We start from the raw sequence: 144,179 nt of genomic DNA, 5'->3' as shown, positions 1-144,179 counted from the left end.
GATATGTGAGATAACAAACTCCCTCGAACGTTACAACTGTTATAATAAATTATTAAATGGTATTATATTTACAAAAGATTTTCTGTTCCTGTTTAAGATGCTTGCATACGCGGAGAAACTTCGTTTAATATATTCGTATGCAGATGGGACGAAGCAGTATGAAAAAAATATGAGTGTGTGATCTCCATACCTTGGTACAGAATATCATTTATTAGGCTTATAAGGTTAGACTTTGGGCCGAATAGTAGTACAAAGGTGCGTATGCCTTGGACAATGCGGATAGATTATTTATTGTATTACTTTTATAAGATGAGATTTTTGAGCTATTATCTTTTTAAACAGATGGTTTAAACAGCTGACGCACGTTTCGTGTTTTGTTTCACTGTCACACATCTTCAGTTTAGTCTATAATTTAACCATGAATCGTCTTACAAACGAACAACGCTTGCAAATCATTGAATTTTATTATAAAATTGCGTGTTCTGTTAAGAAAGTTTATCGCGCGCTTCTTCCATTTTATGTCAGTTTAATCGACCCACTGAAGCGGCTATTCGAGCTATTGTGACTAAATTTAAAACTAAATTTACATTATTGGACATCAAATCACGAAAACGCTTACGTAGAGTGCGAACTGTAGAAAATATCGCAGCTGTATCGGCCAGTGTTAATGATGGCCATCAATTATCGATTCGTCGCCGTTCGCAGCAATTGGGCCAATTGGCCCTCTGTTACTCAGCAACGCGGAAAATTTTGCGAAAGGATTTAGGTGTGAAGCTTTTCAAAATACAGCTGGTGCAAGAATTGAAGCCGAACGACCTACCGCAACGCAGAATTGTTGGTGAATGGGCTCTTGGAAAGTTGGCCCAAGATCCACTTTTTTATCGAAAAATTGTTTTCAGCGACGAAGCTCATTTTTGGATCAAAGGGTACGTAAATAAGCAGAATTGTCGATTTTGGAGTGAAGATGAGCCAGAAGAATTGCAAGAGCTACCAATGTATCCAGAAAAGGTCACAGTTTGGTGCGGTTTATGGGCTGGAGGTATCACTGGACCGTACTTCTTCAAATATGCTGCGAATCGTAACGTAACTGTGAATGGTGGGCGCTACCGTGAAATGATATCCAACTTTTTTTTGCCCAAAATGCAAGAGCTTGACTTGCAGGACATGTGGTTTCAGCAAGACGGTGCCACAGTTGGCAGGTGCTCAGTTCTTTGAGCTCCTTGAAGTAGTCAGAATAATAAAAGTAGCCTCTAGCCTTCGAGGCAAAGTACGATTATAGAGCCTTCAAGATTAGAAATTAGTTAATTATTCGATTGAAATGAATGAATATGTCTTAAAATGCAACATTTTTGAAACATGCGTTAAAGTAGATATTTATTAGCAATAAGCACTTTTAATCAAATATCCGCTCTACATATGGTATTTCGTGTTCGAACTGCTAGGAAATCATTAATTTTTTTGCCACGGAGGTCATGATATATAAGTTTCTTAAAAGTTTAAAGTAAAATTAGACTAAAATTGTCGTACTACAGTTAGATAATTGCTTGTTGAATTAATTTTAAAATTTATATAAAATCTTATTCACTAAAATTGTGCCAAATGCTTTCTAGGATTAAAAAAGGAATTAACTAAAAGTTATTTTCCCAGAGTTTTGATTCACTGCGAAAGCCCTTCTCCCACCTAAAAGCCAATTTCAGGTTCATTAAGTACTAGAACGTTTTCCATATTGTTTCGATCACTGGTAATACCAACAAATATTATGTGAATCACCACCACAGCAACAACAACTATATCATCGACAACATCAATGTGACATGATTTATGATGGCAACTCGCGTGCAATCTCGGACACTCACTGCCAAAACGCTCGTAACATACATACGCATCGCTGCCGTCTGCCACCGTTCGACCTGAAACGCTAACACGCACCGCTAAGCACCAAATCACCAACTCACGAAATCAAACCAGCAATAAAGCTAACTCAAAAAGTCCCAAGGGATGATAATGACTTGGGAAAAGTTAATCGGGCTTGGGAAAGGGGGAGTGAAAAGTAGCTGATGGTTGAATGTGTAGTGAACTGCGAAAAGGGCCATGCATAAAAATATTTACAAATGTAATAAAAATTCATATGATAACACATGCATGGACACACTAATGTAGTATAAGCATTTAGGCCTGCTGCGTAGCAAGTTTTCCTTGACGGTGAGAGAAAAGCGACAGACATTAGGCTAGATGGTCATTAATTTTCAATGCGAAATGTGAGAAAATTTCGCGGTGCGAACTATGAAAATATGATATTTAGGAAGCTTTTCTTCGCCTTTTTGTTATGGAAATATGAATCATTTGGAAAGAAGTTAATGCCATGAAATATTTCGGTCAGTTGGGGTTCAATACGTTTTGTGAACTATGAAACTAAAATTGGAAATCTTTTTTTTACAATTTAGAAGATTTATTTATTTTTGAATTTAGCAGAGAGTTACTTTCTTAAAGATGTGCATATTTAATGTGACATAAATTTATTTTTTTTAAGAGGTGTAGAGGCGATAAAATTCCTCTTATCAACCCTATTGGGGGTGCAGGCTTTGCTTTAGCGACCTCGTTTTTGTGGATGGCCCATAGATCTACTATGCTCCAAAGGGCACCGGCCTTCGGTTAAAGCAAGTATGTCTATGTTGCAAAAATTCACAAGGTCGGGCATATGGAGGGATCTTCTTACACCTTCTTGGTAGAGAAAACCACAGACCTAACCCCTTGGTCGATCTTGGAGCCATCAATATACTTATATACATACATAAGAGGTCGTTCCAGGCAGATTTATTGAACTCCGCCTCGCAATCATATTACTATGTAATAATAGTCCTAAAGGGTCTGTGCAGTTATGTTTCGGACAGTAAATACCCGATAACTTATCTGATATTGAGAGGTGAAAATGTGAGAGAAGCTTTTCATGCGCCATCATATTCCCTTTCCATAACCCTTGTTCTTGTATCCTTACAGCAGCCACTGAGCGGCGTACATTCAATGTAAGAATATCAATCAATGTGAAAGAGCATATATCTTTAACGTTGAGAGCTCTCCAGTGCTCGCTAATAATGCGCCAATCACCAAAACTTATTTCGTCAACTGTTATTTTATTTTTCAGTATATTTTTATTGGTTTCAACAATAGCCAATTGTACCAAGCAACAATAAGTTAAGACTGGGTGAACTATTGCTATGTGTCGCTTGAGCTTCTGCAAATAGTGTCACCAGATGAAGGATGTGTCTCAAGAAAGTGACAAAGTCAATCATCTCTTGTCCAATCGAGCTGTTTTCTCAGTTGCTTGCCAGTCAACCAGATATAGCAGAATGTACGCTAATTCATTAATCCTTAGGCACTTTCGTGATCTCTATGACAACAGTTAGTAAGGACCAACCTAAGCAAGGCTTGCCACAAAAACAACAACATGCGATTTTGGAAGTTATCGACCTTATGAATTAGATTAAGTCGATTCACCCATTGCAATACATTTTATATGGAAAAAACTACACATTTTCGATTTTTTAGGCTGCTGTGTTTTTACTCGAAGTTGAGTTTCAAGTGGGAGTTATTTCAGTAATGAATGACAAATAGACAAATAATGTTTTCATTATTCATTAATAATAAATAATTCAGTTTATTCAAAGACAACAAATTTTTACTCATTCAAATAATGGATTAAAGTAAATAAAGGGTTTTCAAATAAGAGATGTTATTTTGATATTCAAAGAAAAATGCTATTTTTTAATATAAATCATCGGATGTTTATTTCATTATAAAGAGGAAGGTATGCCGTTAATAGTGGAAAATGACATCAAGCAAATGCCCACCACAACCACGCTTACAGGACAATATCCGTTTCATGAAATTTTCCATAACCGAATTGCAAAGTGGCTGCCCTATGTCCTCGACAGCCTCACGAATTCCATCTTTGAGGTCTTGAATCGACCCTGGGCTGTTAGCGTAGACCTTCTCTTTCACGTGGCCCCAAAGAAAAAAGTCACAAGGTGGCCAATTGGGATCACCTCTTCGAGAGATAACAGGGCCCGGAAACTTTCCCCGTAAAAGATCAATGGTTTCGTTGCTTGTGTGGCACGTAGCGCCGTCTTGTTGAAAATAATCGTTGTCCAGATCAATACGATCCAATTCCGGCCATAAAAAATAGCGAGAGATAACACCTGTTATTGGAAAACTCTTGAGTGGTAATCCTCGTATTAACACAGGATTTTTTTTTTCAAGCAGCAGATACATACAAGTCAAAGTAAGCTAAATAATTTTTTCAAATTATATGGACGAATGCGAAAATTCAATTCATTGAGATTTGGGCAGTATTTTCACACGGAGCTCTCTAAAGCTCTATTCGGTAAATTTATCTATTTGTTTAAAAAATAATTAAGTAAATAGTAATTTCTCAGCCTTTTGATTCACTAATATAGTTTTTTACCCACCTAAAAGACAATTTCGGGTTCATTAAGTTCTGGAACGCTCTCCATATTGTTTCGATCACTACCAATGTCAACAAAAATTTTTTAAATCACTATTTGGTTTTGAACTGAACTTATATTTAATTGTCGACTATCGCCTATGTCGTTATTATACTCCTCGTCATCATTGCTAAAATTATCAATTTCAGGTCGAGCACCAGACTCAGCTCGGCAAACTATTCTATGCCTACTTGTTTTTTTGTGTATGAATACCACGAGGGCGTACCGTTGTTTCTCATATATTTCTGGTCTATGACACCAGTGACCTCTTACAAAATAGTCAGAACGTAGAAAAATACTAAATGCATTTTTTAGTTTCAACTCGTTAACATTCATATCGGAATCTGGCAGTCAAGAGACGCGACAACAAGCTAAGCGCGTCAGTGCGCGAAAAATGACATGGCAAACTTGGCACCAAAATTTGCATACAATTTTAGTACCTATTGTACGAGCACATTGCATAGAACATTATTAAAAAATATATAATATAACCACTTTTGATACTTCACATCTGTGTGCATAAGTCTGTACATCTAAAAACAGGCACGAAACTTTGTTTCTGCCAAAAAATGTTACGCATAGTTACAAACGACGAATTAAATTGCAATCCTGCCGAAGTATGCGGTGCCACCAACAGGAACATCCTGTGTGTGCAAGCTCAAACCATCGCATACCCAAATAGACACAAAATATGGATTGAAATTAACATTATGACGGCTACGGACAGGAAAATTGCACAATTCGTTTAAAAAATGGTTCAGCCAACTGTTTTGTGTAATTTTAAAGAGTCGCTGGAATGTTGTTATGAATTTTATTAATTTCTTAGATCAGCGCAACATATAACGAAATGAAATATCGCAATGAATATTAATTAATTGTTGACGATAGCTTTCGTTCGATATTTTTTCAATGTAGGTTCGAAATTGTAAGTCTCTGTGCTTTTTTAATTATTTTAAAGGTAAATTGCGACCGAAAATTATTTACTGTTATGCGTGTCTTTATGCAAATTAAATATAATATATAAAAAACTAAACATCCGTCGAGAATTATTATTATATTATATTATTCGATTAGTAGAAGACGACTCACATTGAAACAAATGGATAAGAAAAACCTTTATCGGTCCCTCGTTTTGTTTTATCAGTTCAGCCGCTATTGTGGCTTCTTCTTCCACGGGCTTTCTTTCTGCTATCGTCAATCCATGAGTGTCGAATCTAAGTATAGTTTTATTATTTTTTTTTTTTTATTTCATGGGTGTTATGATAGGGCTCCACTTTGAAACCAGAATAAGCCTGTTGTTTCGTCGAACTACCCACTCCACAGTATTGCCGCCAAGCAGTGAAAGGCGAATTAAGCACCACCGCAGACCTTCATATATTTTATTTTTTGGCGGGTCATTGAATAATGGGATCATGTCTACATCTTTGGTTTTTGACAAGTCGCCCTACTATTGAAGTATGATAATTGTGTAATCATCCGTTTTTATAATGTCAGTTGGCCGCCACGGAACAGCGATTTAAGGCCATTAAACCTTTTTGCGAAATGCCGTATAAAATCGATGTTATAGCAACTTCCCAGAAATTCTGTGTAATTACAGCATTGTCCCTTCATAACAGCATGGTCGAAGCCTGCTCACTGAATAACGGTGATTACCATACGGTTGGCTAGGATTCGAAATGATGGAATGTGGATATGAAATATCAAATGATAGGAAAACTGTGCGCTAGTAGAGATCGCCCCTCACCAGGCATTGGAAAATATTTCTGTGTGAAGAACTATAGGCCCCTCCATTTTAAGAGCATCATCAAGACGCACTGGAAAATTGGAAAATTGAAAACTAGAGGAAATGTGCTGCGAAATATATTTAATGGAATGGTCTCCTACAGAGAAAGTCTAGGCAGTAATTTCAATGAACTTATTATCCACAATTAATCGTAATGATTAATCTCTCTCCGTCCCTTTTAAAGTGGGTTGCGCTCAATTTTTTGATCTCCCTAGGCTAATCAATTTCTAATGAGGCATAATATTCTTATATATGTACATATATACTATACTTATACAGATATATAACTGACGTTTACACCCTTTTTAGGTGTTTGACCGAGTTCCTCCTCCTTGGCCTACAGTTTTAAGCTGACTGTGAACGGCAACTGGGTTTTTATGAAGAGTTTTTTCATGACAGCAATACGCTAGATGGTTTGCCATTGCCTGCCGAGGAGAGACCGTAAATAGAAAAAAGTTTTTCCATCATTTGGTGTCCGCGGCCGCCTAAACCACAAAGAAGTATTTAACGGTGTTTTGCAGCATTTTTAAAAAGAAACCGGCCTCTGGCCCAGCCTTTATAATATGGTTTCACTGATTTAGTTTTATTTCTATGCCCAACAGAAATCGTAATCTTCTGTAAATACATTTCATATAAGAATAACACGAATGTGATCTACTTTTATGACCATAGCTGCGTAAAATACGTATTATATTTGTTTTCCTACTCTGTGTACATAAAAACATATATTTATAAGTATATAGGTAAAACGTGGTGTGATACAATGCGCGCTGAATTATTTGCAAGAGCGACGAAACATTTCAAAATCAAATCTTATAAATTTAGTTGCTAAAATTGCGTGCCACAACTCTCCTGCTGTTAAGTAATTGCATGCTGTGCTTTATTATATGTAAATGCGCATACAAAGATACAAACATGTGTATACGTATATGCACATTAGAATCAGACGCAAATGTAGGCTGGTTTTTGTTATTGTAAGAGCAGCTGGTGGCAACAATAAGCTTAAACCGTGTGCTGGTCTTACTGTTACTGTCGTTGATGATGAGAAGATCTCTAACTGATATTTATCAACCAAATGCTATGTGCTACTCCATTTATGATATGAAGTTCATCAAATCAAAATTAAAATACTTATGTTGGAAAATTAAATTGCGATTTGCAATGCTGACTGCTGTGCGGAAACGGGCAATGCAGGTGTGGGCTTACTCAAGGGGAGGGGAAAGTAATTTGTGCTGGAAAATTTTGTTAAACGGCCGGAAATTAAATTACGTAGATGGGTGTGGTGTTGCAGTAAATGAAATTGGGAACGAACTGTTTGCCAGACGGGGAATTGTAGTACACAAAATGCTTCAAATATAGGCGTACGCGTTAATATTATATATAAGAATTGTAAAGTTTCACCATTTATCATCTTATAACTGCGCCATGACATTTGCTTTATATTTGCTAAAGAAACTAAACAAAGCCATTCTAACTAAAGAGTCTTTGAAATCGTAAATTATAAATGTTAAAATGTGATCCATTCGATTGCTACTTTAACTAACTGTTTTCAGTCACACTCCTGTATTGAGTACATGGAAAAAAGACACATATTCGTATACAGAAATCTATACGTTCGCATACTTTTACCGTACGCCGCTTACCTCAAAGCGGAAACGGAACTTCCAACCGGAGCTAACGCTGTCGAAACGTCTCCGGCTGAGAAACCACATTGCCGACGCGCGCGCAACAGTCAACGCGCACAAATCGCAAATCGTTATTGCCACTGCCATTGCCATTTGAAATGGTTTGGCATTAGATTTGTGGCCAAAAGCTCCCTCTCTCCCCTGGCATAGCTATATTAGTCTTTGGTAGCTTTGTAGAGCCTGAATTGACCAATAAATTTGTGTTGACCATTTGCGCGCAATTTACTTGTCACTACGATTTATGTGTCTATGCGATTTTGTCTGCACAAAAGGTGACTGAAGAGGAAAATCCGTAAGTCTAAATCGAAGTGTATATATATGTAAGAATTGCAATGGTTGTGGTGTCGATAGCAAAATTTATGGCTTTTGCGCTGACAAAGTGAAATGGTGGCAATTTTTATTAGGGTCAGTCACTTTGAAGTACAGCTATAACGACATACGAGTTCGATTAGTGAAATGTGCCAAAGTAAGAGTACAATCAAATGTTGTTATGGTAAAAAAAAAATAAATACATAACAAAAAATTTAAAGACTAAAATATCAATGCGTTTGCTCACATTTCTATTTCGTAAATAAATAAACGTATTTTTTTAATTTTTTGGATATATAATTTATTTTTATTCGCAACCCATTGCCAGAAATTTAAGGAGCGATGTGTCACATATTCTCAAAGTGATAACTATAAATTAAAGGCTTTTTTAAATTTCTTTCATTTGAAACATGTTATTATGTTTTCATACAATTATATTCATTTGACCGATACTTGACCTGAACATGCGGATTTAGTACAACTGAGTGTAAATGTTCCCACTCTACAAGTCACTGCTAATACTAAAAAATAGTCATTACACAGGGTACATACGGTAGTTAAGTACATGCATATATGTGGTTATAATTTCCCGAAGCCATTCTTTTTGTTTTTGCTCTCTTTCATATACATAAGTCATGGAGGACTACAACTTAACTCAAGAAATTAAGAGATATGCAGTTATTGTCGGTATATGCGCAAATGATACCGATTTAAGAAATCTCTAATATTTTTAAGAGCACCCATTCATTCATTCATCAGATTCGCCGTAAATTGAAAGAAACAGGCAGCGAGGTAGAATCTCTTGCAAAATGCAAAAAAGACAAGGAACGTACTGACACTGTCCGATCTGCAGAATTTATTCAACAAGTGAAAGCGATCATTGACGGGGGCCCCTCAAAGTCAATAAGAGCCTTTGCGAGGGAGCTTAATGTTTCTGTTAAAAACGCGTTCTAAACCAAATTTAATACCCTAAAGCGCTTCAGATGTTATCGGTTTTCGTTGACGAAAATAATTTTGACCAAGACTAAAAGACTAACCGCAGAAATGACAGATAGATATGTTTCAATCCTACAGAGGTTCTTGTCGTCATGCACACGAAGTTTGCAGTCAATGTTATGATTTTAGGTGTGGTGAGCAACAAAGGATATGCCATGCCACCACAATTCTTTACTCAAGTATTTCGAGTAAATTGTGCTGCTTATATTGAGGTTCTATAGACAGTAGTGAAACCCCGGATTGATTGTGTACGCAGTGATAGCCAATATGTCTTTCAGCAAGACTCTGCACCTTCACACAAAGGAATGGCCGCACAATGTTGGATGCCTGAAAATTTCCATGACCACATAACATCGAACTTATGGCCGCCTAACTTCCCATACCTTCATTCCTTGGATTACTATGTATGGGGCGTTGTTGAGCGTTAAACCAATAAGCATCCTCATAACACTATTTCTTCTCTAGAGGCAGCAATTAATCAAATAGTCAATATGAATAAGGAGCATTGGATTCGGACATGCAATCGTTTCTGGATAATAAGTTAATGTAGGTATGTAGGGTAAAGAAGGCCAAGTGTTATTAAATATTGTTCAGAATAAAATTTATAGTTTTAAATAAATAAATAAATTAAATAATTAGTTTTACTTTTAAGTTGACCTCAAATACCGTTTATAGAACTCTAATTTCGGTATAGCCGCGCTTCCCGTTGTGGTTTTTTGATTCGATCAAATAGAAAAAAAAACCACAGGGAGCCATATCAGGTGAATTTGATGGCTATTGGACGCTATTCGTTTCGTTCTTGGTCACGGATAAGGATGAGAATGTGTAACGAGTCATTTTTGTGGCGCAAAATTCACGAGGTATTTTCCCACAAATTTTTTGGTTTTTTTGTGGTTTTAATACAGGGTGGCTGATGAAAGCCGCTACCAAAAAAAAATTGAAAAACTTTTTTTCTTTTTAAGTTATCTGTTCCATTTTTGTTTTAATTTGCAGATTGATCTTTAAAATTTATTAAAATGGATAACTGGGACACGCAAACAAGAATTTGGATAGTCCGCCGCTATCACGCACTGGAGTCCGTAGTTTTGGTACAGAGAGAGTACAGGCGGATGTTTGGCGGCGATCCCCCGAGCAGATGGACCATAATAAGACTGGTGAATAATTTTGCTGAGCAAGGAACAGTCGCAAGAAGGCCTTATCATCGAAACCCACCAGATCGGACGGAGGAAACGATCGCTGCTGTAGCTGCAGCTATACAAAGCAATCCAAGGGTTTCAACAAGAAGCTTATCTGCTCAACTTGGTGTCAGCCGACAGTCTTTGCAAACAATAATGCACAAAGATTTAGACTTATTTCCCTACAAAATTCAAATGGTTAACAAACTGAATGCAGCAGACTTGCCGATTCGCTTGGAATTTTGCCAGAAGATCCTGCAAATGGTGGAAGAAGACCAAAACATGTTAAACTACCTTTTCATGTCTGATGAGGCCCATTTCGATTTAAACGGCAATGTGAACAAACAAAATTGTCGAATATGGAGTACTTCTAACCCACACATACTCCACGAGACGGAATTGCATCCTCTTCGCGTGACAGTGTGGTGTGCGGTTTCTTCACACTGTATTGTCGGGCCTTATTTTTTTGAAGAAAATGGTCACACCGTTACGGTTACTGGAGACCGTTATTTGAAAATACTGAAAGAATTTTTCTATCCAGAACTACGTCGAAAGAGAATTCCTTTCAACTCTGTGTGGTTTCAACAAGATGGGGCAACGTCTCACATAGCCCAGACTGTTATGACAGAGTTGCGACGAAAATTTCCCAATTATCTGATTTCAAGAAACTCCGAATTTCGTTGGCCCCCCAGGACGCCTGACCTTACTGCACCTGACTTTTTCTTGTGGGGTTTATGTAAACAAGAAGTTTATAAAACAAAGCCAACAAATTTGGATGAACTAAAACAATCCATTCGGGCAACAATTGCGGCTATCCCTGTCGCAACTCTCAAAGCAGCAATGAACAACTTTTTACTAAGATGCCGCACTTGTGTCAACGAGCATGGGGGGCATTTAAATTCAATTATTTTTAAAACTATTTAGTTAAGCTACATTTAATAAAATTTAATGACCTTCAACTTGAAAAAAAAAAAATAAATAAATTCCATACATTAAAAAAAAAGTTATTTGAGTTTCTTAATGTAGCAAAATTCATCAGCCACCCTGTACAAACCGTTTTTTGTTTTTTTGTATTGGTTCATTCGGAGCCCTCCACTCACTCGCCTGATGTGCAGACTGCATGTCGTGTTCAAAGACCCATGTGATGAATTTTGGAGTGGATTCAGCCTTCGAAATCATGTTTTGGCGAAATCAATGAGGTCCTTTTTTACCTTACATTCAGGTCCTTTGGGACCAGCTTTATATCATCACGTCGTAAACCCAAATCATTAACTTCAATGGATCCATCAGCAATGTTCAAGTTCTCTGCAAGCTCTCTCATGGTTATAGAGATTATAACTTCGAATTTCTTAGCAGAATGTAAAGATTAACTTGTCTATTTTTGCACATTGGTGTAATTAGATCATATTCCCCTCGGTAGGCAATGTCAAACCCCCGAATGTATTTCTGCCATGAAAAAACTCCTCATTAAAAATATCTGCCATTCGGAGTCGGCTTGAAATTGTAGGTCCCTCCATTTGTGGAACAACATCAAGACGCACACCACAAATAGGAGGAGGAACTCGGCCAAACACACGAAAAGGGTGTACGCGCCAATTGTATATATATGATATATAATGAGATCATATTCTAATGACGCATGCTATTTCGATAGATCTGCATATCAAGAAGAGGGCAACCATGAGTGCATTTAGGTTAAATGAAGCGGGTCGCTGGAAGGAAAAAACGTAGGTCAGTCTATTATTGCAACAAACTCAGTACGCCTCGGGGAGGACTGAAGATATCGTCCCAATGGTGACGTTCAATAGGAATTTTGCTACTCTTTTGTCATCTCAGAAGGAATGGAGTAAGGAAATTTTACTTCAACAACATCGACTCTATAGTATACACAGATGGCTCCAAAATGAAATGTGGTGTTGAAGCAGGTCCATATTCTCATAAACTTAGGATTGAACAATCTTTGCGCCTCCCCATTAATTGCAGTTTCTTCCAAGTGGAGGTGTTGGCAAAAGAGGAAGCTTTTGGGTTACTCATCGCGGGCTTCTCTTTTAAGGATATTATTGCTATTCCTTTGGATGACCAAGCTGCAATCCAGGCATTGAATTCGGCCACATCAACCTCTAAACTGGTAAAAGAAGAATAGCCTTACCACCTTGAGTGAAAACCATAACGTAACCTTAATCTGGGTCCCGGGATATCGTAATATTGAAGGAAACAAACAGTAGACGAATGAGCAAGAGGGAACTGCCCTGAATAGCATTCTCGTAGAATCGGTATTCACACCACTGGGTGCAATCAAGAATGCAATTTGCTGGAAATACCTACGAATCGTGGATTGTAGATGGAGAGATCGTACGGTATGAAAAGGTAGCAGAATGTTATGGCCCACCTACAACAGCAAACAAACCTCAACATTGATAAATGTGAAACGAAGAAATGCCTGCAGACTCACCGCAGTGCTAACTGGTTCCTGGCCCATGGAAGAGCACGCAGCAAAAATGGGTATCCCTGAAAATACAATATATACTATTATAGTTGTATACAACCGGAGAGGAAGGAAACTATCTTCCACTTGCCCTGCTTTATGGAAGGCGAGGATGCTAACCCTTGGCAAACTGCGTTTTGAAAATTTCAAAGAACTGGCTGGTATAGTCGTAAGCAAGCTTATAAGGTTTCTCAATCGTACAGACTGGATAAAGTCATGAAGGAATTGCGCGTATAACCTATTGATAGCAAGGATGTGACAGCAAAAAAGTGCGGAAGTGCTAATTGGATACTTGGAGAATCACCACTTGAACCAATCGACGCTCTAACTCTGCAGTTTCCTCCTTTGCTACTATTCGAAAAGTTATATTTTGCATTATTTAATAATTTTATTAACATTTTTTCACTTTATTAGAACAACTTAAATTTTCATACAATTTACACCACTGATAACTTAAAAAAAATGAAGGATTCTAAATAAGAGATTAGAATTTTCTACTCCCAATATTTTGGAGGAAAAATCTTGTCGTTGGAAGTTTGGGATTATAGACTTGTTTTTCGAGAATTTTTGTGATTGACTGACTATGTGTGAAATCAATATAAAATGTCTCACAGCATTCACTTTCATTACGTTTATATTACATATTTGTAATTTGGTAGTCTTGGCCTCCTCAACTTCAAGGACGAGCGATATGTAAGGCCAAATACATACATCTAATAGGGAGAAAACGAGGAAAGTGAAGAAGACTTATGTATATACCTATTTTCCTATATTATGCAGAGGCGTGCAAAAAATTGTTCAATAACACCCTTGCTTGAAAGCCTATTTCGAATTTAAAGACACAAAAAACTCTTTCCTATCCACATCCTAAAAAGAGCCAAAATCGTGGTTTCTTATTTTTTTTGTTGTATTTAGTACCCAATTTCAATGTGCCATATTTATATCATTGAAAATGTAGTTTTGAGTAATATGTAAGTTATCTTTTTGAGGAAAAAAATCAAATGTTTAGCTATGGTAAATTCGATGTAGTGGGTTGGAAATTTAGATAAATATATCAGACAGTACTGATTTCTTCATCTATTTATTGAGATGATTACAAGCTACTTATGGGTAATTTTATTCATACTCTTGTAGTTTTGAGTAATATGTAAGTTATCTTTTTGAGGAAAAAAATCAAATGTTTAGCTATGGTAAATTCGATGTAGTGGGTTGGAAATTTAGATAAATATATCAGACAGTACTGATTTCTTCATATATTTATTGAGATGATTACGAGCTACTTATGGGTAATTTTATTCATACTCTTGCTCAGTGCAACTTTAATGACGTCATCGAAACATATTGCTGTTGTCTTCTAGGCGTGTGTTCGACACATGCGCCATTGCGTTGGGGGAATGAGGTTGTGTGTTAATGAAGACATCGAGGAAACGCTGGTCAATAGCGCATATGCGTTAACCATATAAAGATGACAAACAAAAATTCGGCTATACACGAGTTCATATAATATTTAGCGCGTGGGAAGCTTATTGCGTTATGCGCATAGGGAAGGAGGGCAAGTGCCAGTTAATATAAAAATCATGTATGGCATTATTGGAATCACCAAAAATAGCACAACTACCGCCACACACATACAAAGCCCACGTTGTATGTATGTGTTTGCATGAATGTATATGTGTTTGTGCTTGCAAGTATGTAGTTAATACGACAAAGTCAATCTGCGCAATTGACAGTGGCCACAGTGTGCCGACTATTTGCCTCTGTGTCTGTGTCTTTGCAGGCATATGCAGTACATGTACGTGTGTGATTGTATTCATGCCCAGCAAGTGAGTGCATAGTGTATTGCCGTCTATGGCGTGCAGTAACCGCAGTAATTTATATCATTTGACACGTGAACTCAACTGGTAGCGTAGGCAGCGCAATGATTGTCACCCCTGCATTCGCATAGTGCATTGGCACACGGCGACTACCAGTCACCAGCCAGCCACCATCAGATAGTAGACACCAAACGCTGCAGTCAACCTGAACTCGTTGCACTGCTGTCTTTTATATACCTCTCATTTCAATGTTAATTGCTTGTTTGCTGTTTGTTTGTCTATGCAATGTTGTCATTGCTATTTGTTTGTTGGGGTGGGTTTGACTCACACATTACTGAATGTGTGTGTGTTAGTAAGTTTTTCTGTAACCTCTCTACGTTCAACTTGCACGCATTTAGTTTTGTTTTTTTGCATAGTATTTCTGAAAGTGTGTGAAACTTATTGGGCCACAAATTAATTTAACAAAAAGTCAACAGCAACACAACATTGACATGTTTTACTGCGAGGCTATACGTATATGTGTATGTATTTGTTGTTCCCAAGTTAAGCAGCCATAATTGTAGGCCAATAGGGTGCATCGGTGGCTCTTGTGTCAATCAATTGTGCAATTATCAGTTGTATTGTTTCGTGGCACAGACAATCGGACGGCAACAATATGTTGAAGGTCGTTTATGCTTTGTAATTTCTTTGAACGGTGCACTATGGTGTTGCAAGCGTACAATGAGGTGATAGTGGGACATTTATTTAGTGTGGGAAAATTTCAAATTTTGATATTCAGTTAAGATAAAAGTTGTACCAGGTTGTAAGATGGGTGGAAATTTTATTTCTTATTAATCCATATTTTACGATTTTTTTGCTTTTGTTATATGCTCTTAAGTTCTTATAAAAGCTGCAAGCTAGGTCCTTATTGGCGAAAAAATCTAGCAATCTACTTTCACAATGCTCTCTTGATACCTATTTCTATCACTCAGAAAATTTTGCAAAGAGACAAAACGATGGTAGTCTCTTGCCAGCTCCGGATTACATGGCACATGCATTAAAAATTTACTCCTAAGCTCCTGGCGCTTCTGGCGATTCACTACAGCCTTGTCACTGCTGCCTTGCATTGTCCTGATGGAACACAACACCTCTTCTTGTAGCTAATTCTGATAATTTCTGGTCAATCGCTAGCTTCAAACGGTCCAGTTGTGGACAGTAGAGATTTCAATTTAGAGTTTGGCAATACGGAGACAAGGAACTAATTAATGATTAATTTCATACTACCAAATACACAGTAGAATCTTCTTGTCCGTTAGTCCTAGTTTGGTCAGCTTTTGATCTGCTTCATTACACTTTGGCCACGATCGTTTTCGCATAATATTGTCGTATGTGACCCTTTGTTCATCACCAGTCACCATCCGTGTAAGAAATAGGTCGATCTAATTCCGTTTGGATCAGACTTCGCAGATGCAAATTCAATCCATGGCTCCATAAACACCATTCACAATTTCAGCGGTCTGGCTTGCATTTTCCCCTTTATCAAGGAAAAACTGTGAAATGTACCGAATATTTTCTCTGTTGACTTTCATTATTAACAGCCTGTAGCTTACAACTGAATAGAACAAAAAAAAAGTTTTTTCTTGTAAAATGTCACCTTGACAGCGAGCATGCACTTTAAGTTATTTGATCGATACTTTACGAGATATCGATCACTACAGCCATCTACCGAGAAAACAATGTATTTCTTTTTCCCCACACTAATATACAGTGCGCTTACACCCTTTTTGGTTGTTTGGCCGAGCGAGGACCTTCCATTTGTGGCGTGCGTCTTGTTGTTGTTTCACAAATAGAGGGGCCTACAGTTTTATGCCGACTCCGAACAGTAAATATTTTTTTTATGAGGAGCTTGGCTATGGCATAAATGAAAGGATGCAATAAGGCTGCGTATTTGTAGGAAAGTAGAAAGTTCTTTTTAAAAATACAACTGAGTTTTATCTACGTCATCAAACTAATAAAACCCCGCAGTTGAGCGGCGTAACTTTGTATTGCTTTTGTTACTGCCTAAAATATATTCCATTTTGTTGATCATTTTATTTTGTCTTTGGCAAAAAAAAATTCGCCACATAGTGAATCTGTATATAACTGTTCATATTCGCAGCTTCTTTGCGAGTTCTTCTTTTTCTGCAAATTCTGTTTATCTTGCGAACAGCAAAACTCATATGTGGCAGCGTCAGATGAACACTGAGCTTGCGGAAGATTTTGAGACAAATAATCCAAGCAAAATGAGAGGCGGGATCAGGTCCATTGTCGTGATGAGGAATCATTTGTTTTTTTAACAATTCTGGTCTCTTACAGTAAAAGAGCAGATGCTAATACTCCTTATTTACCATTTGAACTGAGAAAAATAATTCAAAATGGACCACACAATGGACATTGTAGAATACGGTAAACAAAGCCTTGATCAAAATTGAATTTGTTGTAAATTTGAGTTGTGTTTCTGTTGGAAGAGAGAACCTTGCTGATATATGTTGCTTCATTTCGTTGTCATATTCATTTATCCTTATCTCGTCAGCGGTAACGATGCCTTTGGAGGAATCATTTTTTCGGCTATAGCAATGCAACAAATTCAGCACTTCAAATTGACTCTCATACAAAACGCTCTGCAGTCATCCGATTAATAAATCCGTCATTATGTGTTACGTCATTATGTGTTATCATCAAAGTGAGCTTATCCTAGAAAAAATTACTTGAATAATATCTCAGCGCGGTTTGTTTACATTAATTATTATTTATATCTTATGAACAGGATTTATTTTGAAGTGACGATAAGGCCCATTCTCAGCATACCAAGTTCAGTTCAAAGTTTTGACTTTCTTTATAATTTTGATTTTGGGTTAGGCTAGCAGCTTGCTTGTCTAGGACAAAACACTCGGTGGCCTTAAGGCTCAATGTGTCACCTGCACTTGATTTCCATCCGCCAACTAAGTTGCTTAAACCACTTAGATGTTTTTAAGAAGGTCCATTCAGTGAGCTATTTTGCAAATTTCCCAAGTCTTTAAAGAAATAATCGCTAAGATATTTGGCCGCCGGCTTCTTAGAAGTGCAGTACATTCACAGAGGAGATGTTGTACCGACTCAATTTCCTCTTCATCTGCACAGTTCCTGCAGAAGTCATTGCGAGGTACACCCATTCCCCTGGCTAGAATGCTAATAGCGTAGTGACCCGTTATAACACCAGTGAGGACGTTAATAGTTTATCTGTTGAATCCATGCAGACATTTTGTTCTTTTACGATTCAGTTTTGGCCGGAGCGCAAGGTCAATCGCAGTACACAGTTCGTTTATATGAATGTGTATGTCCTCTACCCCTCGCAAAGGTCAAGTTTCACATTTTACATTCATCCGATCTTTCATTTCCCTCCCCTCGGAGTGGCTGGGAACCCAATAAAGGTGTTGTTGGATGAGCGAAAGCGACATTTTTACATTATCTACTTATAACGAAGAATTTGACCACTTTTTTTAAATTCGCTATATCAAGGTATCAATGCATAGTGTTAACGGTATTAGCATAGTGTTAATTTTTTTTTTTTAATCAGTGGGTGCTGCATTGGCGCATAAATGACCAAAGTATTATATATAACTGTGACGCCTTCAAAACAGTCAGAGAAACAAGCGTAACGCATTAGAGGCGGAAATAAGTAGCCGCCACTCAACCAATTCCCATGCCTTTTGATTCACGACGAGACGTTGGTGTGCACACAACAGTAGTGCGTGCTAATATCTACATCCACGTAAACCTACATATAAATATGAGAAAAAAAACAGGATCGACATATACATACATTCGTTGAAAAAAAGCATAAAAAAACAGTAATAGTTTGATGCCGGCGAAAGTAGCAATATTTGCTAAAATCGAAGCAATAATAACAACAGCAATAATAATGCTGCAGGAATAATGCCGAAAATCGAGTACCAGAGCACCGCAGAAATATTAAAGAAATGAGCAGTGGCAGTGGGAGCTGGTGCTACATACATAGAGCGGCACGTGCCAATCGCGTGTTACATCATTCATACGTCATTAATGGTCACGTGTTGTTGTAAAAACAACGCATGTTCATACCTACAAATTCCTACATAAGCAGCCGTGGACGTGTTTCGCTGTGTTATGTTGTTGCTGCGTAGTAGTTGATATTTGTTGTTGATTTACTGCGGCGATGGCAGCAGGACAAATATCGTGTTACAAGCAATATTGGTGCAGCAAAAGTCAATGTGTTGTTTAAGAAAACAAATCGCGCACTGATTGCGTTTCTTATTATTAAAACAGTCGCACAATCAAGATTGCGATCGACCAAATGACGACGAATCGGAGAAGAAGGTGAAGTAGAGGATGGCAAAATTTTTATGCGAGTCCAAATACAATGTAAAGGGTAGACCATCGGTTAGTTTATCTTCAAATCACTTTTTAGTTTGACGCTGTCAAAGGTTTATAATTTTATAAAAATGGTGTCGTACGCCTATCATATTTGACAATTGTGAACTAGATAGCTGCAGTATACCAACATACAAGTAATGGAGCGCGTAAGGGTCAAAATCATGATTTCTGTCACCAACAGTTATTTTTCTATTTAGTAAATAAGAAAACCCTTTGACCCCAGTACAATATATGGAGGACTCAGAAAGTCTTGGGTACTTCATGCGATTCAATTTCCAAACTTGTAGCTGTATTTATCGGTCCTTGGACGATCGGCACACAAGCGGAAAAGCTAGGTTTACCATTTAACCACCATTGCAGAAGCTGTGGGGCCTTTCAGAGCAGCTAGACGATGGGTGCTCCTCTTCTCCAGGAGTTCTTAACCTTCTTCATTGCATCAACAGCTCTGGCTGGCTGTAGCTATCTTCTTAATGGAGGCTTCATAATGATATCAAACTGGCGCTTTAAGGGAGTGCTACTTGGGGAGTGCCAGAGTGGTACTTCAACCATTTCTCCTATTTCTCGTATTTCTCGCTCAAAAAATTACCAGCCACTTATTATAATATATCAGCGGAGCACCTTATGCCTTAGACTTTATATGTTGATCATTTTCTGCAATATGGATGCTTTGTTGCCAAAAGAGTGCGAATTAAAAAGACAATAAAGTACGATTTACCTAGAGATAACCTCCAAATTTTTTTTATATGTATGGTTTTATTTACTGTATCCCTTAGAAGTAAACTTAAGCCTAGTAGTAAGTGTTTAAATCTTAATCCTATTTAAGTAGCTGCCTTGGGTAAAGCTCTATTTGTTTATGTATGTATCTGCAAATATTATTATTATTATCTATCACCAATTAAAGTCGGGAGCATTTCTTTGTTGCAGACGTAGCATGTGTGTGCGATAGCAGTAGCAAAGGATGGTTTTGCGAATTTTCGGGATATTTTTCTGCCTTCGCTATTGACCATGGGTATTTGGAGATCTCCATGTACGTTCGAGTTTTTGGCGTGCCCTGACGCTGCTTATGTAGATCTTAGTGTTTATCTTAAATATATATACTATCTTATCTTATAGTAGAACAGGTAGTCCTTCAAAGCTATACCTCAGAAATCCATCTTAATAATACCTTCTTGCAGCTTAGTTTTAATGATAATTTCCGATCAGTGGTGAACCGAAAGAGCTGAAGTTTTCAAAACTATTTGTACCTTTTTGACAAGGATGTGTTTTTTTTCAGGTAAGGTTTCTAAGTGCATACCAAGTTCCAAAATATTATTTTCTTGTAACCTAACCTAGGGAAGGGTATATTTCACATATTCATATTTTTGGTAAATGTTAAACTTAACGTGGTTGTGTAAGACTTTTTATGCCTCTCTGGGTACATAATTGCGGTATCATTCGCGGATGTTGAAGCTATATCCTTTTTACTTGTGAAAATGTCAGATATAAACGCAAAGTATAATGTAGAAAATGTTTCCGCACCAGCCGGTATCAAAAATCTCCTGCAATAAAATCGTTAACCATCTGTCAGAGAGGTACGATTTTAAGATGCTATGGAAGTTTGTAGGTAGTACACAGTTTTTCATGCCACTCCTTGTCAAATGCTTGGGAAACGTCAACAAAATTGCTCAGAAATATCCTTTTTTTCGAATTATTTTTTTAAATTCATTGGTAATGTAATTAACCTGTTTAATAATACGGCATGATGGACCTCGCTTCTTTAAAATTCACCTTAATTGTAGGCATCAAGTTACAATTAAAGTCTTTCAGTCGGCAATGACAAACTCAAAAAGTGTTTTCGAATTTTCAAAGTTTCAGGAAATTAGCAACATGTGGATGAAGCATGAAAGAGCCATATGCAAGACTTAGGGATCTTTTGACCTGGGGAGAATTGCTAGGCTCTTAAAGCGAATATATGACTTCTCACGGGAATAATAACGTGGCATAAGGGTAACGTGTCAAATCTCATATATTTTATGTCGAAGCTGTAGAGTTGAGGGTGAAGCGATGGTCGTGCAATGTGCGAAAGTCCGCATACCATAAAATGCATTTCAGATAGGTGAGGAACCACTTCTTCGAAGATTAGGATATTTGGAGGCACTGTGTTAGTGTCAAACAAGAGTATTTCTACACTTGCCGATAATGGTTAACCGAACTCATCACAGGAATAAGGCTTTCCTTTTCGAATACTTTTAGCGCTGGAACATTTGTATTCGTTCCAACAGATTGGCTCTGCAGAGCAGCTTGTGATCTGCGATATTCATTGTCTGCAATGTGTAGTCTTCGGCAAATACTTTCTCTCGAACACCCTACCACCCCAGAATACGAAATTCAGACTTTGTGGCATAAACGCAGCTCCTTTTCATGCTGTCGATAGCAGCTTTCAAATCGAAGAAAAGGGTGGTATCGGTGGTCCTTTCTTAAGTGTTTTCCATGACTTGGAGTATTGAGAATATCTGGCCAATTGTTGATTTTCCAAGTCTAAGCCACACTGATAAGGTCTGACCAGTTGGTTGAAGGTGGGCTTCAATCGCATAGTACACTCAATATTTGGAAGACTAGTTCCGCGGTAGTTGACACAGCTTGCATGATCACCCTTCTTATGAATTGGGCGGAACATACTAAAGTTCCAATCAACAGGCACGAATCCGTCCGATTATATTTTGGATAGAAGTTGATACATGCATCGAACTAGTTCTTCGCTACCATGTTTGAATAGGCCAGTCGGTAGTCCATCGGCTCCTGCAGCTTTGAGCGTTCTTTAGTGGCATAATGACTATCCCAAGTCGTTATAGTCGAGTAACGGAACGACAAAACCGTTCTCAATGGACTTCACCTTATTTGTAACATCCAGTGACATCAATATTCAGCAAGTGCGAGAAGTAGTTTCTCCTCATTAACGTATATTATGGATGTCAGCTACCGGTTTTGAAATTTCTGTAAGCCGTCAAACTTTCTGGTACTTGAACATTTTTCCTATCGGTCAGCATTTCAAGCTCTTCGCACTCACGTATTTCGGCCTTTCGTTTTTTCTTTCGGATAGTATATTCCGCTTCATTTCTCAATTTCCGTTACCGATTCTAAATGGCGTTGAGTGGTGAGTTTTCTGGTTATCTGTCTGAGCTGGTAGCTTTTTGATTTCGAACATTCTTTGTCTATGTCGATGTTGGGTGCTCGCATCGTACGTATATCACATTTCTTCCTTCTATAGCTTGACGAATTGTTTATGCTGGAATCTACAGTGGAGGCTTCGCCATGTAGGCTGATCTTTGCGACTTTGGGAGCAAAAATACCTTATTTACCCACCTTGGCACTGAATTTGTCAAACACGATTTTTTATCATGGCGGGAACAGTTTCATTATAAGTGACAATGGGACTTGATCTCGATAGAGCGCCGATTTGTCAGCGTAGTTGGATATATAGTAATTGTAATTCCCATTTAATTGAAATGCTTACACTTCTATAAAAGCATTCACGAATGCGAAATTGGGATTTGTGTATTTTATAGCATTTTTAAAATAAACTATTCGATGACCTATCCTGTACTTCGATTTATGGGCTTGAGGGCAGCTAGTGACCTTTGTTGTTTGAACGAAAAGTAACTAGTCAGTCAGTTGATTGAGCCATGAGTGAGCAATGTACGATGTTTGCCTTGATGTCTCGTTGACTTTTGGTGCCAGATAATCAACACGCAGTAAGTGTAGGCGATTGCTTGGTTGGGCCAAAGAAAGATGATAAGAAGGCGGGGTTTTTACGCCACCCACATCAAATAAACAAAATTTAATTTTAGTTTGGCAGTAATGTATAGAGGTTAGAAAGAAATTCTAAATTGGTAGCTACCTTCAGATAAACTGCAAAAGGGTATGCGCATGTGTTTGCATTTACGTCACTTATACAATTGGTAATTAGCATAGAACGCCCCAAACATTACTTTTATGCTCTCCACGCTTCTATTGCGCTCCTAATGAATACCTACTATTTACTGTTCGAACGTTTTGCACGCTCGGTTACGCTTTATGCGCTCAACAGCAAATGGCTTTTTGGGCCACCCATTCAATTCAGTCACGCTGTGCTGAAGCACAACGCAAATGGATACATTAATACTCAAACTGTAGGTGTTTTGTGTATCAGAACAGCGGTGTGTTTCAGAAATTATATAAGAATGTATATATGTATGTATGTGGCATGATTGTCTCTCATTACTTCGCGCTAAGCGTTTTAGTGCTACACGCCCATAACAAATAATCGAATAGCAAGCCCTGGCGTATGAGTTACTTATGAATGCATATCCATACATACATACATACATACATGTTTGTGCATATATGTAACTACGCATAAATATGTCTATATCTATGTGTTTTAAAGAAGCTTTACGCAACGACAAACTAGTGATATTAAACTTTGGCAGTAAATGTATATTATATGTATGTGTGTATGTAGATATCTTTTCGGTTTCAGTTTCTTCGTTTTGTTTTCTGAAAAGTGGGAATTTCAAGTGTGCACAAGTTCAATTTACGTGCTGCTGTAAGCATACTCTTATATTGAGGTACACACTTACAAAGCGCATAGTCGGTAGTTGCCAACACGATTTTGCTTTCTATGAGTGTGTGTGTGCAGTTGAAAATATGATTCGTTACAAGATTGCCTTTGGGTATTTGGAAAAGTTTGCCACACTATTTTTGCTCTTTTACTTTTCTACTCCTCGTTTTGGCTATTGTTGCTGCTTTGAGGCGTTTTAATTTTTTCTGCTTTTTGCTCTCTTTTTCAATGAGTTCAAAAATTAATTAAATAGCTCACACTTTTCATTTCCTCTCTCATGGCTGGTTGCACCATGACGTCGAAATGAATTTTCCAGTACACAGCTTAAGCGCAGAAAACCAAGTAACTTGCGCTGCATGTTTGAATGTTTGTTTGAAATGCTTTTGGATATACAAGGAATATAATATATATATATATATATATGTGTGTGTGTGTGCCTGTAAGCAGAGCTCATAGGAAATTTTTCACTGCAAATTAATTTCTTTAGACAGGTATTCCATATTAAAGAAAAAGCCACAACAACAAAAAATTGTTCATATTTGATTCACGAACGTAATCGACCAATTTCCACAATGTACTTTTTATGAATCAAAAGTTTTGCGTTGAAAAAAATTCTACAATCGACAGTGCAGTACGCACCAATAAAGAAATGGGATAATGAATGGGCTAAAAACAACCAAGAAAAAACTGATACGCTCTCGGAGTATGTTGACGACATTTTTTAGATCGTACGACTCATCAAGTGCAGCCAAAGCTCGACTTTCTATTTTGATACTAACGCTGAATTCCTTCTAACAAGAAATGCTTAATTAAATTAAATTAAAAAATCCACCTGGTCTAATCATCAGCGAAATCTTAAGGCAACTCCCTCAAATTATATCAAGGATAATAAGAATTATGAATACCACTTTCAAATTAAAATACATTCCCATCTACTGGAAAACAGCTGAGGTGATCATGTTTAACAAGCCAGGAAAACCAGCACACGACGTAACATCATTTCAGTCCATATCTCTCTTGCCTATGATTTCAAAATTATTGGAAAAATTACTTGCCAAGCGTAGTCACATAATTGAATACAAAAATAAGCATTCAACCATCGATCAAGCCTACAGATTAACTCGAGGTATTGGAAATGCCTTTGAAGAAAAACAGGTACGCTCCGCTGTCTTCCTTCCACAAAGTATGCCACGGTAGTCTTCTCAATAAGATTAGCGCCTTACTACCAACACAATCTCACAACCTACCAAAATCCTATTTCTCAGATCGCTTTTTTCGAATCATACATATCGACTTTACCTACAACAAAATCATATACATACTTCCCTTTGTACATAAACGGAGTACAAATCCCACATCACAACACCGCCAAATATCTGGGTGTGAACTTAGATAATAAACTCAAATGGAACGAATGTGTTGAAGAGAAAAACGAAGAGTTGGATATGAAATACCGAAACCTGATCTGACTTATGTGCAAGATGTTCAAACTAATATGGACGCATGGAATCCAATTAAGGGGTTGCTCAAGCACTAGCAATACTTTGTAAATACAAAGGTTTCAAAACAAAGCATTGAGATGTGCTACCTATTAACGCGCCTCAGTACGCTCGCAGTAGCGATCTTGGTATTGAACCAGTTGCAGCGGTAATCCAAAAATTCGCCATAGCGCACTTGAAGAAGCCCTCTCACCCATCGGAATGAGTGCAAAGAAAGACTGAAAAGTAAAAAGCCGCATCCCTCACGTAGTAGCTAACTTTCCTCCAAGGAGTGCGTAGAGCATCAGAACTCATTTGTATAAAGCAAAGTTTCAAATAAATTGTTCGTTATTACATATATTAACTAGTTACAATCAAAATAATAAAAAAAATCTGAGTTTGTTTAGAGAAATGAGACGAGATTGTATTTTCCTAATTATTCGTCTGACAGCATAGTAATACTATTCCAAATAAATAAATACCTTTTATCTAACTTGTTTCAATGAAAATTATTAAAAAACAATACTATAATAAAGTGCCCCAAAACTAAACGGCGTAAATTTTACGCTAATCCGACAGGCAAAATTCCTAGGTATTATCTTGGACCCCAAACTCAGTTGGAAGTTCAACGTAGAGTATAGGGTAAAGAAAGTGAATATAGCACTTTTCACACGTAAGAGAATGTTGGGTAAAAAGTGGGGTCTCCAATCAAAACTATCCAATTGGTCCTACACAGCCATTTTAAGGCCGATACTAGTCTGGTGGCCTGCAATAGAAAAGAAATACAACCAAACAAAGCAGAACAAGATACAAAGAACAGCGTGTATCTTAACTACAGGAACGCTTAGCGCTAGTCCTACTGAAGCACTCAATGTACTAACTCAACTATTACCATTAAACTTACATATACAAACAATCGCTACTTGCAGCGCAATGAGACTCAGAGGTATAGGAAGCTGAACAACCAGGTCTCACGGTCACAGTAAGATCCTCTTATAGAGACACTCGCTGCTCAATAACAGATCAGACTACACAGTCCTCGACATAAACTTCAAGAAAGACTTCACGGTACGTTTTCCGCCGAGAGCCGAATGGAGCAACAAAAACACATGGCCGTCGTACAAAATCCAAAGAACGAATCACCTGTTAGGATGTTCTTGACAAAAAATAAAAAGACATCATCAACCGAGGACAGTGGTAGTAAAACGGCGCTGGTCACTAATTAGTATTATTTCAGTGGAAATACTCAACTACTTCCACAACAACAATAAAGTGATTTATGTGCTATGAATATGAATGAGTCTGATTTATTGACGCATATTTATATTTGAAAAATTCCAATTTTAGTTTCACGTTTATTATTTATATAGTATAGGCTGCTGTGCCGCATACATACAACAGAAATAGCTCACCAAATTCAAGTAAATTTTCAAATTACCAAAAGTGCTCAGGTCAGGTTCAAAACTGACATTCTGATTTAATTGCACAGCAAGTCAGAGTAATTTCCATAGTATTCCGATGTGTAATTTTACCGAAAATATTTAGTTTATAGAAAACCGACAACAGCTGCAAAAACTTGTGGGCACCACTTCAAAGGAATTATTAAAATACTTTATAGCAATCCTTAACGATCTCCTTACATACCTTGTGGCATCTGTAGTAGATTTCGTTACGAAAAAACTTCGCTCAAAGAAAATCATTTTTGCATTATACTGTTGTATAGATTAAATAAATGTGTAAGATAATGTGCATTATTTTTTCGGTAAGAGCAAGTTTAGAAATTTTATCAGAATATAATTCTTAGATAACCTAAAAAAAGCCAAAATGAACTCTCGGATAATTCCGGCCCACGGAAAAAATTTTTTAACACATGTTACCTCTGCAAAACTCTTTGATAGAATGATAGAAATTGGAGAAAATAAAATATACATATGAACATATATAAGCATGTATGTACATATATATTGGATGTCTTATTTAAAATTTTTTGGAAGTAAACAAACGAGTTACTTTCTGAAGTATAATATTTAAAAAAACTAAAAAATGTTGTGTAATAAAGGGTTTTCCAATAAAAGGTGTTACAGGTGAATGAATTGCGCTATCGAGAGATGATTAACGGGTTTTTATGGCTGAAATTGAATGGTATTGATCTGGATAATGTTTATTTTCAACAAGACGGGTTTACGTGCCACACAAGCAACGAAACCATTGATCTTTTACGGGAAAAGTTTCCGGACCGTGTTATCTCTCGAAGAGGTGATCACAATGGGCCACCGAGATCTTGTGATTTATCACCTTATAATAAATAAATTGTTACAACTTGCCGTACATCCCTGTGCTATAGTTATTTATGGCAGTGTAAGATACTTATTCTCCATGAAAACTAATCTGTGAATCTTCTGAAGTAAGCGACTTGGAAGATCTTTTGAGACGATTTGTATGTAAACCTCCTAAATAGGTTGCAGAAGGATTTTCTTTTTGACTCGAAAGAATTGATCTTCTGTTATAGTCAGAGCTGCCTCCTTATGGCGAGTCGTATGTGAATCGTTTGGAAGAATCGTCACAAGATTGGCGAGCTTTACATTTAGCAATTCTTCCCAGATAATAATAAATACCATCCTGCTATTGAAATTGCCACAATTGGGAATCTTGATTCGTTAAGGGTTCTTACCAGAACCATATTCAAAAGTGGGAGAGTAAAGCGCAAAAAAAAAAAAAATTATCAACAGATTAATTTGAAGAAAGTTTTACTTTCTCACTCAATAACTGTCAAGAAAGTAAATATTTACTCCGATAGTAAGCGGCAATTAGGCCCCTGGGCTCAATGACGGTGCATTCGATACTGGCCAGGTTGGCTTGGTTTCACTTGCGATCGTATCCGAATTCTTTAACGCAAGGCTAATATTTGTAACTGGTCATAGTGACATTTCGAGAATGGCACCTGCGGTATATTCCTGGAATAAGCATGTAAGGTCGCGAAATCCTTAAGGCCACGTGTAAATCAGAGGTGTTCGAAGAATCTTCTGAGGATGGCAATATCTCAGCTCTCGAGTTTCGTGGGTGTCCTCACATGCATGGTTTGAGACTTGGAATTACTTAGAGTTATTTTTGCGTCAGTTGTATGGAGGATGAGGTGTAGTCATCTCAGTACTTTCTCCTTACCTGCTCAGCTCTCGCGGGGCTAATATATGTATATGTCGACATTTTGGTTGTCATTTCTTTGATTTCTTTGCCCAAGTGTGCCCACTCTCTGTGCAACCATTCTAGTCTAGGTTGTGCATTGCATACAGGCAATATATAGAGTATAAAATCTTTGCTTGAGTGTATTTATTTCAAGTAGTTGCGGCTTAGTCTACCACCTGGCAGTCTCTTAATGATAATTGCCGACAGCCACCTTTCGAACCTTTTTAAAAAAATGTTGTAATTTTTTAAGCTAACTAAGAAAAAACAGAAACGAATATCAATTTGAAAACATAAGACTTTCCTAGAGGGTACATATAGGTGTATAATATGAATGTATGTATGCAATTTACACAAGCCAACACTTTTATACTACGCTATGAGCATTTGCATATACAAATCTAAATGACTTGCTAAGTATACTAACGTTTATCTCGTATATAGTATGTTCATACTTATGTATGTTTGAATATTAAAATATTTAATTTGCAGGCGTTACTAATGACTTTTAGATATACGTACATACATTTGCATGCTTTTTTTGACAAGTTGAGCTAAAATCAGGAGGAAGTGACGGCATGAATGGGTACCACTTAACTCTTCCTTCCTCTACCATATACCCATCCGTGTGCGTAGAAGTTATTTGCATTCGTTGCCATTCATTGCCATTCACTGAAGTCCTCCTTAGCCCACAAACAAGCAAACTAACACACGCCCAAACTTTAAGAAGAAGCAGAAAAATATATAGCACAGTGTCGCCGGCCCGCCTTGAACCGACCGCCGTTCGACCATCCCAACATTTTGAGCAACCCACCCACACTTTACATCTAAGTGGTAGGGATTTGAGGGTATTTAGAGTTAGTTGTTGTTAACATTATGAGTACCTTAATAGTTGCTGCCAACGCGTTACATATTGATGACTTTAAATACAGTTAGATACATAAATTTTCCTGTAGATATACAGCGCTACTCCTATTCCCCATTACTCTATATGTACAACATCCGCGCTTAGCCGTGTCCCGCAAGTTTTTACTCAACACAAACAAAACTCATGTAGAAATGCAGGAAAGAGCAAGCCAGCGCCTGAGCGTGCGATAGAGAGTGCGCGACGTAAGGAGGCTGGCGTGGCGAACGAGTACCACCCAATAACCCCAACCAAGTGGCGGTTTCACAGCACCAGTTCCAATTATGCATTGTGTGCGTGAGAGAGTGTGGAGTACAGCGACAATGACGACGAAACGGTAATATCCTTGTGTTTGGTGGAAGGAAAAAGGAAGTGGATAATACATCCGTCCTTGTTGCTTCGTATGTCGCCCACTGAAAAGGCCACCGAGAACGCTTACTTGAACTGGCTGCGCGATTGTGTTGGTAGATACATATTGTACCGTTGTGCGGAGAGAAAAACAGTGAGAGGATTTAAGGTAACTACACACCCATGCACAAAATGGTGCGTGAAATGATGTTCTTTGGTTTATTTTTATATCCATTTTTATACCCGCACACTTTTTGTGCAAGAGTATCTTAACTTTGTTCACATAACTGTTGGATACCATGTAATAGCAAACAAGAATCAAGCTAGAAATATTTTTGGAATGATGATAGCATTCGATTCATCCATATCTGCCAAGAATTAATATTCATAATTCAATGAAACTTGGTACTCCTTGTCCAAGGTATGATGGTATTGAAAACAAACGAAATCGGTCTATAAGCACGCCCATATTCCGTTTTTAACAGAGACAAAAAATATTGCCTCTAGCGGCATGACAAAATGCCCAGCCGTGATAACTGAAAGGAAGTTTTCTTTGAAAAATGCGCAGTGCACGCATTCCTACTCATTTAGATCCGATATAATTTTTGTTAAGATCGGATAAAAATTATGTCCCCTATTTATATGGTATGACTACATTTCCGTCCGTCTCTTTTACGTTACAAGCCTTCTTGCCTATTATGAAATTTATATTTGCTGTATTACAAATTAATCAGTTTTACTAAAATGTGCGCGGGTATATGAGGTTCGACCCGTCCTAAAATTAGAATTCCTTACTTGTTTTTAGTTTTTGCTTTTATTCGTCGAGCGAAGGGTGAGCTTTTACGGGTGAAAGCTTCAGAGTTTGGTTAAATAATTGTACTTACGTGTTAAACTGACAAATGTTTGTTCTAAAAACCTTTTCCCCGTTAGCATGCCTCTATGAAGATTGCTATTTATTTTTTTTGGCCTTGGACAATTTTGGTGTCGTCAGGCTGTCGTCAGGCGCTATCTGGCATTTCCATTGGAAAGTTTTACATATTTTATGATAAACGCATTAACAAAATTTTGATTTATAACCCACATTAGTGTTGTTCATAGTGGCTTTAAAAATTCATTTCGGCAAAAATATGGAATTAAAGAAGTTTTTAAGAAAGCATCGATGAGCTAAAATCATTAGATGAGCAGACACCATTCTTTTCTACCGAGAAAACTGGTACAATGAATTTTCTCATGGTTGCTGTTCACTCATGGATGAATTCCGCGAATGTCATGAAAAATCAGTTTTTGTGCCAGAAAATACCGATGATAAGCGTGAAGTGAATGAGCAAGATCACCATGTCACCATGAGATTACTAGCATTAGCGTGACGAACATCAAAAAGATTTGGCATGATCACCTTGTGCTAAAGAAGAGTGGTCGCAACACAATTTAAAAAAAGCCCAGGAATAGCGACTGTACAAAGTGCTTCGAAAATTGATTCAAACGAATGAAAATTTATTGATTATTAACCTGTCAACCTCCAATGTAGATATTTCTATTGTTAGGCCAGAAATACAAATGGCAACTCTCACATATATTATATTTATAGTATTGAGGATTTTGTTAATAAATTGTCAAATAGAAAATATGGAAAATGTTGGAAAAAAATTACACAATTTCGGTTATACATACAGCAAAATTTCAGAAACAGAATATTTAATATAAAACCAGAAAGCATTTTCTCATGTTTAGTTAGGTTATACGGGTTGTTCTCAAAAAGGGTTCACTGTGCCTCTATAGATTCTCAAAGAATTGGTCTACTTAAAATCCGAAACGTATTCATCCAAGCCTGAGGCATTCGAATTGGAAGTACTTAAGACAATTCGCCTACTCCTCGCCTCCACACCTCCTACAGAAATCGCTTTATCTGAACCTGGCGATAAGTGCTTATTGTATTCCTGTAATAAGCGATATTCTGTTTCTTGGGAGCCTCAGTAAGTTATTGTACTTCGTGTTGATATTGTATACAAATCGTAAAAGTACATCGTTCAGTGGAACTTGACTCTCATACTTTTTCCACGCACTTCTTTATCACCAAAATACCCTAACCAAAGAGGAAATGCGCATACCTACAAGAGGTTTAGTTCTAGTTGAACCTAGATTTGTTTATAAGAATTCTAAACTTTTGGTTAATGTGTTATTTTAGTCTTGTTTCAAATAAGTTATATTATGGTTTTATTGACCACTTGCTTTTCAACACTCTAGATGTGATCATGAAATGATGCGTAGTCACCACAAGTGAGAAATTTTAAACATTCTGTGAAATAACTTACCTTTTGTCTAAATTTAAGATTTCTATTTGCCGTCAGAGTGGCCAACTAAAGTTTCAATAACTTATTGTCACGCCTGTTTATTTAGTCAGGCCAAACAAGCAGTCCTTCAGCGGTGCACAGTTTTGCATATCAGATTCAAATGTTTTTGTTTTTTTTAGTAGTATTAATTTGTATATTTTTCAATAATTTGGCAAAAATTTCCGACTATTTTCCTTGTGCGTTTCCTTTCTTCCTGCCCACATATCCTGCCTATACGTGCTCGAACACTGCTCTCTCACTCTCTCTGCAGGTATTCGAACGAATCGAGGAGATTCTCATCAATTCATTGATGCGTGGAAACATTTGTAAAGCTCTTCTGGTTGGGAAAAGCAAGTGCTTGTTTGTATGTGTGTGCGTGTTTGGTACGTTATCTACGTATGGGCATAAGCTTCGCATGTGTGGGTAAGCCACACCTTGTCTCGTCGCTGATTGGTGTGCCAACGGAAAACGGTTTGTTAGTGTTAGTAGGGCTGTAAGCATTAGTAGTGGTTGTGTTAGTGTTAGTGCTGCTATCAATATGGGTGCTTAACACAACAATTGTACCGTTGTTATTACTGTTGATATTGGTGTTTCTCTTACCGTCTGCGCTCATGCTGGGATTAAACCTCACACATATCTACAACAGCAGCAAAGAAACACCCCTACAGCCTGGTTGATATCGAAATGTCTAGCAAGCAGTGGCAACTGCGCAATGTGTAGGTGGGTGGTAGTCAACGAACGAAACAACTAGCCAGCCAGCCAGCTAGCTATCCAACCAACCAACCCACATTCACCACATCCGTAAACTCACCCTTGTAGCGCTTTCTTAAGCGCGCTATACTCTCACGGCTTGCAGTGGGAGTGCTTGGTGGCAAACAACATACCAGGGGGTTGTTCGGCAGGGCTCGGTATTGCACGGCAAACCAGGCTGCGACAGAGCCCGGTAACTGGGCAGGATATGCGCGATTTGGCGACGGAATGAAATCAATTGTTACGTTGCCGTGCCACAGATCGGTCGCAATCCGGTGTAATATAGACGAACGTGCAAATATACTACAAAACCAGCAGTTGCGGGTACGAGGTGTATAGTACATATATACCTATAACGAAAATTGTGATTTACGTAATTCGTAGTGGACTTTTAGGCGTACAAAGCCACAGGTGCAAATCAATTATTTGATAAGCGAGAAAAATATTAAAAGATACAAACTGTAAGACAGTTGTAAAAAATTTGTACTTTTAAAAACATTCAAGTGATTTGTTCTTTTTAAGAAAGCCATAATAAAGACTAAGAAAGTGCAATAGATGCAACCGCAGTTACTCACTCACATCTATAAAAACATTTGATACAAATAAATTTTGCGTAATTTCAATATGAATGCAGACATACACACGTAAATATATAGATAAGTAAACATATTGAAGCTCTTGGTCGGCATTCGAGCGGCTTGCGTTCCAGTGGAGGAGGCAGCAACCAAAGTTGCCCGGAAGCCGAGGTGTCCGGTAACGGTAACCGGTTCCGATCGTCACTTTTCCCGTTCCTTTTCCTGTTCCGCAGTCAGCGTGCCTAAGCGAGGCATCAGCCAACCACTGCGTGTGTGTGTGTGCGTGCTTTGAAGCGCCTCATGCCTACCATATATGCTTGGACTTAATACTTATGTATACATATAAATAAATATTCACGCTCGGCGAATGCTTCTCGTAACATTTAAAATAAATTCAATTGAAGGAGTGTCGGTTACGACAATTCTCTTCTCTTGCTAACTAACTAACATTTTCCAGCCTGCTTTGTTCCAACGCAAGGCTTTACCAACAGAACATTTGAGTGCAAGTGTGTGTGTAAAAGAGGCGACTACGCCGACGACGACAACGCGGGTCTCCGGTGTTATTACCTTCCGGTGTGACCGACACAATTACATATGAATATTCGAAGGATTTTGTTGCGTTTTGATGTGAGCGCATGATTTCATAAGCCAGCAAATGCTTTTTTATTACACACAGGTGTGTGCCTTTGAATGCCATTAAACTGTTTTGACTCTGGCAGCATACAAATCTAAAAAGCGATTTGTATCTTTAAATGCATGCAATTTTCGCGATTTATTTAAATTTATGACTTTCTATAATAATAAACATTCAATTATTAACCAAATTCATGTGTGTGAATTATATGCAAATATGCATATGAATATGTTAAAGAAACTGTAAGAGATCAAAGCTCGGCAAGTTGTATACAGTGAACTGATTGGTATTTATTGTGAGCACATTGCGCGTTAGTTAGAGCGTTTGAGCAGAATAGCCGTCGGCGGCGTGTTCGATAAGGCAAAAATTGCCGCCGCCAATTCGCGCTCCGGTGCCATGATGCTTGACATTAAAACTTCTGCCGATTATTTGTCACGTTCGACGGGAAGTTTTAGCAATTTTTCAATGTTATTCGCAGGTAAGTGAACTCGAGAATTTTAGACAAAAATTTAGAAAAAATTAGAAAATAACACCTTAGAAAATTACATTTGTAATAGCCCTTCTTATGCCATAGGAATGAATGTGCAAATTTTCCCATTTTGAGTTAACGGGCTGACTTGATTAACCTTTGTATGCTTTATGTTATACCATAACTTGGAATAAAAATATAATATACGGAAAAGACGCATATTTTTTTATGTCAGAAACTAAAAATTCTAACTTAACGAGAGCATTAAACTCTCAAAGATTTTCCATCATTTTCATGTTAACTCCATAAGGTTTGTGGACTGAGGAGGTCGTATGCTGTACATCCGTTATAAGGTACTTGAAGGCACCTCTAATTTGCGGTGTCCTTTAAAAGGGGAGATCTACAATTTTATACCGACTACGAATGCTAAAAATTTTTATACAAAACTTTTTAAGGCCAAATATAAAGTGGGACGTTTATCTTTGTCTGTCGAAGGTAAAAAAACTTGTTCTATAATTTCATGTTTTAAGACCACAATGAACTTCGAATTTGGACTCTTGGGTGCAAACCCAATCGGCTGGGGTGCTCACTATAATTTATAGAAATAAGAAATGAAAAATAAGTTTTTGGGCGCTCGAATTGTTCATTTATTTCTATTCCAAAAAAATAAATATTTGTGCAACGTTTTTAATTTGCGTACCTTGTCGACTGTCGAAATAAAGGCATACTACTCTGATCGAATTGAACTTACAAGTACACTCCGCGTTGCGCAAAAACATTTTCTGTGTTCGTTGATAGGACTGGTATCATAAAAAGTATATAATTGGCGCTTACACCCTTTATTGAGTGTTTGGTCAATCTTCTTCTCTTAATTGTGGGGTACTTCTTGATGTTTTTCCCTCAAATGGACGACCTACAGTTTTATGAGGAACGTTTTCATGATAGAAATACGTTCAGAAGTTTGCCTGACGATGATTTTAATTTTATTAGAATTAAATACGAATATTTCAATCTAATTTCAAGCTTTTATATTTTTATATATAAAAGTCAACGAACTAAAAATTAGGATCTCCAAATAACATTTTAGTTTAACTTTTTGCTTTCATTTTAATAAAAATGGTAATTAAAAATCTAAGCAGGAAATTAAAGTAAATTTAACTATTCATGCATATTGAAGGGTTAATTCTTCAATATAATCTGTACCTTTCACTTTATTTACATAATGCAAAAATTCCCTTTTCCTTATAATTTGCAACTACGAAAACATTGCTCTGATTTCGCTACTGCTTTGAACTTAAACAGATGAGTAATGGAGCAAGTGGTTCCAAGCTTCTTCTTCTTAATTGGCGCGATAACCGCTTACGCGATTTTGGCCGAGTTAAACAAAGCGCGCCAGTCGTTTCCTTCTCGTGCTAACCGGCGCCAGTTGGACACACCAAGTAAAGCCAAGTCCTTCTCCACCTGATCTTTCCAACGCAGAGGAGGCCTTTCTCTCCCTCTGTTACCACCAGCTGGTACCGCATCGAATAATTTCAGAGCCGGAGCATTTGTATCCATTCGGACGACATGACCCAGCCAACGTAGCCGCTGGATCTTTATTCGCTGCGCTATGTCTATGTCGTCGTAAAGCTCATACAGCTCATCGTTCCATCGTCTGCGATATTCGCCGTTGCCAACGTGCAAAGGTCCAAAAATCTTACGCAGAACCTTTCTCTCGAACACTCCAAGCGTCCCTTCATCGGATGTTGTCATCTTCCAAGCTTCTGCGCCATACGTTAGGACGGGCATGATGAGAGTCTTGTAGAATGTTAGTTTTGTTCGTCGAGAGAAGATTAATAATTGCTTCAATAAGATTAGTTTTTTTTGTTCTCAAATGTATACATTGTCATACTTTGGAGCTTACAAATTTCTTGAAAGTATATCGAATGTGATTGATGCGCTAGTGATTGTAGTCCTAAAGATTTCCTAACCTCGAATTAAATTTTGTTATTAATTAAAATTTTATTTAAAAATAGAAACACGGAATAGGTGGCAACACTAATATAACTATTGTTTTTAGCAAAGCTTGTTTAAATATCTTTCATTTGATACCTGCATATAACTTAATATTGAAGCGAAATTTGTTATAAGTTTTTATTTTTGCTATGAAAATCAGGTGGCAGAGCTATAAACAAGTTTTTTAAAATAATATTGTTTTGATACTCTATCTGTAATATGAATGCATATTTTATACCAAAAAATTAAATCAAAACGGCGCTTTAGCGATACTTATGGAGTGAGAGTCTGGTACTACAACCGTTTCACCTACCTACCTACTTTTTTAAATAGAAGCAGGTGCTACCACCCTGCCAAAAATGTTATCTCAAATAACACGACCCATAGGATTTCTAAATGCAGAAATATTTTACTTGTTGTACCTGCTTAGCAATAATATGTACGTATGTATGTATAGAAATATTTTGAATGGGAATTCATTATATTTTTATTGAATTAATGCGTGTCTACAATATTTTAATGGTAACATATCATTTCATAATGCCCCCCGCGTACACACTTATGTCAATTCTAGTGGGGAAATACTGTTTTTTATCATATGATATTTAGACATAACTGGGACTTCATCTTTAAGGGTCTTAGGCGATTTTAATCATCAAAATTGCTACAAAATATGAATAAAACAGTGCTGAGGCTGAATTTGAAAAACCCTATCATTTCTATCAGTTGGTGTTCCGCTTTGTAGTCGCGCACTAACCCATTCTGCTATGGTGACGGCTATGATCTCAATTTTTTTTTTCATTGCGGCCGCAAAATAAATACTTAGCTTAGCTTAAGCTGAATGAAATTAGCAGTGCTAGCATTCCTGCGATTGTAAGGTTTAGTTGAAGAAGTCTTTTAAATATTTGTCAAATATACCTTGAATAAATCTGTCATGCGTCGTATTTATAAAGAGGTTTTGATCTCTAAGCTACTTACGAAATGTAGATCGTTATTGTGAGAAGGTTTGTATGGCAGAAGAAATCCATTGGTAGCCCAAGTTAAGTTTTTGAAACAATTTTTACGCTTTCTTACTTAAATTAAATTTAACAAACACTCACGTGTTAGCAATAAAAAATATGTAAATATGTAGATATAAATTTTATTGTTTGTTTCATAAAAAAACTACAAAAAAAAACCCGAATGGGTTGGTGCGTGACTACCATTCGGAATTCACAGAGAGGTTGTTAGTTCGAATCTCGGTGAAAACACCGAAATTAAGAAAAACATTTTTCTAATAGCGGTCACCCCTCGGCAGGCAATGGCAAACCTCTGAGTGTATTTCTGCCATGAAAAATCTCCTCATAAAAATATCTGCCGTTCGGAGTCGGCTTAAAACTGTAGTTCCCTCCATTTGTGGAACAACATCAAGACGCACACAACAAATAGAAGGAGGAGCTCGGCCAAACACCCAAAAAGGGTGTACGCGCCAGTTATATAATATATATATATATGTATATGTTTGTTTCATACAATTTTAATTAAAATATTTTCTTTTTATTACAGATTCTTCGTATAAATCCTCTTGGGGATCTCACAGCTCTACGCAACCGCAGGGTAAGTTAATTTCATTTTAGGGTCATACCAAAATAGTAAAACCAAAACTAACCCAGCAAGCAAATTTAAGAAAATTTTTTTTTCAGAAATGTACAAATGCACATCTTATTGGGTCATATGTCTTTTCAAGCTGAAGAAATAATCTGATTTTATCAGTTGATGGTTGATAGATGTGTCGAGCGATTCCAGCTGTAACTAACTTAAAAAAGACGTGAAATACAACCTAAAGGCGATAGTTGAAAAACCTCCTATTTGCATTCTTGCGCCTACGGTTGAACATGTAGAACTCCGCTCCCAATCTGACTGTGTGTGCACCCAGTGCCCAGTCATTTTTGCAAACTCTACTGAAGAGTAAATCTTTACATATGATATTAGTCATGCTTAGCCAGTGTGGAGAGATTTAAACCCCAGATCAAATTAAAAGGCAGGAAATTCTATTTCCGCTCTGAGCTAACTAGGTTTGACCCATACTTAATCGGCTCATAATCTATGATATTTTAATACCCTGTTATATGAGCGTTAAGTGCTCCGTCATCTACTACTGTGGGCAAAAAGTAAGGTGAATTTGGTTGTAAAATCTTTACTTATTCTTGTAAATCAATTTCATCCCCTTCAAAATAATCCCCTTTCGATGAAATACACTTATACCAACGATTTTTCCAATCCCCGAAACATGCCAAATAGTCCATTTCCGGTATAGCCATCAGCAACTTCTTCGATTCAGCTTTATAGGTTGAATCACCAAATGCCTTCTGCAACATGCTAAACGTTTCCGCAGCCGAAATTTCATTCCGCGAACAAAATTTGATGGGACTTCTCTGCTCAATCAAATCAGACATTGCAAAAATCGAAAAATGCACTCTTGGTCGTTTGGTAAACACAAGCGTAAATATTATATATTACTGATAATGACATTCACATGAAAGTTGGCTCAGATGTTACTAACAGTGCTGCCAACTCATGAAAAAAATAACTAGACCGAAATTTTAATCTCGCGAACTTTGACAAATAAATTCACCTTACTTTTTGCCCACAGTAGTAAATCGTCCAAACTCTATTCCGATGAGCTAAGTGCATAGGCGGACGCCTGTACGTCTTGTATTGCCACTATTACCGAGGTAGTTAAGAAAGTTAGCAATTCTGTTCCCGGAAAGCTTTGAGGCTGGAACTAGCTTATAAACTTCTAATCCACAGTTAGTTTTCGATAGATGCTACTAAGTATTAGGTAAATACTATGTACAAGTATATTCTTACATTTTTATCCAAAGTGGTATAGCTTTTATCGAAGAATATTCGATATTTTACAATTTACAATTCCCCTGTTCCTTTAGTCTCAGGGCACTCTTAATAGGAGCTTCTCTGTAAAGCAACAGCAATATCAGTGGCACATGAACGGCGACGTTTAAAGACTCTGTCGGAGCGCCCCTACAATTGGAAGCAGCTCATTGTTGCAGAAACCGGTATTATCGCATACCTAATCAAATCAGCAATGAGATGGTTTGGTTCGATAATCAGAGCACTTAGTTCGCTACAATTTTCTGTGTTCGTGCATGCATTATAGCCAAAAATTATACCCAAAACAAACAAAAAAAAAAAAACGTGACCAACGTTTTTTGGTTTTTAATTTTGGGGGAAATCAAGGACACTATTAAAAATATTGAACATTTTTTTTTTTAACAAGGCAGAGGGATATTATTTTCTGGACGTTTCTGAGGGGAAGTTAAAATAGTAGATGAAATAAAATCGATTTGTGAACATTTTGTACCAAATTTTTTAAAAAGAGCAAATCAGTAGTAGTTTTCAAAGCGTTTGCATTAAGTGACTAGTTGTTTTGGTTTTGGTCATAGAACAGAAACAATTTTTTAGGCTATGTACATGTCGCTAGCTTAGAGTGCTAGCTTAGAGCAATTTTCATTTGATAATTTAACTTTTTCTCAAACATTTTACAATATAATTCGCTACACGCGCTCCATAAGGTATGTTTGTGATCTATGGCCAATTACTTTGTTACTTCAGTCACAGTTGGTACCCCAAGATCACGATGAGGGTCGCTATTCCGTATATAGTATGGCGTGTTTACTATGCAGAGCCAGGATCTAGTTTGCATACGTTGGATAGAAGTAATGTACTTGTAAGTTTAACTCGGTCGTTGTGTTTGATGGTAAATAAATAAAATGTTGCGGATGGATAAGCTTGAGTACCGTGAGATATTATAGTAGGTCGTGGGTATACCTGAAATATAGCAGAGGATCTAAGATGGTTCTCTGTGGAATGCCTGCGTTTATATTTTTCATAGACCGTTATACATTTTCGTGTTTTACGCAAAAACCTTTCATTAAGATGGACGTGAGCTTTTGGAGGAGCCCTTCGAGCCAACCTTTGTCAAAACTTGCGATACATCCAGAAAAACGTTGACCACACCTTTTTATTTTCCATAGCGCTTTCTATGGTGCTTATGACTCCGTGTATTTGATTAAGCGTTGAATGATGTTTTCTGAGACAAATTTGGTGAATGGGAATAAGACATTTTTTTTTTTCAAAAAGTGTCTGTAGACGTTTTAAACGGTTTAGGTATCTAGGTAACTTCGGAGAATTTCCAATACATAGGTATGTACATACCTAAATCTAAGGTATTTCTTATTGTAAATAAATTTAGTCAAATAGGCAATGCTAGTTTTTGGCATATTACAAAGGACTTCAGCCGTGATTAAATCAAATCCAGAGACATTTTTAAGTTTAATTTTGTTTATATCTTTACCGACTTCTTCTAGAATAACTGAAATAATATATTCATCGTAGTCAGTATAGTTTCTAATAGGTTCTACTTCGACAGTGCCTTTATTAGGGCTAAAGTTGTTTTTCCATACTCAGCAAATATATTCGCTTTTTGCTCGCTTGTATATCCCAGTTTCTCTCATCAATTTTAACAGGAACGCTTGTTGAATTGGTCTATTGAAAAATTGAGTCGCTTGTACAAGGAATACTCGTGCATTTATCAACATCTCTAATACAAAATTTTGCGTTTTTTTAGCTAAACAACTACAACCAAATCCATTTCGACAGTTTTAGCATTTTTCGGGACTTATGACATTTTCGATGAGTATTTTGGGCTTAACGAATTTGCTTATCATTGAATAGAAACTGTTAGAAACAAAACAGGTAGTTTGGTATTGTAAAAAACGTCAAACTTTTTTATTTTTCTTGATTCTTGGATTAAGATAGATTGTTTTAGATTAGTTTTAATTTTTTTACGTGGTTTTTTTAGTTGCTAACTTTTCACTCTCAGCTGGCGATGAACGCAATACAATTTCAAGCCAATCACAAGCACAATATTTCTAAAGTACTTACAATTACGAGCATCCAAATTTCAATGTAAAACTTTTAAGTGCCTATATTAAAAGTTTTTCTTATAGTCAATGTTATCATCACCTGCGGTAGAACGCACCCATTTACAGATTCACACCTGGTTTAGCAGATATTCACATAAATGTGTTTTGCAGCGTAATTCATCGACGCCTACATCGCATACACATAAGCACATTTCAGATAATTTAAGTGTATCTTTATTCAAGTGACAGCGTGAAGGTGTGAAAATTATTTCGTGTATTCGATTAGTCCTTATGAGCACGCTCACAAAAGGTGTTGCCCAGTCGTGCGTACAAAATATTGTTGGGTATATATGCATAAATGCATGTACATACTTGTACCTATGTATACGCGTACCCGACAGGAAGTTCAGCTTGCACCTCAGTATAAAGTTTCATTTATTATAATATTTTCATGAGGTCCTAATTTTCCTACAGGGTAGTTGGTTGATGTTAATGTAACTAAATGGTTATACCCATCCACCCCATACATTTTCACTATAATGCACATGCACATACATACCTACGAGCATAAATATGCATGAAAACTTGTGCGATATATTTGAAGTTATTTGCCCATACCCTTCAATGAGCTTATTCAAGCGTAGAATTTGAACAAATCAACAATCAATAACAACAAACGATAAATGTTTGGTTGAATGAATGACGGGTTGAAAGGAATCGTAATCATAACCAGAAACATAGGTTTTTATGTAAACAACACGCAACATGCATATGGGTTGAACATTTGAAGTGAAAGGTTTAAAAATAGGTATAGTCACACTCGCATATATATATGTATGCATGCAGAACATTTGTGGAAAGAGGGTCTCTTCTTGATATGTTGATTGGCATTTAGCGGTAAAAAGAAAGTGAGCCTATTGACATGAGACATATCTAAGAGTTTTGGCTAATCAGATTGGTGTGTACTACATCGGGATAGTTTTTTGAAGATTTGAACATTTCAAGGGAACATTTAAAGGGAGATTCTAAAAAAGGCTACTTTTAGAAGACTTTTGATCGTGTTTCGCTATCGAGATTCGATACTTCAAATCGAAACTCTATAATAAATAGAAATAAATACATGCAGTGGTTTATAACCACAGTAATGGAGTCATCCCGGCGATCATACTTCGCTTCGACTTCTTTAACCTGATGCTGGAAAAGATCGTGCGAGCTGCAGAACTTAGCGCTCAGGCGATATCATCGGCCTTAACAACCGCGTTGTTAGTTCTGTCTTTTCCAAACTGGATAAAGAAGTAAAGCGAATGGGCCTGGTGATGACCGAGGATGATGGTGAAGTACCTTCTATCACACTCGCGCCAAAGAGTCGGCACACTTATGTTTCGGCACCCACGTCACTGTTCACAGTTATGATTTCGATGTTGTAAAAGAATTCGTTTATTTAGGAACCAGCATTAACACCAATAACAATGTCAGCCTTGAAATCCAACAGAGAATATCTCTTGCCAACAAGTGCTACTTTGGACTAAGTAGGCAATTGAGTAGTGAAGTCCTCTCTCGACGAACAAAACTACACTTTCATGACCGTCCCAATAGTTATCGTAGACACTTGGTCGATGGCAATATTCGACGAGGTGTCACTTGAAATGTTTGAGAGAAACATTCTTCGGAAGATTTTTGGACCTTTGCACGTTGATAACGCAAAATATCGCAAGCAATGGAATGATGAGCTGTATGAACTTTACGACGACATAAACATAGTGCAGTGAATAAAAATCCAGTGGCTTCGTTGGCTGGGCTGTGTCATCCGAATAGATGCAAACGCTCTGGTTTTGAAAGTATTGGATGCAGTACCAGCTGATAAGAACAGAGGAGGAGGATGATCTCCTCTGCGTTGGAAAGATCAGGTGGAGAAAGAATCGGCTTCACTTGGAGTTGCCAACTGGCGTCGGTTAGCATAAGAAAGAAACTACTGGCGCGCTTTTTTAAACTCGGCCATAATCACATAAACGATTATCGCGCCAATCAAGAAGAAGAAGTATCAAAAATCAGTATTGAAAATATTCCCCTTTACGATTTGGACTATGAACACGAACGTTTAGCGCTTACGTCCCTTCAAGGACAAAAGGTACTACAAGAAGTAATGCCTTGCATCGCAGTTGGGGGTTTTTAATTTAGGTGTGCAAACGGGATTAACGAATTGAAGAACCTTTCTCACGGAGCATATTACTTATGAAGTTTATCGATGTATTTATTTCCACAAAAAACGCCACCAGCGTCAACGTGCTGGAATGCCCTAGAAACGAATTATTACACCATTTGAAAAATACTCGAGCCAATCGGCTCCAATTTTGTACTAGCATCAAGTGAAGCTAAGTCCTTGTTCCCATGGCTTGCTAACGAAGAGTGAGCCGTCTTCTTTCAAATTCTAGTTACCATTCCATTAAAAGCCAAGTGCGCTGACTATTGCTAATCTCGAGATCAATTATCTTCGCTTCTTTATATAGTTTAGAAAAGGTTTAAGGAGGTGAATGGACTCGCTCTGGCATCAAAAGCCGCGGAGTGAAGCTTCCAAAGTTTCAGCGGGCAATTATGCTAACTCTTGAAATTTTTTATTATTTGCTTCCTAAAATGATCCAAATAAATTGATTTGTTCCGTACTTGATGTTTTGCTGCGCCTTAGCTGAGGAATGTTCAGAGCTGAGGATTCCTTGCGGTAACTCAGCCCATTTTTTCTATAATTTGGTCACAGCATAAGTCAAAATTTTACTCAAAACATTTTTCATATGTATCTACGAGTATTGGGCTTTCTTACGCGTTGACAAGTGCGTATATGTTTCAACACAGCATCTCCTATGGAGTTTCAGCTTCGCTGCATGCTGCCCACATAATTTTTAAACATCACAATGGAAAATAAAAACCAAAATTTTTACTTCAGTATCACACCACACTATACTACAACCCATACCGCCCTGTCTTGTTTTGTATTGTCGCTGCACGCTTGAGTGGCATCACAAAGGACATCATCAACGACATCACTGTCACACCACGTCACACCCATTCGTAACGCTAGCTTTCGCACGAGCAACATGTTGTTGCTATTGCTGTTGTTGCATGAAGTCGGCAGTGATTGCGCTTTTGGTTAACGGCTGTGTAGAGCCAGTCAGTCGTACGCGTGTTCTCGAAAAGTGACAACGAAAATAGAAAAACAAAAGCATTACCTTAGTGTTGTTTTTGGTGTTGGTGTTGGTGTCACAGTTGTGTTCCATCGCCTGCGGGTGTAATTTCTATAGCGCCTACTTTTGTCACTTTGGTTGCGGTGTTCTGCGTTCTGTGTTTTTTCGGCAACATACTACATCCATTGTTCTGCTGCTTGCTGTGCACATTGTTTGTGTTGTTGCACGTTTTTATTTCGCACTGTTGCGTTCTGGGACAATTTTAAATTGAATCGCTTCAGGCATTGTTTCATCGCTTTGTAATCACAATCTATTAAAAAAGTTCCTCAAGCCAACAACCTTCGATATGAATTTTGAGTGCTTTAGTTGTTCTTGTAATGCTTTGCAAAAGGGTATTTGATGCACAGATAGGTTTGTGTATTCATTTTCAATGATTGGTTTGTGGTTGATAATGTAAGTATGTATGTATATTAGCCCTAAGGTGACCCTTTAAGCTGTCAGTCATGATTTGGTGATGTTATGATCCTTCGAAGGACTTACTTCATAGGGTATTAAACTTAGAAGTGGGGTAATTTGTGAATGTGATTTTGGCTTGAGGCTTAAAAGAAGTTTAAATTTTTGCGGACCGATTTAGTTGTCTTAACTTATCACCCGATATATATATATATATATCAGTTCGGTGTTTAGCCGAGCTCCCGCCTCTATTTGTGGCGTGCGTCCTTATGTAGTTCCACAAATAGAGGAACCTACAGTTTTAATCCGACTCCGAATGACAAGTGGTTTTTTATCACAATCTGCCAAGTGGCGACCGCTATTAAAACCAAAATTTTTCTATCATAATGCTCGGAGTCTTGAATGCACATTTTCCGGAATGGTAGTTACGCACTAATCCATTCGGCTAAGGCTGTAATTCATATGATAAGCAAAAACGCAACTTGCTGCATACTTACAAGTGGGAGTGCATTTAAGCGGAAGTCGCTTAAACAAGGAGTTTGAGAGGAGAAAGATATTCGAAGGACTATTGGAAGTTATAGGTGAAAAAATGCCGGATGCTAACAAAAAATTCTGCAGCTAGCTAATATCTAAGCAATAATATTTTTCTGGTTATTTACTTAAAAAGTCAGAGCCAAGTTTTCAGAATATTAGTCTTATTAATGAAAGGCATGGATCTCTATCCGACAGCATCCGATGCTTCCAGAAGAACCTCCTGAACTTACTTACGCCTGTTCTCGCTCAGCACCTTGTCTTGTTCAAATATATCCATGGCATTTTTATTATTATTTCTGAGAAAAGATGGTGGTACATAGCTAGCATAGATGAAGTTGTCAGTTGCCACCAACGCAGTGTTACAGTCGATCAAAAATAGATACCCACTTTCACGTCATTTCAAGATAATTCGATGGTTTAACAAGTGGGCCCTACAGTATCCCTAATGAAGAAGATCTTTAAGGGAGCTTTTTCGTGTAATAAAATATTCCATCTCTGAATTTATGTATTTCGCTTAATTCATTTTCGTTTAATTTCGGTAGCTTTAGCTACTTATTTTTATTATTATTGGCGTGCTGTAATTCAAAATAATTTACATTACAAAATTAGGAACTTAGAACTCTACAAAACATTTCCAGCCCTCTCTATTATTAGCCATGTATCGTAATTCTCTAACGATTTGGATGTTTCATTGAACGTAGTTTTTGGATGTTTTCCACTCTCCGTACCGATCGGGTTATATTCCAAGGCCGAATGTGCAATGTTGTTTGCGTCCATTCTAAGCGTATGTCCGATCAACCCGCATTTCTTTCGCTTAATGTTGTTATCTTCTTGTTGTTTATTGATTTCCCATAGCCTTTGAATTTTAGCTATTTGACTATAACTACAATTCTGTTGTTTCAGTAACGCCGCTCAGTGTGTTTGATTTTTTCTATAAAAATAAAATAAAAACACATTTGTAAAAAATGGACTGGTATTATTATTATATTAGTATTTTAATTTATTTTGGCGGCCGCCGTAGCCGAATGGGTTGGTGCGTGATTACCATTCGGAATTCACGGAGAGAGCGTTGGTTCGAATCTCGGTGAAACCAAAATTAATAAAAACATTTTTCTAATAGCGGTCACCCCTCGGCAGGCAATGGCAAACCTCCGAGTGTATTTCTGCCATGAAAAAGCTCCTCATAAAAATATCTGCCGTTCGGCACACCACAAATAGGAGGAGGGGCTCGGCCAAACACCCAAAAGGGGTGTACGCGCCAATTATATATATATAAATATATATTTTAAATATATTCAGCCCTGGTAGCTAATGATGTAAAGACATTAATTTATAATTTAATAAATCAATAATAGTAATTATACAATATATTTCAAAACTGAAATTAAAATTTATTTACCTTTATTCAGGTATCGTCAGTTAAATACATTTTAAAGAAGAGTTTATTTAATTTATTCTACTGAAACACTTTAAGTGCACTTAACACTAAATAATAGACGAATTTTGTATTTATGGAACTTTTAATTTCTATGCACATTTTATTACCTATTTTCGTAATTCATTCATTTATATTGAACTTTTTTGTAAAATATAGTACATATTTGTTTTTTTCAGGCTACAGCTCAAATGCTTTAAGCAGCGTAGGCGTGAGCGTTGGAAAGTCCTCGCTTGATCCGCACTCACATCTCAGGCAGCCTGGTAAGTCGAAAACTATAACTTAAAGTTGCAAATATACATACATATATACACACTATATATTTGTATATATATTACAATAATATAAATATTATGAATATTTCTTTCCATTGATTTGCTGGAAAAGTATGACGAATGAAGCCACAATTTAAAATATTAAACTACCCTCAGAGAATAGTAAAGAAATGTATTCCGTTACAAGCAAACTCCTAATTTCGCTTTGATTCACATACGAGTGGCACTCAAGGGGAGAGAACAAAAAAAGAGCTTTAAAAATTCTTTAAAAGCGATACAAAACGAGTTAAATCCATTTGTGAAGCGTGTGTTTTCATCTCAGTGTGCGCCAAATCAAAGCGACATTGACATAGAGAAGTAATAAAAATAAAAAAAAATAAAAAGAAACAACAGGACGACAACGACACTCTACCATATTCGCATCAAAAGTAACTATTGTATGAATGTGTGCAATTGTGCGCAAGGTAAAACACTTCACTTTAAAGTGTGCCCAAATACTTGAAGAGTAAAAACCAAAACAGAAACAAAGCAACTTCACTGTGCGTGCTCTGAAAGCTGGCTGGCTGGTTGGCTGGCTGACTGCCATACGCGTAGTGGCGAATCAAACCTAAATTCGCCACTTCACATTCACTTGAAGTACAAATGGAAATGGAATGTATTTGAAAAAAAAAAATAAAAAAATAATAATAAAAAGTGGGGAGGGAAATAGAATAAAATAAAAGCGTCGCAGAGATTCCTAAATGAAACAATTGAAATACCATAAAGCATTCTCAATTAGTGTTGAAGCTGTGGTTTAGCTGTGAGAAATGAGGCGAGATGCTGAGCAAACATAAGTTTGCACAACACGCTGGTAATTCTGGGGTTGCTTGAAATCAGCGCTATAATCAATGAAAACAGGGGCGAATCTGTGAAATACTTGACATATATAGGAAATTGTCCAGGGCGGCATATTTTCAGTGGCAGCAAAATTTTTAACGATCTTCCGCTTGAGCGATTTTGGTCGAGTTTAACAAAGAACGAAAGTTGGATACAAATGGACCAAATGAGTCCAAGTCCTTCTCTTTCTGATCTTTCCAAGGAAAGGGAGGTTCTCCTCGACTTCTGCTTCCACCAGTATGTAGATACCGTCTTGGATACTTTCAAAGCTGGAGTTGAGTTAACTATGTTCCGAAAGTAAGTTTACGCGTGTTGATATAACCACAATTTCAATTTTGAATTTGTACTTTCGAAACGATGTTTAACTGTAGGTAGGTGAAATGGTTGAAGTACCACTCTGGCACTCACCAAGTAGCACTTTCAAAATACCCGGTAAGTTTGGAAGTTTTTAGTTTGGTAGCATTCAATAAGGTTAGGAAGGTAACCTTCTCTTTCAAGTCGGTCAGTCGTCTTACTCCACCAGGGAAGAAAGCCCATCTTTTTTTTATCAGTGGAGGAGTAGGAAAAAGGCTGCCTGTTCAACTTTTTATTGCACAGAGACCAGTCGGTTCTTTTAGGGTTCAACCTGTGATCCAAATAGGATTTTATCTGAGAAACCTTCCAATTATCAACCCTAATGGCTGACGAATCAGTCAAAATAGTGGTATCAAGAACCTCCTTCTAACCGCTTGATGTTTCCTATGCTGGAAACGTGGAAGTTTTGTCCTTGTTCCAAATAAGGAGATTACGGCTAATAATAAAATTAAAAAGGGACTCACCTCGATCATTTATCCCGCTACTTCCCCCGGGTGGTATCTTTATTAAATAAAGGTGAGTCCACACCCGTGGAAAACAATATCATACTCTACGACGTTTATGTTTTATCTGCATTATCTAAATTCCTTTTCGGATTTTCTTAAAAGGCGACAGTTTATTTATGCATTGCGTTTGACACTTTCCAGAGTAAGAAAAGAAGAAGAAACTTATCTGTCGCCTATCAAAAAATAAGTGGATGGATTATGTAAATAAACAGTTCGCATACAATTTTAATTTATTACTTACGCTTAAAAATATTAGTCTGCGCAGATTAGCTGAACGCGCGTCATATGAAAGTATAATTTTAGCTTGTGTTGATTTCTCACAAGGTAAAGCAAAAGTTTTCTTCAGCCTTTACTAAATTTGCATTGATTAAGTGAATTGTTTCATCTTTGTCTGTTCCAAGTGAAAAATGCGGCATCCGGATTTTGATTGGAGCTGATAGGAAGAAGGGAAAGATACCTGAGAAATATCCATTTCGATTGGAGGGGCAACGAAGATTTTTGAAAACTTTAAGAAAATTAAGGCTCAGTACGGAAGAGGTCCACAACTAAAAGGTGTAGAAAACCCTAAAATTTCATGGAGGGAGTTGATCGAAAGTTCGGATTTGGATGTGTCCGCCAGTACAGTGCAGAGAAAACTCCGAATATTTGGTTTAAAAACTATGTCGCAAAAAACGACTCCTGATTTCCTTTATGAATAGGAAAATGAGACTTCAGTTTGCGAAACAGAATATAAATATGACTACCGCTTTTTGGGACAAGGTGATTTGGTCTAATGAGTCTAAATTCGAGCTGAGGAACTCAAAAAACGTAAATGGGTGTGATGTAAACGTTCGGAAGGCATGAAATCAAAGTGCGTGCAATCAATGGTAAAGCATGGAGACGGGTCACTTATGGTTTGAGACTGTTTCTCAAAATTTGGTGTGGGTAATTTGTTACAATTCGACGGAAGAATGACAGCTGCTTATGTTGACGTTCACCACCAAAATTTTGCGCGGGAAAATGCATTTAGGGCCGTTTATCTTCCAACAAGACAACGACCCCAAACATACGTGCCGTCTTGTTACTTGTTATTTCGAAGAAAATGCCATCGAAAAGCTGAACTGGCTCGCTCAACCGTCAGATTTAAATCTGATTGAGCATTTGTGATCGATTTTGGGCTTCAAGATACCAAAAAGTAGCCGCAGAACATTGAAGTAATTCTTCTCAGAGATGAGGCACCAATGGGTTAATATTTCAACCGAAATTTTAGAAAACTTGAATCGAGGTAGTCCAAAACGTATATATGCAGTATTTCAGAGCAAAGGTGGGAATACAAACTACCAAATTAAGTTTTGCCAGTTTATACTTTCATTTGACGCCTTTTGTTTTAGAATCCTTATTTTTAAATTACAAAAGTAATATTTTTCGTTTGACCTATGGAAAAGGATATACTTTTATATTTTTGTTATTCAGACACTTATAGAAATGTGATAATATGGCGTGAATTAATATTCATTTATTTTAATAAATCGGCACTGGAATAACTACTGTGAAATTTATACATTCATTTGATGCCCGGTGATGCCCATACGTTCGTAACTATTTAAGCATTCAAATAAATTAATAAATGCGGTGACAGTTTCGAAGCTGTCTAACTTCCTTAATCCGCCCCTGTCTATGAAAGTGCAATCAAGTGAAGGTGAATACTCATACGTCGTCAGAGCTCGTCGCATAAGGCATGCTGATGAGTGCGAATGCGGTCTTTTGTGGTGACGTGCCTGCCAAAATTGACATCCAGTTGGATTATTTGTTGCAAATATGAATGAGAAAAAATTATATTCGAACGCGTTGAAATGTTCAGAAGACGAACGCGTGCCAAAGCTGCCAATATGACACATCCGTCAAAAGGTAGCAAGCCGATTGGAAAGTGGACAGTGGTGGTATAAAGGCGCATGTCGTAGAACAGAGCATTATTTTTTAAGCATCAAAAGGTGGACGTCAGAACAATGGGCCTTTCGCCAAGAATTGAATGGAGAAAAGTGGTTTGTCGACACAAGAATGCTTAAAAACAAAGCCTACATGGTTTTGTATGTGTGTATGGGATTTAGTACGCACGAGTAGACAGATATGCCAACAAGAACAAATAAGTAAATGCATTGTATATATTTTGGCAGGAAGTTAGATTGACAGACAGTCCATAATCAGTACGACGTACCGGCCAAAAGTGGTGCTGTGAGCGCTGGCTCCAAGCGCTTTTTTCTAAAATGCGAATAACAACAACAATTGGTAAATAATAAATGCGAAAAAACTCCACGCTTATCAAGGAAATGTAACCTTCCTGAAGCTGTTGCACTTCAACACATACACACACACAGTGTAAGTGTAAATAAGAATGTATATGCACATATTCATAAACTAAAAGCGGATAGCGGGCTGCCATTGCGTTTATTTTGCAAATGTATTAGATTTCCTGCATATTTGCGAAGAAGCCCCAGTATACCAAATATGTATGCACGCATGTATGTACGTGAACATCAGGATTATATTATACCAAAAAGCCTACGGCCGCTACATTAATGTAGCTTAATGAAGCCTTCGGACAACTCTCGTTGAATAAGTGCCTACTGAGTACTTAGAGTGGTTGTGACAGGATATGAAAAATATAAATACTACATTTCATAATACTTTAGGTTACAGTCGCATATTCGCCCATGTATATAAGTATGTATGCATGTATATGTCAACTATGTGTGTGTAAATATAAACGTGTGTGCGTACAGTATGCAACAATAGCCGTAATGTTCGTCAACATGCTAAAAACTTTCAAGCACCAGCACCAGCAATAGCTCGCCACTTCAGTTTTGGAACGCATAAATGTATTTCCAAAATGCATTTAAGCAACTGCCGAGTGTTGCGTGATATGCTAAACATACATACGTATGCATGTGAAGGTACTTTGTGCCCAGTTACCTGAGTACACTTATGCACGCGCCGAATGTTTGAGAGTATTTTTGTTTGTTTATTTAAATAAATCGGAAGCGCTTTCCACCCGCTCCGGAACAGCACTAAGTAATACATATTTTGTATTCCATTAAAAAGTAAGAATACATTTTTTTTAAGGGAAATGCAACAAATGAAAGCATATGCAAGTGTATTAGTGCCAGCATTAGTGTAAATCTTGCTCTGAAATCACAATTATTTATAAACTAGATACTTATGGAAAAAAAAATGTCCAGAAGCGAAAGGAATATTTAAAACATTAGAAATAGTCTGAGAGTGTCATAGAAAATCACTTAATTATCAATAATTTCAATCATTTGTTGCAAGAATATAGTTTATATTCTAACAAAAACAGTATAAATCGACGAAAATTCATCAAAGTTTAAATCATTTTAGCCAGACTTTCTAAACTATTTTGTGTTTTGGTATTCAGTTTTGAGGAGACCCTATGCCCCATGAGGGAGGACAGGAATTAAGGGAGATTCCGTTTTGAGGAATCTGTAAGATTTTACGCATAATAAGAAGCATCAACGTAATTTTTGTTCTTAACGCGTGCGAAATGAAATACAATTCGACTGATAGTCTAGGCCAAATGAGCACATACTTTTCCTTGCAAAAATGGTATTTTGCCATTTCTACCACCATTATGAATACATGAAATTCTTAAGAACAGGAGCATTTTCAATGTACACATCAGCATATGCAGCTAACACTTTCTTGGGCCTTGGTATTGGAAATACCGATTACTTTAGCAGCTGAATCAATATTTGGAATATTCAAGCACTATTTTGGAATTTATTCATTGCCTTTAATAATAGGATAACTCTTGTAGTCCATTTCATAAATGAAGGCAGAACTTGAAGTAAATAAATCCTGAGAAAGGGAAAGAGCTCATACTCAACTAGTACCGAATGCTTTTCAGCTACTACCATTTTCTTTGCTCACCTAATATTTCGTATATCTGTTCATATGCATTGGCTAATTTATGATATGATTTTGTTGATCAACCCCCAATTCCATTTTTTAAATCATCATGAGTTTTGCAGCTTCGTGCTTAGAGTACGTTTCCATCCAAATTTGACTTTTCCTTCATACAAATTTCCATTCTCGCAAGTCTTACATATTTTATAAATAAATCTGTTTTAGAAATCCGTTTGAGTAAAAATACCAATTAGTAAATAGTAAACATACATTTGGAGCTCTGCCATTGCCTGCCGAGGTGCGTTCACTATAGGAAAAATCGTTTTCTCTCATTTCAAGCCCTGGAGTGAATTATCTTCACAAAATGTGCAAATATATTTGTGCCAGTGTAGCTATCTAGGTGGAATATGAAAAAAAGTGAAGAAAATTGGTGTTGCTCTTTAACCTTGTCGCTATCCTTTCTTTTTTCTAAATGCTATCACAAAAGACAGGATTCGAAGCACATTTGTGGACAACAAACATCAAATTATAGCAACAGCTTTTTCTAATGGCGTTCGCCTCTCGGCAGACAACGGCAAACTTCCGATGGTATTTCTGCCATGAAAAATCTCCTTATAAAAAGCCATCTGCCATTCGAAGTCGTCATAAAAATGCAGGTCGCTCCTTTTATAGGACAAGTTCAAGCCGTACATCACATATTTGAGGAGAATCTCTTCCAAACACCTCACAAGAGATGGCGGATAGATAGATGTAATATATCTCCTTCTTCTTGGATGTTCGCGATTATATACCTATCATTTAAGGCATTAATAAAACTAAAAACGGTTTTGAATGCATGCATTCCACTACAATAGAAAATTTCTGAAATTTTAATGATTCTTAAGAGAGGGGAAAATACCAGTGGGACAGCCTCATATCGCGCAATCTTACTACTCGCACTGATGAGACAACTTTTTGAGAAACTAACTCATCTGTTTAGGTTCAGAGAAAAACATTCTACTATAGTTCAAGTTAGAATAGTATAGTAGTTCGAAGTAGCTCTGGTGAAAAATAACAACTTCTCCGCGATTTCCCTAGATGTAAATAAAGTTTGGCATGACGCACTGATCTACAAACTTAAGCTACTTCCGATGAAGTTTACTATATTACTGACCGCTTATGTCTACAATATGTGTACCAGCATTATGAAAATCAATGCCGGCGTACCTCAAGGCAGCATACTTGGGCCTATTCTGCACTTGTTGTATACTTCTGATTTGCCAGTCCCAGAATCCCAGAATAGCGACATATGCAGATGATAAAGGATGATCAGATTGGTTTTTTTGACAAATCGCGTGTGACTACTGTCAAACTAAATACATAATTTCTTTCAGTATTCATTGACATTTCATCATGGAAAGACTTACGGCTCCACAACGTTTACAAATCCTACAATTGTATTACGAAAATCGACGCTCTGTGAAAAGTCTTCATTGCGCGCTCAGGCCAATTTAGGTGTTCAGCGATGAGGCCCATTTTAGGCTTAATCGCCAATTGTAAATAAGTAAAATTACCGTATGTGGGCTAAAGAGCAACCCGAAGCCATTCAAGAACAGCCATTTCATCCACTGAAAACAACCGTTTGGGGCGACTTATGGGCAGGAGGAATCATCGGCCTATATTTCTTCAAAGACGAGACTGGCACCAATGTATCAGTGAATGGCGAACGCTATCACGCCATGATAAACGACTTAGCCAGAAATTGAAGCCCGGGAAACAATGGGTTTACTGCGTCTTCGTTACAGTGAGTAATTTATCTCTCGTCTCGGGCTAGTGGATTTATCACCAAGATCGTGTTATACCACACCTTTGGACTGTTATGTGTGATGGTATGTAATGTCCAAATGCTTTGTGGATAAACCAGCTTCGATTGAGGAAATTGACGAGATACTGGACGAGTCCTCCAGGGAGTTATTAGAAATTGGTGTTTACGGATGACCGAATTATGACGCAGTTGCAGCCAACAATTGAAAGGGATTATATATAAAAAATAAATGTTATGAATGGTTCAACATAAAAATAATGAAGATTACCCAATCAATTTGAATTATCATTATTCTATTTCAATTTAAAATCCGATACCACTAAATTGATCACACTTTACATGTGTCCTCGCTGTTAGCGAAAATGGGAATCTATTAACCAGAAATCTGTAGGCTTCGATTAACGAAGTAACAAATTGAACTAGAATATGGAAGATAAAATTTACTGATATTAAATTGGTAGAGGTAAATTTTACAAACAAAAAAACGATTTGCAAGCCAGTTCATATATTTTCGGTAATCACTCCGCATGCTGTTAAAACCAAAGTTGCTGGACTTCATTTAAAATACTTATTCAAAAAATTGTACCGGCTTATTAGCAGCACATCAAAGCTGCATATCCTAAATGAACTTTTAATCTATAATCACTTACTCAAGCTCAGCTGTAGGCATACACTGCGAAATATAATAATGAAATCATCCAGCGTTTTTAAATTAAAGTAATCCGGGAGATCGTATGGTACGTACGGAATGACGGAATGATACATATGTACGGAATGACGACCTACACAGTGACCTACAGTTGTGCATAGTCAAAGAACCGACAAATCTTTGCGCTGCTAAGCATGCCCAAAAAAACATAATATATATATAATAGGCCGGGTCGATTTGTGGGGAGGCAAAAAAATCGCCCATTGCTCTGTGAAAATCGTATTCTAGGGATCAAAATAAGAAACTTTGCCGAAGGAACCATACCTCTAAAACGAATTCTGATGTCCCCCAATTTGGGTCGAACTTTTTAGTTTCTTTTCTATAACTCACTTAAATTAATTTTTTCATTTACATATGTTCTGACTAAATAAATTTCTTGAGAGAAAAACTAGATATTATTATAATTAAATAATAAATATTATTACAAATAAATAAAAATAAAGAAAAAACATAGCCATTAGCTGATTTTTTCATGTAAAGGCCAAAAATGGGACATCCCCCAAATTGGGGGACATCAGAATTCGTTTTAGAGGTATGGTTCCTTCGGCAAAGTTTCTTATTTTGATCCCTAGAATACGATTTTCACAGAGCAATGAGCGATTTTTAAATCGACCCGCCCTAATATATAAGTATATATATTTCAGTGTCTAAATGTGCCTCTTTCCTTTCGGGATCATTTAAATTGTTCTAACCCAACCCATACTTATTTTATTGTATCTCATCGAAGCTGGGACTCACTGAATAGTAGTCACTCATAAATCAACTCTGCTGCGGCTTCACTTATTGAGCTTTATGTACTTTTATATATCTTACTAGCAAACCCGGCCCCCTTCGCTGGGCACACTAAAATAGAATAGATATGGTTTAGAACAGAAAATATATGCTTTTCATATTATTTATTTCTTTATTCTTTATTCAAGCGCTTTGGCATTAACAATATTTTTTGTTTTTCTATTTGTTTTTGAGTAAATATAAAATATAAATTGAAAATCAGGAAAAAAGAAGATTGTTTTTAAATTTCAAATCAACGCATATGATCATCCATGAATTTTTCGTTTCAATTTATATGTTTTATTAAGCATTGGAGCTTTTTTAACCATTATCCATTTATATTTTTCAAAAAAAAAAAACGAAAAAAATTTTTTTTCCACGAACACATAATTTCATTCGGATTTCACATTAAATTCTCAAATTTCGTAAGAAATTATTCACTGTTCCAAAATCCACTCCAAAAAAATTCACAAACAATTTTTACATGTTGCACTTACTTTTTCCTTATGGCATCCAAGTCAGAAAGAAATATTGACACATTGTAACTCACACTGTCAATTTGACAGTTCAGTTCCGCCCCAAGCGTTAAAAAAGTAAGCGACATTATGGCTGGTTCAAAAGAACGATGTACCCGTTGCCAGTGCTCCGAATTACAACCACATTTTACGAAACCCATTTTCAATACTTACTTAACAATGTGCGTAAGTTTGGTTTAATTCGGTGCAAAGACACGGCGGGTCCACGTTTTGGCATATATTTCGAGACCCTAGTCATCAATAGGTATGAAAATTACCCCGTATTAAAGCACTTATCAACAGCTTTCATTTGATACCCATATTGTACATATACAACCAAAGGTTACCCGGGTCCACGTTTTGACCTATATCTCGAGACCCCAGTCACAGAGCGGCATGAAAAATACTCTGGACTAAAGCATTCACCAACAGCTTCCATTTGATACCCATATTGTACATACACAACCAAAGGTTACTCGGGTCCACGTTTTGACCTATATCTCGAGACCCCAGTCACAGAGCGGCATGAAAAATACTCTGGACTAAAGCATTCACCAACAGCTTCCATTTGATACCCATATTGTACATACACATCCGACGGTTACCCGGGTCCACGTTTTGACCTATATCTCGAGACCTATTTCCAAAATAAAATATAATCCATGTTACTCGTGGATGATGTAGCTTTCGAATGGTGAAAGAATTTTTAAAATCGGTCCAATAGTTTTTGAGCCTATTCGTAACAAACAAACAAACAAAGTTTTCCTCTTTATAATATTAGTATAGATTAAAGATTTATTCCTTTGCTTATTTCTGTGTTGACTAAGCCGAGTCCTTGGCTTCATTAACATAATTTTTAATATAGTCTCTAATTTTTACTAACAAACATACGTATTTGGCTTAACTTCACTTAGTTATAAATATCCTGGTATATGAACAAAATATGCTAATTAAATGTTTACTATATTTATTTATTTAAATTTTTACAGATCCATATCAAATGTTTGGGCCAACCAGCAGCCGACTCGCCAGCTCTGGTAAGTTACTTAAACACATGTTCCAGGCGTCAGATATGCATACATACGTACATATGTACGTACTTCAGTAGCAAATATGTTTCTGCATTTAGCTGAATATTTTAATAGAGTATTGGTTCTAAATTCACAAAAGCATAAAGATGCAGGTGTTGAGATTAAATTGGCGCACGCACGCCAACAGCTTGAACACACTCCAAAGTGACAACTTAAATGTCAAGCGGCTGTCAAGTGTGCACGTGCACAACTTTCAAAAAATTTGGGCATTAACTTTGGTTGGTGCAAGGCATTACAAAACTTTCCACAGACTAGTACGTGTAGGTGCGAGATCTACGTATATGGGCGCGTGTGCTTGTAAGTTAGTAGAAAAGCTACTTAAAATTCACTTGCACCGTGTTATTAGGAAAATCGTGCAATATTGCTCATTTACATATGCACGTATGTATGTATATATGCAAATACAAATGCACATACATATTAATCAGGGCAAACAATTCAAACTGGAGTCATGTAACTCCCCAGCTGAATGAAAACTGTTTGGAAATAATAACTAGTGCAAATCCCGTTAAGTTGCAGCTAAAGTGAGTGTGTGATTTTTATCACTCAAAAGTCATTGTCTTTGACCAGCGCCCTTGTCTGTCTGCAGAAAAAGGGTTCCTTTAGAGCACCTATGAATTAATTATAGCTTGGTGTAGCTACAAATTACTTTAGCTACCCTTGCAGATCACGATCCAGTTTCGTATGTGTGCGGCGTGCATTTGTTGTGGCGCGCGCTGCTCAGACAAGGTGCTTCGTAAAATTACCCTCGTACTAGCCCTAACTGCGGTCTAACTGGCTATCCGCGGTTGGCGTACGTTCTCTAAGGGGTGTGCCCCGAATTGCCTCGCTTGTGTATGTGTCAAAATGATTTCTCGTCATTCCTTCGAAAGTGAAATTATCATATTTTTATTACACGTTTGTTTTTATTTTCTTTTTTGGTAAATCTGCCGCACGTGATCTAGAAATTTATCAGTTGACTTTGGTGAGAAACTTTTGAGCTCTTTACTTGCCCACGTCAACGGGTTTGCAGTATCACATGAAAGGGTTAAACGTGTACTAATGTATGTTGGGTGATATTTAATGAGTTCTTATATGGACATAGATGGTTCCATAATACTACATTGTTGCTGTCATTAATTATTATGGTTTTTTTTTTGCATTTCGACTTAAATAAAGAGTTAATGTTGCTCGCCTCTCTGTAGTTCATTAAAAATTCATAACGTATGCCTTTGAATTGAGAATATTACCACAATAATGATGAATTTTGGGTGTGACTCTTTTTATAGGTATGTGTAACATTAATTTTGCTTAAATGTTATGCAAAGATGTAATTTATTATATTTAACGGACATTTGGACCTTTCTTCTATATACAATTGGATGTTGAAGCCTGAACAAAAACAACTCTTAAATGCCAACCAAACCTTATAATTGCAATTTGTGTTTTTTTTTTAATTATATTTGAATACATTTAATGTAAAGGGAGTTATTTTAAGATGTGTAGAACTGTAAATGACAATGAAAGAAGGGACTGTGATATAACAATATTTTTAATTGTTTAATAGTTTCATGATATTAATAATGGAAAACCATTTCAGGCATATTTTCACCTCAGACATATTTGAGTTACAGCAACCAGCACACATTTTCCTCTAATTAGCTAATTTTTCGGGCATTTGAGGCTTTTTACACAGTGCGTAAAAAACCAATACAGCGGAATAAATTAATGGACATCATGCACACATAAAGTGAGCTTTACTCTGACTCAATTTTCTAAGCAAAAGTTATATTTTGTGTACACGAAAACTGCTCTACTCGTCCTTTTATATGTACTCGTATATGTTGATCCATGGAAGTTCCTTGAGATCAAGTACACATGATTAATTACTAAAAAATATATTTTATAAGCTCGTGTTAGAATTTGAGACTAATCTCTTTAGCCGTTTTCGAGTAATGTTGGCCTTGAAAACACCATTTTGAGAAAAATGCGTTTAAAATTTGAAAAGCACTTTACATAGGATAAAAACGCATTTTGAAATTTGCTTGTAACTTCGAACATATTCACCAGAACGATATTAAATTTTCTGTGTGTATTCCTAAATATATGTATATGTATATTAAGAGAATAAACTTAAAAAATTTTTGAAAATTCTAACTGTATATAACCCCTTAAGAGAGAAAGTCGCTTAGAACCGTAGGTTTCTCCATTTGTAGGGCACTATTAGGTCGGCGGCAGCCGTAGCCGAATGGATTGGTGCGTGACTACCATTCGGAATTCACAGAGAGAACGTTGGTTCGAATCTCGGTGAAACACCAAAATTAAGAAAAACATTTTTCTGATAGCGGTCGCCCCTCGGCAGGCAATGGCAAACCTTCGAGTGTATTTCTGCCATGAAAAAGCTCCTCATAAAAATATCTGCCGTTCGGAGTCGGCTTAAAACTGTAGGTCCCTCCATTTGTGGAATCACAGCTAAATTCATGCGGTCTCATTCGTATGTAGATGATGCCCAGGTTTATCGATCTTACAAGCTTAATAATATTTATAAATGATTGTGTTGTGAAAGTCAACCAAAACTTATGCCGCAATAACAAATGCGCAACCCTGAGAAGTCTCAAGTGCTTATTATCTACAGAAAGCCCCTCGACACTTCAGCTTTTCCAAAAATCTTACTTGGCGGCATTGCTATCAATTGTGTGTACGATTCAAAATCTTGGAATTATTTTCAAAGATTAATTTCGGGATAGTCACATAAATTAAGTCGTAGGTAAGTTGTACGGAATGCTTCGCGCGCTCTGGACTATGCAACACTTTATTCCTCTATGTAGTCGCATTTTAATTGTTAAGAATATGTTATGCCATGGTTATTGTATGGGTGTGAAATTTTTGTAAAGTGTGGTTATGCATGCAAACGTAAGCTTAATGTACTGTTTAATAATATTAATCGTTTATGGGTTCGCGATCAAGGCAAGATACCGCGGTTCTCATATTGCTGATACTGTCTCCTCCGTGTCCCTGGATAAGCTTCTTCAGTTCAGATTCCTCCTAATTTTGCATAAAATCTGTTACTCGAAAGTACCTGCGTACCTCGCCCTGGCCTTAGTAACTGCCACGAAATTTGTGAAAAATTCTAAACTTCTTGCTGTTCTCTTCCACAAAATTTAGCATCTATAAGTAACATGAGTGCATTTAGACGCGAAATTCAGAGGTCTTAGTGCTAAGACAGAGAATATTAACTAATAAGTATTCTTTCTGGTTTCTTTAAATGTTAACTTGATTTGTTTTTCATCGTAACTTAAAATACCGTAAAATTTAAATATGTAAATTTTATTATGAAAATTGTAAACTATTTTGACTAGCACCAATAATTATTAGGCTTAGCCCTGCTGTTTTAGCATGAAATCGCTAAATACAATAAATAAATAAATAAAACTTACTTTAAGTTAAGTTTTAAAAATAAATACCTGAAAACATTATATTTATGAAGATTTAGCACGAAAGCTGAGGCTACAGTGAATCACTTACACGAATTATTCAAACGCACATACTTACGTCGGCAACAAGCCCCTCCATGTGATCACTACCCATACATATGAGTTTTTGTTATAGCCTTTTACAAGGTGCATATGTATATACCTGGCCTGAAGTGTTCAACCAGACAAAAGTCACGATGTTCCGAGAGAGTTAACAAAAACTTTAAACTCAAGTATAAAAAAAGATTTCAAATGCTCCACTTCTATGCCGTTTTCGCCTATAGACGAAATGAAAAAATACGTCTGCATGTATGTATGAACTCGAATATATTTATAGGTAAGAAATAACCTGGCTGACTGCTTGGCATATGTTGACCTTATTTTGAATAACCTTTACAACCGTGAACCACAACTGTAAATGGTTGACCCGCCACCAGCCAACAGCGCAACAGCCATGCCGTCAAATATCCAGGCTGCCTGACTGCCTGCCTAAAATGTAGCTAAAAATCCATACTTTCTCCAAACGGAGTCATCGTAGAAAACGCCATTTTGGTATGTCTGTACAATCGTTGCCTTCGTCTCTTCTAAAAGCTAGCGGAATTAGCATAAAAATGCCCTATCGCGCCCACCATTTTCCGGCGCGACAGCCAAATTGTGCCCATGTACATATACACACATGGTTATATATATATGGGTGGGTCACTGTGGGGGAATATACATACTCGTATATACTATGTATGTATGCATGCATATACGTATGCCGTTCTAGCCTTGCATTTCGCTGGACCTGAAGATAGACTTGCCAGAACGCAAAAATGGCTGTCTGAGTGGCGGGTGGTCATGTCGCGCTTTCGTCTTTTATGTTGTTCGCATTCAATTTTCTTTCATGCCAGGGCAATTCGTGTTGTTTCTTCAAGTTGTCGTGATTTCTTGAAAAGTTACTTCCAGCAAAGAATTATATTACGAGTGCATGTATTTGTGTGCGCTTATTTTTTGCTGCCATTTTGCTTGATGTTGGCCTGCTCACAGGTTCTACATGCGCCTGTATAAATTTCTATGTACAATGTGCTTGTGTTTAGGTGTATGTGGTGGCTACTTTCTTTTGCTTTCTTTCGTTTTTAACTTGATTTAAGTTGTACTGCTGTTAAAGCATAGAAAAGAAAAACAATCATGAAAAAATATTGTGAAAACTCATTTTCAGCTCCGGTTTGACTGCCGTGCGCTTTCGTTCTGATGGTGGCAAAAATGCTGTTTTTGATTAATTATAGCTTCCTTTTTACACGGAACCGCTTTGTTACCGAAGGTCCGGTCCGGTTTGGCTCCATGCTTTCGGCGCTTGCTTAGAGCATACGGAGCCTTTTGGGTAAAGTTGTCCTGCTGCAACAACTTGGAATTCAACTTAAATGCACTTAAGCATGCAACATGAAAATTATTGCAACTTACTTTTGTTCAGATTTACTTGTGTGATATATGAAAGTTACTTTTTTTCATCCATTTTATTTTTCGCAAATATTTTGTATATAGCAGTGCAGTGTACAGTGCAGTGCACTAAGTGAATAAGTAAGATAAAGAAATTAGGGGCGTCACTGGTGGAGACATACATATGTACATTTTTAGTTAGCTTTTTTGATTGCGCTGCATTACTCGTTAAATTTAGGATTAATAAAAAGTGGTTGATAGTTTTGTACATAAAACTGAAATAAAATTACTTGGTTGAATTTGAATTTAACTCAATTGTCTTGCAGAGAAGAGAATAAATGAAATCCTACAAATGTATTTTTTATAGTTTTTTATTGCAACATAAACTGAGTGAAATGCTTTCAAGTAACGGGAAACCGCGAAAATGAGGGCTTAACTACTGTATACAATTCAAAATAACAACCTAGTTTTTCAGTTGTCCTAACATTCACTCAAACAAAGTTGTTGTCAGTATTTCTATTTAAAGTTTTGGCGCAGTCCGAAACTAAATTTTTTAAATCGGCCGAGCTCATGATGTGAATAAATTTTGACCGATTGACTTACGATTTTAAATGTGTGCTCATAATTTTATTCTGCAAAAAAGTAAGAACGGGAGACTCAGAGCACTGGGCATATGGATGGAGCGTCTTATTGTTTTGCCAGTATAAACAGAGCAGCAATAATAATCTGTCTGAAATCCATCATGAATCCTTTCCTCCTCAAAACACATGCGTGGAAGGGAATTTTTCAGTTTATATGGAAGATAGAAATCAAGCCCAATGCTTTGATAAATCGGACAGCAAAGATGATTTTCCTAAATATCTTGTCTTTCGAGAGCTACCTTTTACTGTTAGAAGAGATCGCGAACGGCATCACATATTACTGTGAATTTAGAATATGAATCTCAGAACCTACTCAACCATTTAGTCTTCCTCATTTATTAAAGACAGAAACAGAATCAGAGGGCTGACCTCTTTTTCGACTCGATCCTCGATTCAGCCCAAAGCCTGTCAATATAGTTTTCACTTACAGCAAAGTTCTCATATAAAAAACTGTTGGAAAATAAAATAAATGCTAAAAGTTAAGAATATGGACAACACCGTAGAACATTGTAATTATTTACGCCACGCTTTTCAAAGCATACACAATCATAAATCGCTTAATCATTTGGCAATTAGGTGCTTTCTAGCAACAACATAGAGCAATGAAAAGGACATAGCATTGAATATACACATAATAGAATACTGTTATTCCCTGTAGGGAAAATGTGAATTGTATTAGTAAAAACAGAAAAACGGAAGCTATTAACTAATTACTTAGGCCACGCTACCTGCAGACCTATTTTCGTTTTAAGAGTTATACATATATGTCTTTGAACACAAAAGTTGGGTCGAGGAATCTAAATTTATGGTTCATGGAAAATTTTTAATGTGAAAGCTGAGCAGTTCGCATTTTATATGGTATGAGTGCTGGGACTTTGTTATATTCTGGGTAATGAAATTGTAGACAAGATTGCAAGAAAACCTGCATCTACCATTTTCACTACATTGTAAGGGGTTCCTACACGCTCAGAATAGGCGATTCCTCCCTGAAGCCCGCCTATGGTTGAAACACTGTAGCATGTACTTACGTGCAACATATGAGGTCGGAATAGAGCAAGAGAAAATGACAGAGCTTCTTTTCATAGGCAAGAGATAAATAGCTATAACCGTGAGCAGGGCCGTAGAGAGCATATCCGGGCCCCGGGGGGAAATTTGCAAATGCGGGCCCTTTCCAATAATGTGTAATTCATATAAATACGTATAATCTCGAGTCCGGGCCGCTCTGAGAACTCCGGGCCCGGGGGAAAAAGTACAAAAAACTTTTTCTATCATTTTTTTCATGTACGGAGATACAAACCATGATAGGTGCACGGTGGATGCTATGACTGGGATAAAATCTAAACTTTTCAAAATTTATGCACTTCTGCAAAGCAATGTATTGCCATTACATGCCGAGTACCGACCGCTATTAGGAAACACTTTTCTTATCGTTTGATGTTTCAACCGAATGGTAGTCATGTAGAAACTTACTTTGCAACTGCGGCCATTCTATGAACCCAACCCAATGCATTAACTATAGGGTTTTCCAATAACAGGTGTTAGGTGTTAAACCGGAGAGATGATTAACGATTTTTTATGGCCCGAATTGGATAGTATTGATCTGTACAACGTTTACTTTCAACAAGACGGCACTACGTGCCACACAAGCAACGAAACCATTGATCTTTTACGGGGAAAGTTTCCGGGCCCTGTTATCTCTCGAAGAGGTGATCCCAATTGGCCACCGATATCTTGTGATTTAACATCTTTTGACTTTTTTCTTTGGGGCCACGTGAAAGAGAAGGTCTAGGCCAACAGCCCAGCGTCGATTCAAGACCTCAAAGATGGAATTCGTGAGACTATCAAGGACATAGGGCAGCCACTTTGCAATTTCATGAAAAGGATATTGTCCTGTAAGCATGGTCGTGGTGGTCATTTGCCTGATGTTATTGTCCACTATTAACGGCATACCTTCCTCTTTATAATGAAATAAACATCCTATAATTTATATTAAAAAATAGCATTTTTCTTTGAATAACAAAATAACACCTCTTAAAAAAAACCCCAGAGTTATCTAAGCACTCCTGATTTTCTCTTCACAATTTACTGGCAAGAGAAACACCAGTTTCTATTTTCCCTACATGGCATTTACTGTGGGCATTGAGTGTGCGCATTAATAAGGGATGAATTGTATTCTATACAATACGAAAAGTCACTGAAAGGAAAGAATAGCCACAAAAAAAGTGCAGTCTTCTTTATTGTTGAGTCTTTTATGCCTTTTTAACACCACTCATGTGTGATAATGCCAACAACATCATGAATATTGCGTTAATTGCAAATCATCGTAAGCGCTGGCGGGCAAAAAAAGAAGAAAAGGAATCGGCTCACAGTCATAACAAGAAGAAGAATCAGATGAGAGTATAGCAAGAATAGACCTAAGAGGTTAGTTAAATGAAAAACTGTAGTTTATAGTCGTGTTATTTACAAATGTTTGTTCATATCAAATTTTAGGGATTGGTTATGAAAACGCAAGACGTAAAGACAGCCATGCTATTGACTTCCAGCAGTTTATTGTTCTAGCTGAGGTGAACAATTTTGGAGTTACGTGGCTATTAATGGGCTTTTAATTAATTTGATGTATTACTTTAAATGCCAAAGTTTATTTTAAAAATAGGCATTTTCATTACATTAACGACAAATTTATATCTGTGGGCTTTTGAAAATGAATTTTACTTTAATACCTTTTGCTTTTAAGTCAATAAATCCTGATTTTTATACCCGCGCACTTGTACTCAGGGGTATAACAATATAAAAGAATCGTAGGTACGTAGACGGAGATATTAATATTATATTTATACCAGAACGCTCTGAATGATGACAGAATCCGACTTCGCCAAGTCTGTCCGCCAGTCTGTTCGAAAGTGCGCACGATAACTCGGGCAAAAATGAATATATATATTTCATTCAAACATTTTACCAACTAGTAATAGGTTGGTATTGAAAATGAGCGAAGTCGACCAATAATCACGCTCATGTCCATAGATAATTAATTTTCAAAAAAAAAGTGAAATATCTGTCATAGACGAAGCGAAATTACTTAAATTTCGACGCAAGCATAATTAAAAAATTCGTTTCCATGGTCGTTGGGCCTCACATGACTCTTACAATTAATATTTTGTAGGGAACATTTAGAAAGTTTAACGTTTAAAGTATAAAATCGCATGCATAGACTGCCTCCATCTTTTGAAAATAAATTTAAAATCTATTCTTCACTCTGATTGATTTATAATCTGCTTCGATTTCGCATGCTGATTATGTTATTTTTATTATTTCCGTTTACATTTTAATAAATCTATGGTCCCAAAACTTCAGGAACAGGAAGAGCTTTGCTGGGTATATTAAAACTAGTCGGCGCGAGATATTTAGAACAGTCAATGGAACCACTGATTAAGGCGTGAACACATATATAAGACTGGATTATTCTTCTGCTTTCAAGTGGTTTAAAACTAATTAACAAACATCGTGAAGAGCGAAATGACTCTTCTTCTGTTGGGTCATAATGCACCGCGACCTCTGATGTAGTCTATTGTGCTTGACCGCAAGCCTGTAATTGCATGCTACTGATGAATTTGAGTTCCTCCTCAGGCTTTTCATACCATATCACTAATGGTTGTATAGACGATTAAGTTACTGACGTAAGAATGTTACTTAAGCAGCAGAAAAATGTTCTGGAAAAATTCTCTTTTATGTTTGAACATTTGTATACCCTGCATCATCCGCTTTTCTATAGCAGAGTAGTGCTGCTTTAGAAATAAAGTACTCAGAGATGAATCTCATCACGAAAAAATATCGTCGAGTGGGTTTGTGTAGTACAGACATTTGGTGGGAGTAGGTAGGTTCGAAATCCACTGTGAACATGATATATGAAATTATAAATATAAAATGTTTTTCTGAACCTCGATGTGCATGTCTGTCACTAAAAAGCTTCTCATAAAAACATGAATTTTTAGCTTCCATCATTTAGAACAACATCAAGACGCACTCCGCAAATTGGAGGAAAAGCGCGGCCAAATACCTTATAATAGCTTCACATATAACTAGGTTATCTACTTATTTGAGCTTATCTCGAACCTGTAATTGAAAAGCGAATTCCCCATACAAATTTAAGCTCTCGTAATCGGAGATTATAAAATAATCTCAGATTATAAGTATACTTTTTGCTGCGATTTCCGTTTTATCGATAGTTATTATTACGAATGTAAGGAGAAACGATTAAGGTAAAAACTAGTAGTAGATATGATTCCAATAAAATTTTTGAAATTTAGAAAAACGCGGCATAATGAAAAAAAGCCATAATTTTTTGCAACTCCAGTAGACGTGGTTTACGGATTTCCTCCAACTGTCTATTACTAGCAGCAAATTTCGCAATTATTGTACATTAACTAATGCAAATGTACATGCAAGCTGAGTAGACGTGTTTTTTTGTGCGCTGCAGTTATTTCAGATTTACTTGCGCTTGTGCCCAGATTATTTGCATTGTTTTTAGCGAATACGTGTCTCTTTGAACACTTATAGAACATTCTAATTCTGAAGCACAAATCCAACTGCATGGTCAACTACAGGGTGAAATTGCGCTATTGAAGACTCAGCTGGATCAGTGCCAAAACCAAGCTGTCTCCACCGATCTCATCTCAACGGCTTGCCGCACGTGGAAGGTGAGAATATTGACAATATTTTTGGTAGCCTGTGTCACACGTTTAACATGCCAGCGCCACAAGTTTCCTCCGCCTTTCGACTGCGTAAGCAGAGCAACTCTACTGCGTCTGCTGTTATAATTAAATTATCATCTTCTGCTGATCGCTCAAGATTATTCAAATCAGTGGCTAATTACTGCAAAGCCAAAAAGCGGCCACTATTACTCTGCGATGCTGGTTCCATTTATACAGAAAAACAGTGTGATGAATGGAATAAATATTTGACTTATTTTTTTTATGATATATAAATCTTACTCGAAAATCTGGTATTTACTCCAGTTTTCTGAATCATTAACCTCTGCATAAAGTGTCAGTGCCTCGAATTCTGAAGACGTATATTCTGAAATATATACATACATCCACCGTGTTACATTTAAAATTGTGCTACATGTTTTAATCCCTTCTTCTTCTTCTTGGCTGGTGCAATAACCGCTTAAGGGATTTTAACCGAGTTTAACAAAGCGCACCAATAATTTCTTGTTTGTCCTAACTGGCACCGGTTGGACAAACCAAGTGAATTCAAGTCCTTCCCATTTGATCTTTGATCTTTCCAATGCAAAGGAGACCTCTTCCTCTTCCGCTGCTCCCAAAAGCTGGTACCACGTCGAATACTTTCAGAGCCGGAGCGTTTGCATCCATTCGGACAAGTCCTTTAGATACGTATAAAATATGGCTTACTATTATTTCCAAGTGTTTTAATGTATTTTCTGAAAGTTGTCATTATTACGTACCTGAATACATAAGGTTTTTGCTTTTCTGTTTGGATTACTACTAGGTTTAAGTTGAAGATTGTGTGATAAATCTATTAGTCCTCAGCCGTCTAAGCTTGGTAAAATAGTCATAAGAAAAACTTTAAGGAAATCTATTGTTCGGCTATGCTTGGAGTATTTGAAGTGGCAAAAAGTAGAACTGAAACTAAAGAGTTGCATATGAAAAAGATATATTATATCAAAAAGTCATGGTTTAGCTAAAATAATTCTTTACCATGCATACATGTATAAGTTCGATCTTATGAATGTGCAGTTAGGTTATCTTGAGTGGCTGTCATCCGACACATTTAGTCCTGAATAATCCCATTGTGATGTCACTGGAGCTCGTTTTTTACACCCCTGAATGTTCCCTGAACTAACCTGTGGATTTAATGAATTTTGTAAATTTCGGCAATCTTATTTGAGAGACCACTTCAATACTGTCAAGAAAGGCGAATCCAAGCGTGGAAACCCTTATCTGTATAGAGCAATGCTATAGGAGGTGCTCTACGGTTTCCTATTCTTCATTATCTTGACAGCTTCGATACAAGTCATTATGTGATACCGCCAATTTGACAATTACCTGATATCCTATCTTTTAACATTCAGTAGCGATTTTGTTCGACCGTGATTCCATTCTGGCCAAGTTTTACTGCTTATTTGGCAAAAAGGTGATTGTTTCCAACGGTCATTAGCGGTATTTATGTATATATTTATCTATTAGTAATTTGTAGGAGATAAGGGAATCGGCAGCCGCTGTAGAACGTGGGTTCGAATCTTGATGAAAGACCAAAACAAACCTCCGCACGTCACAAATAGGAGGAGGAGCTCGGCCAATCTATACTATAAAGGTGAATGTCTGTACGTTGTCCGCGCATCACTACGAAACGACAACACCAAATGACGTAAAAATTTGTATACATTCATATTTTCACCCAATGAAGGTTATAGGCATGTTTTTATGATGGAACTCCCTTCCCACAGCCCCCAGGCCGCGCCACTACTCTCATTCGTCACTAATAATCGAATATTTGCTTAAATTTAATCTAAAAAATCTTAGTTTTTCCTATTTCCCACTATTTATAGCACACTCTAGGCTTCATAATCCGCATAAGCTGTTCAACTATGACCCAAATGCAAAGTTCAAAAATGGTTTGAGATAGAAAATTAATAAAAATAATTTTGCTTGACATTTTTCTGATTGGTTGTTTTGATTTTATTCAACGAGGCATAGCAACGGATGCCGGGTATTGTAATATTATGGTTATTAATAAAAAATTATTTTCAATGAAATTATTGTTTGTAATTCTTTTATATATTGTACATATCCTAAATCCCTCAAAACTACTCCTACGCGAGCGGAGCCGCGGGTTAAAGCTAGTTATATATATACATATATATAAGGGAATCGGTATTTGTGGTACATTATCTGGGTGAAAAGTGTGCGTAGCATTTTTTTCTTCACTGCATTAAACTTAAGCGCGCATTTAAGATACCTAGTAGCTCCAAAACACGTTTCAGCGATATTTTACTTCCAGTTAAAGAAATTCGTTAAAGCGCACAAGTCATTGCTGCAAAGAATATACAAAATAAAAGCTTTTATTTATTTATCAAAGCAAAACTAAAGCAACTAATTATTTCCGTTTTTTATTAAATTCACTTTTTCTGCGTCTAAATATGCATAAACCTACTTTCATACATCTTGCGGCCTTTGAAATTAAATGCGACTACTAACTTGCATGCCTTATACTTTTAGTTATGCCGACCAGAATAGTTTTTGGCCTTTGCAGCTTTGAAATAACGTTAGTGCGGTAAAGTGGGTACAAGTAAGCCAAATTAACACAAATAATCTCAAAGCAAAGCACCAAAGCATTAAAGCACCGCACAAAGCGCCGTTGAACCGAAAAGGGCAACTGCAAATGCGTTTTGGTTGCCTTTTGAGCTGGCGCAAAAATTTGATTTTACCGAAAGAAGTGTCCTTTGTGGTTTTTTATATGCTTTCTTAGATAGTTTTTTTTCTGTTCATATTACATATTTCATATTACACATATTTACAAACATATATAAGTATGCATAAAAATGTTTAGGTGCTGAGTGAGTGGCTTACTTCGCCGTTTGTTGGCACGTAATAGCCTGACGTAGGTAATTAAAATATTAGCACATGAATTTTTATTGCAAAATTATTTTCCGCTGCAAAGTGTTGAAAGTTTGAGAAAAGGTTGACGTTTTAATGTTCGCTTTGATGTTTGGAGAGGAAAAGAAAGAAGTGAAGTAAAAAACTTTTAAAAATTACAGGAAATGTTGCATTAGCACATGTAAGGCAAATAAAGTGCAATCATTGTAGAGGGAATTCACTGAATTACATATACAGGGTGATACAGTAAGACCGCAGATTTTCTTTTATAAATAAAACATAACAAAATTTGTAGATTTTTTTAAATTCATCATGTCTTTAGTCTATGGCATTTTATAATAGGACTATGAATAAGTTCGTGCGGTTTTTTTCGAAATTTGAAACTTTATTGACGTAAAATGGTTACAAATTTAATATTCAAAGTATTGTCCATCGCTTACTACTACTTTTTCCCATCTTTCTGGCAATTCACGGATTCCCTTTGTGAAAAATTCGGTCGGTTTTGCCGCAATCCACGAATCGATCCATTTTTTGACTTCATCGTAATTACGGAAGTGCTGGTCAGCCAGGCCATGTTGCATCGATCGGAAGAGATAGTAATCGGATGGCGCGAGGTCTGGACTATACGGCGGGTGGGGTAGGACATCCCATTTGAGCGTTTCTAAGTATGTTTTGACCACTTGTGCAACATGTGGCCGAGCATTGTCATGTTGCAAAATAACTTTGTCGTGTCTATCGGCGTATTGCGGCCGTTTTTCTCGCAGTGCTCGGCTCAAACGCATCAATTGTCGTCGGTAGACATCCCCCGTAATCGTTTCATTCGGTTTCAGTAGCTCATAATACACAACACCCAGCTGGTCCCACCAGATACACAGCATAACCTTCAGGCCATGAATATTCTGCGCCGACGTCGATGTTGAAGCATGGCCAGGGTATCCATACGTTGCCCGACGTTTTGGATTGTCGTAATGGACCCACTTTTCATCGCCAGTCACAATTCGATGCAAAAAACCCTTTCTTTTGTGCCGTTGAAGCAGTTGTTCGCATGCCATAAAACGGCGTTCAACGTCTCTTGGCTTCAATTCATACGGCACCCAATGGCCTACCTTTCGGATCATTCCCATGGCTTTTAAACGTTTGGAAATGGTTGATTGATCAACTCCCAAAGTTTTTGCAACCTCTTCTTGCGTTTGAGCCGGATCTTGATCGAGCAATTCCTCCAATTCGGTATCCATGAACTTTGGCGGCGCGGCCAAAATCACCACTTTTAAAGCGTGCAAACCACTTCTGGCACGTTCGCTCAGCTAGAGCATGCTCACCATAAACTTCCACCAAGATACGATGACTTTCGGCTGCTTTTTTCTTCATATTAAAGAATTCCCCGCAAAAACACATTATTTGGCACGAAATTCGACATTTTCAAGTGTGGTAAAAATATTGTTGTTTACGCTTCAAATAAAAAACTTATACTGACGTTTGTGCCTTACGACAGTAGCTCTCCAATGAATGTTTGGAAATGTGGATCGATGGAATAATAATCAAGTTACGCCATCTGTTGTAAAACCGCACGAACTTATTCATAGTCCTATTATAAAACATTATAGCCATTAAATAACCAACATGATTCCTCTGGAAACACTGGGTGCGCATACTAAGTTTTTTATGACTTTTTGTCATAGTTTGGGCTGTATATTATTTATAATGCGTATGATTTCGTTCCTCAGCTCTGAAGTCGTCTCGTAGTTCCGGAGAAAGAATTCCAATGATGTCACATCGCAAGATCTCGGTGGTCATTTGACCTCGTTGTTTCGTGCGATAATGTGTTCTGGGAACTTCGTTTGCGTTTCATGTGCTGTGTGGCAAGCGGCACCGTCTTGTCGAAACTACATTATGTCCAAGTCCATGCCATTTAATTCAGGTTATAACAAGTTCGCTGTAGCAGCGTTGTCAGCATCATTTTCGAAGAAATACGGTCGGATTTCTCTTCCAGCTCAAAAACCACACCAAAGAGTGATTCGTTGTGAGTGCATAATTTTTTTTGGATGGCAAGTCTGATGGACCAATTATCTGAAAAAACTTCACATATCACATACTATATTAGGTTGAGGAATAAGATCGTAGCGTTTTTACCGAAGACATTTATTTAAACAAAAAACAGTAATTATTTCAATAAGTTAATCAATTATATATTCGCCGTTGTTGTTTACAACATCTTCTCACCTCTCGACCAATTTATTGATGCCGTTCCGCCAAAAATCGCCTGGTTTGGTGTTAAAGAAGTTGTTGAGTCAGTTTTTGAGGACCTCTTTGTTACCGAAGGTAACTCACTTCATATGATTTGACAGGGAGCTGAAAAGATGGTAATCGGCCGGTGCAAGGTTTGGAGAATACGTCGGACTTGAAGGAGCTCCTAGAGTGCGGCTTTCACAACTCTTGAAAAGTTGTGGCGTTTTCGTGAAGGAGTATGGTTTGACCATGTCGATTAGGTCTTTCCAGTCGAATAACTTCATTTGCGCGGTGTAGATGGGCATTGTAGAGCTCCTTGTTGACCGAGGTATTATTTTCGAGCATTTCCAGAGCACCATGCCCTCCCAATCCCACCAAATACAAATCATGATCTTCTTTTGATGAAGATCCGGCTTCACTCTCGGCGTAACTCTTGGAGCCACACACTCCTTTCTGTTCTTCTTATTGATATATAGTCACAATTTCCCCGTGACGATTCTGTACAAAAAGCGCTGTTTATGACCGCGAGTTGCGCGGCGGCCGGCAAGATACTGAGAAGCAATTTGAAGGCGACTTTCTTTGTTTTTTCGTTAAGTTTGATAGGCGCCCAGGGTCCCAAGTTTTCAGTAAATCCCATCAAATGAAAATGGTTGAGAATCGTTTTATGATAGCAGTTCATTTTTCCGCTAATTCCCCATTGGTTTGACAAGCGTTCTCAAAAGAGATTTGAGATGTTCTTCATCGAATTCTGAAGGCCTTCCGCTGTGGGACTTGTCATCGACGTCAAAGTGGCCATTTTTGAATTTTGTAAACCATTTCCGTGCTATAGACTCGAATTACAAATGTCCCGCGCTGCTTCGGTAGCTTTTAGACCTCGATAAAAAGCAAAGAAAAGCAGGTTTAAAAAATATTGATTTTTGCTTCGTGGGTATTCCATTTCTAAGCCACAAAACTAATAAAAAATTAAAGAATTCAAAAATACAATTAATATAGTTGTGCAGAACAGAAAGAGTTCTATCGAATGAATACTTACTCTTTGCCAAACAGCAAACAACTCATTGTAAAATTTAAGAAAATATAAAAACGCTACGAATTTATTCTCCAACCATAATTGCTGCCAAATATCTGCATCCTACATACATACATTTGTGATTTTGATTTAAGTTGATGACACATAAAAGAGCTAGTAACAATGTAGAAAAATGTATATAAAAATATGTAAGCTGGTATATTTATGTATATAAGCATAAATTCATGTGTTGAGCCTATGGTTCTTTAGTGTGATCCATATTCGCGTTGACGCAATGGCTTCGAATCAGAAGTGGTTGATGTTAGCATTAATTAACTTAAGAAAATGCCATTTGCTTTATAATTGAAAAAGTTGATTGAAAAATTTTAATTAATTAAATTATATTTGAGTAAAAATAAATAATAAACTGTACTTTTAGATGGATTTTATTTAAGTATAACACAAGTTTAGCGCTTTTTCTACTTGTAATCATCTACACTTTTTATTTTTTTATTTTAATCATCTACATATTAAAATCAAAACTCGGAATAAATATAATATATAAAATTATTAACGGACATCCGAAGTTTTTGTAAACATAAAAACAAAAAAGTAAATTGCACCAAAAACATTTGCTGGTGGAAACGGAAGCGGTTTATGGTGAGTTAGCATGTCAAAAGCAAATTCTGAAAAAAGTAGGCGAAAAATGCTAATTCTACGGTTACGGTTGTCGACTGCGAGCCAACTAACAATACCACACTTCTGAATTGCGGTAATGTTGAGTTGACATAAGATAAAGGATATGCTTGGAATAGGTTAATAACAATGCTCAGTGCTGTTATTAAGCAGGAGTATTTCGGTTATGGTCGAGTTGAAGTAAAGTAGAAATATATATTTTAATAAAGATATCTTTATTTTGCTTGGCATTTGGGTATTTCCTTGATGTCGGACGACTTATTCGTACCACTTGACGATCAAATAAATTGTTTGGAAACATAAGTGGCTTATAAAAACGTATGTCGTTGTGTAGAGTAATTTGGTTGAAAAAAAATTAGGTGCACTTGAAATCGCGGAGTTGGGACAATCAGTGATACACGGAAGTGGTTTCAGGGTACATGTAAAAATTGGCTAAAGTGTAAGAATTTTTCTTTTCTGTAACATTTTTTAAATCAAGTAAAATTATTAAAAATGCATGTTAAATGAGGAGCAACTTTTTGTTGATTTCATTCTGACTTAAAATATGATATACGTTGCGTTAAATTTGCCCCTATAAAATGAGTCTCTACAAACTGTTTCCTATCCTTTAAATCCTAAATTTGCTACCACCCACGATTCCATTCCATTCGAATAATATATAAAGGGGGTTCCAAAAACACGATTAGCCTTGGTTTTAAATAAAACGTAAAAATTTAGATTTCACTATTTCATAAGTTTATTTAAAATACGGCTCCTGAGGTATATGTGAAAAATGGCATCATGCAAATGTATATGTAAAATATGCCAAACAGCCGATTCATGAATGCCTAGTTGCTGAGAACGTCAACTTTGCTCTACAGCAGCAATATTCTCAACAGAATGTCCAGTTTTCGGTCTGCCAGTCCTTTTTCTATCCTCGGCAGAACCAGTTTCATGAAAATTGTTACCAAACTTTGAATTGTCGGCTCATTCGGACAATTATTTCCATAAACCAAATCGCGAATTTTGCGACATGTTGTTCTTAAGGATCGACCATTTTGATGATAAGTTTTAATAATTTTAAAGCGTTACTCTACAGTGTATAATTTTTCATCTGCTTATTTCACAAATGCCAAAGATGGCATAAGAAAAAATATCGTCTAGAAATTATACAAAATTAAATTAAATTACCAGATTTGGTCTTCAGCTATAGTAAAAAACGAAATTGAGCGAGTAATTGCGGCTGCCACGCCACCGAGTACTCGGCAACAGAATTCTGCCCGCCTATTTCATACGTATTCAAAATTCAGTCGTTTATCAGACGGCAACGAAGTAATATGAGTGAGGACTGTGTTGAATATTTTCATTACAAGGTTTGGCCCAAGGATAGTAGATTGGGTTGCTATTTAGCTATGGTGAAAATAAAAATTGTAAGGGGCTGCCACGTCGCTTGGGAGATTCTGCAGACGATTTCTGCACGATTATTTCACATGTATTTACACAATTGTCCAATCAGTTCTTGTTTAAATAGCAACAAAGTGTTGTTATTGGTTCATTTTTTCGTATATCACTAACACAATTTCAGTTTTTTCGTAAACAAACCGCTTCGTGACCAAAGTGACGTCAGATATTCAGCTGATTCTGCCGAATGCACTCAGAGGCTCTAAACATCTTTTCACCATGGGTTTGACCATAAGAAGCAAAACTGTGAGAGGAAGTTCGGCTTCCACGTTATTGGGGACTCGGCAGCAGAATTCTGCTCGCTAATTTTGTACGCATTCTTACGCCTGACCCAATAATGATAGAACAGAAGATTAAGCATTCCGAATTCGCCGTGATGTCATTTCTGCAGATAAACAAAGAAAATGAAGAAAAATTAGTTGTTTCTGAAGAGAAAAAGTAAGCGAAAATAATAGAAACTGCCAAACACAAGAGACTATTCACACACACACACATTTTCTTCTATGACGCCATCCTAACAAAAAGCAAAAAAAAAAAAATACGCACACACACACAAACACCTCCAAATATTTTTATAATTCGTGATTTCTCAATTCAACATTCGGCACTTAATTTTAAGTAGTTTGTTTAATTTAAAAATCGCACATATTAAAATCACAAGGCATTCACTGAGTTTTTACAAACAAATAATTTCTCTTCCTTTCGTTTGCTTATCTACGGAGATTATCATCGGTTATCAAAATCGCAAAAAATAAATTATCGCTTTTCGGAAGGCCACACCTTCTGTATTCTGTACACCGTGCACTCGTCCAATCAGTCGTTGTTTAGATGGCAACGAACTCTGTCGTAAACAAACTGTATAGGCACATAACTCCGGCTACATCAGGAAATCAGCTGATTCCTTCATAATGGCTAAAAGCCGGTGAATAGTCTGATGTTGGCCACACCTTCTAAACTCTTTTCACCAATAATACAATATTTCTATTGAAGATTTTATCAAGAACTTGATATAAATTTATATATACTTATTTTTTAACCACTATGCATTTCCATAACTCAAATACTAAGAAGTTTACTTTCTTTACTTTTATTTCTTTTCAACAAGCAGGTTCAGGACAAATACAGTTATGGCAATTTCTGCTCGAACTACTCTCCGACTCTAGCAATGCCGCCTGCATCACCTGGGAAGGCACTAATGGCGAATTCAAACTAAGCGATCCTGATGAGGTGGCCAGACGTTGGGGTGAACGCAAATCAAAGCCGAATATGAATTATGATAAGCTGAGTCGTGCGTTAAGGTAAGTCGAATGCACAACAACAATAAGCTTTTATTACGCCTATTATGACAAGCATATTTATATGTATGATGAATAGCATTTTCTATGCAAAAGGAATTGAATAGATCGCCAAATATATATTTGTTTCCAACACAATTGCTAAGGCTTCATATTTTGGCTACACAAAGCCCTGACAATCGATTGTGTCAAATCCTATTTGTAACAGACCATAATAAAGGATGTGCACATTAAAAAGACAGTTGTTATTGTGGTTTAAGTACGCCGAATTAAATGCTAATGCTCTTGTGATTGTCTGCATTCTAACGGAAGGGTAGTTTTTATACTCACCCCTCTCTGTTCGTATGCCTCCTTGGTGCTTAGTGCTTAATTAGCAATCACTGCGGCGCGCAAGTGGCCACATAGTGTGCAGGCCAAGCGATGCAGTGTGGCGATTGCTCAGCTTCAACCACTTTATTAAGGTCGGTCATTAAGACACAGGATGAGCAATATTATTATGCTTGATGTTTGTGATTGGAATATTTAACCAGATTATGTCGCCTTGAATCGCAAAATGCAAGCAATCACCTATCTCGCTCTTAAGTCACCTTGCGGCCGCTTACGTGCTGGGTCACACACATGCACAGACGCGTGACAATATTATACTTGTATTGTACTGCATTCCATTTATAAATGCATGTGTGTTATTCGGTTTCTCAAAATGCGAGCATGTGCCCAATTTGCTGGCATTTATCAGGGTAATTGGGCATTGATTAGTACCGATTGATTTTGGATAAGTCGAATGCAGCGTAATTTAGCTATCAGAGAAAAAATTAGTTCGAAAATGTATGTTTTCTTATAAAAAAGATTGCGATATTCCTTTTCTATGATTTCTATGAATACATCAGTGGTACATTAAAGCGTTGCGCCGCCTTTTCGTTCAAACTTAATAAATATTTATTTAGTAGCTTCCTCGGTGGACAGGTTCGCATGCCATATGTCATATGTCATAGTTTTCCTTCAAAGTGAGTAGTTATTTTCTGATTTTTTCATATACATGTATATGGCATATATTAGGGTGGAACAAATTTTTTTCGACAAGTTGCTAGTAGATTTGGATTCTACGAATTCTCCATATTTTAAAAGAAGCCGTCTTTAATTAGTACGAAGTTGATAAGAGAATTGTGAATGCGATATTTTTTTAATACAAAGAATAATTTATTTTTGATATCTATTGTTGTTAGGATAGTACTACAAAGTTAATGATATATATGTATATGTTAATATAAGTAACTGGCGGCCGTCGTAGCCGAATGGGTTGGTGCGTGATTACCATTCGGAATTCACAGAGAGAACGTTGGCTCGAATCGCGGTAAAAGCAAAATTAATACAATCATTTTCCTAATAGCGATCGCCGCTCGGCAGGCTATGGCAAACCTCCGAGTGTATTTCTGTCATGAAAGCTGCTCATAAAAATATTTACCGTTCGGAATCGCCTTAAAACTGTAGGTCTCTCCATTTGTGGAACAAAATCAAGACGCACACCACAAATAGGAGGAGGAGCTCGGCCAAGCACCCAAAAAGGGAGTACGCGCCAATTATATATACAGGGTGGGCCATATAGCGTTTGCTTTTTGAACCACCTATTTTTTGGAGAATGGTAACACAAATGACATGTCAAATGTGTTCATAATTTACTTAAAGGTTTGACATTTACGAAATGGGACGCTTTACGCTTGAATAAAATTGGAAAATATTGAAAATCTATTTCCAAAGTGGTGAGTCTTCTTCTTCTTGTGCGGTTACAGTAAATGGTGAGCGTTACCGTGACATGCTCAACGAGTTTTTGTTTCCAAAAATTGAAGAGGATGACATGGACGACATTTGGTTTGAACAGGACGGTGCAACTACCGTTTTTGAATTCCGATATCAATTGGCCGCCTCGGAGCTGTGATTTAAGCCCATTGGACTATTTTTTGTGGAAGCCGTTAAGGACAAATGCTATGCGAACCATCCAGAGACGATTGATGCTTTAAAATACGAAATCGAAGTTGCCATTCATGAAATTGGAGCCCAAACAATCGAAAATGTGCTTAAAAATTGGGTTGATCGAATGGGCTACTGTAAAGCCAGTCGTGGCAGTCATTTGAACGATATTATTTTTCATTCATAAATGACAATATTCAATCTTCAAAAAAAAAGTTTGAAAAAATATTGATTCGTTTTTTTTATAGCCGATTCAGAAAGCAAATTTTACATGGCCAACCCTATATATATATATAACAAAGTTTTCCTCTTTATAATATTAGTATAGATGTGTAAATATTAGGTTGGGAAAAAATAAATTCATTATTTTTGCGGAAATAGTTTAAAACTGTTCTTCGATCTGTCGATCTTTAGCTCCTGGGCGATGCTACGACAACTAACGTGCCGGTCAACTTGGATTATTTCTATGACTTTTTCAACATTTTCTTTAACATCAAAATTGCTTAAACGAAAATGCCTGAATTAACGAAATCGAAATTGCACATAATTAGTTGTTACAGTATCGGCACCATAAACATCATTCACAATTTCAGCGGTCTGGCTTGCATTTTTGCCTTTATCAAGGAAAAACTGTAAAATGTACCGAATTTTCTTTTTGTTGACTCCCGTTGTTATCACAAAGCACCTCAAAAACAAGCAAAAAAAAAAAAACAAAACAGCAAAAGAATGTTTTTACTGTGAAATGTCGCCTTGACAACGAGTTACAAATTACAGTTTATATTTGTTTGATCGATATTTTACGAGATATTGATCAATACAGCCAGCTACCCAGCTAATGTATTTCGTTTTTCCCGAAGTATTACATATATTTAAAATAATAAAATTAATTGACTTACTTCCATTTTTTTGTCACAATTAAAGTTTTCATATAACTATTTTCGCAAGGTGCTACAGCTGATCTCTGGGAGCTCCTCTCAAAAAAGACGTTTTGCGGTGACCACAATATCTCTGTACTGGATCCTTTGAAATTAAAAAATCAAACAGATTTCGTTAAAGTAATGTTAAATCTAGTATCTAATCGGAGGAATAAGCAAAATTCATTTTTTTGACAAAATGGCGGTATCTAAAAAAAAATCGATTTTTGACCAAAATTTCTGCCTTAAATTGTTTATAAAAAATATTTATTAGTCAAAAAATCTTCGATTAATTACTAGAAAATATATTTAAGAAGCTCCTGTTAAAATTTATGACTAATCGGTTTAGCCCGTTTTCGAGTAATGTTGGTCACCGACTTTGAAAACACCATTTTGAGAAAAACGCTTTTAAAGTTACGCCTTGTACTTTCAAGCACTCTGAAGCGCCTTATCAAATTTGCGATGAAAATATTTACCGGAACGATATTAAATTTTCTGTGTGTATTCTTAAATATATGTACATTAGTGTATTCTTAAATATGCTCACCCTTAAAATGGCTCACCCTAATAAATTTACAAATGTACGGTATATATGCACAGAAATATATTCATTTGTTTACAGAAATATGATAAGAATATATATATATATACATGCGCATGATTGCCCTTAATTTATTTTTGCTTGCATCAAATCGAATCAGGCAACACAGCTTTCTTGCCCGATTGAAATGGTAAACTAAATCAAAATTGTGGTATGTTTGCTTTGTGCCCCTGCATTGGTGAAAAACCAAATAGAAGCAAGAGTAACAAAGTCAACAATGTAATTTGAAAATTTTATTGCACAATAAATGCCCACTGTGCAATGTAATTGCATTTATAATCTAATTTTGCAAGGGTAAAGGGCGTAAATATACAATTTGTTTTTGATAAATTTCAGGTAAGTTTACTTTACAAAAATAAATGAACATGACTTGAAAAATCAATTAAATATAATATTAGTTTAGGGGAGGAGAAATTAAATTCTAAGAAGGAATAATAAACATTAAATTCAAATAGCACCCCCGTAAAGGAACATTATGCCATAATTGTTTTAGCATCAGGTAGCCCTGGTAGCTAGTGCGTAAATATTATTATGATACTTTTAGTGATATTTATTAATGAAATAATGACTTCAAATACAAAACAAATAGGTTGGCAAAAAAGTCTTGCGGTATTTTTATTGAATTTTCATTAAGTCAAATATGCGCCGTTTTGTTCGATGACGAGTTCCCAACGAGATGCCAACTTCATAATGCCCCTCTTATATAAGCTCGCTTCCCTATTGTCAAAAAACTCGGAGAGCCAATTTTCACAGGACTCTCTTGTGGACAACTTCCGACTACCAAGCTCGTTCGCCATGGACAGAAATAGGTGGTAATCACTTGGTGCGAGATCCGGACTATGCGGTGGATGCAAAAGAACCTCCCATCCGAGCTCCCGGATCTTCTGGCGCGTCACCAAAGATGTGTGTGGCCTGGCGTTGTCCTGATGGAAGACAATTCGGCCTCTGTTGATCAAAGATGGCCTCTTCTGCATGAGTGCTGCATTCAAGCGGTCCAGTTGTTGGCAGAAAAGGTCCGAATTGAGCGTTTGGCCATAAGGGAGCAGCTCATAGTGGATGATTCCCTGCCAATCCCACCAAACACACAGAAGAACCTTCCTGCCCATCAATCCAGGCTTGGCCACAGTCTGGGCAGCTTCATCGCTTTTCGACCACGACCGTTTGCGCTTCACGTTGTCGTAAGTGACCCACTTTTCATCGCCAGTCACCATCCGCTTCAAAAACGGGTCGATTTTGTTGCGATTCAGAAGCGATTCGCATGCATCCATACGGGCAAAAATGTTTTTTTGCGTCAAGTCGTGTGGCACCCATACATCGAGCTTCTTTTTGAATCCAAGCTTCTTCAAATGGTTTATAACGGTTTGATGACTCATGCCCAGCTCTTGGTCGATGCTACGGCTGCTACTATGCCGGTCTCTTTCGATCAATTCAGCGATTTTATCGCAATTTTCGACGACAGGCCTTCCGGACTGTGGCGCATCTTCGATCATCTCTGCACCAGAACGAAAACGTTGAAACCATCGTTGTGCGGTGGAAATGGAAACTGTATCGGGTCCATAAACTGCACAAATTTTATTGGCAGCATGAGATGCATTTTTGCCTTTATCGTAGTAGTACTGTAAAATATGCCGTATTTTCTCTTTATTTTGCTCCATGTTTGCGACGCTATAACTCACGAACGACTAAAAGCAAACAACAATTAATCAACCACGTGTTAGCACGTGAAAAGAGCTTTCCAAAAAGCGAATACAACTAGAACTACGCGCTTGCAAAGACAATCTCACGGAAATACCGCAAGACTTTTTTGCCAACCTTTATATTGGATTGAAGAATAAGTTCAAAGCGTTTTTACCGAAGAAGAGTTTTATTTAAACAAAAAACAATAATTATATCACGAAATTAAACAATTATATATTCGCCATTGCTGCTTATAACCTCTTCCCACCTCTCGACCAATTTGTTGAAACCGTTTCGCCAAAAATCACTTGGTCTGGTGCCAAGGAAGTTATTGAGCCAATTTTTAAAGACCTCTTTGTTATCGAAGGTAACGCCCTTCATATGGTTTCAGACGGTGCAAAAAAGCTGGTAATCGGTCGGTGTAATGTCGGAGAATACGGTGAATGCTGAAGGACTTTACATTCGAGCTCTTGGAGTGCGGCTTTGATGACTTGTGCAACATGAGGCCGGGCGCTATCGTGAAGGAGTATTGTTTGACCATGTCAATCGAAAATTCTCATTCACGCGGTGTAACTGGGCAATATGAGCCCCTAGTTGAGCGGGGCATTCTTTACGGGCATTCTTTACGAGCATTTTCCAGCACCCCATGCCCTCCCAGTCCCACCAAATACAAATCATGATCTTTTTTGGATGAAGATCTGGATTGACTCTCGGCTTTGGTGTATCCCGTGGAGTCACCCACTCGTTTCTTTGCTTCGTATTGATGTATAGGCACCATTTCTCATCTCCCTTTACGATTCGGCACAATAAACGTTATTTATGACCGCGAGTCGCTCGATGGCAGGCAAGATGCAGAGAAGCAATTTGAGGGCGACTTTCTTTGTTTCGTTGAGTTCGTGAGACACCCAGGCTCCCAATTTTCCGGTAAGTCCCATTGAATGAAGGTAATTGAGAATCGTTTTATGATCGCAGTTCATTTTGTCCGCCCATTCACGACAGGTTGGGCGACCGTTTTGTGATTTGAGACATTTTTCATCGAATTCACAAGGCCTTCCGTTGCGGTAGGCGTCATCCACGTCAAAGTCACCATTTTTGAACTTTGAAAATAATTTCCGTGCTGTAGACTCGCCTATGACACCTTCTTTATACACGTCGCAAATGTTTCACGCTGCTTCGGCAACTTTTTGACCTCATTGAAAAGCAAAGAAGAGCAGGTGTCGAAAATGTGGATTTTTACCTCTTGGATATTCCATTATTAGGTTTGAGAACTAATAAAAAATTAAACAACTCGAAAATACAATTAACATTGTTTTGTAGAGAGAAAAAGTTGTATCGAATGAACACTTAGTCTTTGCCAAACTACAAACAAATCGTTGTAAAATAGAAGAAAATACGAAAACGCTATGGACTTATTCCCCAGCCTAATATAATACTTACATACTAAAGCAGTATCAGGTCATTTGTTAGTATCGTTCTGCTTTAACAATTCGGTTGATTACAATATTAAAAAAAAACAAGAAGAAAAACAAGTTTATAACTTCCTTTTGAATTTTGTGCTAATAACATATACCTGTTTTTTTGAACAAACAGTTTGTTCACATGAAAATTGATACCGCATCAAGAATACTGTAAATATTCTCTAACACATTTCCCAACAGCTATAAATTAAACAAAGCATAAGCGAAATAAAGTAGGAATATTAGGGTAAGTTACCGAAATCTGTTCCGAAAAATAAAAGAATAAAACTAAGCAATCAGATAAATTGTACAACACCCCAAAAGCAAGATTGATTGGTAAATAAACAGTAGTATAAAAAAGGATTAAAGTGAGCTATTTAGTGACAGGTTCGAGTGTCCAAAAGCCAAACAACACCAAAAGGACAAATAATACATCGTACGCTAGCAAGCACATCGATTTCTACCCTAGGCTATCAAAGGGTCCGCCCCACTTTAGGGTTAATGTCACACATTAACACATGAATAAACAACACAAATGAGGCATTAAGGCAACGACCAGACACTTTGTCGCCTAGGATGATGTACCTCCTACTCTTGAAAGGATGTGAGTTGCTGAAGTTGATGAAGCTGATGAAGCTGATGATTAGCTTTTTGTGTTGTTTGTGTAGCTTAAGCTAGTGTTAATGGCAAACACTCCTACGTCACACATGACTAGCACATACAATATGCACACACGTAATTTGGTACAACAGACACAGAGTAAATGACAAGTGTTTGCTTGAATGGTTAATTTCGCACATATGAAAAGGATGGAGAAAAAATCAAAGCATACTTTAGGGCATCATATGGAGATGGGTTGAATTTCTTAGTAAACATCAAAGTTAAATTGAGTGTTGAATGGCACAAAAATTGCACACTTCTTGGCATATCTGTCTTTGTGTTTGTGTGTTTGTGCGTGCAGATGCATTAGTGTCTCACTCAATTTCTTCATTTATTTATATAAATACTAAACACACAAAAGTGAATATATCCATACAGTATTGCACATAACATAAGAAATATTTTTCTATTTTTTCGCCTAATTGAAGAACTGGGTTTATTTTTACGTCTTTAATATTTGTGCAGGTATTCGGAGTTTTCTGTAATTCAGGTATTCTCGTACTAAGCACTTCTGTCTCACCTCTACAGCTTCTACAGAGATCTTTATGGGAGACTTTGAACTTCACGGTCATAGGGACATGGTCCAATGATCCGTTAGTATTTCGATGATAGGTCGTATTTTCGGTTTATAGGGTCTCTGCAAGCCCCAAATTCCACGTGAACACGATAGGTGAGATATGACTTTGTGCTGGGAGTAAATATTGACGTTTCGCTGGCGACGAGTTTACAAAGATCTTCCACATTGTTGAACGAATATTTACTTAGTCGTTACATACTCAAGAGTCTTAAATGCATTTTAAATGTCTACAAAGTCTATTCCAAATGTCTACTCCTTAGATTTTGGCTTAAAAAACAGTCTTCTAAACTGTCTGTAAAAATTTCTCGTCCTTTCCTCGAATGATATAAGATTCCCAATCGCAATGAATGTCGATGTTGTGGCTAAAGTTGATCTGCATATTTTTATGGATATCTGAGAGCAAAGTCTTTAACTCAACTCAAAAATTTTCTGTTCTTTTTATCCCAATACTGTACATGTGATAATAATGCATCACCACTCCTATTACCATTAATACTTTTGCTTTTGTCGCTGCCGCTGGCATCGACATCAAAGTGTTTGTTGACTGAAAATCATTGCCAGCAACAATTTAATTTTACAACATTTGCATACATTATCGACGGCTCCGATTTTCATTTTGCACATATCCCCGTATAGCTGCGGCTGTCAGTGCGTCAATTGTTCTTGTTGTTGCCTTGTTAAGTATGTTGTTCAAAAGAAAAAATCGAGCGTTAAAAGCGCAAAAATCACAGCTACCAAATTGGCTTAAAGATATGACAATTTTTCCATTTTCTTATCCCTTTTCTGTCTGTCGGATCTCTGCCACTTTTCTACTTGAATTGTCATTTCAGTTGAGCTCTCTTCGTCTTATTTGCATATTTGCACAATCCGTTTGAAACAGCCACAATGCCATGTCTACTGTTGCATGTGTGCGTCTGCTTGCTGTATGCAATTTTGAAGCGCTTCCACTCTACGCGTATGTGTGTGCTTAAGTGTGTGCGTTTTGCTTTTCACTGATTGCAAATGACAGCTCAATTGGCAGCGTTTTACTCTTTTTTAAGGATACTCTAAAAGGGGTAAATTGTGTAACATTTTGTTGTTTTTTTTTGACAGTTTCCATGAATATGTATGTGTGAGTAGTTTCTGCTGTGTATTTAGCAAATTGGCTGTAGAATTGGTCAATTGGTATTGATTTGGGCACTTTAGTGTAAATATGCAGAACAAAAATAAAAAAACAGTGGTGTTTGGTAAAACGCTTCCAATGAAATGTTCAAAGAACTTATTCGGACTTGTTTGAACGATAAATTCCGTATGACAAACGGTGGAGTTAGCTAAGGACTCATCTAACACTGACTTTAATAAGTATCCCAAACATCAGCATCGATAAATAAATATAGACTTAACTAAAAAGTCTACACTTACCACATGCCACACCATTCAACCTTTAGAGCAGCTGCAAAGAAGTACTGCCAAATGCCTAAGTAGAGACTACGCAGTTTTTGACTTGGGTTGTAGATCTCATATTCCGATGCTTGAGCTTATTACGTAGCCAGAAGAAATAAAAGCTTACATCTTTTTTATTTCGAGAACTTTTATTCCAAGGCATTCATATCTGCTGCATTAAAATGATAAATTTTTGAATGAATTAAAAAAAAAATATAGAAAAAACTACTGATCTCAAACGAATAACGTATTCTTTACTTTAAAGTTCACAACTTAATGCAGATTTTTCAATTTAAATTAGACCCTTTTTATATTAAATGAATTTTTTTTTTTCAAATTAAGCGAAACATTTTTAAAATTTAACGAAACCATTTCTAAAATGAACGAAACTTTATTCAAATTAAATTAAACTATTTTAAAATCCAGCCAAACTTTACTCGAATTAAATTACGTAACAAAAACGCAAATAAAGAATATGCAAACACAAAACGATAACAAAACATATTCCCTATATTAAGTCACAGTTCATGAAATTTAACTGCTTTAGAAATTTGTATTATTTTCTTCAATTATGTTTGTATGACACTGTGCTCGGATTTTAAACTGCTTTTTTGGCCAAAGGTTTTAATAGTTGGTTTCACTACAATTTTCACTTCATTTCTTCATTCAATGGTATCCTCGGTTTTTTATATTGGTTCCAGTTTTCGAGACAACAGCATTTGAAAATTTCCTTTGATCTTCTGAGGTCATATAAATAAACAACCTTACATCATAAGTTAAAGTTATCGGATCGAGATAAGTTTCGGAAATATCTAAGGTTATATTATAAATAATCCTGTAAATATTTTGGCAGAATAGCTGTAAGACTTAGATAGTTATTTACAAAAATGTTAAAATGAAAAAAAATGGTGTTTCTAAATAAGCTCTCCAAGACGAAATTTTCAAAATAAATAAAATAGTTGGGAAACCGAAGCCAATCTAGCAAAACGTAAACGCCATGGAATTTAGAAGGTCCCAATTAAATAAGATTAGAACTTTTCCCGAAATTGTGAACTTAACTACAGAGTGCGTCATCTTTTATGTCGGTATGTAAACGCTGAATAACTTTGTCATTTACCAACCCATCGACTTCAACATACATGTTTTCGATACGTCAATTTAGTACAATTTCAACCACGCTTTACACCGAAACAACGCGCTGAAATAGTGACGCTATACATCGAAAATAGTCATTCTATTATTCTAACTCAACGCGCATATCGCAAAAACTATCGCGGCAAACAGGCACCGTCTGACAATACTATTTGTCGTTTGGTGTCGAATTTTTTTGAGCATAGGATAGTCTGACGATGTCGTTCATCAACGACCAAGACGTTCCAATGAACTTGTTGATGCAGTGAGGGAGAGCGTTGCCCAGAAGCCAACAGTGTCGTATCGTCGTCGCGCTCAGCCTTTTGGCGTCAGTGAAACCACAATGCGGCGCATTTTAAAGGATGACTTAAACTTATTTCCGTATAAAATTCAATTGACACAAAGAATATTGAAGACAGACCATTCACGTCGCTTGGAATACGGCGAAACAGTCGCTCGAATGGTTGACACTGAACCCAATTTTTGGAAGCAAGTTTTAATGACTGACGAGGCACATTTTAGTCTCTCTGGCAGCGTGAATAAACTAAATTGTCGCATTTGGGATCTGAGAATTCACACGAGATCCATAGACGGTTACTGGTTTCAACGAGACGGTGTGTTTCAACAAGACTGCGAATGTAACAATTGAATTTCTGCAACGAAAATTTCCGGGACGTCTAGTGTCAAAAAGAGGCGATATCGACGGTCCCCCCAGATCACCTGACTTAACCCCCCCGGACCTCTTTTTGGGGGGTTATCTGAAAAGTAAGCCGCAGACTATTGACCAGCTTAAGGCACACATTCGTGCCAAAATCGACGCTATAAAAACCGAAATGCTTGATAAAGTGCAAAAAGATCATAGTTTGTGATTGCTAATAAAGGTGGCCACTTGATTGATGTTGTATTTGGAGGTGTACTTTTTAATAGACCGATACCCGGTTCAGAGCGAATTTGACAGAATCAGCTGATAGGCTGACATCACCTGGGATGTATTTACAAAAATTGTGTTGGTGATATACGAAGAAAATCAAGCAATGAAACTTCGTTGCCGTCTGAGCAACGAATGAGTGTACAAAGGTGTGAATATGTTTTTTTTTCTGGGCGTTGGGTAGCGCGCTACTTTCAAGTGGTCCTTTGAAACCAGGCCAATCCTGTTATTTCATCGAACTCTTCGCCCCATGGGAATGACGCCAAGCATTACATCGTGGGGGAAAGGGCGAATTAGGCGGCCCTCCTACGTCGTAGGCTTTCGGAGGTCCTTAATTTCTGCTATGTAGCATAGATTGTACAAATGATTCATGGTCCTAATTTCCACTAAATATGCTGCGAAGCTTCAATCTAGCGCCATTGAATCGCCCACATTCGAAGAATAGGTGGTGGATATTTTCTACAGCGTTTTCCCCAAAGTATTTCCGATTCGGGTTAGAAAAGATGGAGGTATGCTTTGAACCATTCATGACCGGTTAAGAAATCAGTTAGGTAAAAATCCACTTCTACGTCTCTTCTTTCTACCCATCTTCACAAATCTGGAATGCAGCGACGTGTCCAGCGCCCTTCGTTGTATTGCTCCATCCATGCTGCCAAGTTATGGTTCTCGTTTCCCGTGCTTCGAAGCGTTGCGTTTCACTTCCAGCTAACATTGCAGTTTCGTTTGTCAATATGTCCCCTGGACACAATCCTGCGATAATTAGAGCGGCTTCTTCTGACACAATTTTGAAGGCGGAGCGTACCTGCTGCTTTATACCGCGGTGTGAATATGTATTTGGACGAGTGTGCGAAATGATTGGACAAATTTCGCCTGGCCATAAGATTGTGTTAGTGATATACGAAAAAAAAAATCAACATTGTCTTCGCTCATGCTACTTCGTTGTTATCTGAACAACGACTAATTGGACGAGTTTGTGCATTCGGTTGAAATGATCGTGCAGAACTCGGCTTGAGTATTCAGCCATCATTGTGTGAAAGAGTTGCCGCATATTATACATAAGTATGCATATAATTAATTTTATACGCAAGCGATGAAAATCAAACGCTTTTGTATGCTTATTTCGCTTTATAGCAAAATAATTAAATAAAACTTTATATTAACTTTATACATTCTTTCGCTACACAAAACTATCTTTTATTTTGAATATTAAAATATGAATGCATAATTAATGTGATATTTTAACGGCATTTTAACAGTAATATTAAACGAGAAAACCACCATTAACACATTTAAAAGTATGGATTGTAGTATAACGCCGGCCGAACAATAAAAATTATAACACATACAATGGCAATTGTTGTTGCCAGCTGTCATCTGGCACTCTCCTGTCAGTATTTGTATTCGTTTTAATTGCTATGCACAATTTTTTATATTATATATGTAGCTCTTTTGTTTCTTTGTTGGCCTCTACTCAATAAAAGGAAAAATAAATGCGCCTGTTGACATTCTCTGCTGCTGGTTGAACAAAAATAGGTAAAAAAACATAGATAAAGGAATAAATGAAAGTAAAATAAACAGAAAACCTGGCAGACTGGTGAAGAAACAAAATTCATTTTACTGTCAAATTAAATTCGTGCCAATTGCTATTGAATGCTATGAAAAACGAATGGAAATTGAAAAACGAAAAAGATAACGAAAAATTGGAGTCTTCTGATTTCGACAGTGTTTCCATTGCATGCTGCTACTTTTTGGTTTATGTTGTCGTTATTTACACACCAGAGTCTGTACTTTCAGCTGACTGCCTCACTGGCTGCATTTCATTCATTCATTTCGACCGGAAGTTGGCCACACAATCAAACTCAAGCAAAAGCTGGCAGCCAGGCATACTCGCATGTATGTATATGTACATATGTATGCACATAACGTACATAACTAGCATAGCAATCAACTTTTACCCAACGAAACTGTGCGCCGTGCTATGTCAATGGCTACCTTCCATAAGCTCTGCAAGCCTTACATATATAGATATATGTATGTATATGCATGTATGTACATATATGGTATGTGCATAGGTATGTGTATGCATGCACTTATTGTGCATGTAGTTTTGCTTTCTCCATTTCGGTAACGTTTTTACCGAAAACTCCATTGCCAGCGCTCCAATTGCGAGTTGTTTTGCCCGTTCAACGGTTGTCCCACTCGATTGAAGTTCGCGTCGCCATTGCTCTTACTTTAGTTGCTCCTTTATAACTTTTGTCTTGGTTTGAACTGATTTTACACTCCCCATCGTTTGTCAGACTTCTGATTTCGCTACGATTCCTCTCTTTGTAAGGAATTACTTCGTAATTTCATTTTGTTCCATTCATTTTCCATAGTTTTTGTCCTTTCATTTGGTGTTGGCCTTTGTTCTTGGTTGCATATCCATCACCCACAGTGGCAATTACTTTTTCAATTTCATTTTCGTTATTTTGTTTTTCTTACAAAATGCGTTTCATCTTTATGTACATTGTTTGTAAATTTTTTGGGTGTTCTCACTTTTTCTGGATTCATGTACTGTATTTTTTCGCACGGGAATGTGGTGTTGACTGGCGAAAATAGGTTGCAGTTGAGTGAAATGTTCAATAGAGGGGCTTTTCAGCAATCTCAGCTTCATTTCGTGATAAATAAAAATACGGGTCTCATACAAATACAGTATGCAAATATACTTAAATATATACATATGGTCGTCGTAGCCGAATGGGTTGGTGCGTGACTACCATTCTATAGTGCGTAGGTTCGAGTCTCCGGGCATGAAACGCCTCACAATAATACCGGCCGTTCGGAGTCGGTTTAAAACTGTAGGTCTCTCCATTTGTAGAAAAACATCAAGACGCACCCCACAAATAGGAGGAACTCGGCCAAACAACCAAAAAGGGTGAAAGCGCCATTTATATATATTTATACATATATATATATATATACATACTTATGAACATGTTTTGTGATACATGAGGAAAAAACGGAAGAGACAGAAATCGAATAAGTTGTGGCATTTGCCTCTTCGCCGACGAGGCTTCCCACGAATCACATAAAGGATTCCCCACCTTTTTTGCACTGCGACCCGATTTGCAGAATTATTTTTTTTTGTAACGCTTTTCTAAATGAGAATGTTAATAAATATTATTAAGTAAACTATAAAATTATTATTAATTTAAGTTATTAGAGGATATATTACACAAATCGATTAGAAGGACGAGCTTGCTTAACTAATAACTAATTCTCAAATCGGGGCTGAAGGCTTAGAAAGGCTACTTGAAATTCATTCTTTCAAAAGTTTCATGGCTTGGATATGAATACTATAATCAAAGAATAATCAATTTCAACCCAGTACGTTGTAGTAAAAAGTATTAAAATATAATGGAATCCTGACGTATCTTGCCGCATTTATTATTATTATTATTAGAAGGCCATTACGCACTGCGACCAGAGCTGATCTATTGTGAAAGGCCTATTTTTGTAACCCTAGAGTTTTAGGCTTTTTAAAAATTTTAGCACAATTTTAGGTTTGTTGTCCCAAAGATTGCATGGAAATACTGCGGTACCACCAAGATAATGAAGTCTCTGTCTGCCCAACGCAGGACATTCACAAAGCACATGTTCTGATCTTTCTATGTCCATTTCGCAAAAGCGGCAGACATTGGTCTCAGATAGACTAATACTATTTAGATGATACCTCAGGCTGCAGTGACCTGTAAGATATCCTGTTAAAAGACGCAGATCTCTGTTTAGTGAGAGTAGCTTGTCATATATTCCTTTGTTCCGCATTTATGTGTGATTATTCGTGTTGGCATAAATTCTCCGAATTTGTTTATTCTTATTTCTTAGTATGCACGATTATAATTGTCACTAACATCCTTTTTGGATGTTTGGACGAGCTACTCTTACTGGTGATTTACTCCTGAAAATATGGGATTCGGGTCACCTCAGCGATCACTGGTTTGCGCACTAAAAAGTGTAAAGTCGTGAAACAGATTATTATGCTTTGTTGCGCATTTATGGCAGTAGTGTTTAATACCATCGTGATCGCTTTTTTTGTTAGCTTGCCTCATCTGTGATTAACATTCCTACTTGTCGCCATTGCTTGACATTTGTAAAAGTTACGCCATCTTTAGTAAATCTACCGCTGCAAGTGTTTTAGATTTTTTACAGTTTTAAAAAAGTTTGTATTAAATGTTGTGTTAAAAATGAATTCAAGGGTGCGAAAACTTTAGAAATGTTGGGAAACTTTTTAAGAACTGATACCATAAAGAAAATTATGAGGGTAGTGGCAAGTTGTCGACATCGAAAACTTATAAAAATCAACAAAGAGAAGAAAATTTGATCAAGAACCGCAAATAAAACTACAGAGAGCTGCCAGAGGGCTTACACATTGCTCCGTGGATCCGTTCAGTATGGATCCATTGTAGTTAATGATTTGGGCTTGCGCGATGTTGCTATAAAGTTGGTTCCAAAGTACCTGAAATTGATGCAAAAAAGGGGACACGTTGATATCGCATTATTTCCAAGACATGACTTCCATGGCTGAACATTCATCAGGCGATCCCGCATTAATCAAACGCATCATTACTGAAGATGGTTTATGAGTACGACATGCAATCCATATCAAAACATCAAGCGAGTGAGTGGAAACGATGCGAACACCAACAAACTATGTACTTCGGAGAACGCGTTTTAACAGCCGGCTCTAATGGCTATATCGAAAATAGAGTTCCAGAATATTTTCGAGAGTTGAGAGTATTTGAAGGCGATAACAAAAACGTTTACTTTTCATTTTCTGAATATGTTCCAGGAATTTTGAAAATTAGCGCTCGACATCAGACGGTGTTATTGGCAATATTTGAGAATTGTTAGTGATGCCACTTTTCTAAAATTGGTCATAATTATATATTTTTATATTGAAAATAATAAAAAATTCATAATTAAGCTAAAAGTGAGAAATGGTGTTCGTAGTCTGAAAAATGCATATGCAAATAAGTCATTTAAGCGCACTCGGATCATCAATAATGCACGCAGAAACCCTTCGGTTACGCTGCTATCAAAACAGTTTATTTTTTGAATGCGATACAACCACAATATATGTTCACATTCAAATTCAATTCAATTGAAATTGCGATTTGATCATCCAAGAATAGAGTATGCAAGAATATATATCCTATATCAGGCCATGTAGGTGTTGTGTTTGACTTTTCTTAAAACCTTGACTTCTTAAGACAAATCACCATTAAGCTAAAAGTTAATTATATTGGCTCATGACATTAAATAGAGGAGAAGTAGCGCACTGAAGACGAAGAATTCAAGTGTTTAGAAAAAAATGTTGCGCATCCATTGGTAGTTCCACCAAAGCTGGGCACCACTGGTTTATACCGAAGACCCACATTGAAATTACTGCAAGATGTACCTAAAGAAACCATTGACTGACGTCAATCCAGTTCGATATGAAGATTAAATTCAAGAAGCAATTTGCTTACATTGCAATACCCTCGAGCAATTAAAGGCGATTTTATTACATTGTGTATTTGTAGAAACAATATTTACAGAGTAACGAAAAGTATGAGAATATGTTTGTGTTTTTATGTATATATGTACATATATAAATGTGTTTGTGTGAGCAATAGTAATCTCGGCGCCTTAATTACTTCACAAAAAGTCAAACAATTAAATCCGGCATTGCATATGACTAGTGTCGTCGCACAAATATAATAGAAAATTCGTGAATGGGGGTCACTGTCAACAAATACATATACTCGCACATATATATATGCATGCGTGCAAGTGTATACATATATAAATACACATGAAATGTTGCCTAGTATTGCCGAGGGCATGCATACACCCATTATATGAATGTATTGATGTATGTATGCACGCTTAAATATTGGCCCTGTTCATTTCTATGTCTGCTGCAATAACGTAAATGTGGGAAAAATGTACGTAATTCGTATAATGCGTGCAATATTTTGTAATTTGGAAATTTAATTGCACTTTCGATGATTAAGTTCAGTTTGAGCGTTAATGTTGTTGTAATAGACTTGAAATTAAATTATAATTATATTTGCTTATATATATTTTGTGTTACAAAAAGAGTTTTGTTAAATGATTATCTTCAGAAAGTTAAAAAAATGGGCTGGGAATGGTATTGCAACTTTTCGGATCAGTTTAATGAAAACGCTAGTGAGAAAGTACCTATTTTACGGAAGAAAAAAATAATTGCTCATCAAGAAAATGCATTTATTCACGCAAGGATGAACAGTTACAGTATTCACATGATTTGACCCCCACCGACTAATGCCTCTTCAGCAACTTTAAGCAATTTTTTCTTGGAAAGCTTTTTCATAGAGGAAGCTTTTATAGATTTGAATCAGTGTTTTGCAGAGCTTCAAAAAATCAATACAGAGATGGTATACAAATATTATCGAATCATTGGGACAACTTTATTGAAGTGGGGATTTCTGGAAATTGCAGACTTATAACCACTTATCGATAAAAATTACTGGTAGTTTGTAGTTAAGGGTTAAATGTATAATTGAATGAAAATGGGGATATATTTTGGTCAAAAGTTTTGACATTCGCAATGAAATTCCATTTCATTATAATTAGTTAACACTACCGAGTGTATACTGTACTTTTTCCAGTATACTGTTGAAGAAAAGCTCTGTTGCTTTTTTAACGTTTTTCCGTTTATGATATGTCCGGCCACAGTAGCGGAATGTTTGGTGCGTGACTACCATTCGGTAGTGCACAAGTTCAAAACTCTAGGTACAAAACACCAATTGATAGAAAACGGCCTTGGTCTTGTAATAAGGTAAATGGAACATATTTCTGAGACTAAGGTTACGAAAGGGACAATTGAAAAATATTGACTCCAGTAAGAAGAGGCTTTTGATAGGATTCGCTGCTATGTGCCTTATAAACATTGCAATAATCTTGTTCGCAAAGATAGATAAAGATGAAACACCAGAACCGAGCCCTAGAGATGGCCTTCACCCCAAGAAGATGATCCTGTATATTTGGTGGGATATGGCCGGTATTCTTTATTATGAACTTCTGGAACTAAACCAGACGATAACTGCTGATTATCATTCCCATCAGACAAAGGCATCTACTTTTATATGCAGGCAAACTACAAGGCCCACGAAGGAAATGAATGGCGAATCTATATATGTATGCATATATAATGTGAATAATTCACAATAGTACTAAAGAATTGCCGCCAATAATTTCATGCAGCAGTCACGCTTCGAAGACTATCCTATTTTAAGCTACCAGCACAAATTAAAATTAATCTTTTTTTCTAAAAGGCACGCGTCTACTTCCAATTATATTTATGTAAATTTTTGCAACAAAGAAATGAAAAACGCGCCATTCAGCCATTCCAGTTTGCGGCATAATATTTTTAGTTGACCTTAGTTTACCGTTTGATTATTGTTGCTATTACATTTAAATTCGCTGCTGCTCACTTACATAAATTGATTTTGTCTTGGGAGCAGGTTTTTGTCACATGAAACCGTAAGAGCGCCGCAGCATTAAAGGTGAGACAACTTTAGGGTCAGTTAATAAAAAAAAAAAACGGTAGCTTATTTGTTTTTATAGTTATAGGCTTCCTGTTTAATTGGTGAAGGCCAAATTGCTTTGAAAATAATAGTTTTTTGTAAATTTATGTAAGCATTAGATTGATTAATTATTTATGTACATAAATTTAAATACTTTGTAAGAAAAGTGTTTGTTATTTTTGCCAAAAAAATTTTGTGTAGTAGTGAACTTCTGGGTAGCCAGGGTCTTTTACGCCCCGTGGAGACCGTTAACTACCGCTTCGTTAACCTAATCAAGCTTCTTCCATTAATATATTTTTCTAAACAAATAATCAGCCTTTACAGAAAGGAGAACTTCAATGTTTTCTATTAAGAGTCGCTTCTTTTTATATTTTCCCTATCAAGCGAATGAATAAAATTGTTAACGTCTACATTCATATAACTAATCAAAATATTATATTTCCACTTCCCACTCAAGATTGGGTAGAGTTGTAAAACCACTTACTGCGCTACAAAACATAATTAATTTGTTTTTATTTTAAATACTCAAACTTTGTTTTCCGGATCAATTGATCTCATCTTGCTATTTCCAACAAATACTTGCATAAATTATGGTTATGGTAAGAAACGATTTTTATATATTTCCTCTATTTTCGTTGTACCATGTAAATGATAATAGCGGTTGTAGTAGCTCAATGGACGGAAGGGCTCAGGTTTGAAACGAACTGTGACCACGAATTCAAATTATAAAAAAAGTTTTTTCTAACTAGTCATAAAAAACCATCTGCAACCTCCATTTGTGCAAAAAAAAAAACCCGCCATTTTTCAATACTCTTAATAGTTTTCATGCTAAATTTTGTTTTATAAAAATAGAAATTAAAGATCCAAACTTTATACAAACTTCACAAAAAATGTTCATTCACATTTTAACTCTCTTTAAAAAACTTCTGGTTATACAAATTTATTGGCAAAGTGCGTCAATTTTTAACAATTTCTTTGGGTCTTCCACTAACATAAATTGTTGCGAAAATGTCATCTACTTTTCAATGAATACTTTAAAATATTCGAAAACGAATAACGCGACATACATCGATCATTTACAGCGGCGCCTCTGCGACGGCTCCAAATCGGAGATGTCTCATTTTAGGCATACGTTACCCACTCACTTACACCTCCTATATATGGGTCCATCGACTTAACAACTTCACACCCTTTGGGTTCAGGCATCGGTCAAATCAAATTAGAACCATCATATTTCACCTCCATAAATCATTGGATTTTCTTCGCAAGGCAGATGACAGTTATTTAGATATAGGACTTGGAAATTTTTTCTAGCCAGTAAAATGATTATCTCCTATTTTGTTCTTTTTAATTTATAATTACACTTTTTTCTTATTGTCTTTAAAATTACATATGGATATACGAGTATGTATGTATGTACTTAGTTTTGCCATAAATTCCGTGACAAATTTTACAATGCGAGAACAAATTCGCTGAACAAGTTCCGTTATTTTTTCTTTTGTTCGTATGCATTGTCTACTCAAAAATTATACTCAGTTTCGTGGCAAATTTTGCTTGCTCACAATGGATTGGGGAGCTATATTTCTGCAATATTTCTGGGTTCATAGCCGCAGAAGATTTGCTGAATCCTTTGGACTACAGTTTGTGGTCAGAACTGGAGAACATGGCCTGTCGAAGATCTCATAGGAATTTGGAGAGTCTCAAACAATCTTTGGTTCGAGCAACGACGAAAATATCTATGAAAAATAAAAAAGAAAAACTTTTTTTTGTAATATTTACACTATTAAATAAAAGTAACTTCATTATAAAAATAGAAAATAATAATAAAAATATTATAATTTCATATCTATAACGGACATAACTTCTGACAGAACTTATGGCAGTAGGTACTGTGTATATTCTATCACATCCATCAAAATCATACAAGTAAATGTATAGATAAGAGGTGTGGCTAAGTAAAGCTGAAGGCCACATTTGCCAGTGCTTAAGCTATTGAGTACAATAATTATTTTACTTCGAAATAAATAAATGAAATACGAAATTCTCATTTAATGGAAATATGGTAGTAATATTTTCTTTAACTCCTATTGGAGCATAGGGCGTCAAAATGCCAGAAAATAAACTCGAAAATATTTTAGCTACTGTTTAAGAAATATCCGGGAATTTTTCAATGGAATAAAAGCGATTGAAGCATTCAATGACAATTAATTTGTTCTTTAATTTCTAAATTCTGTGTCTGATATATGTATAACATACATATATACATAAATATACAATATGTATAAACATTCCATCCTCTTGTGATGCAAATTCTCCTCACACGCTTTAGTACAATAACATAATACCCTGTGTTTACTATTCGGTCTGTAGCAAGTTATATGCATTTTTAAATCGCAATATTTCTGTTCATTTATGATTAGATTAAATATTTTAGGTATTTTTACTATATTCGTTGTGACGGTAAATTAAAATTGCTTGAATTCTTATGCAATCAGGTGGTCAACTGTTTTTTAACCAGTTAGCAGCCATTTTTTTTTATTCCGTGCCAAATATTGTGCCTTACTTTTAAGGTTCTTCAATGACCTGATTTGTAAAATGAGAACTTCTGGCAATATCTCGGGACTCCCTTTATACTAATTTTCTTCAAATCTCGTCCCATAGGTCCCATTATCGGTGACCAATCACGACGTATTTGGGAGCTATCTGAGAAGACAAATCCGTTGAAAAAGTTCATTACTTGGGTCCACTGATTACATGCGAAGCCAGGTTCAACAACCACCTACACATAAAGCGTTCTAGCATTAAGAAGTTTTCTTCCGTGAAAGCGATTAGCTACATTTTATTTGAGCCAAAACTAAAGCCATTCTCAGCGAAGCTTACTTAGGTCTTATCGCCACATAATAACCTTTTTTGCAGAAATTGAAAAATGGTGGGAGTGGATCATGGCTATTGAACTAAAACTTAAAATCATCTAATTATTTTACTATTTATTGTTTTTTTTCATATCTAATCATAGTTAGTGTATTAATATTTTTTTAAATCTCTTCCCCATTTCAACAGATATTACTATGACAAGAATATTATGACAAAAGTGCATGGCAAGCGTTATGCGTATAAGTTCGATTTCCAAGGCTTGGCCGCCGCCACACAACCCGCCGCCAGCGATCCCACCTACAAGTACCAAAGTGATTTGTTCATGACACCATATCATCATAGCGCCAAGCTGAGCTCATTCATGAGTCCCCACCATGGTATGACGTCGTCATCAGGTATTTTAGCCAATCCTTATACTTTCCTTTTTTGATTTTTTGATTTTGTTCAGTTCATTTGTAAGAGAGGAAGCCAAAAGTTGGCGGGGTGAAAAGGAGAAAGTGCGGAATTAAATCTTAAATAATTTTTTATTTTCTATATATTTTTTATAAAATAAAAAAAAGTTGTTAAACTCTTCGAAGTTGACAGACACAGCAGACTTCCCTTCATTATGATCAGTAAGTTTTTTCTTCTCGCAGCTCGTTTTCAGTTTTTGTCAATAGACTTTAGATAGACCTATTAAATACTTCGAAGCAACATTTGCATAGAACAGCCGTCGTAACGTGACTTATGAACAGGCGTGTGTTGGGCAAAAAAGCACATTTCGAGGGCCATCTTGTTTTTTGATAACAGTTTAGAGTAATTAAAAAAAATGTATAAATCTGGAGTCAAAATAATAATATAATATAATAATTATAACAAAGTCTAATTAGCTGCTTTACTTCTACTACCTGTTCAATCAATGAGACACCTTTTGAATCTCCAAAAACAGTGGTGATCATATTTCCAGTCGTTTGCGATCGCGTGGTGAACTCCATGGCCTCCTGCTTGGACGGAGGTTCATTAATGAACACTCCGCGTGCTTCTGGCATTCTCAGCACTCGCCTTGCGTAGACCTTAGACATACTAGATGATCATGAAGTATGATAAAACGTTAATAAATTATTCTCCAAATATTTCTGTGATATCAGTTTTTCAAATGTACGTAATTTAGAACAAGTTTCTTGATTTCCCCAACAATGACTGTGTACCCTCCCCATTCTGCCGCCCTGCGTGCTGAGCGTCTACAACTGACTTCCTACTTTTCTCGAGGGATATGCCATTTATGATTTACGAGTATAGTTTGTTTTGGGCAAGAGTTCCCCCAAACAGATGATAACCCATAACAATCTGGGGAATACCTCTTTGCTTAGTGAGGAACTAAATCGCGTCACGATTAGTAAGTAAAGGTTAATAAGCTATTTTAACTAAAATTTTGTCTACATTCCCTCGTATCTCCAATTTTACGACTATTAAAACTTCGACAATTTTCTTAACACTTTCTCTTTAACACATTTTACACACATACTAGTACACCATTAAACGCTTTTAATTCTAATATTTATTTCATGTATTTCTCTTTTTTCAAATTTCAGCTTCAATATTTCCATCAGCCGCCTCCTGGGGCAATTGGGGCAACCCGGCCACGAATCTTTACCAACCACACTCGATGGGTCATGTGACGCCGTCGCATGTTGCGCCCCACCTCAGCTCCTATCCGCACTATGCATGACCATCATCGTCCGGCGGTGGCTTCTAATATGAAAGCAACGCCATCGTCAGCGGCAGCAGCGCACATGCTGCTCATGCCGCGCATGCAGCCGTCGCCGCTAGCAGTGTTGGCACAATGGGTGGTGGAGGTGGTGTCGGCGTCGGACTCAGCAGCGGTAGTGGCAGCGGCAGCAGCAGTAGTAGTGCGGCTGCCATCAACGCCGCTGCCACATTGCATTGTCTCACCTCAGTTGGCAGCAGTCATAGCAGTGCGAGCAGCGGCAGTAGCGTCGGCGGTGGCAGTGGCGGTGGTAGTGGCAGTAGCAGTAGCAGTCTTGGTGGTGGCATGCATGCAGGTTTAGGTCTGACTGCAATGGGGATGGCCGCGGGCTGTGGCGGTGGTGGCAGCGGATTGAGTGCATTCGGCAATGGTGCCAGTAGCCTAGCGTTAGGTGGTAGTGGCAGCAGTAGTAGCTCCAATGGGGGTGGAACAAACCATCACCACCATCATCACCACCATAATAGTGTTGTTGGCGGCATTGGTAGCGGTAGTAATAATTTGAATATAGCAACTGCAACCCTAACGGCTGCTCCAACGCACAGCGTCGGCGCAAGCAGTGGTTTCGGCAGTTTGGGCGGCCTTAGTATGGGTGTCGGCGTGGGCGTTGGCATGGGCATGGGCATGACTGGTGGCAATATCAACTCCATCGTTGTTGGCAATCGATTAATGAATACAGGCTTGCCGACGATATTGAAATGATGCCATTTGAATGTGGAAAGTTTTGCATAGCGATGAGGCAAGCAAGCGAGCAACCTGCCAACCAACGAATGTACCCTACAACAATACAAAGCAAAAATTGGACGAACACCAACATACAAAACAGAATTCTAGAGCGAAACAGCAACCCCATTTCTTGCTTACATACTCATGTATGTATGTATGTACATATTTACTTCATGTTTGTAAATCAAAAACTTTAAACGCGGCGTTGTTGGCTAGCACCACCATCACCATTACACCATTTTACATTCATTTTGAGTACAAAACAAAAATTGTTCATGGTTAGATTAGTAGTGGATAACGAAAATTGTAAAAAAAAAACAAATATGATAATGAAAGAGAGACGAAGAAGAAACAGTCGTTAATAGTCTTTGATGTATGCGTGAATGTTTCCAAATGTATGAGTAAATGTGAGCCATAATATCTAAAAGCATTTGTTTTGTTGAAAAAGTATACATAGAGCGGAGAATCGCAAGTATTTTTTTTTTTTTGTAATTGAAATAAGTACATGAATGCGCACCTCCAGCAGCTCTCCTATCCAAGTAGTATAAATAAACGACTCAAAAATCTACATAAAAACAGCGTTAAATACGAGAACTGTCATAGCTCCGCTCCTCTTGCGTATATTTTAAAACGATATTCGTATTTCTATCTCGAAATGCCGATATGTGTAAATTTTTCAACAGACTTACAAAGGTATTCAGTGGGAATGTAAATTATGATATAAATTGTCAATAAATATCGCTTCGTGTATTTTCAGCAATATTAATTCATTAATAGAAAAATAACAGGCACAATTTCTCGTGCGGAGTTTTATTAATGAATAGTCGAAATATATAGTATGTAGTTTTAAGAAAACTATTGCGTGAAAGACGCTTTTAAAGAAAACTTATATCAATAGTTAATTCTAAGTTTAATATTAATCAAAAGTTAATTAATAAATTATAAATTGTATATAGATGTAAGTGAGATGAGATATTTGTGTAAATGGCAACGTATTAGTTTAATGTTAGTATTCATAATTTTATATTTAATTTATCAAATTTCTATGTAGTTTATGCGTGAGAGAAATTTATTTTGAATATTTTATTTTACCGCACAAAGTACAAAATTAGTTATGGGAAATTTAGATTAACGTGGAAGTCCTTACAGAAAACATTAAATACTATCAATCGCTGAATCATAAATATTTTATAAAAGGCTTTCCAAATAACTCGTGGTAATAGTTTTATAGAAATACGAATCTGTTAATGGCGTAAAAAATGACTCTTTATTAAAAAAGAAAGTATACATAACTATACCGCCGATAATTATCACTTATCTATTTCGTTTACTAATTTAACTTTCTAGTCAAAAAAGCAAAAGTTCTTACTGCCTACTAACTTAGCGCTAAAAACGTTTTATTTAAAAAATAATTAATAAAACGAGCTGAAACTAAAGTAAAACTTGATCAATACAATGCAAATTACGAACATTAGCGAATTAAATGATGCATTCAACAAAGAAGAGAATTGATTTTTAGTAATTGTAAAATATAACGACATTCGAGAACTCGTTTATTGCGCGAAGAGTCCGAGCAATAATTGCATTCGACTCAGAATTAGTTTCGAATATCATGAGATAAAAGGCTTGAACTTCGTAAAGTTCTCGCCGGAATAAGAAGGTAAATGCGTTGCAGGTGAAGCGTACAATCAATGCCACCTTGAACTGGCGATAGAATTGACCTTCTGCGACTTTAATCTGATTAATAACAAGCGAACTCCCGTGGAAGGAAATGGGACAGAAAAATTTAAAGATGTTACTGCAAATTTAAGAAACATCCTTTGTACCAGTACTATTATTGTGATAGCTAATTGATGATAAGGTCTCCAAATAAATGAAACATATTCCAACATATACCGAGCAAATCCAGTAAATAGTAGTTTGAAATTTTAACTAATATGTCCAACAAAAGCCAAGATTGAGTATGATTTTGAGATAAAAAAATTGATATGATTGATTAGAGTCAAAAATTACTTCAAGATCTGTGATCTCATCCAAAAAAATGAAGGACATTATTAGAGATATTATATGACAACTGTAGAATATCAGGAGATTCGGTGTAGGTGATTTTCAAATATATTTTTTTTTATTTAAAGAGATACATGGATATGTACACTAAGAAGCGAATTCATTAAGGTCAGCCTGGAGTCTAAGCGGTATTCTGAGTTTCTTATTGCGACAGCCTACGGTCTATTCAATACCTCAAAAATGGAATTCGGGCTATCGGACATAAGGCAGCCTCTTTGCATTTCGGTTATGGAAAATTTCATGAAAAGTCCTGTAAGCGTGGTCGTGGCGGTCATTTGCCTGATGTTATTTTCCACTATTAACGGCATACCTTCCTCTTTATAATGAAATAAACATCGGATTATTTATATTAGAAAATAGCATTTCTCTTTGAATATCAAAATAACACCTCTGTTTGGAGAACCCTATATTAGGTGCCTGGCAAATGAACAGCATCTGGTAAATTCATTTATAAATAAGACGAAAAGCAGGACACCCAAAATGCTACCTTGAGGTACCCTAGAAGTGGCAATAAAGGGAGCAGAAGATTGACGGCACATTGTAACAAGACAACTTTCACTTAGATGAGATTTTAACTATTGAAGGAAAACCGAGTGTAAGCCAAGAGAGGCAAATTTAGGGAAAATAATTCTATGTGACACAATGTTAAGGGCCTTGGATAAATCAGTACAGATGCAATCAACTTAACACATATTTTTTACAAATAATAATACCCAGCAATCTTTCTTAAATAAGTTTATACTGTAAATTTTATATTGTAAACTGAGTTTTTGTCTAATCATTTAATTCGCTAGCACCCGTTTGTACCTCTCAAATTGCTTAAAAAATAGGAAATAAAAAGAGCTCATTTCCAAGCTTGATGCATTTTTAATAATATCTCCTCTTTACCTTGGCAACAAACGTCTTCTAATACTTAACGAATTTCGAATTAACGACTTAGCCATTCGAACTTACTGATCCCTTTTCTGTAGAATCTGCGAAAATCGTACCACTAATATAGGGCCAGCCATCTATCGTTACGGATTTGAACTAGGTATTATTTGAAGAATGGTAACACTTAGCTGTCATCTGATTTGACAGAAAATTAGTTTTATTCTTCCGCTGAACGAAAATGGTTGTGTATACGCTCAAAGAACGCTGGGAAATATTGCGACATTACTTTGATAATCATGGTAATGTTGCAGAATGTGTACGAAAATTACTTACGGGTATGGGAAGAAGAAAAGCACCGAATGAAGCGTATGTGCGTTACTTTGCGAAAAAAGTAAGAGAAACTGCGATTTGACGCCGTTGGATTATTATCTTTGGGGTGCCGTCAAAGACTAGTGTAATGCTAACAAACCAGCAACAATTGATGCACTGAAGACCAACATACGCGATGTCATAGCTAAAATACAGCCGCATACAATCAAAAATGTGTTGAAAAATTGGACCGATCGTATGGGATGGTGCATGGCTAGCCGAGGCAGTCATATGAATGAAGTTGTGTTCCATCATTAACCAGAAGGATTGTACTTCAAAATAAAAAAACTGTTTGAAAAATATTGAGTAGGTTCTTTTTTATAGCCTTTTTAATTCCGTAAAGTTATATGGCGGAGCCTGTATAACTATAATAACTCGACTATGACTATAACTATAATAACTCGAAATAGTTATAAAGTCGACCGAATTTAAAAAATCAGAAACAAAAACGGAAAAAACCTTTGATACCAACATAAAATCAAACAAGTTGTTCATGCATTTAGTGAAGGGAGGTAGGAAGGTATGGTGACTGCCGTAATGATGCGCTTAGACCTGTCGTAAATCCATTGTGATACCACTAGAATTTTTCCTTACACAATGGGTTCCTTCTTAAATCATTCTGTAATTGTTATAAATGAGCAAAGCTTCGTTAGTTTTAGATGCGCTATTTCCGCTACATCTGCTGAGAATGCACTACCAACCCGCATAAGAGGTGTCTGATGGTTTCCTCTTCTTCTGTGTTAAGATAGCTTCTAAAAAAATCGTAGTTGCTTAATTCACATGTAGTCAGGTTTTGCCAATTGTATTGATCATGTTGATGATTTGCCTTTCTATTAGTAATTTACAAGTGGGTTTGGGTATAGGTATCAAAGTTTTATCCAATTGGATATCAAGAGTTGTATGTATTCAGTGAAAATGAGCTGTATTTTTGAAAAAGCAATCTTTATTGATCGAAAAGGTCGGTTGTTGATGCTTTCTGTGCTCAGTTTTGCATATGATTTTTAATGGATCATGAAGAAAAATTACATATTCGTATGGAGGCATATTTTGGACGTTTGCCTTTGCTATTTTCGGTCAATAAATCATTCCATTTTGATCCCACCAACAACACCATTTATATTCGGGTTCTACAGGATCCATTGGCCGCTCGATACAGAAATAACTTTTTTTGATGGCCTTCGAGAAGCACATTTTGACGTCGAGGGTCTCCAATTTGTACTCAATCCAGTTCTTATTTATTTGATATGAGTCCAAATATTTTCAGATGCTTAAAAATTTCATATTGTGTCACTTTCAACGACTGTGTAAACCCTTCTTGCATTGTGCACAATCTTTCCCTGATTAATACCTTTCTAACGGCGAAGTACGCTGATCGTAAACCACCAACAACATTCGATCTCTTGCAGCATTTTTCCTTCTAGAAGAACATTAAGACCTGAGGCAAATATTGTTTTTTTTCGAACCAGAAAAATTAGAATTTTATACTAATAACAAAAGACCTTCTTCCATCAAGCACTTTCAGTCATCACAGTTTGGTTCAGCGGAATAACTTACGTAATCTCTGGTAGTGAACTCATTTTTATTGTTACTCCAAATAAAGCTTTATTTTTAATATATCGAATTGGTAATATTTTTTAACATTAATTAAATGAAAATTTAAATGAAATAAAACTAATAAATTTTGAATAGTATAAGATGGCGGAAAATTACTCATCCAATTTTGTTTTTGAATAACCTTTTAATAGATGCAAAATATTTTGATTGTTAGAAATCTTTATTTTGACCTGTACGCGCTCCATTGCTTGTCTGCTGCTGCTGTCTAGTTCACAAGTGTCAAATTTGATTGACGTACCACCCCTTTGCAAAAATTATAAATTTTCCGATGGGGTGATTAATTTTGCGTAATGTATATTCTACTTCTTGGCTGGCACGATAACCGCTTAAGCGATTTTGACCGAGTTTAACAAAGCGCGTCTGTCGTTTCTTTCTCGTGCTAACCGACGCCAGGTGGACACCCCATGCAAAGCCAAGTCCTTCTGCTACTACCAGCTGGTAACACATCGAATACTTTCAAATAGGGAACGTTTGCATTCATTCGGATGACATGTCCCAGCCAACCAAGTCACCAGATCTGTATTCGCTGGGCTATGTCTATGTCGTCGTAAAGCTCAATTAGCTAATTGTTCCGTCGTCTGCGATAATCTTGTATGTTAGTTCCTTTAATTAAAAACTTGATTGCTAGAGAGATGCGTTCTAAATACTTTGCCGCATGAATAAACATTAAAAAATACGATCCTTCAATTTCTCAAAATAAATTTTTCTCAAGCCCAAACTACTAGAATATTAAAATTAAGTCATAATACATAAACTATAATTTCTAATTTTTTATTACTCACTGTTTGTAACCATTTTTTAAATTTTTTGTTTTTTGCAATACGCAGTTTGAATTAGAATTAATCGCGTTAATATGTAAGTAAAAAATGTATACAGTATTTTTCATGTTTGTCTTAAACTGGTGGACTGTGATAGATGAGTATGTACAGTTGAAATATAAAAATAAAAAGTTTTATTGATTTTAATAAGCAAAATAAACAAATGAACGAAACCAAATAATTAAGAAAATACTGAAAAAAGTTAATATTTAATGCACTACTTGTAAGCCATAAAAAACGAAAACAAATTCATATTTCTGAGTGTATTCAATGTCTGTTCATATCTCGGTGTATGATAATACGAATAAATAATAATATAAAAGTTAAAAATTGCTATATCTGCGTATGTATGAGTGTATGTGTATATACATTTGACAATTAATAAGAGAATACAATTTTAAAAGTACACTTGCATCAAATCTAATTAATGTAAATTTGTCAGTGTTGAAAATTACAAATTGTATGACAACTGCATATTCGAAAAAAAATGATAAATGTGTACAATAAAGAAAAAAAGAAATACTTGCATGTATTACAGCATCTACGAAATTTCAGTGTTTTGTGGGCTGCAATTGCACTAAGTTCATACTAAGCAAAATACAAAAACCAAGGATGTAGAACCAATTTAATGTAATATTTCTAAATGTATGTATTTACATATTAACAACATTCATTATTATATGTAATGTATTTATGTATACCCGCGGGGTATTATAATTTTAAACTCATCTCGATGTGTATAAATAAATTAACAGTATTCACATTTATTATACATATAAATATAAATGTGTAAAATCTCATTGATTGAAAATTGAATTTTAGTGTGATTAAGTAAGCAAAATAAATTACAAAATAAAAGAGATTTAAAACACAAAAAAAAAACACACATATATAAAATGAGAATGCAAATAAATTGATTCCAAAATTCGAAACGCGCTCGTTTTTTCATTCATTTTATTGAGTCTTTTTATTTTGTTATTACTATTGCCGAACTCTTTTTCACTTCAACAAATAAATAAATTAAAAAATAGAAATTAGAAAAAAAAAACATTGCACATACCTACATACATAATTTCTATCATAGTAATTATTCCTTTTTGAACCACACGAATTCGTAATCTTTCAACTTATTTTCTTTGGCCTGCACTGGTGCGTCCAATTTGCGGAAGCGAACATGCGGCTGATAGCCAAACTCATTGGCGATATATTCAATGGTGCGTTCCACATTATCATCGCCGATGGCGTAGAAGCTGCCCTCCTTGTTGCCATTGTGCGCACCGGTCTCCCGATGCCCATTATAATCGAGGTTGTACTTGAAGCGATACAAATCGCCAGTTTCGCCAGCAGCGCTGGCACCTTTCGAACCGCTCGTAAAACCGCCCGAACTGCCACCTTTGCTGCCATTTCCGCCACTTTTACTAATTCCCGCATTGCCGCTGAGTCCACCGTTACTAGGTGTTTCACCACCGATGCCTGCATTGGTATTAGAACGACTTGCACCACCAGTGCTGCCAACAGAAATTGCTGGTGCCGTTAGTTGTTTTTTCGGCGTTGTAAAGCCATTTGTTGAGCCAGTTGCGCCAGCAGATGGCGCGCTGGGTGATTTTGGTAACGCTAAAGTATGAAGGGTGGAAAAGTTCAGCATTTTTATAGCGAAATTTCGCTTTAGAAATGTTATTATATTTGAACAAGTTCTCTTATGGTTGCTATAATTACCGTTCGTGCCTGTTTTCCCAGGACCTTTCTGTGAGTTCGCACCCCCGAATGTGCCTGCTGTCGCTGCCTTTGCTGTGTTGCTGCTAATAGTATTGCTGGGCGGTACAAAACCTATAAAATAAGCATAAATTATAGCAACTGCAGCCTGCTCGTAAAATATCTATTTGAGGCAGAATTGATAAACAAAAATGTGTACTGGCATACTTTTATATTAACATAAAATCTACAAATTTTTAGTACTCACTTCCTTTGTCCAACACAAATGCAGGATTTGAATGGTTTGTGTTTGTGCTAATTGTTTCAAGTGGAGTAGTTGGCCTTTGTGTTTGTGTTGGGGTTGGTGTATTGTGTAGTGCAATTTGTTTTACTTGTGTTTTCTGTAGTGCTGCCTGTGATTTCGGTGTCGCTCCTTGTGCTGTTAACTGTACCTGTTGTGCTTTCTGTGCTTTTTGTGTTGTTGATTGTGCTTTTTGTGCTACAGACTCTGTTTTCTGTGTTTCTTTTGTTGCTTCCCTATTAACTGCACTCTCGCCCAATTTTCTTGTATCAATGCCTAATGCTATAGCTTCTACTACCAATGGTGTTTGCTTCATGCTTGTTTCAACTCGTTGCACATCTTCAAACACTTTTGGTAAAATCTGTTTAATGATTTGCTTACCAATTTGCGGACCTTTTTCGGGACCCAGAGGCCTTGACAAGGTTCTTATTTCATATTTCTTATCTTGAGGTTTCTGAGTTGATGTCGTTGTTGTGGTCGGTATGTTGTTTTTCAGAAAACAGCCCGAACAACCTTGAACGCTGAAGTTGTGCTTCTCAATTGGTTTCGGTTTTGCACGCTCTGTTGTTGTGGTGGTGGTCGTTGGCGGTGCTATGGCTTTTGATATAGTTGGCTTAGCCTTTGGTCGTACAATCATGTCGATTGTCTCTTTAGGAGGAGAATATTTAAAAATGTACAAAATTACATATCTTAAAATCTTACTTGGATGCTCCTCGTAGGGATAACTACGCATAGCTAATATGCGAAATTTGCCTTCCTCATCGGTTGCATAGACTGTTACGTGATAAATGCCATCGGCGGTTATGAAGCCAAATTCACCCATAACGATACCGCGCTCATCTATGTCGGCGGTAAGTAAAAATAGGTAAAATTAAAAACATATGTACATGCACACTTACTCTTATAACTGATTTAAACAAAGTATAGTTCAGAGTGACTTAAGGATGACAAACATTAATAACCATTCTTGCTCCTCACATTCGGAAAGTTTTCAGAAACAACGTAATAAGTCTGCTAGAAGTGTTTTTAAACCCAAGCCATAATTTTGAAATAATTTTACATAATTAACACCTTAAATATTGAATGTAGTCGTCAGCTTCAGTTCCTTTCCATGTCGCGAAAAAAAGGGAATCCAACACCAGAAGTATCGAAGAGTGAACACAGCCTATCAGCCTGATTATCTGTTTTCTTGACAACATTTTTATGAAGAATGTTGGTAAAGCTTTTTATCAAACAAAAGCTTTATTGGCATTCTCCGGCAACCTTGATAAATTAAAAGGCTCTATAACTTCACAATGAGGTGAACAGTTGATAGTTGTCAAATTTCAAAAAGATGGTTGTCGAAAGTGTAAGTTTACAAATTTTATTTAATTGTTAATGAAAAAAATTAATAATATTTTTTTTTTTGCAGAAAAGGTAAATACGATCGCGCAAAACACGAGCAATATCAGTATTATATTCAGTTTTATCTTTTGGGGAAAAATTGTCCTACAGCCCACAAGCAAATGCAACAGTTGTAGACAGAATTGGCAGAAGGACCAACCAGAACCAGTACAAAATGGAAGAAGGTGAAATTGCCATTTGAAATGAAGCTATTGCATTTAAAGTCTAAAGTCTGGGTGTGTGGAAATTCCAATTAAGGGCACGAGTAAGGCTGATTAATAGCAGCCAGAGTACAAGTACAACTGGTAACAAATCGCTGACAGATTTTGAAGAGCTAGCTTTGAATACTTTTGGTGCAGCAGCTGTCGATGGAATAGGAGGAAATATTTTGGGGCTAACACTCCCATTACAAACAGTGGGATTTACCATTAAGTTTTAATGAGTTGCCACACAGCCCGGCAGCTCTGCGAAGGTTAGGTTAGGTTGACCTGTCTGGCTGAAAGCCATCACATAGACCTATTGGTCCTTAGTGGTACCAGATGGAGCTTGACCCTTACGTTTCCTTGTAGTAGGCTTTTTGTAATAAGCCTGCGTCTTTTGAGAATCTAAGTAAGCTCTGAAGCTCTAACCCCGAAAGACATTCTAACCCTTCATACTGTAGAGCTCCTAAACATTTCATTCGGGTTCTAGCTAATGCAGGATAAGAAAATAGAAGGTGTTCAAGAGTTTCCCTCTCTTCTAGTTCATTGCAAAATCTGCAGCTATTATTGTTGTAACTCCCATCTTATATGCGTGTGCCACTAACAAATTGTGGCCTGTCAGCATACCTACGATACTCGTAGTTCTGTTTTCTTTTCTAGACAGAGCTAGTACGAATCTGGCGTATTTATATGCATTCTGTGTACACATGATTTTCGCGGTTTTACAAGTTGCTAGATTATTCCACCTCCTGTCTATCCGTGTTTTCGTGTTCGCAGCGATGTCATTGTATACCGTATTTAAAGATTTCAATATGTCGTTTTCTTGTTCGAATTATATGTAAACAGCGCTTTTGCGCAATCGCATCTACAATTTCGTTTCCTGCAATGCCCTTATGTCCGGGTACCCAATAGATGTATACCATTCTGTCTGCGGCTAATCTCTCTATGGCTTCTGTGGTTCTAAGAATGTTTTTGGATGAAATTTCATATGAGTTTATTGTCTTTATTGCCGCTTGACTGTCAACGTATATATTTATGTTGGAGTTGCTCGATGTGGCAGCTCTGCGAAGCCCCGGCAAAATATTTTTTACAGAAGCGTGAGTAGTTCATGTCCGGCCACTTCGTTGAGAAATCATGAATTTTTAATAAAACTACTGCACGGTGCATGTTTCATACCATTTGTTTATGATAAAATATTGTTAAAATAAAAAAAAATCTCTTCGGATATGTTTAGTTAAAGCTTAGAAGATACCTTATGATTTTTTTCTAATTTTCACTCTCTCAGAAAAGATATTGGATGCACACTTCAGCAGAGCTTCTTTAATAATATTTGTGGGAAATTTATGGTGCATAAAAGTTGAATTAATTATTTTCAAAAAATCGATCGCTTGATAAAATAGTTGGCATACTGCATTCAAGTATATTTGCTTTAAAACACTGTATACACACCAGATCTTTTGTTTATCACAGATTAGGGTTATGTGGTTGACTTGTTTTATAGCTTTATTTTGCTACCGAACCTGTTTATAACCACTAAAGCTGTACCCATATGTACCACAATTTTTGTATATAGCAGAATTTTTCTTTTTTGAACGGCCACTAATGTTTGCCTAATTAGCGATAGCCTGCTATTCTATGCGGAACAAGCGTTCTTGCAATTTTGCTATCATCGATTTCATGGCACTATAAAAATTAACAAAAATCGAATCTTTAATTTATTTGTAAGTGGTTCAAGTGGTTTGGGTAGTCCTTTCGCTGGTTTTTTCTGAATATTTAAGTAGAAATATATTTTTGTTTACGTCAGATTTTTGTATAATATAATAATAAGTACTGAAATAGCTATTAAAGGTTGCTGTATGTTCCTCCATTTGTGAAACAACAACAAGTCCAAGTAGGAGGAGGAGCTCGGCCAAACACCCAAAACTGGGTGTCAGTGTCAATTATAAAATAAAAAATTATTGATCCTTAACCGAAGTGGCGTGTCTAGTATTATACTTGTATGTGTATTTTCGAAAAATTACGTTAGATTTTGTTAGATATAAAGTCGCCATTGTGCAAGTGCACTTTGTTCAAAACTTGGTCACTTTGGCCACAACGATTATGTATCTTGAAAAGAGTAAACTGACCATCGGCGTATATTATCCAGCTGTTGGATCTACAATATTTGACAATATTTATGAATTAGGTAATATCATTTTCCCGCATCCAGCACATTCAGTTGCGACAGTTTTATCTTTTTAATTACATATGAAGAAATTGGTTGGCGGTAAAATATTGAAGTCTAGAAAAATGCTCATTGATTAGAAACGCTTATTTGGAGGAGCTGAAGAAAATTGTTGGGTATCCAAAGGGTATCGGCGGCTTAAGAGGTTCTTATCTTCGCAAACAATTGATTATTAAGCAAATTGACTAGTACACCAAATTGTGAGGAACGAAACTCGCTTCAGGAGATTGGTTTTGATTGGAGTATTATCAAATGCAGAGATTCGAAGCATGTTGAAGTAATAAATACAATTTTATTGCGACATTGTCCGTTATGAGACTCGACATTGCTCTGAGTGTTTTGATTGAATCATCTAGCACCATCTCCTTAACTGTCCTGCTCTCGCGGCACTAAGATTTAGGATTCTAGAAAACTTGGCTAGGAATAGTAAAGCGAAAGAGAGCAACATATTGTTAGAATAGGATAGATAGTATTGCGAATGCGAGTGCCTTGTCTATGCACGTTATAGTGTTAGACGCTACATGTGCGCACGACTCTAACTCCACGCTAATACATCGGAGCGAGAGAGAGCAACGCATAGTTAGAATACGACAAATCGTATTGTTTTTATAAATTTTGTCAATTTGTATTCTCTGCAAATGTTGTGAATTTATTTAGATATATAATATATTCTTTCTTTCTTCTCTCTCTCTCATTCTCTCTCGGGTCTCTCCCTCTTTCTTTGTCTGCCTTGAAAGTTTCACTTCTGTTATGTGTACTACGCTACACGCACTGCTTCTTTATACATTTTACATACTATGTTGTTAAAAAAGTTTTGCGGTTCGATAGGAGATGATAAGTTTGTACAAACCGCTGCTGGTCTTCGTCAAGAAAGTTCAAAAACAGAACAGAACAACACCAGAAATCATAGAAAGTATACAGGATATCGTATTGGAAAATTCTTAAGTGACTGAAAAAGATTTAGTAGAAGCCTTAGGCATCTCGTTGGGCAGTGTAAGCAATATTTTGACTGAAGTATTGGGTTTCAAAAAGCTGTGTGCACAATGGGTGCCGCATTCGCTAAATATGGAACATAACACATTCGAATGCGACTCTCTCAGCAATATTTAGAGGGGGTTCGAAAGAATAAAGTAAATTTCGTGCGTCGATTTACCGCTGTGTATGAGACTTGGATCTATCACCATTATCCTAAATCAAAAAAAAAGGATAAAGAATGCTGTGAACCTGGTTCTTCGGCTCCAAAACGAGTTCGCGTCCAGAGAGCAGCAAACTGGTAAAACAATGAATTCTGAATATTATTGTAACCATTTAGACCAGCTCAAGGAAAAAATTCGCGAAAAAAAGACCCAGTTGTCAAAAGAAAAAAATTATTTTTCATCAGGACAATGCACCGTGTAAAGTAATATAAAATAAGCTGGAAGCATCATAGCCTTTTTTGTAACGTGCGGCCTGCAATTTTAAATATACGTTTGGCAGAACAGTTGTTTTTTTTTCATTATACATTCATGCATGTGAATAATTACAGATGTAAAGTATGTACTTTTATTTTTAATATACCGATTTTTGCAAAATATATTATAATATACATATTATTCGTAAAAATAATACTTTTTTTTATATAAAGTACATATATAACATATCGAAAAACCTATCCCTGCCTCCATACACAGTGTAATCGGTAGAAATTTGTTCATGTTATGAATAAGGCCAACTGGAGAAATGTGGCGTGAGCTGGGCCAAATAGAAAATAGAAATATTTATACATTTTTCTCATCCTAATTCTTTGAGTAAATCATTTGTAAGGTATTAGAACAACAATTTCTACTTGGCCTAAGCCCTTAAGTAATTGTCATTGAGTATCTGCTGAAAAAATGGATACATAAAATTTAAAAAAAGAAGATATTTAACTGGAGATCAAAATCTTTTACTCTATGATGCTCTATGATGAGCTCTAAGTTGAAATTTTAAGATTACGAATCACGAAACCATTTGCGATTTAATGCCATCTGCCAACTCTTTAGTTGGAATGGTATTTGTCATAGTTATTAATCAACTCGTAATAAAAATTGATTCATTAACTCATTAACATTTAATAAGTCAGTTTCTTTTATATTTGCGCGCCCATTATTAGCTTGTTTACGTTTTTTGAGTGTGGAGCAAGTGATCTTATGCAAATTTCAAAACCAGTAACCATTACCAGCACACATTTTTTTCTGGATCATTTTTTAGAACAAAATCTTATTTCGGTATTGCTTTCTTTGTATATACATATGCATGTTCAAATGTATACGAGTATACGTATATGTTATATAATTGATAAATGTAAGAATTTATGGCATCTGAGTTGAGGAATAGAAAAAATTAAGTGAGAATAAAAAAGTTAAGTGTTACAAACAGGCATTTATTAAATTACTTTTTAAATAGCAAATTTAAATATAAAAAAGTATTATTTCTTTAATATGCATATCTGAAGTGAAGAGACTTAGTATCAATCACCTCATGACAAAAAAACATTACTGAATTGATCGATATTGTGATAAATGGAATGCATATAACTTTAAGTAGTTTCAAATACTTCAAATCGCTCGGATTATTATAGCAACTAAAATTCTCATCTTCGCATCTGTGAAACGCGTGACGAAATAAATACTCAACACTTTAGGTACCCAACTCCCCCAACTACTTTCAGAAGTTATATTGCAAAGAGAAACCGCCGCAAATTCATGCGGCTATGTGAAATAAGTGAAATTAAAAGACATAAATGGAACTGGATTGATTTTCCGTAAAGAAGACGTCAATGTTACAAATTAGATCCTAAATAAGAGCTCTTCCACAGCCACCTGGAACGAAATTAGAGAGAAAGTGGCTTATAGAAATCGGTAGAGAGCGTTTTTTCCGCCCTATGCTGCTCGTAGGAGCGATAATACGTGCAGAGAGATGTTTTTTATATTAGTTCTTCAGTTATTCTTAAAAATATCACTTAAAAGTATACATATATGATGCAGGAATAAAAAAAAAACAAAAAAAAAAAGGCAAATGAGTATGTGTAATACCGCAAGCTTTCGTAGAATAAGGAAGAGACCTAGCCTAGTTCCTGATCAGCAATGCTATCTTTTATAGAAGCTTTGACGATATGTATACTGCTTAAGTAGTCAGGATGCTGTACAAAGAGCGGAGAGAAGGGATTATGGGAGCAGATTCATGGAATTTTGAGTAACATAAAATTCTCGTAGACATTGGAATGGAAAATATTTCCAGGGATTAATATTAGGTTTGATTAAGTTAGGTTACGGGGGTTGATACTCTCCATAAGGGTGTCGACGGGCCCAACTTAGGCCTGGAGGCTCATTTTGATACCATTAATTTCGAGCTAAGTTTCCCCTCTAATTTCCAATGTGGTGAAACCACAGCATCATTCGGATAAACGATAAAATACTGTGAATCGCTGCAAATTTCGAGTCCGCCAGACGACCAAAAAAGTAGAAGTTTAAATAGCGATATCGAGTTCTGGAAAGAGCGGGTCAATGGCAGAGGAAGTGTTCAACGCTCTCCACCTCCTCCTCGTTCCTGCAGCTGCGACAGAAGTCATTTGATGTAAGCTCCATTCGTTTTCCTTGTATTCCCATTAAGCAGTGCCCGTACTAATGGAAGGTCATTCTATATTGATGAGAGACTTACTTCTTTGCTGATTTTTTTTCTACGCCAAACTTGTTCAGTTATCTCATAATTAGGCTTCGTGGTCCATTTACTGATTGATGTAGAACGACCTGATCTATATATTGTTTGAGGGATTGCTAAAGGGATGCCCTCATATTGGGAAAAATTTATTGATTTAGGATCAGCTCGGCTCCAGGTCAGCCACGATGCAATTTCCAGGAATACTTCTGTGTTCAGGAATTCAGATAACGTTCGTGGTGCACCACTTAGCCATCTCATTAAGAATAGCTGTACTCAACTAGTACATTGGAAGAAGTATTATTGCATTGATAGGTTGTTCTGTAACAGACGAGTTCCTGACCCACGGCATAACCTCCTGTATACCTATTAACTCAGAGATTAATATTAAGTGTGACATAGAAATTCCTTTCGCTCCTTCTCAGAAAAAAGTTTGACTTAAAGCATTTATGAAAGCATACATACATACATTATCTCAATACTAAAGATGATTTAAGACTTAAGCCCATTAGAAAAACACGGTGTACTTAAATTTTAGATAAACCCTTAGTTTCCCCTTTATGAAGAATGCAGCCAAAAAAGTAAAACCTGAACTGATTGAATTTTTAGTTTCAAATTAATAGTCCTTGATGGAGGCGTGTTCCAGTGAACAAAATAAGTGATATTTTGCTAAAACTTGATAGTTTGTTAACCTTAATTAGGGCTTTTTCAAATTTGCCTCCATTGGGCTTGTAAACAGGTTCCCAAATTTACATTTCTCTTGTTTGAATACATGTGTATATAACTACCTACTTCCTATATTGAGTATTTGCTTAGTCTCTTTAGCATTAAATAGGAAATCTTTGCTTTGAGATCGTAGCGTCTAGCTAGTAAAAATTATAATATAAAATTTTCAATAATTTGCGCTGTCTTCATATAAATTTGTATACATATCGTCTTGATGTTTTCACACAAATAGAAAGCCCAGCCATTCCTTTGTAGCACAGATATCGTTTTAAGAGAAGTTTTTCATGGTAGAAATATACTCGAAGGCTCACCACTACTAATGAAAGAGCGGCCACTGTTAGAAAAGTTATGCTAATACGCATTGCTTTTATATCAAATATACAGTCACTCACACGATATTTGATATAAATACAGTGGATATTTTTTGTATCTTATGTTAAGAAATGAGTTAAAAGAAAATAAATAAAATATATGTATACTCTGTTTCCAGTTCCGCAAAAATAGAACATTAAAAAAATCGTATATGTATCAAATAAGGTATGAGTGACTGTGGGACCAATACGTCCACATAGCGGTGCGTATGAAAAAGGTGAATTACCTGATGTTCTATGTTTTAGACAGACCGAGAGGAGAATAATAATGTTTCACTTGATGTTTTATAAGCAACGGCTAACACCGTAGAAGAAGAAATGCCCAACCTGTTTTCTTGAAAAGTCCAAAACAAGAGATTTATCGAATTACTTTCGAACTTAAAAGTTATTGCCTCCAATAATTCGTTTAACTGCGAACCTGTTTGGATGCTCTTACTTAAATTTCTTGATAGTGTTGACATTTCTACATGCAGATATGTATCTTATAACACGTTCCTAAATTCTACATAAAATAAACGCATAAATAAATTTATCCTTTTAAGCATGCTTAGAGCCTCAAGCCAAAGAGCATCACATGGGCGCCTCATGATTAGAATTCGTTTCAAATTTGCATTTCGTTTATATTCTACCAGTTTTCTTGTGATTTAACCTTTATGGGTTGTGTTTTTGGGTTTTGAACATCCATGTACTTTCGCAAAGCCATAAAATAGCTAGCCATATACGAGTATTACTACAAACTCTATGCTGTATAATTATCCATTCCCATATTCTCTACATTGACCACTTTTCAACTCTATTCTAAGCATGACGAGTTAACTCGCTTACTTATGCGTTTATGTGTGCGTTTGTGTTCATAAATTTACATATTTCACTCCCACATATAAACGTGGCGAACTCGTGCCTTCATTCAGCTTTTTCAGCTGGTATATCGATGATATATTATAACTATGTCGTTTATGCTTAGCATGGCTGGCTTCACTTACCCATAGAAGATCGATGATTATCAAGTGAATATACACACACACATCTGTATATAGTTTACAATGTACATTTGTGCAGGGACATGTTTTTGTTTGTTTCGTAATGCAACAATTGCTGTTTAGCGCTTGCTGCATCGACAGCCACAATGATGAGTTTTTCAATAACTGGCCACTTTGGTCTTTAAAGGTTATGCAACTACAAAGGTTTTTATACATATTTTTCACCATATGCGACTGTGTAATTGTTAACAAGTGTATGTATATAATTAAACATGTTCGCTTCATAGACTTTGCAATATTCTGAAAACCATTAAAGATGTACGGTTATATGTGTATGTATGTATACTCAGCAAATTTGTTAATAGCTTTTTTCCAGCAATATTTTAGACTTGCACGAATATATAATATTTATGTAAGTATTTGTTAGCTTCTTGAAATTTTATGAGTATATTTATAAGACCAAATATTTATTTAGTTTTATTAAGTAGTAAGCGAATGCGCTTTTGAAGCAACATTAAAAAATATTTATGTTCAGGCGTGGAGCCACTGGGGTTTGAGGGATCACAAGTCCCCCATGTGAAGCTATGTGATTAACATATTACACTGTTGAGATAATTGGCATGTAAAGAGATTACAGAGCAGCATGTGTTTTTTATGCAAATTCCAGAGGTTGGTTGGATAGTCGCTCCCGAAGCATAGGGACTCACTTGGGATAGGTAGAACGAGACCTATGTAAACGTGAAGTTAAAAAGTTTTCATTTTAGTTTTCAGAGACACTTTCCACTCTATCTTTTCAAAAACGATCATTTGGCGATTCTCGTTCGTGCTATGATAAGAGTGTTTCGTTTCCACTGTAGCCACAAAACTTTTGCAAGTGCGATATTCAAATTTAAAATGGCATTTGTTTTAAAGGTAGAGTAAATTTAAAGAAAATATGGTGCAAATAATTATTTGCTTGATTTGGAGCAAAGGATTCGTGATGAGAAAAGGTAAGATAACGATTTTTAGTAAATTTAACCCCATTTGAATTTTTAATCCTATTAATTTAATATTAAAAAGAATTTGTTGATGGTGCTGAGATACTCACTTAGCGATGGACAAAATTCACCAACGATGAGGTTTATTTAGAGGACTTTGAGGAGCCTCAAGTACATGTTAGTATGCTTATTAGCTAAAACTATTGTTTAAAGGTAATTCAGGTGCACCAAAATACTTAAGTTTGAAATAAAAATACCACAAATAAGCTCTTTTTCTTTAGTAAGAAATATTAAACATAAATATTAATTATGCATAGATGCATACAGTGGCTTCCAGATGAAGTAGTCCAGTGTTCTATCTACAATAGTTACTAAATTTTTCGTGCATAATTATTTTTTCGTTATTTGTTTAAGTTGATAATATTAGTTGACACCCCCTTAAAAAACTATAGGGTTTTCCAATAACAGGTGTTACAGGTGAATGGATTGCGCTATCGAGAGATGATTAACGATTTTTTATGGCCGGAATTGGATGGTATTGATCTGGACAACGTTTATTTTCAACAAGACGGCGCTACGCGCCACACAAGCAACGAAACCATTGATCTTTTACGGGAAAAGTTTCCGGACCGTGTTATCTCTTGAAAAGGTGATCACAATTAGCCACCGAGATCTTATGATTTAACACCTTGTGACTTTTTTCTTTGGGACCACGTGAAAGAGAAGGTCTATGCCAACAGCTCAGGGTTAATTTAAGACCCTCAAAGATGGAATTCGTGAGGCTATCGAGGATATAGGGCAGCCACTTTGCAATTCGGTTATGGAATATTTCATGAAAAGGATGTTGTCCTGTAAGCGTGGTGGTGGTGGTTATTTGCTTGATGTTAAATTCCACTACTAACGGCATACCTTCCTCTTTATAATAAAATAAGCATCCGATCATTTATATTAACAATCAAATAACACTTTTTATTGGAAGACCCTTTATTAACAACATTTTTACCGAAAAAAATTCTACAACACAACCTAATAAACGGAAAAAAGTAGGCTTTGATAGTAACTTTGTACCTATAAAAACCTGAAAAATTGACAATTTTTCAAATAATTACGGAAACGTAATTTTAATTCAATTACGCAATGGGCAAAAAACTAGAATAAAATGTGAATTAAAAAAAGGCAGTTTATTTTAAAATAATTTGACGTTTCTTTTCATTTTTTCACCGAACACGAAACGAAAATGTAATGAAAACAGGAAAAAACTTTTCATTTCCCATTTACAAAGAACGAGAATTGACTCCCTGTTCTATGTTGCACCAATAAACACGAAGCAAGGGAAAAATGAAGAAATAAAATATTCGAACTCTGATAAATAAGAATTGCGAATAAAGCAATGAAAAACAGTCCGTCAGTCGGCTCCACGATTCCATTCAGAGGAAGTGGGAATCATTTTGTTCTCATTATAACATACACCTTCACAAGATTTAATTAACTTGGGATGTGAAGACTCTGTATCATTTGAAGCACAGGCGCCATTACGATTGGACTTTGCAAAAGTGTTCTTATGTGCTATTGAAAGCTTCTGTATCTGTACGAGGGGTGCCTTTTATATTTCGGGCAACCCTGGTGTTGCAATCTGGCAACATTTTTGGCTTTTACGTACTCAGAACGTTTTGAAATACCAGCGCTATTTGTGTTGCTTACAATAACTTAAAAGATTCATCTCGGTCCAAAAATGGAATTAAATCGTGAACATTTTCGTGCGATTATTTTTTACAACTTTCGACGTGGATTAACTCAGCAACATTGCACGGATGAACTTAATTAATTTTTTGGCGATGAAGCTCCATCAAGGATCAGTGTTTATCGATGGTATGGTGAATTCAATCGTAGTCGTAGTTCACTCCAAGACGAATCTCGTGAAGGTCGTACAAAATCAGTTGTTGTTCCGAAAACCATTGATGCTGTGCGCGAACTGATATTGCAAGATCGTCATGTGACCTATCGTGAGATTGAGACAATCTTAGGCATTAGTGGGACCAGCATACATTCAATATTGCATAAACATTTGACTGTCAAAAAAATTTGTTCGCGTTGGATCCCACACAATTTGTCAATCGCTCAAAAAAAGGCTCGTGTCGATTGTTCGAAGGAAATGCTCAAAAAATACGATCGCGGGGCTTCGAAACACGTCTATGACATCGTGACTGGTGATGAATCATGGATTTACGCGTATGAGCCCGAAAGTAAACAGCAGTCGACTTATGGGTGTTTCAAGATGAGCCAAATCCAACAAAAGTTGTTCGCGCATGAAGCACTTCCAAGCAAATGGTCGCCTGTTTTTTCGGAAAAACTGGACATGTCGCAACCGTACCACTAGAACAACGCAGAACAGTAAATTCTGAGTGGTACACAACCATTTGTTTGCCAGTTGTCTTCCAAGAAATTAGGAAAACCAATCGCCAAAGACGGATCACTCTTCCCCAGGACAATGCGAGCTCTCACACATCGGCTCAAACAACTGCATTTTTGAGCACCCAAAACATCGAATTAATGAGTCATCCGCTGTATAGTCCTGACTTGGCACCGAATGACTTCTTTTTATTCCCGTACGTAAAAAACAAACTGAGAGGTCAACGTTTTTCGACACCTGAAGAAGCGGTTGCGGCGTTCAGAATGCATGTTTTGGGGGTACCTCATTCAGAGTAGCAAAGGTGCTTCGACAATTGGTTCAAACGCATGCAAAAGTGTATAGATCTTCATGGAGAATATTTTGAAAAACAATAAAGTGATTTTCGATGATTAAAATTTGTTTTTGTTCTCTAATCCCGACACATGAAAGGCATCCCTCGTAGAAGTGTTTAATGGATCTACTGCAATATAACCCAAAATGATAGAGTCTCATTTAGCAAGTATAGGGTAGCTGCGAAGAAGTTTATGAGGTAAGTCCACCTTTTTACCTGTGATGTCATTTTCGAGATGTTTACTTTTAATGACAGTAGAGACCAAGTGTCTCCATCAAGAGCACCTGCTGGATCATAGTTTTCTTTTCCAGTGAACTCCACTAGATGACTACCGCATGCATCAATACAGCTATTGGAGTATTTTCGACAATATGCCCAAAGTAACAAATGGCCGCTCTATTCAAAGTTTAGCTTTCAGAAAAGTTTTCTTTAAATTTGGAACTCATAAAAAAATATAAAATTATCCAAAAAAAATCTTCACACGTCACTGGATCAATGCTTAACGGGCGTGCTTGTGTTATGCTTTTCTCGGTCCACTCGGTCATTACATCTTTACATTATTCAATAATTGTTAATGTCGCTTTTTTAGCTGAGGAGTGGAATCCATTAAGTGAGCATCTGACACTTTAAATGTAAATTTATTTAATATCATTTTATAGTTTTTTATGCTCACGAATCTAATACTGATTTTGCCAATATGTACATATGTATAAATATATGTAATTTTTTACATAATGAAAAACTTAAATTTGTGTAGGATGTGGAATATACCGCATCATTTTCAGAGAGCAATTAGGTTTGCAATATTCAAAAAATTATTTGAAAGCGTTTTGTGAAGTGAAAATGATTTCCAGGTGAAACTAAACGCATTACTACATGACTCCAAAATTATCATAAAAATCAATTAAGCGCTTGGAAAACAAGGTGGACATGTATGCATTGAATTTGCATGGTACGAATAACATAATGACGCTAAAACACATTAGAGAACATTAGGAAAAACGAGATTTTGGTTGCGAAATATGATGCACAAACTTCGCCTTATAGCTTTTATTAGCTCTTTAATTTAATTTTATTTATTTATTTAATATTTTAATTTACACTTCACCCTTCAAAATCCATACTCATACCATTTAATACTATCTAACTTGACTTCATCCTCTCTTAACCTTTGTTGGCTAATTAGCGTCGAGAAAATGATTTTAAAATCGACGTCGATCGGTAAGTCGAAGTTTATGTCGAAGTCATATTAACTGAAGCATTATGAATGTAATTTTTTTATACAAACTTGCAGTTGGGAATTTATGGCACGAAGAATTTTTTTGATACCTATTTTTTATTTAAAGAATAATGATTATAAAAGATGGCGCTACAAAGTGAATTATTGTAATTTGTAGAAAAAAAGTCAATGAAGAAAAAAAACACAAACTACAAAATTTTTCTGAAGCACAAAGTGAAGCTGAACTTAAGAAAGCATACACAAAATTAAAATATCAAGTACTAAAATCAGGGATCCGCATAATAATAGCAAAAAAATCCGAAAAAGAAATCAATTATTTTCTCGGTACATGGCTGTAGTGATCGATATCTCGTCAAATATCGATTAAACCATTTTAAAGCTTATGCTCGGTGTCAAGGTGACATTTCACACTAAAAAAATTCTTTTGCTGTTTTTTGCTTGTTCTATTCAGTTGTGAGTTACAGGCTGTTAACAATTGAAATCAACAAAGAGAAAATTCGGTACATTTTACAGTTTCTCTTTGATAAAGGGGAAACTGCAAGCCCGACCGCTGAAATTGTGAATGGTGTTTATGATGCCAATACTGTAACAGCTAACTATGTGCAATTGTGGTTTCGTTGATTCCGTTCAGGTATTTCTAAAAGAAACTCGATGATTAGGCTCCACACCAATTAACTTCAAAAAGCATGATGGATCGAGTTTCCGTCTACGAAACCCATTTCATAAACAGATTGTGACTGGGGATGAGAAATGGGTCACATACGACAATATTGTGCAAAAACGATCGTGGTCGCGAATTGAAGCAGTTCAATCCGAACTAACGGCCAGTAAGGTTCTACTGTGTATTTCGTGCGACTTGAAAGAAGTCATTTATGTATTATGAGTTGCTTCCGTATGACTAAATATTAAATTCAGATATCTACTGTCAACAACTGGACCGTTTAAAGCTAGGGATTGACCAAGAATTGGCCAGCAGAATAGGTGTTGTGTTCTATCAAGACAACGCAAGACCACAGGCGTCTATAGTAACTCGCCAAAAACTCCGGAAGCTTGGTTGGGAAGTTATAATACACCCACCATATATTTTGGACCTGTCGCCAAGCGATTGCCATCTTTTTCTCTCATTGCAAAACTTCCTGAGTGATAAGAAATTGGTATAAAGAGAGGATTGTAAAAACGATTATTACAGTTTTTTGCCAATAAGGACCAAAACTTCTACAAGAGAAGTTTTATAAAACTACCTTTAAAATGGCAACAAATTATACAACAAAACGGTGCATATTTGACCCAAATCGGATAATCCTAAACATCTTAAATAAAGTTTTGAATTTTACGTAAGAAAACCCCAAACTATTATTAACTTTCGAACATACGTTCTCTCTGTGAATTCCGAATGGTAATATTTGCTTACTTATGTCATACGTGGACACCGACATTGGTATAAGCCATATGATGGTCGTGCACAAACTGACTCGAAGATGCTAGGTGATGTGGTTCAAATAAGATATTTGACATACTTGTATGCAATTGCATTTCACCAAACGTCTTAGTTTCATAGTTTTGAACAAAAACATGAACTAGAAACTTGCATACTTGGATACTTAATATATGCGCGATTAATATTTCTCTCTTGGCTGCCCCGCTGATGGATAAGAACACTTCTACTATTACCGTTAGCAAATATTTTCGAACGGAAATCGCAGACTTCTTGAAATGCAGCAAGAAAAGAAGCAGAGCTGACACAAGTAAAAAAAAAACCCTATGAATGCTAATTTTTGCACCAGAGTGCAATAATACGCACCTTTTTTCTCTTGACGATGCTGCTGCTTCTCGATTGTGAAACCAAATTGGTAAGGTCGTTCGGTTGATGCAGCCTCTGAGCACGGCAAGTAGCCGGACAAGACTGTTAACTTAAAATATAAAAATAAAAGAATGTTGCATGTGATAAAGTTCAACACCTCAATGACACCACAAACTAAATACTTACGCATGCAACAAAAAGCAATGCCAACACTAAAGGCAACTGCATTTTTGACTTGACGCTAATGTTGTTGTGCAGACAAATGGATGCTTGCATAATATGCCGAATTAAAAGCAATTAACTGTAAAGGAATTCTCTTTTTCTGTAAATCGAAAATGCGTTTTTCTTAATACTTTTAGGTTATGTTCACTTGATTATTTATTGATGATTTTATCTTATTTTCTTGAATTTTTTATGGATGACACGCACTGCACTGCACTCTACTAACAAAAGCACACTGAAACACTTCGTTCTTCGCGCCTGCGCCACCGTAATTACTAACGCGTACTATTGGGTGCTTAGCTTAACGAGTATGTACTGTATGTTTTAGCAACACCTTCCCGTTTGTCTGTTCGTACGCTTACTTGGAGCGTTGTGCTGGGCCACCGTTTTGAAACACACCTCGTTGTGTTCTGCGCGAAATTGACAAAGTTAATAATATTAAGTAAACATTAGAAAACATTAGAACAGCGTTAAGAGATGTGTTGGCGTAGTGGCATTTCAACGGTATGATATTTATGTTGGTGTTGGTGCTGATGTTGATGTTGATGCTGTTGCTGATGCGTCTGCTATTTCCTTTCATGCTCTGTTGCCACTGATAGGAATAAACACACACTTATACACACACATAGATAAGCACGGAATGAGCATTGCTGGTAAAATCCACCTTACACCTACACTCTTGCATAAGAACAATGACAACAACGACACTTTTACTCACAACTACTACTGTGTACGGTTGCTGTTCTCACGGAACCACAACCGCAATACACATAAAAACCTGTCATCTATTGTGAATAGGCGGCACGTGTCAAACGAGATGTCAAGCTAAGTATTGAAGCGCTCCAGACTCTCTGTAAGCGTAGAGGTGCAAAGTTGTTTATGCAAGCGTCTGAGTTATCTTTTATCAGTTTGTGTTTTTTTTTTTTTATATTTGTTTGGGCTCTAGCAGTTTGAAGGCAAAACGTGCTTGCTTGTTGATTTACAAACTAATAGGTGCCTTAGTGCACAAAAACAAAACAAAAAAGAAATAAAGGTTAGTCAAAATTGTACATGTTTGACTTAAAGCTATATCACTGATCTGAGCATCAACCAAATAGTGCCGGAAAAAGTTAATTCCTCTTCTATGTAGTTCCACAATTGAACTCTAACACTGATTTAAGTTAAACTAAATGTTACGTTAATTTGTCTAATCGGCACCGATCCCATTTAGACCAGAACTAGCCGCTAATGCTGCTAAGATTCAGTGTGCTCCTGTATAGGTGCTCCTGATCACTTCAGTATTATATTCAGCTTCAGACTGTCCAGTTCTAATTTATTTGCGTAAATTGGTATATTACTTCAACTACTAGGTAGTGATTATTTCTTCTATACAACCTTCGTACCGCTTACCTTTACTTGTTTCTTTTATCTGTACACAGTGTAGCGTACTGACTAAATATCAGTAAATAGTATCGCATATATTCAAGTATAGAGTAAAATATTTAAGCGTTAAAAATTATAATTTTTTAGATTATTGTACTGAAATTGATTTATTTTTCATCACTCATTAGTTTTTTGTTTCGAATTTTACAAAAGGAAATACATCAAAATTTTGACTTTTAAATTTCTCTTTTTCCACAGCATTACAACGCGGGGTGCGTTAAAGCTTCCTTCACAATACTCTTTCTGAGCGGTTGATCCTGAGGTTTTGTTTCATAGTTACGTAATCCCGAATTCTTGAGATCGTTTTTCACTGCGTCTATCCATCGGTTCCTCGGTCTGCCCTTGGCCTTTACGCCCATTAGCTTTCCTTTCATGGGTTTCTTCTCGGCACAGTCAGTAGGCCTACGGGTAACATGACCTAGCCATTATATGTGCTGCACTTTAACAAAACGCACAAAACGCCTTTAGTTCGGAATTTTACCGGACTCTATAGGTACCATCATCCATTCTTATTCGGCCAAAATCTTTCTTAAAATTGTTTTTTCCATGCTAGCAATCAGCGCGCAGTTAGCAACTTTAAGAGCCCAAACCTCTCATCCATAGGTTAAAATTGGTGGGATAAGGATAGTTTTAGACAATAGCTGGGACTTGAACCAGTTAAAATGGGCATAATACGTTTTTTGCATTTGACATAACATAAATATTGAGGAACATAGTAACCGCGTCAAACTATGCACGAATTAGCAACCTTCGTCGTGAAATTGGCTAACCAACTGTGACTGAAGTAACAAAGCAATTTGCCACAGCTCATAAACAACAACTAAAAATTATGTCAACTATGCAACATATAGCTTATTTCGGCTCGATTCTTCTCGTAGACGATTAAAACGAACAACGGATGCATACATTATGGAGAGCGAATAGCGAATTATGTATGTATATAAGTATATAGAAGTACCTAAATAATATATAAGTATATACAAGTACCTAAATATTTACTAGGTGTATTTGTACAATGCTGCTAAATTTATAAGAATTGTTAATATTATAAAAAGTAAAAAACAAAAAAAGAAATTTACGTTAACATATTAATCTGAGTTAAATGAGAGCAATTTCCCCAAATATTTGTTTGATACGAGTATATAAAGGGACGGAAATTTAATTTTTTCAAACTTCTCAAAAGAATTTAAACTCAAATTAGATATTTCACAGTTTAGGTAACGGTTCACTTCATTAATATTACGCTTACCCTCTTTGGAGTTGTCTAGAAAAAGTTCCTCGTGTTTCTCCAAGCAAAATTTGAAGTTTTCAAGAGACTCTATACGCAGAAGTTACAATTAGAGGAACTACGATTTCGCATTCCCGACTAGTCCTGTATTTCCAGGTATTTAAGAAATTTAAGAAATGCCTCGTATAATAACACAAAATTCATCCATAATGGATACGTAACCTCCCTAACCAGAAAATAATGTAATGTATTGTAATGAATTCCGGCCGCCGTAACCGAATCGTGTGTGATTACCATTCGGAAGTGCAAGAAACAGCAAAATTATAGAAAACGTTTTTTTTTTAATAGCGGTCGCCCCTCGTCAGGCAATGGCAAACCTCCGCGTGTATTTCTGCTATGAAAAAGCTGCTCATAAAAAACCATTTGCGGGTCAGAGTCGCCTTGTCGTCCCCTCTATTTGTGAAATAATATCAAGAAATAAGCCAGAAATAGGAGGAGTAGTTTGGCCAAACACCTAACAGAAGTGTGCGCGCCAATTATTTATTTACTGAGTAATGGAATTAATTCCTTTCTCTTATATATTTACGAAATGAAATATTTAACCAATCTCACAATTTACAAGGTTTAATCGTTTACCACCCATGTGAAGATGATTGCAAATATGATAAACATGCGGATATGCTAGTTAACAGATGTATTTATACATATCTCCATATATGTTTATATGAATATGTGTATGTATGTATGTACGTTAAACTAACTATGAAACTAATCCGACATAGATATTCGCATTCGTTGTAAAGAAGTATTAGAGCTAGGAAGCTGGTACAAATGGCGCCAACAGCATCAGCAAGTGCCTTCGAAGCCAATATTGTATGCGCAAGATCAACAGATTTATGTGGTGTCGGTTGTAAGATAATGTCAATGTCACAAAGTTTGCTTATGCTAATGAGGAATATGCAAGCACACTCAACAGTACATACCTAAGCAGCAGAAGAAATAAAATCTAAAGTGGCCCTGCAGGGAAATTCAATAATTTAGCGTTTCAATGACTTCCGCAAGCTTATGTGGTGGTCCTGCACTGGGGAAAATTAGACAGATTATATCAAACTACAACTTCTATGATATATCAAGAACCGCATGACAGTGCGCCGACTCATTTCGCCTCGCCTGTCAGGAAGTTTCTAGCAATAAGCTACGGGAAGGAAAAAAGACATAGATTGTCGCTGTCAGTGGATAGTTGTTGGAAAGAACACACTAGAAAAGGTTGTAACCTAATATTCATAAACTATATTTACGATTACATTATTCATAAACATATGTCTCTGATACACCTTACTTTTAAGGCCACCTAATTTAAGTATTGAAATTATTACTTAGAAGCTTTTATTGACAATTTAAACAGGAAAAAAATTACCAAATCTATCTGAGCATTCTTGGCGCAAACTACCGCGATGTTCCAGATACTTGTGACATTTGCTATACGAGTTCTTTTAGTTGAGGGTGTATTAGAGACGTGTGTTTATGAATCCAGGGTTAAAACTAGGGATTCATTAATGTTGAGGGTAAGTATAGTACTATTAGTATTAAATATACTTATGGACTTGTTGAAGCAACTAACGTGCGACATTAGTCATTGAAAAAGCAAACTGCAATAATTGGACTCCGCTACCACCGAACCTGCCGAAGTTATCAATGACATGGAAAGTATTCAATATTTAAAATACGTAAAATATGATGAGAATATTCTGAGACCTCATTCGGTGTGCAGTGAATAAAATCCATTAAGCCTCCCAAAAGTTCTTCCTGATATATATATGGCATATATATAATTTTTGTTTACACTTTTTTTGGACCGCGCTCCTCTTTTTATTTGTGGTGTACATTTTGAAGTTTTTCCAGAAATCGAACGGCAGATGGTTTTTTATGAGGAGCTTTTTCATGGAGCGACCACTATTAGAAAGCAATTTTTTCTACCAATTGGTATTTCATGCTTTGGGTTCAAACCCGTTCACTCCCGATTGGTAGTCACGCACTAAGCCATTCGGGTACGTTGGCCGGGTGTTTCCATGGTGTTCTATGAGTTGCATTTTTTCTTCCAAATATTTTAAGTTTTATTGTAAAGAAATAGTTACATAGTTTTTCTAAAAGATATTGTCCAAAAAATCGACATAACGAGCCAACTTGTGGTCTTTTTGTATCAATAGAAGTTTCGCGCAGTCGGAAAGAGAATTGTTAAAGCAATATTAAAGAGATTAATCACTACAGTATAATCAGGTAACTTCTAACGACCTGAAAAATATGTGCACGTGCATTATAGCGCTATAAAACCTCTTTGTGGTAGTGATTGTATATTCCCGACTGTTGACTTCACCAGGTTTCAATCGCTTACAATATTCCAGGCCTAGTGGGCCCGATCCGTCGATATATGTTCGTAGAGCTCCTAAATTATTACATGACTTTCCATTGTCGAATTCAATTCGTTTGGCGCCCCATTTCCTTGTTTCCGCATCACCCCCACCACTTTCAAGATAATATGGAAATGGATAGCTGAATGGCGTTGAATGAGTGTGTAAATTCTTGTTGCCTCTGACACCGATCTTCCTCCAGTAATCCTTATCCCTTTTTCATACGAACGAAATACTTTTCTCTTCCACATCGAAAATCGCCTAATTTGTAGGGCTTCTATGTTAGAACAAAGAAAAAAAACAGTTTGCCAAGCTTCGAGGCTGGATAAAGAAACAAAGCGAATGGGTCTGGTGGTGAACGAGGACAAAACGAAGTACTTCCTGGCGTCAGGCAAATAATCGGCGCACTCACGTACCGGCACTCACGTGCCGGCACTCACGTTGGCAGTTATGATTTTCAAATAGTAAGCGACTTCCTTTATTTAGGCCCCAGCACTACCACACCGATAATAGTGTCAGTCTTGAACTTCAACGGAAAGTCTCTCTTGCCAACAAAGTCTTGTTACTTTGCCCTAAGTAGGAAATTGAATAATAAAGCCGAGCAAAACTAACGATGTATAAGTCTTTCAGATGAGCTGGCTACACAGGGGACCCTGGAGACGGTTTAATCGCAAAAAAAGAGGATTGGGGTTCCCTTGAGAACATGTGGGCTACTCCTGGAGATATGGGTCTTGCGTGAACTCAACGAAAGCTCGAGGAAACTTCTAAGGCTAATAAATGCGCAGCTCTTGAGTTTGGTAGGTATCCTTACCGGACATTGTCCGTTAGGTGTGCATGTGATGAAACTGCTTCGAGTTCTTTCTGCAGAAGCTGTCTGGAGGATGAGGTGGAATTATATCAGCAAAGAGTTGGACATCTGGGCTTTTGCTTTTTTCTACACCGGATATTGTGGGTTTAAATATAACACATCTGGTGAAATTCATCAGTAATTTGAACCGGTTAATACGAACGCAAATAGCTTCTGTTTGTCGTCATCCTCTAATTCAAAGCAACTTCTTCCTTTTTCCACCTGTTGAGCAGCGATTTATCCCAATCCAAATCTCAGAAGCTTGGACGATGACAACACCCGATGAGGCGTCTCTTGGAGTGTGTAAGAGAAAGACGAAAAAATTATCATTTGCAGTAACGTTCAACAAATTAACACCTTCCACGTATATACTCATGTATGTATGTACATTTATCAACGCATTATTGAATGAAGAGCAACTGTCTTTCAAACACTTTTTTCTGTCCTTCCTCCATCGCCTTTTGATTCCATAACTGCATTTAGCTGTCTAATTAGAGAATTTACATTTATCACATTAAATTTACAATATTTAGTAGCATTTTTAGTACTTACTGTAACCTATCTGACGAACTTTAAAGTCATTTAAATGTTTATTATATTTAATAGATATTTTTATTTGAGAATCATCCGGCTTTAAAATTTAATTTGAAGCACCTGCGACTGCTAATGCATGACACATGACATGAACGAGTAATATTTTTGCGATATGTATACGACATTAGAATATCATCAAAAGCAAAGCATCTTAATTTAATTAGAAGAATAAACAATAATACGTCGAAAAATAAGTCGAAGAAACAATTAAAACTACTGTCCTAAGTTTTATTATAAAAAGTAATCAATTTAGAGGTATCGAATTTGAAACTGAAATGCAAAAAACGAAAATTGAGTAATCTTTAATATTTTTGTTTAGAACCAGGCATGACATTTACTTTTTTGAAGCCTTTTCAAATCTTGGCCGCAACTGCGACGTAATTCGGTCATCCGTAAACACCTACTTTGAATGACTTGTTGGAGGTCGGTATCTTATGAATAAATTTAGTAATGCTGGCTTACAATGCCTTAATTTAGTTAACAATAAATAAGCTAACGAACGATTTTCAATTGTTTTTGTAGACTTGCAAAGAAGGTGATTATTAAATGAGGTGGTGCGGCTATATGCGTCTCAACCTTTCAACCCATTTGTGTTGGTCGGTTAGGGCTGAGGCTTCGCTGTTAGCAAGAAGGATTAGGCTATTCATATGAGATAGGGTATTTGTTTTAATTACGACGCCAACTGCCTCTATGCCGAGATAACGTTCAAGGTTGTGATTTGAAGTATGTTGGTGGAGCTTGAGCAACCCCATAGTTGGATCCCTTGCGTCCAAATTGGTTTTAGCATTTGCTTGTAGAGAAGTACTTTATTGTAAGTGGGTAAAGCGGATGGATTACCATAAGCCAGTACATGGTTCTGAATTTAATATCAAGTGCTTCTCTTTTCTTCTTTATGTGAGAACTCCATCTGAGTTTCGTGCCTAGAATCATACTCAGATATTTATCCAAGTTATTGTATAAGACTTGCACTCGAAGTGGTAGATATTTCATAACTAAATGAAAGATAATAATATCCTCCTACCTTCGTGTTTGCTTAGTATCTGAATTTTTTGTTTACATTGCATGAACACTTTACATCATTATTTTAAAATTTGTGGCTACTGTTCATTTAAAAATTATATTAGAAATACACTATATAAATTTTCGTATTGCCAGAAGAAACTACATATTTCTGTTAATACCTTACCCATTTTTCGTACATATTTAAGTATACTTATTTATTTTACATTATTAATTAGGTATTTGTTTATGTTTTCTTTTGTTAATTAAAAAAATTTGAGCATGAATGAATCACCTGGATTTTTTAAGAAATTAGCATACGCATAGGTATCGGTCGATTCTTTGCCCACCGGGCGATTAATCGGCGTCGACCAAAAATTGGGAATCGGTCGAATTCTAGTTTAAACTCCTACAATAAGAATTTTTCAGAAAGCTTAGCGACTTTGTAAATTTGTTCGCAGATTTTTTCAAGTTGACCTTTGTTTTCGATCCTGAGTCTTTTCATATTGACACGGACAGGACTTTTCTTATTGACGCTCTCCGAATTATCGAAATTGGTCCAATGTATGTTACTGAATCAAACGTTATTAATGTCACATCTACTTTTCAATCTTCATTGAAAATTTATTTAGATAAAATTTCCTGATCTTTTATTAAAAAATGCAGCTTTTCTGTCTGCGTGTCATGAAATTATATTATTAATCTCTCACTTTCTACGGATGTGTTTACTCACCGCTAGAAGCTTGCGACCAACACTTTATTCCTACAGTCTGACAACAAAAATGACGTTAGGAATAGATACATAACTAACTGTTCTAAACTTTTCGAACAGCTTGCCAACAGTAAATTACTCTTTAGCATCAGTATAGATTTAAAAGCCTTTGACACTGTTTCGCACAATATCTTATGGCGGAAACTTGAATGTTTAGATTTTCATTGGATTTTCTTGTTATGGTTTAAGGAGGGAGCCTGGTTTATAAGGTCAAAAAAATCAATTTTTTTTTTTCGTTTTAAGCGATTCCAAATTTATTTCAGAATATTCACACAAAGTTACAGAGCCTAATTCTCAATATTTCCGTAGATACAAAGCCAAAGATAGGCGAGCGTTAGGTAGTTACGCTGTGACCGGACAGCTATAGTACAAACTTTATCTTCTTTTCTCGACTTTTCATTTTTACGATTTCTTCGAATTGGCGTACATGAATGAAAAAAAAACTAATGAACCTTTTGAAATGAATCATAGCTTGTTCCCTTCAGTATTAAATTCTCTTCTATTTGAACTAACAAAATAGATAAAAAAAAATTTTCAAGATTTGTATACCAAGTTGAAGTGAATTTTTTTTTTTATAGAAAGGCATTTTTTTCTTTAAAACCTCCAAAAAGTTGAAATTTTGGAATTTCTCTCAGTTTTCTTAGTTCATCTAGAATAAAAAATTAAGATAATTAGAAATCCATTTGAATTTTTTGCTTTAGATAATAATTACGAGCTGTATCTTGTACGCCAGTTGGAAACTCCAGCGTTGCAGCGCTCTATTAATTTCTATGTTAAACATTTTTTTCAACTTATTTTAACCAGTACAAAAATTTTTTATACTTTTTAATTTTTTTCTTTAAAACGCTAAGCCTATTTCTGTTAAAAAATGTCTTAAAATCCTAAATTGTTATTATATTATCTGATATCTTTGAATAAATTAAATTAAGCAATTAATTCTAAATTTATTTTAACTAATCTTACAAATAACGGTTCAAATAAAAACTTTAACTCTGTTTGAGGGAAACAGTTTATTAATTTACCCAGTGAGTCATTTACGTCAAAAAAAAAAATGTGTGTGCCTACTGAAGGTTAAGTAAATATGTATCTAGTCTTTAAGGTTATTGGAATCATAGGCTGAATTAAATAAATTATGTAAAGTAAGTGGCATTGCAGCATTTTCCATTAAATTTTCCGCAAGATAGCTAAACGCTCCTTCACCTATGCTGCAGCAACATAACTCTTACCATGAATTTAAATAATTTTTTTGCCAATAGCTTTAAATTTTTTTTGCTAGAATTTTATGATTGCACATTTTGAAGTACGAATAGCACTTTATGCTCACCTAAATAGCAACCTGTATTACAAGGCTGCAATGGCCAGTTTAACAAGAGTTTAAAGGAAATTGTTTTGTAATAGAGTTTTAATCACGCTGCCCATCAACTTCGCAGACTGTATTTCTTGCCGCATTACGAATTTACACAAACATACATATAATCGTATACGTGTCCATGTACACTTCTTGCCTTATAATCAACAGCTTTGCATCCAACTTTGGCTAAATACTGTCAATACTAACATTGATGTATTTTTATTTGGTCAATGGCATTGCATGCGATGATGCCCGAAAGAAGTGCCGCAAAGCGTTGCACGTGTCTTTAAGCCAAAAATGCAGAGGCAGCTTCAAAGGTGCATCCATTTAAAAATGTGCATATATTTTTTTGTTTTAAATAAGTTGAACGCAACTCTGATTTACATACGTGCTTGCATACATATGAATCTGTATGTTGCATGGTGGTCTTTGACAGTGGATAATCTGGCTTAATGACAAAATTGGTGTACCATAATTTGAGTTTATGTGAATTTGAATTTACATACATAGGCAGACAATTACGTATTTATTTGGGTCTATAAATGTATATTCTTTCAGACTGGAATAGAAAAAGAACTTATAATTATTTGCAAATAATTGCTTAAATTAAAAGACTGCTTTGAAAGGAAGTGTTTAGTGTGACACTATTTCTACGAATAGTGCGATAATTTTTAATATTATCCCGATGGAAAGAAGTAGCTACATTCCAAATACGCATGCCGTAACAAAAAAGACTATAAATATATTCTCGGATAGCCAAGCGGTCATCAGATCGAAGGTTGTACAGGAATGCCGGGCAGCCTTAAATGATATTAGTGTCGTATTCAAGGTCAGCCTTATTTGGGTTCCGGGGCACAGAGATATTGAGGGAAACTGTAAAGCTGATGATCTAGCCAGAACAGGTACTGCTCTTCAACTGCTCAGTGACAAAAATACCATTGGAATACCCATGGCCACAAGTAAACTAATAATAAAAAACAACATTATCCAAGAGGCCAATAGGTCATGGAGAGATGAAGATACTTGTGTAACAGCTATGCTACTATGACCGCAAATAAACAAAATAAGGACAAAGGAATTGCTTGGTCTCTCAAGAAACAGTATCCCGAAGGTCGTGCTTTGTGTAACCGGTCATTGGCTATTTGGCAGGTATTCCTCAAGACTAGGAGTTTTCTCCCATGAATATTGCAGAAATTGCAGAGATGAGGAAGAAGAAGTAACAGTTGAGCACTTCCTTTGCAATTGTCCAGCCCTACCTAAAATCAGAGCAGGTTGTCTAGGTAAATACTTTTTTAATTCTCTTACAGAGCTGTCTGGCGTGGTGTTGGGATCAATTGTGCGTTTCATAAGAGCCACAAAATGGTTACACGATGGAAGGTAAATGGGGTTCCTGTGCAGCATAGTGGTATCACAATGGACCTGTAAGGTCTAAGAGAGATGGTCGTGCAGACCGACTACCACCATAACCTAACCTAACCTATCCCAATGGAATGGGAAGAACTCGCGAAATAATCGGTAGAGTGCATTGAACTTATATTTTCTATGGAGAAGATAGTTAAAATTTATAAGCACAACACTAGGAAAATAATATGGAATTCATGTAGTTATTTTAGAAGTGACTGAACAAATGATATAAAAAGACACTTTATGGAAATTTATCGAAAAAGCTACACTCATTACATACCGCAAACGTATAAACAATTTTGTACTTGTGATATAAAAATATATACATTACATACATTTGTCAATATGCGGTTTGAGATGATATGTTTAAGTATTCTCAGAAGGGTGATAGATTTAGAATACAACTACAGGGTGGCTGATGCATTTTGCTACATTAAGAAACTCAAATAACTTTTTTTTAGTGTATGGAATTCATTTATTTTTTTTTTCAAGTTGAAGGTCATTAAATTTTATTAAATGTAGCTTAACTAGTTTTAAAAATAATTGAATTTAAATGCCCCCCATGCTCGATGACACAAGTGCGGCATCTTAGTAAAAAGTTGTTGATTGCTGCTTTGAGAGTTGCGACAGGAATAACCGCAATTGTTGCCCGAATGGATTGTTTTAGTTCATCCAAATTTGTTGGCTTTGTTTTATAAACTTCTTGTTTACATAAACCCCACAAGAAAAAGTCAGGTGCAGTAAGGTCAGGCGACCTGGGGGGCCAACGAAATTCGGAGTTTCTCGAAATCAGTTTATTGGGAAATTTTCGTCGCAACTCTGTCATAACAGTCTGGGCTATGTGAGACGTTGCCCCATCTTGTTGAAACCACACAGAGTTGAAAGGAATTCTCTTTCGGCGTAGTTCTGGATAGAAAAATTCTTTCAGCATTTTCAAATAACGGTCTCCAGTAACCGTAACGGTGTGACCATTTTCTTCAAAAAAATAAGGCCCGACAATACAGTGTGAAGAAACCGCACACCACACTGTCACGCGAAGAGGATGCAATTCCGTCTCGTGGAGTATCTGTGGGTTAGAAGTACTCCATATTCGACAATTTTGTTTGTTCACATTGCCGTTTAAATCGAAATGGGCCTCATCAGACATGAAAAGGTAGTTTAACATGTTTTGGTCTTCTTCCACCATTTGCAGGATCTTCTGGCAAAATTCCAAGCGAATCGGCAAGTCTGCTGCATTCAGTTTGTTAACCATTTGAATTTTGTAGGGAAATAAGTCTAAATCTTTGTGCATAATTGTTTGCAAAGACTGTCGGCTGACACCAAGTTGAGCAGATAAGCTTCTTGTTGAAACCCTTGGATTGCTTTGTATAGCTGCAGCTACATCAGCGATCATTTCCTCCATCCGAACTGGTGGGTTTCGATGATAAGGCCTTCTTGCGACTGTTCCTTGCTCAGCAAAATTATTCACCAGTCTCATTATGGTCCATCTGCTCGGGGGATCGCCGCCAAACATCCGCCTGTACTCTCTCTGTACCAAAACTACGGACTCCAGTGCGTGATAGCGGCGGACTATCCAAATTCTTGTTTGCGTGTCCCAGTTATCCATTTTAATAAATTTGAAAGATCAATCTGCAAATTAAAACAAAAATGGAACAGATAACTTAAAAAGAAAAAAAGTTATTCAATTTTTTTTTGGTAGTGGCTTTTATCAGCCAGCCTGTACTTCTACTAGACAGTGGAAGCAGAAACAAAATTCGGCCACATATCCAGTATTAGCTTTTCAGAGAAGGAGACTATTGAGCATTTTCTCGGTAAATGACCGAGTTTGACAGTTAGACGATTAGGGTCACTTTATGCTCCTTTATTCGGCAGCCGAGGCAATGAGCTAACCTAAGTTTCATCTATTTTTTCCATTACATCAACAGCTCTGGTTGTCTGTAGATATCTGTCTGTTGGAGGTCTCATAATGGTATCAAAACGGCAGTTTAGTGCTACTGGGGGAGTGCTAGAGTGGTACTTCAACCATTTCACCTTCACACGCTCCGTTATCAGAATACTATGCAGAACTTATAGAATGCCTTGTATGACTTACATTGATCACCAACAAATGCTGTCGGCACTTGTTCTTACTAAAAGTCTCACATATGTTATGACATGCAAGCTCATGCTACACTGATCAATTTGAAAAATGACTCTTCAATTTAAATTTTCCAGAACTATGGAATCGAAAAAATATTTGGTTTAAGGTTTATAATTTGAAAAAAAGGCGATCCAAAAAGCACCGATGGAATGGTAACTCCTAAAATACAGGGCAAAAAGCCCATTGTATTCGAAAATAATTGATCAGGATTGTGAGATTGAGGTATCTTAGTATGATTTTGCATGATTAATAAGATTTTGTATGATCGCTTTTGGTAAAAGTGGAGTGTTCTCGTTTAATTACACAGAATTTAAAAAACATCCAGGAATCACTACTGTACAAATTGGTTCAAACGAACGCAAAGTAGATTGATGGAGAACATTCGAAAAACCATAAAACTGTTTTCAATCATCAGTGATCATTTTTCCATTGTTTCATAAGAAATACATATAACAACCTTCCTTTGAGCAAAAGGAAAGCTACATTTTTTTAGTCCTAAGTTCTCATTTATACTTCCAAATTGATTTTAACTTTCAAAGTAGCGCCTCGGTAAAATACAATCACACCAACATTTTGATTATTTTTCGAAACAAAACTAGCAGCACTGCGAATATAAAAAAATATATTTTTCAAATCGGTATAGTATGTAAAATAAACCCCAATGTAGATTTTTTAAGTTATTATAATTTCGGAACCTTCAGTAATAGGTTTACTTCCTGGACACATTTGTCTGGTGAAGTTAGATAATATCGCAACCTAGTCTAGCGAAGCAGCTCTGCCTTATCTCAAATCAGTTGTTCAATTACTGTAATTCACGCAGTATTCGTATTGGCAAGACTAGAATGCAGGAAATTCATTGAACTAAACACGACTCATCAAAGTTGTTGTTATTTTACTCAACGCATCACTCACGATTCGTAGATTGATGATTAAGAGAAAAAAATAACAAAATGCCTATTTGATGTAATTATGATTTACTTGGTTGTCATTTGCAATTCTACTAAAAATAGCATGCGTACATACATACATACCTATGGCACATAACTGTATGCATAAGGTATTTGTTTTGCTAGCAACGAATATCTTGATTTATGCGCCGAGCAAATGCTGCCACTGCGTTTGTCAATTGAACAGCAGAACAAGATGAGCGAGTGCAAAATCAAGTGGTAATGGCGGTGTGAGTGAACAAATATAAGTGAGCCGGATGCGCAAATAACTAACAGCGAGAAGCATACCCATATCAATTTACATATGAGTACCAGTATACGGAGGCAGCTGCGGTGGAGATTTTAAGTTGTTTCTTTGGCAATTTCAAGAATAAAAATTAAATATATAAAGAAGTTTAGATAATAAAATGCAGTTAGTTGCATTAAGATTACAGACGCATATGCATGTATTAATGCTTAATTACGTATTCGTCAATTATGAATGAGTAAGAACGTCACTGCTTTCAAACTTAAGGCGAAACCGAAAAGTGGGTTTATTGCCGGAAAAGAGCTATGCTTCTACCTTTCAAATCAAATAACTTCTTTTGTAATTAGCCGCACGATCTATAATTTTCTACTTAATTTGCATTTCCGCGAAGACTCTCACCTTCAATTGTTCACTTAAATCTTATAAAGATCCCTGCTATCCCTTCGTAGAATTCTAGCTCAGCTGAATTTAATCTGAGTTTCGGACCATTATCTTCCATACGTCTTCCGTATAATCTGGTCAAACCAGTGCTGCCTTAAATGCGCATAAGAACGGCGTATTACTGTATACCTGAAATTACAAAGCTCGTGTAGCTAATAACTACATTTTCTCCAGAAATTTGTTAACAATTTGATTGTTACGTTCGACTTTATTCTTTTGAGCGGTTATCGGTCTGAAGCCATTTTGACAGAGTTTAACACAACATGTCAGTCGCTTCTTCCTCGATCTAACCGGTGCCAGTTGGACGCACCAAGTGAAAACAAATCATTCTTCTTCAAAGGAGAACTTCCACTTTTCTGTTCTGCTCCCACCAGAAGAGACTACTTTCTGAGCTGGACTTTTTGTATCCATTTAGACAATATGACCTGTTAAACGGGGCCCCTGTCTATGTTGTCGTTAAGCATATACAGCTAATTGTTGTTTGTCGCCTTCAATGCACAAAGATACAAAAATCCTACGCTGTATTTTTCTCTCGAACACCTCAAGGGATGTTGTCAACATTCAAGCTGCTGTAACATAAATTAGGGCGGGCATGATAAGAGACTTATGTAGTGTGCTTGTTTTTGATCCTTGAAGGAAGACTTTACTACTCAATTGCCTACATGTGTAGTTATAGATAATATTGCATTGCCATTGCTGGATCTCAGATGATATGTATCATACAATATATATGGTATAATTGGCGCTTGCACCCTTTATTGGGTGTTTAGTCGAGCTCCTCCCGTATTTGTGGTGTGATTCTTTATATTGTTCCACAAATGGAGGGACCTACAATTTTAAGTCGGCTCCGAACGGCAAATGGTTTTTATGAGAATCTTTTTCATGGCAAAAATAGACTCAGAAGTTTGCCATTGCCTGACGAGGAGCGATCGCTATTAGTAAAAACTTCTTATAAAGGAATAAAATGGCGTTTGCTGTGTGGCACGTAGCGCCGTCCTGCTGGAAACACATGTCGTCTAGGTCCATATGGTTCAATATGGGCCATAAGAAATTGGAAGGGCCACAACGTCTACCGAAAAATGAGCGCAATGCGCGCAACGTTTGCGTTAATGAACACTCATTTTGATAATAAAGTTTTATCATTTGAACGTGCTGTTCAATCGTGTAACTTGCCATGATGATTTGGCATAAACAACTGAATAATAAACAAACGATTTGACAGATGTCACCAAAACAAAATGGCTGCCACAGGGCGCCAAAATCGACCCGCGCCAATTGAAAAACCCTTTATCTTTTTGCTGTTTCATGCACGCAGAGTCAAACCTACGCACTCCAGAATGGTAGTCACATATTAAGGGAAAACAACTATCTCCCCTCCTGTTCTTTCTAAGGGCTTGGTCTTTTTTCAAAGAAGGGCTTGGTCTTTTCTGTTTAGTTACTAGCAGACGGGACCACTTTCAGAGCTGGATCATTCGCCATTGGGCGAAAAAGAGCTAGCCTAGCGTTGCCGTCTTTAACAAGGTCCAAAAATCGTGCACTGCATTTTATCTCGTACATTCTAAGGGATTTTTTTATCGTCCAAGCTACTGCAACATAGGTATATTAGAACGGTCATGATAAAGTGGCACGAGTGATTCTCTGTATGAATTTAAGGATAACTTTATTATCGGTGTTAATGTTGGTTCCCAAATAAGGACTTTCATAAGGATTTTTCTAGCTCGATTTTGTGTGGAATAATTCTTTCGACTGCTCTTAGGGCTTTACCGTTTTAGTCCATTTGTCCACAGATCGGAATAGTTAATGGCGTAGTATAATCCACAAATTTTTAGGAAGTTTTGATATTACTCCTGGTCAACAAGCAGATCTAGTCACACATAAATCACAACGGTCCAGATGGATTGCAATTTCAATTTTTTTAAATCACTTTCCGTTTCACGAAAGGATAGTTACTTTAGAATTCTTCAAAGCTAAACTATGGAAATTGGACTGAAAAACATTCATAATCCATTTATTTCAGGTCGTTTTCTAATCTAACCAATAACTCTTGAACGCTCTTCGTTTTGTTCGACTGTCCGTTAAAGATAAATTTGGTAGTTCTGAAACTAATTAATTAATTTATGTAATTTCACATGACTTTACTTAACGCCAAATCTAAAGAGCCGCCCCTCGGCAGGGAACGGCAAACCTTCGAGTGTATTTCTGCCATAAAAAAAGCTCCTCAAAAAAAACTGTTTGCCTAGGAGGCTGTATGAAACTGTCGGTCCCTCCATTTGTGCAACAACACCAAGACGCACACTACAAATAAGAGGAGGAGCTCAGCCCCAGCCATGAAAGTATTCTCTAAGTTCCTCCTGATGGTTGTTGAGAGAGAGGGCGGAAGTCTGCGCTGAAAAAAGCCTGAAGAAGGTGTTGGGCTATCTTGTTATTTCCATTTGGTCCCGCTCGAAGTGAGAAAAAAATGACTCGTGCCCTTTGTTGAACTCGGCCAAACCATGCACTTCAAATTAAGGGAAAAATACGGCAAAAACTAGACAGTCTTTGACTGTTATTATTATTGAAACATGGGCATCGGCTATTTGTAAAATTACAAACCATTATTTAAGCATTAGAAGGCCACATTGCGTTTAAGTGGATAAACAGAATTGGCGACTCTGTGCATTGCATATATGGATTATGGTGAAAGAAGTGCGAACTAGTCATGAGACCAAACTCACAAGAAGCTCAGTAATTGGAAACCAGTCGTTTTCTCTGCCGCGTACATGTTTTATGATCATCTTTAATACGTATAAGTTTACATGCTGCTGGTGGCTTTATTCGCTCTTTAAAGTCTTATTAGAATACAATTTGAATGATTGGCCATTGATACTGAAAGCTTGACACCAAGTTAATAAATATGCCAAACTACACGAACACAAATGTATGTATTTATGTAAATGTGTGTGCAACCATGCGATATTTTATTATACGTATTTATATGGAGGGAGCAATTTTGTTGACACTTTGAATTGCTGCTGTGAAGGCCTTTACAGTTTCGCAGCATTTAACTAATCGTCAATCAGCATCTAATTATCCCAAGTGTAATGAAAACTGATTTGTGCATTGATTAATGTTACTTTTGCTTTAATAATTATGATTTTTACAACTGATTGGCAATTAAATTACATAATTTGCAATAAAGTAACCTTACAGATTTATTAAAATAAAAAAATGTGCGTATGTGAGCACTGGCGTACCTAGAGAGTATCAGGGGAATGGAACAAAATTGGTTTTATATGATTTTTCGTGCAATTATTTAATTATTTATTTGAAGAATGTTTAATT

General features: G+C 36.5%; 3 protein-coding genes across 5 annotated transcripts; 2 read left to right on the top strand and 1 right to left on the bottom strand.

Annotated features, from left to right (window-relative positions):
- The first annotated feature begins 34,289 nt into the window (after nucleotides 1–34,289).
- Nucleotides 34,290–101,118, top strand: LOC129242921 (DNA-binding protein D-ETS-3-like). Its single transcript, XM_054879855.1, has 7 exons — nucleotides 34,290–34,415; nucleotides 37,947–37,997; nucleotides 47,104–47,187; nucleotides 57,624–57,671; nucleotides 77,333–77,522; nucleotides 99,501–99,709; nucleotides 100,886–101,118. Exons 1-7 carry the CDS (start codon nucleotides 34,334–34,336, stop codon nucleotides 101,020–101,022), a joined length of 801 nt encoding a protein of 266 aa, XP_054735830.1. The 5' UTR covers nucleotides 34,290–34,333; the 3' UTR covers nucleotides 101,023–101,118.
- Nucleotides 101,119–101,136: 18 nt separating this feature from the next.
- On the top strand, nucleotides 101,137–101,760 carry LOC129242038 (uncharacterized). The gene has a single exon (XM_054878598.1). The coding sequence runs from the start codon at nucleotides 101,137–101,139 to the stop codon at nucleotides 101,758–101,760; it is 624 nt and encodes a 207-aa protein (XP_054734573.1).
- Nucleotides 101,761–108,570: 6,810 nt separating this feature from the next.
- Nucleotides 108,571–126,145, bottom strand: LOC129241652 (protein lethal(3)malignant blood neoplasm 1-like). Of its 3 annotated transcripts, XM_054878095.1 has the most exons (6): nucleotides 126,023–126,145; nucleotides 125,837–125,945; nucleotides 110,221–110,358; nucleotides 109,900–110,166; nucleotides 109,242–109,352; nucleotides 108,571–109,139 (listed from the first exon to the last, which is right to left on the bottom strand). In XM_054878095.1, the coding sequence occupies exons 1-6, from the start codon at nucleotides 126,110–126,112 to the stop codon at nucleotides 108,613–108,615; spliced, it is 1,242 nt and encodes a 413-aa protein (XP_054734070.1). In that variant the 5' UTR covers nucleotides 126,113–126,145; the 3' UTR covers nucleotides 108,571–108,612. The 3 variants fall into 3 exon arrangements, with proteins under 3 accessions (XP_054734070.1, XP_054734073.1, XP_054734074.1); XM_054878098.1 differs by lacking the exons at nucleotides 125,837–125,945; nucleotides 126,023–126,145 and adding an exon at nucleotides 110,590–110,681; XM_054878099.1 differs by lacking the exons at nucleotides 125,837–125,945; nucleotides 126,023–126,145 and adding an exon at nucleotides 110,418–110,470.
- Between the last annotated feature and the right edge of the window lie 18,034 nt (nucleotides 126,146–144,179).

The sequence above is a fragment of the Anastrepha obliqua genome, chromosome 3, assembly GCF_027943255.1.
Source record: "Anastrepha obliqua isolate idAnaObli1 chromosome 3, idAnaObli1_1.0, whole genome shotgun sequence".
NCBI lineage: Eukaryota > Metazoa > Arthropoda > Insecta > Diptera > Tephritidae > Anastrepha > Anastrepha obliqua.
This window is presented reverse-complemented; position numbering and strand designations above follow the sequence as displayed.

What these genes read in the sequence shown, in the direction of transcription:
- LOC129242921 (XM_054879855.1), top strand. Translation starts at nt 34,334, where the DNA reads ATGATGCTTGACATTAAAACTTCTGCCGATTATTTGTCACGTTCGACG. An exon ending in CAGCTCTACGCAACCGCAGG is followed by an intron (nt 37,998 to 47,103) that starts GTAAGTTAATTT and finishes TGTTTTTTTCAG; the next exon opens with GCTACAGCTCAAATGCTTTA. An exon ending in CTCACATCTCAGGCAGCCTG is followed by an intron (nt 47,188 to 57,623) that starts GTAAGTCGAAAA and finishes AAATTTTTACAG; the next exon opens with ATCCATATCAAATGTTTGGG.
- LOC129242038 (XM_054878598.1), top strand. Translation starts at nt 101,137, where the DNA reads ATGGGTGGTGGAGGTGGTGTCGGCGTCGGACTCAGCAGCGGTAGTGGC.
- LOC129241652 (XM_054878095.1), bottom strand. Translation starts at nt 126,112, where the DNA reads ATGCAAGCATCCATTTGTCTGCACAACAACATTAGCGTCAAGTCAAAA. An exon ending in TCCCTACGAGGAGCATCCAA is followed by an intron (nt 110,167 to 110,220) that starts GTAAGATTTTAA and finishes CTCCTCCTAAAG; the next exon opens with AGACAATCGACATGATTGTA. An exon ending in TGGGAAAACAGGCACGAACG is followed by an intron (nt 109,140 to 109,241) that starts GTAATTATAGCA and finishes TTCATACTTTAG; the next exon opens with CGTTACCAAAATCACCCAGC.